Source organism: Tyto alba, unplaced genomic scaffold, assembly GCF_018691265.1.
Source record: "Tyto alba isolate M040663 unplaced genomic scaffold, T.alba_DEE_v4.0 Super-Scaffold_33, whole genome shotgun sequence".
Taxonomy (NCBI): Eukaryota; Metazoa; Chordata; class Aves; order Strigiformes; family Tytonidae; genus Tyto; species Tyto alba.
Genome location: NW_024881308.1, coordinates 15,528,073 through 15,640,896, shown reverse-complemented (window position 1 = coordinate 15,640,896; position 112,824 = coordinate 15,528,073). Strand labels below are relative to the sequence as shown.

Sequence of the window (112,824 nt, the reverse complement as noted above, 5' to 3'; positions counted from 1 at the left end):
CGGGGCTGCTTTTTAAAAGCTCAGCTCATTAAGCAGATAACACCGAGGGCGATGCTGCACCCATAGCGATGGGGGATGAATTGAGGCTTCGCTGGTTTGGGGGAGATCAGTCTCCCTGCGTGGATGAATTACAGTCTCCAGCAAAACATGTGTTTCTCTGCTCTTCATCCCAAAGCCAAATCCACTTCGCCTTAACGGTGCAGCGGGAGCAGTGCTGGTGGGACAGGGCAGCCAGGGGGGATTGCTGGAGCATCCAGTCTGTTTTCCAGGAAGAACCCCATTCTGGGTGCGTTGAGGAGAGGAAGATACATTTCATTTGTATTGATCAAGAATCAGTAGTTTTAAAAGCAAGCAGATGACAAAATTTGGATAGATTTTCTCTTCGATTTTCTGCTAATTAGAGCCTCTGAGTTGACTGCAACTCTCCTTACAGTTTGTATTTGAGGAAGGTTTCTGTGTTTTCCTTTTTTTTTTTTTTTTTTTTTTTTTTTCATTCTGGCTCTCTGGGCTCCACGTTACAGCTGGCAACTGGCTTTTGTTATCTGCGGGTTATGTGTGCCATTGGGAAATAGCCTTTCATGTCACAGTTTGTACTTGGCAGAAACATCTGGAAGGCAGCAGAGGCTGCAGAGCTGAAGGACCTGGTGCCTCCGGGTTCCACCGGCGCTCAGGGGACATCGCAGCTGGGTGTTTGCTAATTCCTGGAGCACCCCATTGCCCAGCCAGTGAGGTTTAATGCTGCTGCCAGATTCTCTCTGGGGATGTGACATCCCCGTGGCTTCAGGAATTTGGCCAGTGGTGGGAAAGTTGCCCAGCAGCCCCTTCCCCACCACCCTGCACCGGAGCACGCAGCAATTTTTCTCCCACGAAAGGCAGCAGCTCTCACCCCCGACACAGCAGCAATGCAGACTTCAGCTCCCTATAGTGCTACCGAGCCTGATCCTGCACCACTGAGGATTTTGCTTAATTCTCCCTCTGTTGAAGACCTCTCGCTGCAGAGGAGGGAGCGGGCACAACCTGTGCTCAGGCTCTGCTCTCCTACTCCTCCTGCGCTGCTGCGTTTTCCCAGCCGTGTTGCTTGGTGCCAGGTTTGGGATTTGGGCAGCATCTGTCCTGCACAGGCAGCTGCTGCCACCTATGGATAAAAAATAGCCAAAATGTTCACCCCAGATACTCCATTAGGGTCATCCCCTCCTCTGCCCAGAGCCTTCGCAGCATTGCTAAGGTCAGAGGAAGAGTGGCTGCAAAACCAAACCCATGGTCGTGTCGTGGCCTGGGCATCTTCCCCTGTCTGCACATGTTTAAATCAGAAAAGGGGATGTCCTGGAAATGCAAGGGGTGTCTTTCCTTAAGCACAACATGAGCAGGGTGTTTTAGCTGTCGGCTGGAAGCCGTGCTCTGCCTTTTTGGGATATATGCAGCAAAGTGACCCACGTGCCACCGTGGCAGGAGAATAAAGTCAGACGAGGGCGTGCACCACTGTCCCCGTGGTGATGAGAGCAGCTCTGCTGTCTTCACCTGCAGTTTGTGCCAAGGGTTGCGGGCAGCTTGGGCTGATTTCCCCAAAGGCTGGGGGAATTGGCATCAAGGCCCCCCAGAACTCTGAGTCTGATCTGAAAATAGGCCCATTGTGGAGAGGATTAGGTAGAAAGTCACAAACTGCCTGATTTGCCTATGCAAAAGAGAAGTCTCCAATTTGGAAAAAGCAGTGAAGAAAGGTGACCACTTCTTGTTGTAATCCAGAGGCTCTAGGTGAACTTGGTCCCACGAGTTCCTGATTTCTGGCCTGTCGGTTCCTCTGGGAAAACTGGAAAATGATCTTGCAGAAAACAGCAGTGGTGCTGAGCAGGATCCATCTCTCTACAGAAAACTCTTAGACCAGCATCTTTTCTGTGGGACTGGGGCAGATTTCACTACCGTTCACTAGCACCACAAGCAAACAAATTCCTCACTGATATAAATCCTTGGGCTTTGATGGGGGGCTGGGTCAACAGCACATTTTCTCATTAAGTTCCCTGATCTTTATTTCTCCCTCTGGATGCATCCAAAGCTCATGCTGTTAGCCAGGTATCTCCACTGACAGCCCTTCAACTAAAGCGATCAAAGATATGGGCAGCCAGGGCTCTTTTTGCTCAGTGGCCATGGCTTAATAAGAAAAGCTGTCCCCAGGATTAATGCAGGCTTTTCCTAACTTGGAGATGTGCGCGACTGCCAAAACAAACACATCAATCTGTTGTAGCTTGATATGGCACCAGACGCCCTTGCTGTAAAACCAGTGTGGTCCAGGAGCAACCCAGAATCCTGCAAGCATCCTTAAACCACAGGGCAGAGATGTCTTATCTCACTTGGGCTTGACCTAGATCAGGATCTGTCCCTTCTTTGGCACATGGGAAGATTTACAGGATCAGCTTCTCGCAGCCCCCACAGATGCTACATCCAGGCATCAGAAATGTCAGGGTGTCCCTAAAGAGATGCATTTGAAGTGGTGTTTTTCCCCTCCCCTGGTGTTAAAAAAGATTTCAGAGGGTGGAAATGTTCATCCGATCTGCTTCCCGGACAGGCAGTGGCTCAGATTGAGCAGTTTTATCCTCTAAAGCCTCTTCTCTGTCAGTGACATCTTGGAGAGCTGGAAGAAATAGAGTAGCAATATTAAGATGGAAGTGGGGAAGGTGAAGAGCAGTGCAGGAGTTAAAATCTGCAGAGGAAATCCGAGTTTAGGTGAGGAGCTGCTGCGTTGGACCTGGGGGTGTGTGCCCAAGGGTGTTTTATATCCCCTGGGGTGCTGCTGAGCTCGGAGAGGTGGCAGCCCTGGGGTGGAGGGATTTCCCAGTCCTGACCCTGTAACTCAGCCCGTTCGATGGAAAAGGGATTTCTGGAGGAGCATCCCCATGGCACACCCGGAGCCACGTGCTACCACCCAGACCCAGGATGGATGGGGACAGTTTTAAAGGCCTTTGAACACTGTCCCTTCAGCATTGCTACCTCGGATGGCCTTGGGCACCCTATGGCTGTGGCTACACCGTAACCCCAGGGGACAGGTCCCAGCGGTGCGAGCACAATGGTGGGTCCGTGGGTGCAGCCTCACCCTGCACAAGATGCACTGCTGTCCCACCAGGGATGACACCAGACACCGTCCCCACCTGGCCTCGTGGCTGGAGGGCTCGGGCATCTTGTTATCACTTCCAAAGTTTATTTTTAAACCTCTGGCTCCAATTTAAAGGGATCAGCAACATGTGCTGAGCGCAGGACCTCAGAATACTCCCCTCCTCCTCCTTCCCCTGCTTTTATGTCCCATTGTTTCTGTCTTCATCTCCCCTCTCCAGGTCTACAGCATGAGCATGAGCTGAAAAACCTGCTTGTGTTAAAAGTTTCTTGAAATCTCCTGCTGTTTGGTGCCTTGGTCCATGAGTAGTGCTGCCAGGGAAACACACAGAGAGAGGCACGACAAGTCAACATGGGGGCCTGGAAAGGTTGACCTCAAAGCCAACCCCATGTAAACATGCTCTAGAAACCTCTGGGAGATGCATCAGGGAGTCCTATCCCATCTTAACCCCAGTTAAACTGGGATTTAACTGAAGTGGGAATGCCTGCCTTATGCACACTGGCACTCAGGATTGCCATGGGATGCATATTGTATAGACGAGGAAAAGATGGCCAATGTCTTGGTGTTTTGAGCTTGTCCACTTCCAACAGATGATAAATGCTGACACATCTGGGTGCAAAGACTCTGCAAAGCCTCCAGAACTGCTGTGGAAGGAGCTGGAAGCCTGACCACGGGAAGGAGGAATACTAACAGCATTCACCCCTTCCGTAAAGCTGCCTTTTAGAGGACAACCACAGCCCTCTGATCTGCTTTTCCAATGGTTGTTGCATGAGATCAGCATGAGGCCCTACATTTCTTCCTTTCAGGGAAAATATCTCCATTGCTTTGAATGGGAAGAAGGAAGAAAATAACAATTTAAATCCATTCCTGGTTCCAGCCCCAACTTTTTCCCAGTGAGAGCAGGGGTTCTGGAGTGATACCTGGGCAGATATCCCTCATGGGTGCTGTGCTCTTCCCAACCCCCCACCTTCAGACAAGACCTGATGCATTTTATAGCGACAAAACCACAAGTGCTCAGCAAGTTGGACACGTTACTCATGGGAAGAAACACCCCCAGCATGAAGGCAAATTCAGGCAGGCAGCCTGGGGTGTTCGCATCCCAGATACATACAAATTACCAGAACTGCAGATTGTTCACTCTCCCAGTCACACCGTGTAGGGCTCCTTTAGGAAAAAAAAAAAAAAAACAAACAACCCTCCTCAATTATTATGTCTGGCAAATGGAAATTTTAGCACAGCTTAAAGCATCAGATCTGAACCTGGGGGTGATGGGGCTGGATGGGGTTGAGGTGATGGTGGGAGGGGTAACTCCGTACCTTCCATGCATGTGGTGCACCCTGCCTGTCCCTTTGGGGGGGGGGTCCGTTTTCTTGAGTGACCCCAAATCATTTGGTGATGGTTTTGGGGGGTGAGGGGAATCAAGCCTAAATAAGACATATGGGAATTGTTTCAGCTGGGACCTGAATCTGAAGCCAGATGGATGGAGACAAGGCGCTAAACTTCAGCCGCCCTCAGATTTTGCCTGCTCAGGTCTCTTTTCTTTTACATAGCTGAATGTTTAAGGACAGATTGCTACTATTTTCCAGGGGGGAAAACAGTTCCACTGGGGTGTGACAATTGAGCTCGATGGTCCGCAGGGACCACACGTGTTTGGTGAAACCCTTTTCTCCGGGCACTGGCCAGACCTGGGCACAGAGCTGTGGCTTTAAGCTTCTCGGAGGCTGGGCAAAAGGTGGTTTAACCGAGCCGGGATTAGCCAGGTCGGACAGCCCTCTCTCCTACTCCTGCCCCGTCCTATTTATAGACCAATGGGCTGTCAGGCTCTGTTTCACTCTAGAATTAAAGAGCAGTACACTGCCCATTCCTCTTTTCGCTGCCTGGGAAAAGGGCTGAAAATTCAAATTCTCTGTGCTGGAAAAGGAATGGAGAGAGGAAAGCTCCGTCACACGCTCGCCTGGCCAGAGCAGCAGAGGGACTTGGGATTTACTCCATCTCTGTGAAGGCTGAAGTCTTCATCAGCAAACACAGCCCCTGCCCTGCTGAGGGCAGTTCCCAGCCTGCCTGCAGTCCTTGTATAAAAAGGGGAGATTATTTCTTGACAAAGCACTAAAATATGGATAGGAAGAATAAGAGACTTATATACTCATCCCTCCTATGTGTGACCGCTCTTGGTGTCCATCCCTGGTGCATCCAGACTCGGAGTAACACTACTCCTATCCCAAAACAAGGCTGGGTCAAGCCCTTTAAATTCTGTCTTAGAGCCTTCCTCTTGGAAGTTTCTTTTTATTTTTTCTGGCACTCAGTGCATTTTATGTTGCGCAAGGAATGCTGCATAAAAGTAAAAGATATCTTTCCTATCATATTTCTAAGAAAATACCAATGAACTATAACATTCATAAAAAAATAAAGTCTCCCTTTAAGCATTAATGAGAGGTTAGTAACATTGTAATCTACATGACGTGTAAGTTTTTAACCCTTAGACTATGAAGGTAAGAGTACCTTCAGAAGAGTACCTAAGAGTACCTGATTTAGCTGTTAAATTCACTGAAAGGATGGTTTGGGCCATAAAATTGACCTGGACTATTACATAGCTTAATTCAAAATTAGCTTTCTTTTGACCTACATTTGGCTTAGGGATGCAGAAAATTTTGCATTAGCCTTGTAATTGCACAGCTGACACAGGTATAAATATTCTGACCACTACATGTTATATTTTTTTTAGGCAAAGAAAGTTTCATGGTATTGCCAAAGGACATTACTTAAGGTTTCCTTGTCGTCCTAGGACTTGAACCCCATCACCCATTAAATGAGATGTTAATAAACCACAGATTCTTGAGCAGCCAACATACATGTTGCAGGTGCAGAAAACGGTTTTGCTCTGTTTGTCCCTGGCTTTGCTGTTTGTTCCCAGGCTAATGCACTTCCAGCGAGGCAGAAATGCGGGTCAGTGCCTGCGGGGCTCTGCCCAGGGCTGCGTTTGCCCCTCATGCCGTGCTGGGACCCCTCTCCTCCCAGCACGTGTGGGAAAACAGCCCTTCTGCACCACTGGTCCCACTGGGGACAGAGCAAGGGCTGTGGCACGGGGTGGTCCTGGGCCCCCCTCCAATTCCAGCCCTGTCCCTTCACCCCCAGGCTGCCACAAGGGGTCCAAGCCCCACTCGGCCCCCGTCTGCACCACTCCCCTGGACCAGCACGTCCATCATTTCCCTTCTCTTCCAGAAAGTCCTTCCTTCCATCTCCCTCTATCACTTCATCTTCCTCCCATCACCCTGTCTCCAATCTCTCCATCTCCCTCTCATGCCTTCATCTTCCATCTCTCCTACCTCCCCTATCTCCCCATCTTTATCCTTCCACCTTCCTCCCATCCCTCTACCTTCCACCCCACTGTCTCCCTCAGACCTCTATCTTCCATCCTTCCACCTTCCCACCCCTCCATCTTCCACCCCTCCATCTCTCCCCCACCTCTCCATTCCTCCCATCCCTCCCTTTCTCCCATCCCTCCATCTTCCTCCCATCCTTTTATCGCTCATCCTTCCATCTTCCACCTCTCCATTTCTCCCAACCCTCCACCTTCCCTCCCTCCTAGCCCTGTCCCCCATCTCTCTCTCCGCCCCCCCCCCCCCGCCTCGCCCTGCTCCCTCCCTCCTCCTCCTCCTCTCCTCCTCCTCCTCCTCCTCCTCCTCCTCCTCTCCTCCTCCTCCTCCTCCTCCTCCTTCTCCTCCTCCTCCTCCTCCTCCTCCTCCCCCCAGCGCGCCTCCTCCTCCCCCGCCCGGTACCGCATTGCCGTAGTGCGGGGGGGGTCGCTGCATTGCGCTGTCGCCGTCAATAGGTGGGCCCCTCCCGGGGAGATAAAGCCGCCGGAGCCCAAGCTGGCAGCCTCTGCCGCCCCGACCGCCGCTCCGGTAAGAGCTCCGGGCCCCCCCCCGGGGCCGGGATCGGGCCGCTTCGCAGCGGGGGACACGGGGCTTTGAGAGGGGGGGAATGGGGGTGTCCTACCCCGGGGGTTGCGGGAGTTGAGCATTCACATCCTCCAGCTGTGCATGGGGTGCTGGTGGTCCCTGGGGTGGGGGGGTACCCCCCGGGTAGGGAAGGAGAGGATGAGGCTGGGCCATTCCTTCATCCCGCAGGTGCTTCTTCCCGCAGGTGGGAAATAACCCGCTCCCCCATCCCACCCCGCAAACCTTTTTTTTGGGGGGGAAAAAAAATAAAAATAATAATAAAAAAACAAAAACAAAAAAAAAAATCCCTCATTCCCAAAGCGACCCCGGATCTCCCACCCTGAGTTCAGGGGGTGTGCGTAGGGGAGAGGGACCCGCACCCAGGGCTGGGTGCTGCCGGCATCGCCGCCGAGCTGCAAAATGGCCAGATCCAGGCTGGAGCTGTTCAAGGGCAGGGGGGGGACGGGGCAGCCAGGGCTCCTGCTGCCCAGGGAGGCTTCTCGCCGGGAATATTATTGCCCGCATGACTGAATCGCTATTAGAGCAGCAAACTCCTCCTGACCTCCTTTACTTTTATGGGCAGATTCGTAAAATTGGATTTTATTAGACGTCAGATTAAAGCTCCTAATTGTGCTGGGTTTGTGTAGCAGCTGCAGAGCCATGGTAACGCTGGGAGATGCCAGAACAGCTCCCCAGATATATCGATTTGCGTTTTCAGCCTCTTCCCTCTTTTCATCCAGTTTCGTGGCAGCTAAATGTAATTAACCCCCCCCCCCCCACTGCAGGCTCAGCCTGTGCCACCGAGCCTTCGGCAGCCCCGCTGTTTGCAGCCCCGCTCCGGGGAGCGGGGCGAGGGCTATTTTTGTCCGTCCCATTTCGCGGACACCATGTTGTCACCCGAACCGTGCCCGGCTTGGGAGTGGCGAGGGCAGCCTGCAGGGACGGGCACCCACGGCTCCTCCCAGGGCACCCACAACATGGAGGAGATGCCCTCGGGTTTGGAAAGACCGAGAAGGCAGCGGTAGCGACCCTGAGCCAGAGGAAGGTTTTTCCGGGGAGGAAGGGCACCTTCGAGGCACCGATGACGTAGCCCTGGGAACTGGGGGTCTCCGGGAGGGCGGCGGAGGGCAAGATGCCCAAAAAAGTGGCATCTTGCTGAGATTTGGAGGCTGGACACGGTGGGCAGAAATAGCCTGGCTGGCCTCCTCCGGGGGTGGGCTGGCTCTGTCCCAGCGCGGGCAGATCTGCCAGACGAGGCCGGGCACCCCCGGCAGGGTTGGGGCGCGTGGACCGGCAGGAAGGTGGGACGAGGGGGAGGAGAACCAACCCCGACGGGCTGGGAGGGTGCTGTCACGGGGGCTCTTTTGACACGCCTGCCTCTTCCCCCTCAGCCTCCCCCAAAAACCCAGCCGCGTTCCCACCGCCCTCCCCGCCACCGCCAGCCCTGCGTAGCCCACCGGCATGGGGAAGGAGAAGACGCATATCAACATCGTCGTCATTGGGCATGTGGACTCTGGGAAATCCACCACCACCGGGCACCTCATCTACAAATGCGGGGGCATTGACAAAAGGACCATTGAGAAATTTGAGAAGGAGGCTGCCGAGGTGAGGAGCCCGTCCCTCAGCGTGCCCCCCACCCCCCACTCCCACCCGCGGGGATGCTCCACACTGATGCCCAGCAAGGGTCCCGCGGGCAATATTCCCCTTCTCCTGGCGCCGCCCTTCTTGTACCTTCTCTTTATCCCTTTGTTCCCATCTATTTTTTTCCCTCTGCACCCCTGGGTCTTCCCGACTTCTCTGGCCTTGGGAAAATAGGCCATTTGGGTGCTCGCCACCCTCTCCTCCGGAGCGGGGGGACTCCCCACCGCGGGCTGTTAATGAGGGCAGGGGCACGGCGAGGTCCGCAAGACGGGTTAGAGAACCAGTGGTAATCGCCAGAATTATGGAAGAGCCACAAACCATGATGCTTCAGGGCACGAAATTCCTTCTAAATATTGTGCGTGAGGAGGAAAACCTGACGATCCCTCACTGCCTAGTGCAGGACACTCTGAATTTCACTCTGAAGCATCTACTTCCAGTGCCTGCTGGGGGCAAGGTGCAGCATCAACTGGACCACTCGTTTGATCCAGTTGGTTAAAAACCCCATTCCCATTATTCTCAGGCAGATGGTCTGATGTGTAGCTCTGTGGGTAGCCTTTAATACAGAAAAGCTGGTGTGAAGCTTGAACATTTAAGTTAAATTCTTTTGTTTAACTCTTATAATGGTGGCATTTAAAGCAATTTAATAGTGCGTGCATTTAGCAGGCTGTCACACAGTAAAGCACCACCCAAGACCTATAAAGGGGCAAACACAGAGGTTAAAGAAGAGAAATAGTCTTGGGGAGAAAAACATGAACTGGAAGCTCTCAGAAATTAATGATGGTAAATTCTAGAGAGGTGGTGAGCCAGGAAAAGCCTGGCTGTGTTATTGATAGGGCAGGTCTGGTCTCTCAGAAGATGGCTTGTCGTCATCGTTCCAGGAATCTTTAATGCAGATATCCCTCGATTCTTTTTTTTTTTTTTTTTTTTTGGACAAGATCCTACATTTCAATGAGAGAAAAAAAAAAAAAAGGTTTACAGAGCCACCACTATTGATTAGACGTTTTGCTGTCTGTCTGTCTTAACCCTTTGAATTTGCTGATAGCATCTGAGCTAAACCACCCATTTTCCTGCCTCACCGTCAGACCTTTTTTCCAGCCCTTCAGCAAAGAGCTTTTTCCTTTGTATAAAATGATCTCTCTCCCCCCTGTTTTAAAATAATCACTGATATCCCTGATATATATATTTCCCCCCTTTATCTACAGATTGGATACGGCGTGATTAGGTTATCGTAGATGTGATTGCGGCTATTTTAATTGAACAGACACTTTCACTGTCTTGCCAGAATACGCGGGGACTGGAAGCTGCTATTAATAGCCTATTGACTGAGCTTACAGACTCCATTTTCTGATGCAGGGCTGGGGAAGGGTTTTCTTCCATTAGGTGGCATTCGCAGGAAATGGAGGCCTGCGTGCACCCAAAAAGCCAACAAAAAAACCCAGGGGCTGATATTTTTTTAAAAAGAAAAGAGCAAGGATTTTTTTATTTTTTTTATTTTTTTTTCCCCTTTTGACTCCAGAGCAGAAGTAACAGTATCTCCAAAAGAAGAGTTGTTCTATTTGGAGAAAAAAAAAAAAAAAAAAAAAAAATCAGTATCTGTGGTCTCCAAATAGAAAGTTGTCCTTTTGCTGGGGTTTGATCAAGGAAAATCAGGCTGTTTCTGGAACTGAACAGGGAAGGTATTGTGCAAAGCTAGATAATACCCTGTGGTTTTTTGTTTTTTGTTTTTTGTTTTTTTTTTTTCAACAACATCTCTGGGTAACTGAATATACCCTGTGAAAGGAGCGAAACTGTTTGCTAAATAAAGGATCTCATTTGTCTTCAAGTTACATATGATGCCAAGTTCGGGGGGGGTTTCACACCAGATGACCAGCTGTTTGTGTGCTTGGACATGGTTGCCCGCGATAAGGTGCTGATTCCTCCTCAGCTCCCATGGGAGAGCCAGGGGGTCTGCTCTGTGCCTCAGTTTCCCCCGTCCAGAAGTGAAGGAATAGGTTGCCAGTGGGAGAAAGGCTGTGGGATGTGCTGATTGCGCGCCGGCCCGAGAACTACCCGTTATTAATGCATTGCACAAAACACCTCGGCGTGTCTCTGCCGTTTCCAGCAATAAATGAGCACACCCTAACGACGCCCCCCTCGCTTTTCCCCCGACAAGAGAAGGGTTTGATGTACATACTGGGAAGGGTTAAGCTCCGAGCTCCTGCTCTGCCCCCTCACTAAGCCCGGTGCCAGGAGGATGCTTAGGAGCAGAGGTTTGATTCTGGATTTTTCCACCCCACCCCACCCCCCCCCTCCAGCAGGGATGGGGCATCACCCTTTCGACCCGGTGTCCCTTCCGAGGAGGGGGAGGCTTGCCCCTGGCTTTAGGATTTTGCCCGTAATCCTCCAGAGCAAGCTGCAAAGTCATCGCAGCTCTCAGCAGTTACATAAATGGGCCGGCGCCGTTAATTCCTCGTGATGCCCGGGCATGGGGCTGGAGCGGGGGAGCCGGGGGGGGCAGACCAGCCCCCCGCCGGGGCACGGTGCGGGCAGGACGGCTTCAGATGTGATGCTGCGTTAGTCTTCTTGGTGAGGCTGGTCGCTGAAGCGTTCGCTGCCCACCGTCGGGAAGCGCTTCCCTTTAGACCAGTGATTTGTAATTGGCCAGAGTGAATTTTACGCGTTGATACTCCAGAAGAAACCGCGGCTGCGGAAAACGCCGGGGTGGGTGGGTGGGAGCGGGGTATCACAGCTCTGTCCTTGCACAGCAGTAAGAGCCCACTAAATCAACCTGCAAATGACCTAAATTCTATTTTTCATCTTAAAAACGCCCCTTTCGTCTGAGGGCAAGAGCTGATGATCAATCAATCAATGCCCATTAACCCTTGGCTCCCCAGACTGCCCTGGCACAGCGGGGGCTGGTTTTGTTCTGCCCCATCTCCACGTTGGCAGGATCCCAGCTCAGACTGGGAGCACCACCTCCGTGCTGGGGTGGGGGGAAGTCCGTCTCTCCCTGATGGCATGACGTCAAAGGACACTGACCCAAAGGAGAAAGAAATTTTTATCAAGGAATGTGCTTTATCACAGGACAGAGAGATTTACTGTAGCTACTCTCACCCATCATGATTTTATGCATTACAATGTTGGCTGAGATTTTGGCCATTTGGCAAGAACAGTTGGTCTGGCTGCAGCTCACAGTAGCTTCTAGTGTGAATTTGCACACTCTGTAGCAAAAATCAATCACGTTTCTATTCCGCTCATAGCAACCATCTCGCATTTCATTTTCTTTTAACCCATTCCCCTCCTACAGCCCTGTCAGTTATGGGCTCACTCATTCAGCAATACCCTTTCTCACTAACCAGCTGTCTCACAGGTTTTGTTAATAGATTAAAATGCAACAACGAGAAGCTTCTCACCATTGCTGTATAGCTCTTTAGCAGCATGATTTCCCAGCAGCAGTGCAGGACCACGGCGTCTCATGGAGGAAACCTCATGGGTCACTGGCTCCTCCTCCTGCCCATCCAGCCCCACTCACAAATTCACTTTGCAACTCTTCTTCCAGCCTCTCCTCCATCCTGCTGAGGAATGCATTGAGAACAATATGTCTTCTCACCTGTAATTATTAGTAAATAGATCATGGCTGCCCCTGAATTTAGGGAATTTGGCCTTCAACGATTGCAACGTGACCCTCTGCCTATGTGTGCTTGGGATGTGCCCAGGAGGGTGGGTTGCTGGCACCAGTGCTATGGGCTTGTGTTTCTCACCAGTTCTTGCCTTTATGTTGGCCAGATGGGGAAGGGGTCCTTCAAATATGCCTGGGTGCTGGACAAGCTGAAGGCCGAGCGTGAGCGTGGCATCACTATTGACATCTCGCTGTGGAAGTTTGAGACCACCAAGTACTACATCACCATCATTGATGCACCCGGCCACAGGGACTTCATCAAGAACATGATCACCGGAACCTCCCAGGTGAGAAATGGTGGCCAGGAGGTGTGGGGCTGCCGGAGGTGGGGGGCTGAGACTTGATGACAGGCCCAGGGTCACATAGGTGCTGTTGGAATCCTTCTGGAGGTGGGTAGTGGAGACAGCAGACATCAAGAAGCGTTGAGCAAGGTTGATGCAAGAGGCTGAGTAGCACCAGGGGACCCAACATGCCATGGTCCTGCACCTCCCTGGGAGAAAAGGCCTCCTTGGTCACAAAGAGGTGGTTTCTCCACCCCATTTCCCCTACTTGGAGGAGGTGGGGATGAGTATGGCCTCTCTGGGAGGTGGGATGCTGTGAGCTATGATCTTTTGCATGAGGATATCTCCACATTATTTTAGCCTCAGACAGCTGAGCTATACAAGAGACTTCCAACAATCCCTTAGGTTTTATTGGGTAAAGGAGACTCCATGGATTTTTTCTCCTTCCTTTTTCTTAAAAAACAGCTGTCTTCATCCCATAAATGACATCATATTGCCAAACTCAATGGTCTACCCTTCCAAGGGAGGGTCGTTTCCCCTCATCGTACTGCCAGACATTCCTGCATCTCCCTCTGGTTGATGGGTGCTGGGTGAACATCACTGCACGCCCAGTGAGATTTCCACTGTGATGCCAGTTGGGCTGGGCATGGCTTTCTGTCAAACCTAAGGCAGCTTCTGCTGTGGGTTCTGTGTGCAGAAGTAATCTGAGGAACGCAGTTTCCATGGCTGGAGTGTCAGCCTGGGAGCTTATTTGAGAGACTTCAGTAGGGTTTTAGAGAAGGCCTTGTCTGTGCATCCCTGGATGATCAAGATGAGCTCCTGGTTAGACCTGGAGGGACACACCCTGATTTCCAACCCCCCATTGCAAAACCACGCACAGTTGGCAAGTCTGAAATAACACAGTTGGGGCAGTTTCGAGGTAAATCAGCAGGGTTCTGGGTCTCAGCTGGCAGGGAGTCTGTCCAATCCATGAGTAGTGTTCATCTGGGACTTAGTCAAAGCTCTCAGGGGTGTCACCAAGAGCAGTGCTCTCTGGGGGGCACAAGGAATTCATTAGCTCTCTCCTCCCAGGCTGACTGCGCTGTCCTGATCGTTGCTGCCGGCGTCGGTGAATTTGAAGCCGGCATCTCCAAGAACGGGCAGACTCGTGAGCACGCCCTGTTGGCTTACACCCTGGGGGTGAAGCAGCTCATCGTGGGCATCAACAAGATGGATTCCACAGAGCCCCCGTACAGCGAGAAACGCTACGATGAGATCGTCAAGGAGGTCAGCGCCTACATCAAGAAGATCGGCTACAACCCAGCCACAGTTCCCTTCGTGCCCATCTCGGGCTGGCATGGAGACAACATGCTGGAGCCCTCTCCCAATGTAAGTGTGCATTGTGTTAGATTTTTTTTCCCCCCACCCTGACTATCCTGATCCAAGCTGAAGCTGACCTCTGTGCTCTGAAAACCCCGGGCACATTTCATGCACCCGTTGTGCGTAACGGCCCGTGTTGCTGGCCATAGATGTGTTTGTCACGTAGCTCTGATTGTGCTGAGCCAGGATGAATGGGTCCACTGTTCACGGGCACGCTGGCTGCTGTACCATGGCCAGACACCCCAGCAGCTAAGCATGAGCATCTTCAGGAGACGATCTCTATGGCTTTGCTTCTGGGATGTGATTTGAAGGTTTCGCATCGTCAGACCCACGGTGACGCTAGAGCCATCCGCAGCAATTGTCACTCTCAGCAGGAACATCATGTGTGTTTTTAGGGCATTGTTTTCTAAGGCAAATAACATGATCTGGTTGCAAGCTTGGAACAGCTCCTGCCGTGCAGCCGGGCTCCCTCGCGTTGGGTATCGGGTGCCACTTCCCATCGGTGCCATAATGCCACCGTGGCAGCTGCACCTCTGGTTCCGGCACTGGGATCTCACTTCTTAAGGTGACTTTTTCTTGAGGAGGTACCAGGTTCCTCGTGCCAAAACCGTGATTTCCTAGAGCAGCCATTTGGGGCTGGCTGTTCCTTGTCCAGTCGATTTTTATAATCCCTCTGTGAATCAGTGATGGGGCTGGTGGGGATGCAAAGGCAGGGTGCTCTGCGTGGGGCCTTCTCATTATTTCATAAGGGAATAACGGGAGCTTCTTGGCAGACAAGCTGCCAATAATGGTTGTTACTTTGACACTGTTTTTTTTTGGAGGAAAAGCTACCCCAGTTTTAGTGTTCTAAAGAAATGACGGGCTGGACAGTTCTGGCCAGAGGAAGGTCCTCGCTCTCCTGCTGGCTTCTGTGTGACCTTGAGCAAGTTGCTCAGACCAGAAACCCCCAGCAGCCTCTTGTGAGATTTGATGCTTAAGAGGGCTTTAGGACTTCACCTGTGGATTACAGGTCAGGGCTCTGTGGTGAGGGAGGCAATGTCTGAGTCTAGCAGCAATTGAGGGAGGTCAGGGATCAGGAGCCGGAGCTAGAGGAGTGCTGCCACGCAAGCTCATGCCATCATGAAACGCAGCTTACAGCCTTGAACAGGAAAGGCAGCTCACGTGGGGCTGGCTTGGAAGGAAGGAATTTTTGGGGTGCTTGGGAGATTCCTGTCCCCTGTGGATTAGAGCTGGGATAAAGGTCAGCTGCGGCCATGCCAAACCCAGGCGCATAGTTCCTGGGTGCCTCAAACCAGACAGGCTGCAAATGTCAGCAGCTGCTGGGCTGGGAAGATGATCCTGAACATTTCTCCTATTAATAGGCTGCAGAGGGGAGGCACGGAGCAGGATGGGCCTTGCTGGCCCTCTTCCTCTGGACAGGTCTCAGAGCATGTTCTCAATGTGATGCGCTGCCCAAGAGGAGGCAAGGGCCAAAATAACTCGCCCCTCTGCCGTAAGGAGGCACCTGGCTCCTGGGGAGGGTCCCGGGAGCTGCTTGAGCTGGGGAGTAGGGGAATAAAGCCTGGCCAGATGTCTGGATCAGCATGAGCATTGCTGGAGAAGGTGCAGGGTTGTCCCCATGCTGTGGTCTCCAGGAGGTCCCCATCCTGCCTTTTCCAGGACACTGGCTTGGGACAGAATCCTCCACCCCATATTGCACCCCACCTAGGAAAGCTTGAGCAGGAAGCTGGTGTAGATATGTCTCCTCTCGTTCCTCACCCCAAAAAGCTCTGATTTTTTCCACTCACAGTTTCTGGCAGGGTTTCCCTAAAGCACAAGGCAGTCAAGTGACCTGTCTGTCTGTCAGGGGACTTACTAGAAAGTGGGGATTAGAGCTGTGACGTCCCTGCAACGCCCATCACCTCTGGGCAAGGGGAGGTGTGGTGGTACATCAGGCTGGAGCCAGCTCTGCGTGGGAGACTCCAGCCCACGTCCCTGTTCCACAGCAGCCCAAGACCAACTGCAAAAAAAAAAAAATGACGGCTGGGCTGTGCTTGCATCGAAATGTGACATTGGAGAGCTTCTTGGCAAATGAGGGTTTTATGCGAAGCCAGCTTTCTGTTGCTGCAGCCAACAAGACTGGGCCGTTCGATGTGGTTTGGGACACTTTCACCCCATGGGATGTTGCAACAAATGCACCCACTCTGCGGTGCAAGGGAGCGTGGTGGCCCAGGGCTGAGCTGCAATGTTGGGGTGCGCGGGGTGGGTGTGTTGGGATGCTCACGGGCTGGGTAAAATGAAGGAGGGCAACTGCTCTATAAAATGCACTTGGGGTGCAAAAGAGTTGGAGCTCAGCTGTTATTTATGGGGTCGTGAGTTTAGTCTGTCTTGCTGTGGGGTTTGGTCAGATCCTGCTTCTGCCATAGGAGTGGTGGGTAGGAATTGCTCTTTGGGAAGCTGATTTAGGAAATACATAGGAGAGGTTTTACTTGGGTGGCCCTAGGAGGCAGCACAAACGAGATTTTGTAGATGCTCCTCACCCTGGGGCCATGCCGAAGTTTCGCAGAGCGGATTTGCTCCCCGCAGGTGTCAGAGTTCATCTTTTTCTGATTCGTGGGATGTCAGATGTTTTCCGGATAAGACATCGAAAGGAAAAGGGACAGCTCCAACAGCGAGGCGTCACAGGGCAGAGGTTGCCATTTCTCCACGTCCCCATGCCACGCAGGGGCAGAGGGACGGGAGCTGCGGGGACATGGGTGGCCGTCACCCTCGAGAGCAGCGCCCGTGGGCAGGCGGGCGCCGGGGCAGATGCTCACATGGGTGCTTGCCCAGCGTCTGGGGCTGTGTGACAGCAGGAGGGAAGGTCTGAGTCATCCTGCGCATCACATGCGGCTCTGTCACTGCCTGGATGGATTTATCGTTTCGCCGAGCTGTTAGCCCGGCGCTGGGACCAGCCATGCAGCGATAGCTGCAGTGGCCTGGGAAGGATCCCTCTGCAAAAGCGTCCCCAGGGTCCTCCTGCCACTGTCACCAAGGAAGACAATTGGTGTCAGACGTGGCCCTCCAAAGGAGGCTGACCTGAACACGTTTGGTGCAGGCTGAATTCCCCAGCTGGACCCAGCTCTTTCGCTCCTTCCCAAGACACGATGCAGATTGCAAGATGGGAAACCAGCCTTGTTATAGCCATGTCCTCCAGGGATGGCCGTGAAACTGGGGGTGCTTTGGGGGTCCCATTTTGCCACTAACTCCAGCCCCAAACCCACTGCACTTTGCCAGTGGTGTTGGGCCCTAAGGGAAAAGCCACATCCATAACGTGTGCGATGGAGCTGGGGCACACGGGCAGTGTCTAAACTGCTCTGTGCAGAGGAAGGAGGAATGACCTCGTAGACTCTGATCTCTCTTTGTTGTATCAGGATGGTTTCAGACCCAAGACTGAATTTTTCTTGCTGTCAAGCCCCAGGCTTTTCCACAGCTTCCAAACGCGCAGCATCACCCCAAGAAAGCACCGTGGTTCCTTGCATCAAACCATGGCCTCTGCTGAGCACATTTCTCTACCTCTCTGCCTCTTTTCTGGCCAATTTTAGCTTCAAGGTCCAATTCAGTGCAGGAACAGAGAGAATCTGTGAAAAACAATCCTGCCCCTCGGCAGCCCTAGTGCAAGTGCCAGGTTTCCAGCATCCTCCCAAGCCAGGGTTTAAAAAACAAGCCCCGGAGGGATGATGGCAGGAGCAAGTGGGGAGGAACATCCGTCTGGGGCTTACCTTGGAGAAACTTGGTTCACAGGACTGAAGGTTGGGTGCTTTGTAACTGGGACTTGGCCAGAGACCCTGTGGTCCTCGTGTTGGAGGCATCATTGCTGGAGGGCAGGATCCAGGCAGCTGGTGCAGCACCCAGGTGTTGCTGCTGGGGATGGAGGCTGTGATTTTGCTGGTTTTAACCACTTCCAACCTTTTTCTGCTGTTAATGGATGTTTTACATGTTTCCAGTGAGAGGGGAGATTGAGCAAGGGGGCGCAGATAAGCCTGCAGGCATGGTGAAGTGGAAAGAGCTGCCCAGCTCCCAGGTGAAGCCAGGACATGACTGGACTGACTCCGTGGAGGTTGTCCTGGTGGGACATCTCTCTGGGATCACCTCCGGATGCCGAGGACAGGCACACTCAGTACGTGTTGTTGCTGCTCTGTTTCCAGATGCCTTGGTTCAAAGGCTGGAAGGTGGAGCGCAAGGAAGGCAACGCCAGTGGGGTGTCCCTCTTGGAGGCCCTGGACACCATCCTGCCCCCGACCCGCCCCACAGATAAACCCCTGCGCCTGCCTCTCCAGGACGTCTACAAGATTGGAGGTGAGCAAAAGCCTTACCACTGTCCCTCTTCCCTCTGCTTTCACTGGAGTCGTCATTCCATGGGAGTTTGAGAATAACATTTCCAGGTATCAGGAAACTGGAGGGACTGGACTCTTCAAACTCGAGATAATGTTGGGGGAGAAGGGTGGTAGCTCCAGGGCGAAGACCCCGTTTGAGACTGGGCTGTCTGGGATAGAGGTAGACATGCCCAAAGGTGCCTAGAGACCGGAGAGGAGCAGCAGGTTTGTGAGCTCTCTGCAGGGAACACCCACTGCCAAAAAGGCTGCAAATTTGGGTGTCCCAGAGGTCACGGCTGGCAGGGCAAGTCGGAGGCAGCAAAAACATGCTGGGGCCCAGATGAGGGACAAGACCAGCGGGGAGGGTCACTGGTGAGGCTGGTGCATGGTGGCTTGGCCACGGTCTGCCCGTGCTTCCCAAATGCTGGTGTCCATCACCAGCACCTCCATCTGCTGAGCTGGCCCGCGGTGCCAGCCATTTAGGGAGCGCGTCGGCCAGCGCGTCTCCCTTTCCCTCGGGAGCAGTGATGGGGACACTTTTCTGAGCTATAAATACCCTGTGAGCTCTCTGACCTGCTGGCAGCAGCGGGCAGCCCTGATGAAGCCCCGGCTGCTGGGTCAGGCAGGCACAGCCATTTCCAGCCCTTTTCCACATTTTACCGAGGACGCGTGTGCTGCAGAAACCAGGCAGGGATTGAACGTGGGTTTTAGCAGGCTTTTTAATGCAGTCTTTCATTTTCCAGGTCTGTGTCCTCCCCTAGCTCAACTAGGGGAAAGACGTTTTATATTAGACAGGTTTTATATTAGACAGGTTCTTAGAGAGCAGTGGCACCGTGGGAAGGGGTGAGGTGGAGACAGCAGGGGGGACGTGAAGGAGTGGATGCGTCCAGCCAACCTCCCCCCACCTCTTTTCAAGGTTGTTTCTCTTACTGATTCTTTACCTAACTCCAAAGGTGAGTTTCCCTGAAGTATCCTGATGACACAGGGTGTAAAAGGTCACCTTCATTTAATTAACCAACCTCATTCCCTGGCACAGCTGGGCCTCGTCCCATGCTGATGGTGTGGCCATCAGGGATGTGGAGCCGTGATGTGCCAAGCCCTCCATGCAGGACGTGCCACAGCTGCTATGAAGGAAAAGCTTTCAGGGCACGTAGATTGCTCAGGGCCTTCTGATTATGGTGTTACTCCTTTTTTACAAAACATTGGGTAGAAAGGATGGACTCGTGGTATTTTTGAAGATCCTGATGTTGATCTAAAAACTGGGTATTTTGGGCAAGAAGCAAACGTGGTCTTCGGTGAAAACCACTGGAGATATCTTGCTTTTGCTGCAGCCAGGTTCTGGCCCAGGGATACGCCAAGCAGGTTACATTTTGCCCTGCTCTGTCTTTGTCTCCACAGGGATTGGCACAGTCCCCGTGGGCCGGGTGGAGACTGGCATCCTGCGGCCCGGCATGGTGGTCACCTTTGCGCCCGTGAACATCACCACTGAGGTGAAGTCCGTGGAGATGCACCACGAGGCCCTGAGCGAGGCCCTGCCTGGGGACAACGTCGGCTTCAATGTGAAGAACGTCTCCGTCAAGGACATTCGCCGTGGGAACGTCTGCGGGGACAGCAAGTCGGACCCGCCGCAGGAGGCAGCGCAGTTCACGTCTCAGGTCAGCAGAGCTGGTGGTGCCACCCCGCACGGTTTGCCACCGTCCGCCAGCTCCCAGCCTTGCCCTGACACCGCTCTGTCCCCCAGGTGATCATCCTGAACCACCCCGGCCAGATCAGCGCCGGCTACTCGCCCGTCATCGACTGCCACACTGCACACATCGCCTGCAAGTTCGCCGAGCTGAAGGAGAAGATCGACCGGCGCTCCGGCAAGAAGCTGGAGGACAACCCCAAGTCCCTGAAATCGGGCGACGCGGCCATCGTGGAGATGATCCCTGGCAAGCCGATGTGTGTGGAGAGCTTCTCCCAGTACCCACCCCTTGGTAAGGGAACAGCTCTTTGGAGGTCTTCTGTGGAGGAGCATGAAGGCTCTACGGGCGTAGAGCTCACACCGGTTGTGCTGATCCTCTCCCAATATCCCCCACTGGTTAGACTGGGGAGGGAGCTGAGGACGTTTTATTGTTCCCTCATGTGCTGGGGCTGCAAAACTGATGCATAACAACTGATGCAAAACTGTTGCATAAACTGTGTCAGCACTGGTGGGGTGGGACGGGCTTTCTGCTCAGCTGGGTTTCCAAAGGCAGGGCTGGGTTTTCCCTCTGGGAACAACAGGACCTTTCCTTTAGGGTTGCTAAACCCTGGTAGTTTCTGAATGCAGAAACATTTTTTAGCTTCCCCATCCCTGCCCTAAAACGCAACCGGTCAGGAGAAGGAAGAGGGAACTTGCTGTGCTTTCCTTGGGTGATGTACATCTGGAAGTTTTAGCAATGCTGGGAGCTTGCAGAAAGCGGGTATGATTTGAGTTTAATAAATAGTCTTTTAAACGGAGAGGAGCATCAGGGCTAGCTTGGTGGTCAGAGCAAGGGTTGATGGCTCAGGGCTTGTTCCTGCAGGAGCCTGCTCCAAGGACAGGGGTAACACAGGGCACCACGAGTGGTGGGTGTAGATCCCACCGTCACCCACCCAGAAGGGCTCAGCCTTAGGGGAGGCGAGGCGGCCGCGTTTCGTTCACGTCCTCCCGCTCTCCATCCCACAGGCCGCTTCGCTGTCCGTGACATGCGGCAGACCGTGGCCGTGGGCGTCATCAAGAACGTGGAGAAGAAAAGCGGTGGGGCCGGTAAAGTCACCAAGTCTGCCCAGAAGGCCCAGAAGGCTGGAAAATGAATTGTGGGCTCCCAGTGCATCACGCAGAAACCATCCCTGACACCAGGACGCTGCCACCGTCTCCCCCGGGCGCATGTGTGCACATCAGCTTGTAAGAGTTTATATGTCAACGACTGGATGCTCACCATTAAGGTCCAGTGGAAATTCTTTAAAAGGAAAAGCATGTTCCAGCGTTTGTGAGGCTTCATGTTAATTTTACCAATAAAACTGGTACAACATCCACAGTGGAAAAAAAAAAAAAACAAACAAACAAACCAAACAAAACCAAAACAAAAACCACACACAAAAAAAAAAAAAAACCAACCAAACACAAAAAAAACCCAAAACAAACCAACCAACCCAAAAAGTGTGGAGCTCTGTGTGTGTGTCTGTCATTGAGAGGGGCTGGTTTTGGTGGGTTTTGTGTAGTTCCCACTTGGAGCTGAGGGTGGGGATGGGCACAGGTGGGGCTGGGGTGGAAATTTGGAGGAAGGAGGAGAGCTTGGCACCCACGTTCAGGGTGTCACCCACCACCCAGCCCTTCCCCAGCTCTTGCCCCTTGACCGACGCAGGTCTCTGGTTTGATTCCCCTGGCCTAATGCAGGGGCTGCTTTTGCAGCAGACTGAGATTTTATATTCTCCTTAACCTGCTCGTCCCTCTAATATCAACTATCAAGACCTTTATTGCCATTTTTTTCTATGCAAAATGAGCTTCAGTTAACCTCCTAAAGCTATGCCACTTAAAGAAAGAAAATAGCATATCCCACGCCTCCTGAAAGAGTTAGCAGCATTGCTTTTATTCTTTATAATACCCCATCATTTCAGAAGTGGCCAAGGCTGCCTTTTCTCTACACACTTCGCCTCACACATGGCAGATCCCCTGGCCTGTTACAAACAACACGACGGGAATGTTTCTCTCCAGTTGAAGCCATGTGCTGGAGTCCAGACATGACCCAGGACTCCCAAGAAGCCCCAAAAGTTACGGTCTTCACCCAGGACGGTGTCTTGGCTCCCATTGCAAACTGGCAGGCTGGGGCGAGGTGTGCACCTCTCCCCAGTCCAGCCAGTGGCAGCTGTCCCAGTCCAGCTGCCGAGTGGTTAGGACTGAGCAAAATGCAACAGGCAGGAGCTTTGAGGGGGAAAGGATGGGAGCACCAAGCACGGGGAGGAGAGGGAGGTGGTATGGCGGGGCGAGGAGATGGAGGGAGGAGCTGCGAGGGTGCTGCTCCCACCTTGCCACAGCACTCTGGGGACATTTCCAAGGGATGTTTCCTCCCTGAAGAAGGGGTTAGCAGCGCGCTGGGACATTCTGAGGTTGTCTGTGCTCATGACTCAGCTTTTAGGAGAAGCCACAGCACCGGGAGCGGATGCTGTGCACGGGCTCTGAAGGACAGCATCATGTGAGGTCCTTCCCCGAGAGAGCTCCAGAAGCACAAGTATCATTACTGTTTGTGTTGAAAGAGCCTCTAATGATCCTAATTAACATTTAACACTCCGCAATGCTAAGTGTCCCCAGGCAGAACCTCAAGGAGCTGTCGTCAAGCCAAATAACCCATCCCACGGCCCAGGGCCTGACAGCAGATGGACACGTACCCGCTCATCGAGCCATGGTCCCCAAAACTGTGTACCCAGGCCACCGAGGCTCCTCGCCCCTCTTCACACCCCCAGCAGCCACCAGCTTCATCCATAGAAATCGATTTGGCACCCAAGGTCTTTGCAGCATTTGGGCTCCATGAAGTGCTGTGTCCTTGGCATGCCACAAATTGGAAAGGGACCTGGGGATCCCTTCAGGCTCAGCACAACTGCGGGAGAAGGCTGTTTTCCCACTGATAGTACAGTCTCATCTTCCAGCTCCTCCTGCATTTCCCAGCTCCTGAGACATGTTGTCCTTGAGCCAGCACAGGAGACTTGTGCCCCTTCCTGGGTATTTCCAAGCAGGGCAGGAGAACATCATCATGTGCGTGTTTTTCCTCCATCCTTAAAAACAGCAGGAACAGGAACTCCTGTGGGAACATCCCTTCCATGCTCTTTGGGAACCTCCAGCTCTCCAGTCCCCAGTGGAAGCCAGTCCCTGGCATAGTGGGAGAGGGGACAACCCTGGGGTCAGGGGAGGGACAGGGAAGAGCAGGCACAAAGTCTGCACCTGGTCCTCTATAGCTATTTTAAAAGCAAAAACAAGTTTGACAAAACCACAGCTACGTTTCCATAGAAATATGCCAGGGGAGCTGTGAAAGATGCTCTGGGAGCAATGCACAAGTGGTGCGGTAATTAACAGTGTAGCTACAGAAAGGGAAAAATATAAAACCTGGAGGATTTAACTCAGATTTGCTCATGGCTCAGAGCAGGTCCGAATTTTCAATCTGATTTCAGTGCTGTTGGTACCTCAGGTAATCTGCAGAATCAGAAAAAAAGAGACAGGGCCTGAAGTGAGATATCTACAGCTGCAGCATCACTTTTCGGGAGGTTTGGGTCAGGCTCTGTAGAGAGCCAGAATAAACAAAAATGGTCTAATTTAGACCCACTTCAAAGCATGAGGTTCAAAAAAGAAAGTCAAGTATGCTGAATTTCTGGGGAACTCAAATCAAAACCAAATGAAGCCATGACTTGCCTCTGCCCAAACCTCGGGTTTGAAGATTCATTGTGGATCTGGGTTTTGGGACCAGATCAGTGACCTGCCACGTGCAAATTGTTGTCTGGCCCTGCAGGGCTCAGAGCCACTCTGGGAACGATGCTTTGTTTGGGGTGGATGACTCATTTTGGGGTGCTGCCAAAATTATAAACAACCCAAGACCACCCTGAACTGGGCCACAGATGGCTTTTGGCAAACCTTATAGAGGATTCCAGTTGTTTTGAGAGCCATCAGCACCGTGTGGAAGCAGGTGGGTGTTGCGTGGCCCATGGCAGGAGTTATATACGGCAGTGGTGGTGAGATGCATTTTAAAACACTGACTTCTCCTTTGATTCCTCCCTGACATGGCCAGGTGTGCTGTGACCTCACAGCTGAGAACTCAGAAGCATGTTTTCTTAGCAACTTTTGTGGGTTTGGGTTTTTTTTCTTTTTTTTTTTTTTTTTGGAGACATTTTTCATCACGGTCCTCCCTGCAGGCATCACGGTGGATGCGTCCCCTCCATAGCAGTCTCAGCGATGCCATCTCGTGGAAACCGGGACAAAGTCCTTCTGGAGCAGCTGCCAAGGAGAAGAAATCCAGCCCCACATCCCACCTCTGCTAAACCTGGCCCTGGCAGCCAGCGTGTCCATGGCAAAGCAAAGGGTACACCCTCAGGAGCTGCAAAGTGCTTATTGTCATTTCTTTGGGGACCAGAGTTAGCAAATGTGATTGTATTACCTGAAATTTAAAGCTCAAGGGGGGAAAATTACTGGAGGTTGTAGGAAAGTCAAAAAGCATCAGGGCTGGCTCTCCTGTACTGCTGCGGATCGACTCTTCCACAGGTTGAGAAACCAATGGACCCGGAAGAAGAGGGAAGGAGAGGGAGGTGTGAGGGGGCTGGATGTGGAGCAGCATCCATTTTCCAAAAGGGACATCATCTTCATGATGCAAGCACAACTCACTGGTGTCTCTTTGTGGTTTCTTGATGGGGAAGGGAAGACCCCACGAATGGGACCATCCTCCAAGGCGTGTGTGGACACCTCTGCCCATCCGCAGCCTGGTGCTGTCTGCTCTCGTGGCATCCACTGGAGACAGAGGAATGAGTAACTTCTCCTTTCCCACCTCTATCCCACGGGGCTTGTGTCTGGCTGTGTGTTGTTAATAATTTAAGGCGAGTTTCCTTAATCCACTGGAGCTGATTGGCCAACTCAGCAGGCACTTTGGGCTGCTCTAAAAAATTTATAAGGCTTTTGCAAGACTGCAAGTGGAATCCATGCTGCAGATGCTGAGCTGGGTGAATTCGAGCTGCCTGCTGCCCTTCCGCGCTTGGAGGCGAGTTAAAACATCAGCCACAAACCCCTCGTTGGCCCGGGGATGTCCCTTCAGAAACACCAGCACAGGCAGCACGTCACCAGGCTGGCCGCTGGCCTCTGGCACGCCGGTGCGGCACATTGCGTGGCAGCTTGGACACACAAGAAAGCGTCTCCAGTTAAGGCAGCTCCTTTCCCATTGCTCTTTTCATCCCCCGCCGGTCTCCCAGTACGTTTTGGTGAACCTCAACCCCGCGTGGGCAGTGAGGTCCTGCCTGTCTCATGGTGACTCAAAAGTCTTGATGACATCTGGAGCGTTTCAATAGCATTTGAAAACGTACCCCGCTACGGGGGAAGACCAAGCGGGGATCTCCTGATCTTCCATCCCCTTCATGCTGCCTAGGGAGTCGATGCCACTGACTGCTGGGGAGGCCAAGGTACACCCCAACTGCCCGAACACCGGCATCACCAGAAGCATCACCCAAGTGGGACCTGCCAGTGCCTGCTGGTGATGGAGATGCTGAATCATCCGTGGTAGAGCTGGGAGTGATGCAGATGCAGCACCAAGTCCATGGCTGCGTGACCTCAGAAAGTGAGTTTGTCACTGACCAACACCTTTACCTGGGGGCTGTGTCCCAACAGCAGCCACTCGCCTTCTCCTTGGGGAGTTTCACGGCACGTTTCACCTTGCAAAGCTGCGCTGCCGGTGGGTAGCTCTCCATCCAGTGTGGACATAAATCACCGCGGCTCTGCTCCTCAGCCCACGTTGCTGAGCTCAGGCTCTTTCCTGGAGCAGATCTGCATGGTGCTGAGCACCCTGATCTGAGCAGATGGGGCTGGGGCTCCCGCGCCAACCTGGAGCAAGACTAAGGAGAGCTGCAGGCAGGAGCTTCATTCTCCCTGGGATTCTCATACTTGAGACTGGTTTTCTGTACAACAAGCTGGTAACACAAAACCCCCAGAGTAAACCGCCTTGGGAAACAGATGATGGGCTGGATCAGAAGTGAGGAAAAAATGTTGATCAGGGCAAGGGAGACCCTCCCACGCTTGGGTGGGTCTCACCTCTCCATCCTGTTTCCAGAGTGCCCCCTTCACAAAGTGCATCAGCCACCCTTGGACAAATCCTGTCCCAGAGAGGTACAAATTCAGGGTATCAAGCCGGGTCCTCCCGCAGCATTTTGTAACATGTCAAGGACCAAACCCAGGAGGTTTTTGCTCATTCCCTTTAACCACCTTCCTTTGCATCCCCCCATCTGAGATCCACATTTTCAGTGTGCAAAAGCACATTTTCGGTGTGCTGCACAAAGCAGTGGCTCTGGCAAGGGCAATGCACTGTGCTCCATCCTCCTCTTGGCCTGTGCCTTCACCCCCGTGCAAAGATATTGCTGATCTGAAGGAGAAACCCGAGCTGTAACACAGCCCAGGGCCAAGATCCCAGCCAGACACCCCCTCCTGCCCTGGTATCATTTAGCCAGAGCTACGTAGAGATACTGCAGCATCTTCAAATAATTCATTTCAGCTCCCTTCACAAACACTTCCATGTGTCAGGCTGCCTGCAAATTTAGGATGGCCTGGTTTTGCCTAGTCTAAATGATATCTAATCACCCCTTGCCTGGCACTAGTTTCATGATTTATATCTGCTCAATGCTTTTTGCAACCCCAGCCAGCCGCAGCGAGCGCCTGCCCGCCGAGCACTTAGGAGTGATGAGTCGGGAAGCGGCCAGCCTTTGGGATGGGGCTGCAAGAAAGGGAAAGAGGGGAGGATGATCCCCAGATATCATCTCTGCGGGGAGGTGATGGGTGTGAAAGTAGTTACTTAGCAAAGACTGCAGGTTTCTGAGCCCGTTTTGGCGTGGAGTGGGAGTACAGAGGGGTTTGTTGCCTGTGCCAGCCCCTGCCACCACTCACACATCAGCGTGATGGGAAGATCCTCCCCGACGCGTGCCAGCTCCAAGGACACGGTGTGGACTTGTCCCCCAGCACCGACCTGAAGGACCGTGGTGACGAGCGAGCGTAGCCCGTGCCAGGCGGGAGGTGGCTGTGATTAATGGAGCTGCACCAGCCTCCTGGATGCTCTGAGAGGTTCCCATTAGAGCGATTGCTGGGGGGGGGAAGCGTGCCGCTGCAGGTCAAGATGCTTTGGTGCTTCAAGACATCTCCAGCCACAGATCTCCATGGGGAGGGGGGGGGGACAGGGAGGGGCGGCTGTGGTTGACCCCATCTCCAGGTGAAGTCTCTCTTGCAGGGTGGCCTGGGCAGCTGAGCCGTTGCCAGCGGACAGCTCGCTGTCAGGCTACAAAGGCAGCTCATTTTTAAAACCGCCCTCCCCGCACACGCAGGCGAGTACACAGAGATGCTGAATGAGATGTTTTGCGGGCACAGCCAGAGCAGCCGGGTGCCCAGAGGACAGGAACCGGTGTGAGAAAGACAAAGTTGCAAGAACAAAACAGGGGCTTCAGGAAAATAAGGCTGGAAGTGAGGAAATGTCATCCTGCTGACACAGCATCGGCTTCGCCCGGGGAAGCTGCCCCTCGGGCTCGCTCCTGCCTGCCTTGTCCGACACCCAGGCACCAAGATGTTTAGCAGAGAATCGCTGCCTCTCTGGGGCTCCCCCGCAGATGATGCAAAAGGAGCCCACAAAGAAGCAGTTTCATGAACAGCAGAACCGAGGGGGGTGTCCAGTTTCCCATGGATTTGTGTACCGAAAAGTCACGGGTGGGTTCTCTGACGCCCAATACAGTTGTGTGCGTGCATCCCCATCTCCCTCAGTGGGGAGATTTCAGGGTTTCTGTCCTCTCTCTGATCAAAAATTTTCACTTGTAGCAATGTGAAACGTCCCCCCTGCCTTTAATGAACCAAGATAAAAACAGCCCATAAGCTCTACAGGTACTAGAGGAGGGACAGATGCACATATAACAACTTTCATTAGGACCTCAGGTTAAAGATAAATAAATCCTAAAACCTTGTCCCTTCACGCTCTCCTGATTTCCCAGATGCCCAAGCTGAAAAACTGAATCAAGCCTGCAGCAAAAGCTCATGGTGCAAAGAAACTATGGATTTAGTTACTTCAGAAGTTTTTCTTTGCATATGACTTGTTGTATGCTGTGACAGAGGCCGGAGCATGTAGACAGCCAGGTCTACCTAGCAGTTTCCCAACAGAATACTTGCATTTTTTAACCTGAAACATGGATCAAAACCAACCCTCCTAAAACCAAAAACTAATCTTCCCTCTTTGATGTTTTTGAAAGGAAAAATTTACATGAAAAAATTAGAAAGCAGGGGGTTTTTTATGTTTGGAAGGTCTTTTTAAATCTCTCTTTCAATAATGAAGAGATAAATTAGCCTTAAAGGTTTTCAGTATTTTAGTGATGGATTTGGTTTTCTTGTGTGCCAAACCTGGAGATTTTGACATTTCAATAAGAATTAAAAAAAAAAAAAAATTAAAAAAAAAAAAAAAGACAACAACAAACCACCAAGCAGGAAAATGGAGTTTGCAACAAAAAAGAAAATAAATTTTCTTTCCATTAAGATTTAAAGCTATTGCTCCCCCTCTGCCCCCAGCCAGCTCATCATGCCCCATTTCTCTGCTCTTCCCCGAGGGCTGGCTCACCCCTGGGGCAGGATGGGCTTATCTCCTCCAAACCCCCCCCTGTGACCCAGCACAGCTCCCCAAGTGACCCCAGCAAAGCAGGAACCCCCTCCACACCCTGCACCTGCACCTCCTGCCGTGTTCCCCAAACCCCCTTTTACCCCAACAGCAGCCTGCCCAGGTGGGGTGGGGAACCAGCTCTGGAAGGTCCTTCCCCCTCCTAACCCAGGACACCTGAGACCATTTGAAGCTGATTTATTTTAGTTGGTCCCGTCCCCCCCCCCCCCCCAGCAGAATAAAGCAACCCAATATGCTTTTTTACTGTTCATCTCTCAGATAAGATGTGTCAGAGATGTTAGCTATTTCAGTATGGGCTTTTTTTTTTTTTTTTCTTTCTGATGCCAATCTCCAGGCCCTAAATATTCATGCAGGTTTCAATTCAGCTTTGAAGTTGGTGGGAGGCAGGTGTTTGAATGAGAACAAAGCACTTAATGGGCTTTGTGGGACTGAGTTCCAGCCAGGATGCAGTTGTGGTCCTGGGAGGTGCTTTACTGGGAGCTGAGTCAGTCCTGAGCTTGAGCTGGACCTCACGCTCCCGGGACCTGGCAAGGCTGGAAGAGCTCCCATGCAAAAAAACAGGTTAGTTTTATTGCTATAAAGCTGTAATTTGTAAAGCGTAAAGCCAAGGTTTGGAGGAAATTGGAAGGAGGCTGTTGATGGAAGGGTTCTAAGTCAGTGCACATCTCTGAGGGGGTCAGTCCCGAAGAGCTTGTGGTGGCCCTTGGTTGGGGGGCAGGAGGTCCTGGAGCAGCCTTGTCTTGGGGATTGAGGTCTAAGGGCCCAGAGGTGACAACAATTTGAGTCGTGAGGCTTTGGTCCTTGGGGGTGCAGGAGGAGGCAGAAAACCAAGGAGGTCAGGAGCAGGAAAGTGTGTGCTGGGAGATGTGAGGAGTGACTGAGAGCTAAATTTACAGAATCTGGGAAAAGGAAGGCTCAGGGGCAACATGGTCACAGGCTAAAAATACCTTCAAGGTAACAATATAAATGAATAGAGGGAATTGCACGTGGTCTCAAAGGAGGCTAGGGTAAGAGCCAAAGCTGGAGGGTGATGAAGGAAGTGTGTAGAGATGGGGAAGGAGACCTAGTGGACAGGGATTTTTCCAGGGGAAGGGTCTTGGGGGGGGGGGATGAGTGGGGTAGAAGCAGAGTGGTCACGACCCTCAGGGAAATGGGGTGGGCGCTGGTCCCTGTGCGACCAAGGGCTTTATTTTCAGCTTTATGGATGCTCCGAGTGTAACCCAGTTTAACACAACAGAATTTGCCCTAACTTTGTTTTTCCCCCTTGCTTCTTCCAGGTGCCCAGTCAAGTAGCTGTTTCGTCCAGTAATTGGTTTGCTTTACAGTCAGGCCTCTACAACACAAATGAATGCTTAGATCTCAACAATTTTAATCACCCTAAAAAAGGAAAAAACATAAAATTTTCTAGTTGAGAAGGGAGTGCATGCGTCTCCCATCCAGGCTAATTCAGTGTAACTCGGGGTGATTTCTGTTCATTCAGTCGGACACTTGCAGTTGCAGCTCGAGCTGTTCTCCTGTGGCATGACTTGTCCTGGGTTTTGCTGGAGCAGTCTCCAGTGAGGTAGGTGCTATCTAAGAACAGGACAGAAAGATGGATGGTGGCACAGAAGGTTTGCATCCAGTAAATAAGTCATGTAAAATAAATAGCTCTGTCAGCACCAGGATGAAGGAAGCCTGGCTTCTTATCAGTGTGTTGGCTGAAAATTCTGATTGGAGTATTTTAGTGTCTGGGAGGGGTGGTCCCCTCATGGGCATCATCTCTGGTGTCTAATAAAGATGAGATTACACTTCAGGATCCCCTTTGGAGGGGGAAGGAGGAGTCATTAGGGAGCCTCTGTTTCTCTCTAAGCTTCTAGTTTTCACTAAAATTGACACAAACTTAATTAGCGGTGAGGCTGTTGAATGTCAGATCTCACTGAAACTGGACAACCATCTGGTGCATCTTCATTTTAGGCTGGCAAGAAAGAAAAAAAAAAAAAACAACTTTTAAAAAAATCAGCGGTGATACTGTGGTTGAAACTGAGTGCCAAGAAAGGCCTCTGCTCTTTGCCCACTGCCCGGATTGAAACCCTCTTGCTCTTGAGGCGGCCCTTTTGCACCAGTGTCCTCACGGCTGGGCTTGGTGGTGTGACTGTCCCCTCTGGTAGCATCAGGAGGCTGCAGACCCCATGTTGCCCATAGCAGAAGGCTCAGGCCAAGTCATGAGAAGCTCCAGGAAGGAGATTTTCAGATCAGTGGGATGACACCGCCCCACCTGCTGTTAACCCTGTGGTAGCCACTCCAGATTTATAATGTGCTTTTAGTGCCTTCCTCAATCCCCTAAACAAGGCATGAGTCTTCAGCCTAATTTAAGCTTATTCAGCTGATTTCTCTCTCACCAAAGCCCCATTTGCTTATGGCTCAAATGGCAGCAGTGGTAAGTAGGTTCCCTTCAGTTTGCCATGCCCAAATCTAACCAATTCCTTCTCTACCACCCCTACAAGTTCTCTGCAGCTGTACCCCATCTCCCCATCCCAAATGATGGAGCCTTTGCTGAGCATGGCTTTATGTTCTAGCCAGTATGTACGCCCTCGTCACACTCGTCTTTCTCCTTTGGAAATCTGCAGATTTCTCCATTTATGCACAAGAATTTATTTCTTATGGCATTTTCCTCTGTGAGCTCAAACCATAATGCTGGAGAAGTATCACCTTCCAGGCTGAGTTTCTCGTGTGAACCAACCTCTCTCTTGGGTCAGGGCTCCTGGTTTCAAAACCAAAAATGGTTTGGCACATGTTGGAAAGAGTCCCTGCTAGCCAAGCAGCGAAGGCAAGTGTCTAATCAATAAACATGGGTTCCTGGGGGCTGTTTGCTGCTCAGAGAAGAGGGTGGGGTGGTAAGAGATGAGGGGCAGCTGAAGAAGAGGAGGGAAATGGGTGGACGCTGGGTGCAGAAAGACCAAGCTCTTTCACGCCTTTTCTCTTGTCACGTTAGTTTTGCTGGGGTGGTGTAGCGTCTTGTACAAGGGGAGATAAATCCATCTGTTTCAGGTTTGGAAAATAGCTCTGGAGGAAAGCTGTGAGTGACAAACCCCAGGTTATGGGTAGCACAGTTCATGCACACCACCAGCTGAGTGGGCATGGAGAAAGGGCTCTGGTTCAGTGTTTCAAGCAGAAATATATCCCTGGAGTCATTCTACACATTTCACACCAGTCATTTCTTACTACGTCTGAAAAAATTGCCAAGGGACAGAGCATAGACTTTCTGTGTCTTAACATAGCTTGATAGATTTCATCTTACCTTCAGGGTCTAAGCTATCTGCCGTGGCATTCATGTTTTAAATCCATCAGTAGTGTTGAAAGCAAAGAACTGACTCAGTAATTCTGTTTGTTTGTGGAGACATAATGTCCTTGGATCAGATAAAAGCACCTTCCCAGTACTGCTTTTATATACCTCATTAATTCAAACAGTGTCAGTGGCTGTGTCTTTTTTTTTTTTTTCTGCCCCCCAGCAGAAGTAGCAACAAAACTGACTTCATCTTTGAAATTTCCTGCTGCAGACTCCGTGGCAGGACATCGCAGCGGCTTGATTAGTGTTTACATTCCAGTTGTTCCCCAGAGGCTGCTGCTCCTCTCGGGGCTGCGACTGGCCGGGTGCTGTGCAAATCCCATCAAGGGAGAGATGCTGGGGACTGGTGGTCTGGCACGCAGGGAGGGAAAGGGGGAAGCCCTGTGCTCGGGGTCTCACTGTGATTTGGTGGAGGGACCTCGGACCTGCCCTCCTGCCACCCCAGGCAAAGCCTTCTCCAAGCAGCCACGCTGCTTCTGAACACTGAGCTACAACTTGCAGTGCCAACCCATGAAATATTATCTGTAGAGGAGAGTTAGAGATGCCCTAAGAGCCCAAGGTGAAGAGAATTAAAGGGCGAGGCTAGAGTGGGTCTCTATCCACAATTTCAGGCCTTTTCCACCTCCCAAGGACTGCTCTGATCGTATGAGGAGACCATCCTTGGTGCCACTTGCTCACAAGGCTTGTCTTTGAGGTTTTACCTCGCTCCCAAGTGAAGCAACAAGTTCTGACAGCCACTACAACCACACTGTGTCTCCCTTTGGCCCATCCATGGCTTGGGAAGGAAGAAATCCCATCCCCTCCCTCGGCCCACTCCTGTTTTCTGATGGTCTCGGAGATACACGATACCCAAAGCTCTGCTGCTGTGTGACACCACAAATGACCAACTAATTAGGCAAAGAGGAATGATGAATTTAGATTCTTCTTTAAGGCTCACAGACTATTAGTAATCTTGAATTTGTTAATTGAAAATTGCTTCCTCTGTTTGTTGTTGGCCTTTTTGTGGAGGGGGATATTTCCTGCTTTTGGACTGCGTTGCTGGATCTATAATAATGCACTTTGTACATTAGTGCCAGGCACATTTGTAATTGGCTACCCTATTAAAGAACACTAATGATCTTACAAGTGTTCACAAATAATGAATAGAATGGCCCCTTGTTGAATTGAGTAATTTATTCACTGACATACTTGCAGATCTCTTTTTCCAGTATTTAACCCAGCTTTAGTTTTCTGCCTGTCTTGCAGAGATGACTTCTCTTCTAGCCATGCTTTGGAGAGAATATGGGTCACAGGAAACATACTGTTCATAAAAATATAGGACTGCTCCATGCTGGCTCTTCTTTTAACATACACGGTAGGATTTGGAGACCAAGCAGCAGCAGTTTTAGTCTCAATGCTCCTCTTGTCCATTAGGTGCTGTTGGGATTCTCCTGAGGCATAAGGAGAGGAACAAAAGATCAAGATGTGGGAAATGCTCTCTGGGAGGTTATGTTGAATTTTTAAATACGAATTTCAGGAAGAACATGTCAACAATATAGAGTGGCAGGATTGGTTTTCCAACTGCTGCCCCTTGCTAGATGGGAAACTGAAACACAGCCCTGTCTGGTTCCTGCACTCCATGAAACTTTGGGCAACCATTTTGCTGCTTTCCTACTAACAACATTACAAAAAGGTACTTTGTGTCGAAAGAAGCAGCTCAGCTGAGCTTTCAATTTTAATTACGTACAAAAAAAAGCTTTGTCCTAAAGCCTTGTTTGCTTACAAAGAACACACAGAAACGTGCAGTTCACAGACCATCCGCGACTTGTTGGGTTGTAAGGAACAGAAAATTCATTGCAGTAGGAGTTGATGGTCCTGGGCTTGATTTTGTTTTGTTGCAGGTCTTCCCATTGCACTACTGTGACACTTTTCCATGAAGGTTAGTTGTGGGGGGTGGGTACCTCTGCCTTATCTCGGGCTTCTGCAGCCTACAGGTCTTCTGAGTCTTGTCAAGGTGTGCTAGAGGAAAAATTCCTTGGGGCAGAAGCCAGCCATGGTGTATGGGGGGAATATGGTAATGCTGGACAGTAACCAACAGGGTGTGTTAAAGAGCTGGTTTGGGTCAGCACATCTGGAGAGAGTTTTCCAAATCCTGGTCTTTTGTTCCTCTCCTTCTGCCTCAGCAGAATCCCAACAGCACCTGATGGACATCTGGAGGTGGACCTCCTATGTGGGGAGCTTGGTGTCTGTGCCCTCGGTGACCACATCACAGCGGGGTTTCCACACATTAAGTAAGCTGAATTTGGGCTTCCAAGACTTAAGAGGGCAGGTTGGACCTTGAGGAAGCATGGAGAAAGGGAATGGCTTTGGGCAAAGGGATTATTTGTGTCGAGGTCAAGCAGGTCTGGTGGCCAAGTGGGCTTGTGGAGGTGGGGCATGGGATTGGGTCCTTCCTGTGAACCTGCAGCAACACTGCTGCCAGTGGGACCAGGTGGAAGCCACAGGGATGGGCATCCATCCCATCGCGGGCAGTTGCCCAGCCCTTCTCGCGGTGATTTTGTGGGGGGATGTTGGAACCTGATTTGAGGGGGGGAACACTGGACGCCGGCTTTGGGGCAGGGGAAAGATGTCAGACCTTGATTTTAGAAGGGAGATGCCAGAACCTGCACTGGGGGGATGCTGAATCCTACATTTGTGGGGGGGGAGGGCTGATGCCAGACCCTGATTTCTTTTTTTTGGTTTTTTTTTTTTTTTTGGAGGGGGGGGGGGCTGATGCCAGATCCTGATTTTTTTTTTTTTTTTTTTTGGGGGGGTGGGGAGGCAGAGCGTGTTTTTTTTGTGTTTTTTTTTTTTTTTTTTTTTTTTTTTCTTTTGGGTGGGAGGTATCAGACCCGGATTTTTCGGGGGGGGGATGGGGGGAGGGGGGGGCTTGTCCGAGAGCCTGATGTTGGAGGGGGGGGGGGGAACCCCGAGGGAGGCCAAGGGTTAAGGGGGCGGGCGGCGGCGGGCGGGGCCGCGCTGGCGGAGCGGATTGCAGCCGGCGGCTGCTGCGGCGGCTTCGGCTGCGCCAGGCGCGGAGCAGCGGCGGGGAGCGCGGGCGGAGCCCCCCCCCCCCCCCCCCCCCGCCGCCCCCGGCCCCGCCGGTTCCCCCCCCCCCCCCCCTCCCCGCCCCCCTTTCCCCTCACCCCCCTTCCCCTCGTCCCCGACAGCCACCATGGTGCAGAAATCCCGCAACGGAGGCGTTTACCCGGGCCCCGCCGCGGAGAAGAAGCTCAAGGTGGGCTTCGTGGGGCTGGACCCGGGCGCCCCGGATTCCAGCCGGGACGGAGCGCTCCTCATCGCCGGTTCCGAGAGCACCAAACGCGGCAGCATCCTCAGCAAACCCCGCTCCGGGGTGTCGGGCAGCGGGAAGCCCCCCAAAAGGAATGCTTTTTACCGCAAGCTGCAGAATTTCCTCTACAATGTGTTGGAGAGACCGCGGGGCTGGGCTTTCATTTACCACGCATATGTGTGAGTAAAAGGGGGGGGGGGAGGGAGGCAAACCCGACGCGGGGAGAGCCCCCCCGACCCCCCCCCCCCCCCGACCCCCTTTAGCCCCCTAAATGCATGCCAAAGAGAAAGGATGCTCCAGCTGCAGAGCGGGTGCAGGGAGGGGATTCCGGTTGTCTGGGGAGCGCCGGGCGGGATGCGGTGGGGTGGCGGAGGCAGAGATGACACCCCCCGTCCCCCCCAAAGGGAACAGCCGGGTCGCCGCTGCATCCCTGGCCCAGCCGGTACCCGGGGGGGGTGGGGGGGGGCAGCGATGCCGGGAGATGCTGAAGGGAATCGGGGGGGGAGGGTGGGTGGGGAGAAGCTGCCCCTGCAGAACTGGGGGGTGGCTCCCCCGGGGAGGTGCAATGCACCGCTCCCCCGTCCCTCTGTGTGTGTGCCCCCCCCCCCCCTCCCTCCCTGTGCTCCTGCTTGCGGGGGAAGGGGGCTGCTCATGCGGTCGGTGCAGGGGGGGCTGGAGCAGCGGGAGTGATGGGTAGGAACTGCTCCTCCGTCTTGCTTGAAATCACCATAGCAATGCTGTGAGCACAGGAACAAAAAAGCTCAGCTTAGGCACTGTCTCTCCTTCCCTCCCAACCCCCCCCCCCCCCCTCCCCCCCCAAGCGCACCTTCTCCCCCCGCCCCACCTTTGGCTGCGAAGGGTTTGGGGCCGGGGGGGGGGGGGGTCAGTTTTGTGGCTCTGCACTGGGTTTTGGAGGTGTTTCTTGTCCCCCTGTGGGAAGTGGCTGAATTGGAGATGTGTCTAGAAAGAAATGCTAATCAGTGTCTGGGGCTTCCTGACTGCACAGCGATGGAGCGGTAAACAAAGGAGCGGTCCCAGGGTGCCCGTTTCTCCTCTGTCACCCCCCTGTTGTTTTTTTCTTTTTGTTTTTTTACCCAGAAATGGCCACATCTGACCCGCCGTTTGGCAGAAGATGCCCATATCTGAAGGCATTGCTGCATCGGGAGAGCAGATGACTTCCCGTTGTTCACAGGATTGCAAAGGGAGGGTCAAGATAAATTGCTGTGTTACTGCAACTCCCTTCCCTCTGGGACTTTCCACAGTCCCACGAGGCTCATCTGCAGGCCTGGGGTGCTCATTCCCTTGGTGCCGATGTTTTTTTTTTTTGTTTGTTTGTGTGTTTTTCATCATGGTTAGGGCCTCTGTCAGCCTCAGCAAGAGGATTTTTTGGACGTTTTGTGTTTTGTTTTTTTTTTTTTTTTTTTTTTTTTTTTTCTTGTTTTTCACCATCCTTTTGCTGTTGCGCTATTCTCAGAGAAGGTGTTGGGATTTGCTTTCTGGTCCTCAGCCATTTTGTACATTGAGGCCTTCCAGGGAGGTGTTGGGGAGTCCAGTCGGAGAGGTGAAATGCTGGCTGGGTAGAACAGGGAGCTTTGCTGTGCACCGCAGCGACTTGGGGTCCTTGAGGGGAGCTTGGCCCCCGTGGGAAATGAGTGAGGAGAAGAGGGAGCATCTGTGGAGCTCGGCTGCAGCTACGATAAAGAGTGTGAAGTCCAGCGCTGGGAGTCTTGAGCACCCTCCATGCTCAGTCAGGGCCGGCCATCCTCTGGAATTGTAGGTGGTTTGTGTCATGAAATCCCCCAGAATTGTGCAGAGGGGCCGAGTGCTCACGTTGTGATCTGGGTGCTTGCCTGTGTGTGCGCCGAGGGTGGGGGGATGTTGTGGGCAACACACGCTGTATCCTATTAAATACAGGTGAGACCCCAGCCTGGGGGCACTGCGGGGACAATGGCAGAGATGGAAGGGGATGAAAGCCAAATGGCAAGTGGCAGAGGTAGCCCTGACTGTGGGGGTTTTGCAAGCATCTTCTTCGGATACTCGGTCTTAATTTAGAACCTGTTTGGTGCTCTTCAGTGGCATTTACTTGGGCAGCCAGTAACCCTCAGGAGCAGGAGTGGGGACATCCCAAACTGCCCTCCTGGCAGGGCTCACTTTCCTGTGAACTCCCTGTCCCCAGTGCCGGGCTGGGGTGCCCTTTGCCTCTCACCACGTAGCTGCATCATCCCCCCCCCGCTCCCTCCATTTCTCCTGGGCTCATGACTCCACTTGTACCTGCTGTGACACCCCGTGGAGCCATGTCCTCCGATTAGAAACTGCTGGCCTGGGATGTGCTGAGAGCTGGGCGGCCTCCCTAGATCACCTTGGGGAGATGTAACCACTGCAAAACCATCCTTTGACTCCCACCCATGCGCCCGTCAGGAAATGGAGGCTGAATTCATGGCTGGGGTGGTGATGGCACCAATGTCTGTGAAGCAGCAGTGATAGAATTAATTTTTTTTTATAGTGTATTGGGAAGTTATATGGACTCCAGTCTTCTGAACTATACATATGATAGATTTAGCCCTGGCAGTTTGCTAATATATTATTTAAAGACCTGAAGGGTATGGTAAACATCATAAGAAGTCACCAGGATAAGCTCATGCACCAGTTACCTCCCTTTGCTGCCTGGGTGACCGCGGCGTGGCCTGTGGCAGATCTGTATGTGTTTGAATGGGGTGAGGAGGGGCTTTCGTGAGTTTCTGTAACTCCAAGTCTGTAATCCAGACAGACAGGACCGATAAAAAGCTTAGTGGCTGCTTATTCAAAGATATGGGAGGATGAAGAGACTGGTTCAAGGTCATAAAGTTTGTTTGGGAGAGCTGGAGTCACCCTTGATGTCCTGATGGCTGGTGCAGTGCCCTACCCACGGTACTGGGGTCACACTGTCTCCTCCTGCCCCAAACCCTATTTTGTGCCAAAGCCTCGAGCACAAAAGCACCTTTAGCCTTCATCCTGCAGGAGTAGGAGTCCTGAAGAAGACTGGGTGAGGGAGCCCAGTCCTGCTGCTGTCTTGGGCTGTGCACCGCTCGGCCCCTCCAGCCCTGACCCTTTCTCTGCTCCTGTTACTCACAGGGACTTTCTTGCATGAAAATTCGGGACATATTTCCAGTGTGAATGAGCTTGTGACCCTGCAAGGTTGGTTTTTAGCTTGTAGAGATGCTTATAGACACAGCTGCATTTCTAGGTGTGAAGCTGCTCCTGGGCTGCTGTGCTGCTCAGGCAGCCTCCCTGCACCCAAATGCCAAGACACAAACTATAGAGACCCTTCCAGCATGGAGATTTTTAAATAAATATGAGAGGTGCCTCTGCGTAAGTACCTCTGACAAGCAGAGGCCCATCTCCCAGGTTGGTGTTGCACTGAACAATTGATAGACTGCCTTGAGATGCCCATGCAAGTTGCGTTTAGTGCTGCATCCTAGATCCAATCTTTGATTTCTTTCCCCACCTCTTCTTCCTGTTGTCGCTCATTCCCCTTTGCACCATTTTATGCATAAGAAACCAGAGAAATTCAGAGCAACTCCCACCCATCCCAGCCCCAAACTCATTAACATGGTCTTATCTCAGATGTTGCCTCTGTAAAAGTGCTATTACCTCTGTGAGCAAAAGCACTATTTTATTTCTGTGTTGTGATTCATTTTTATACTTAATAGCTCTTCCTACACTGACACAACTGGGTGACCTTCTTGCAGGAGATTATATATAAATATATGTATTTTGCACAGCCCCATGGACAGCTGAGACTGTTGGGTCCCATTTATGAGTGTGGCTGGAGGTGGACTCTGGCTCCCAGAGGTCTGAGCATCCCCGATCTCCCATCTTCTCCCAGTATTTCTCTCAGCATCTTTCTTTCCTATTCTTCCTCCCCGTCCTTTTTTTTTTTTTCTTCTCATTTGACAGAGCCTTAGCAATGCAGCACGTGTCCTCATTCTGTTCAAGGTTGAGCTGAAACTTGAAAAGTTGAGCAGTGCCTAAATAGCACCTAGATCTTGAGGTGGTTCTCTGCATAGGGAGGCATTTTGCTTCCAAAATTCTTCCATTTTATTTCTCTCAAGAATTCAAACTTTTTTTTTTTTTAAACTTCTAGTCCTTTTACCTTGGTTATTGTGAACTGTCCTGGGCTCGTTGTTCATAGAATCACAGGATGGTTTGGGTTGGAAGGGACATCAAAGCCCCCCCAGTGGCCCCCCCTGCCCCGGGCAGGGCCCCCTTCCCCCAGCCCAGGGGGCTCCCAGCCCCGTCCAACCTGGCCTTGAACCCTTCCAGGGAGGGGGCACCCACAGCTGCTCTGGGCACCCTGGGCCAGCGCCTCACCCCCCGCACAGGGGAGAATTTCTGCCTTAGATCTTACCTAAATCTGCCCTCTTTTCAGTTTAAACCATCACCCCTCATCCTACCCCCACCCCCTGACCCAGAGTCCCCCCCCACCTCTCCTGTCCCCCCTTTAAGCCCTGGGAGGCCACTCTCAGGGTCCCCCCGGAGCCTTCTCTTCTCCAGGCTGAACCCCCCCAACTCTCTCAGCCCGGCCCCCCAGGGGAGCTGCTCCAGCCCCCCCAGCATCTCCGTGGCCTCCTCTGGCCCCGCTCGAGCAGCTCCGGGTCCTTCTGCTGTTGGGGGCCCCCGAGCTGGCCCCAGCACTGCAGGGGGGTCTCCCCAGAGCGGAGCAGAGGGGGAGAATCCCCTCCCTGGCCCTGCTGCCCCCCCTGCTCTGGCTGCAGCCCAGGGCACGGGTGGGTTCTGGGCTGTGAGCACACGGTGCTGGCTCACAGTAGATTTTCCCCCCACCAACCCCCCCAGTCCCTCTCCCTGGGGCTGCTCTCCAGCCACCCCTCGCCCAGCCTGGGTTTGTGCTGGGGATTGCCCTGACCCATGGGCAGGACCTTGCCCTTGGCTTTGTTGAACTCCATGAGATTTGTACAGCCCCACCTCTCCAGCCTGTCCAGGTCCCTCTGGATGGCATCCCTGCCCTCCAGCCTGTCCCCCACCACACAGCTCGGTGTCATCGGTGAACTCACTGAGGATGCACTCAATGCCACTCTCCACGTCACCAACAAATATGTTAAACAGCGCCGGGCCCAACACCGACCACTGAGGAACGACACTCATCACTGCTCTCCACTTGGACAGCTCTTGGAGTGCAACCATCCAGCCAATTCCTTATCCACTGAGTGTCCCACCCCTCAAATCCATCTCTCTATAATTTAAAGACAAGGATGTCATGCGGGACAGTGTCAAAACTCAGTGGTGCTGAGTTTGAAGGGCTGTGATACTTGAAAGTGATTTTTGTCCCTACCTGCAATCTTATTTCTGGAGGGCTCGCTGTGTTCTGTGCCAGCCTACGCAAGGTACTTGCGCTGGGCACCCCCATAGCCCGATGCGTCTGGAGACACGTTTGCTGATCCCCTGGGTGAGCTGCTCATGTTTGGTCCCTTAGCTGAAAAGTGGAGGGCTGGATTTGGGGCAGTAGCAAGAAAGCAGTCTGTTTTCAGACATTTTTAAAGCTGTGTGTGCTCAGGGCCAATGTAATTCTTGCATTTCCTACTTTGAATTTACAACCTTAAAGTGTCTTTTTACCTACGTTAAAAATAGTTTGGGTGCATTTTTATCTGCATACTGTGCACCATACATTCAGTTAATTAAGCAAGTGCACTGACTTAAATTATAATAAGGAAGAACATTTTCTTGCTGCCTAATTCTATTAAAATTTTCTTGTGCCATCCCCATCCCATTTGTTCTTCCCTTTTAATGCAGCCAGAAGCTACTTCTCTGTCCAGAACGTCTCCTCTCTGCACTGCCCGCATCCTGGCATGGCCACGGTGGGTGCGGTGGGAGGATGGAGAATTCATGCAGTTGCTTCCCTGAAGGTCCAGGGTTTCTCAGTGCTGAGGTGGCCTCTCTTGTGACTCCTTCCACTCCTCAGGGACTGATGACACATGGTTATTTCATATCGATCCATTCCCAGATAATCTTTTGCATCAAGTTGAACAACTCTGGGAACTCGCAGCCATTTTTCTCCTGCCTGGGTTGGATTTTTAGGCAGCTCTTGTGTATTGTTTTGTTTTCCACATATATTTTTATTTTTTTGTACTTGTACGGCATTAGTAAGCACTGAGGGGTGGTAGCCCATGGCAAGCCCTCGCCCACAGGCAGGGAAATTGCTGGCAGGTATGATGCCATCAAACTCGGCCCATCCACCAGGGACATACAGGGACATCCTGGGTTTTCCTCCCCACCTCCTAGTTGGGTATGTGGGATGAAGGGGCCGATCCAGATCTCCCGTATGTGCTGAGTTTAATGGACCTGCTGGGCTTTGACCTCCAACGCCGCTGTCCTCAGCCACGCGGTTGCGTTCACTATGGGGACCAGGGAGACTTTCGTGGTGGGATGCCTCACGAGTTCCATTCCAGCTGCTTAGTCAGAGCTTGGTGGGAGCAACCTGATTTCAGTCGCTTTAATGTGTCACGTTCCAGTCGTCACACTCGCCCTACACTGACATTATGGAAATGAAAACCAAACTGATCCTTCGGTGACCTCCTTTTTGTGCTGCAACACACCTCAACCAGATGAGTCTTGCTACGGCTCAGTTTATTCTAAAAAGGAAATAACCCAAAAAGCAAGCCCCAAATCCTATATTAAAGGGAAGATGGGCATTGCTTAAACTCATGCAGTTAGCAAAAATCAGATTTTTTTTTTTTTTTTTTTTTTGCATTGCAGCAGAGGGAGGGGATGTTAACAGGTTGGGACAGCGTCCGATTTGTTTGGTGGGGCAGGGTGAGCTGGGCGGAGGGTTAGCCTGTCAGGCATCAGTGGGGTTTACCAGGATAAAAAGCATGTAAGTTTGGTATTTGGCTTCTGGGATTTAAGCAGAAAACTCTTAGCCCTGCATAATCCCTTTTAAGGTAGCCCAAACACTTAGCTGATTTCTTAGTCAGCTCTTGAGGGACAGATTCCTCTTTAAATTGTGGTGGCAGGGAGATGTGCCAGTCCATATTTATGCTATATAACCTCTGGTAAAGTAGATACAGGAAAGCTGAGAAAGATGGAGAGTGGTTCCTACAAAGGATTCAACTTTATCTATGGCGTGCTTCTCATGCAAACATGAGCCTGTCTCTGTTGATGTGAAATGTCCCCAGTTCCCAAAGCGTCAGAGAGATGAGGTCTCCAGCACTGAGATACGCGTTGCTGCAGAATAATGCAATGGTGATCAAAAAAAGGAACCACATTGCAAAACCAGATTGTTGTGGTGACCTAAACAGAGTTTCATGAGTGTATTTCGATGGGAGCTGTGTTGCAAGGTCATTTGACTAGTGAGCATGCAATGGCAAAACCAGGTAGTTCAGGAGGACACTGGGTACAGTGGTTTGGCTGGTGCATCTGGGTCCTTCACCACCGTGTGTTTAAATGGCTCCTAACTGGGTTGCAAGCCAAAACCACTCGGGCTACTCTGACACTCACCTGTGGCAAAAGATGACCTCACCAGGACTGCAGGAGTAGGTATTTAAATGTGGTCGCTTGGTGGATGTGCCCGCCCACCCAGATGAAAAGAAAAACATCATTTTTCTCCAGTAAGAACAAGCCATGTGATACCATCAGCTCACCGAAGCTGTGGGGGACCTCAGCTCCCCACGCAGCTCTCCTGGCCTTATCCTGGAGAAATTGCAAACGCGGCCTCCTATGACATATTGAGCGTGTTTTGGGGGGGGGGGGGTCCTGTGGATTTATTCTAAAGCACTGAATTAATTCCATCTTGTGTCGTTTGATGGGGAGTATCTCACACAAGTCGCTGCCTGGGACAGTGAGAGCTGCTTTATTACCGCCTCGGGGCTTCTTGACTGTCTAACTGCCAATAAATGAGGGAAACTGGAGCGTTCCTCCAGAAGTCTCTCTGGTCTGTCTTTAGTATCGCTCCAGCCTCTTGATGTGATTTTTAGATGTGTGGAAAGCTTTGGTGTCGGTAAGCATCCATCCGGTGACTTTTTTTGAGTGGACTGGATGTCAGAGGGCAGCCTTTCCCAAGGCACGGGGAGCAGAAGACCTGCGAAATCTTCTCACCTCTCCCTGTTGCTGCTGTAGGGAAGTGATTTAAAGCTACCTCAGTCACTGGGACTGCTGGGTGCGGCAGCAGCTTCGCCCTTTCCAAGCCCTATGACTGAACAGTCACTTGATTGGTTTCGGGATGCACAATATCCAGACATTGCAGTTGGAGTGGGCTTTCAGCTCAAATCTGGTGATGCTCAGGTACCTGCTGGCTTCCTTACAGAAATCCCCTGGGATCCTTGGTGCAGGCTTAGGTTGGCAGGTCTGCGTTCTGGAGGTGCCCATTTCTCTCTCTTGATGACAGAGGGAGCCTAAATTCCCTTGCACACCTTGGGTGAAATCTGGGTGGGATGAGTCCAGACAAGGAGGAGAGAACACAGAGCCTGGCACTATTTCAAACTGAAAACTGGAGTGAGTTGAGGCATCTCCCACCTCCTGCCACAGCCTGTAGGAACTGGGGCGTTCAGAGCCAGAACTGCTACACTGTGGACACCCTGCCAGGCAAAGTCAAGGTGAGAAATGGGGCTGATCCACGTTGAAATGAGATGAGCAGAATCCGATATCCACACTTACTCAGCCATGTTTGAGGAGTGGTTTTGAGAAAGGAACCTTTATAGCAAACCCTTATCAACTCTTGCAGACCTGCAACTCAAGACCCAGGGGAAATCAGACGGTAATCAAGCTTTATTAATACTGATTATAGTTTCTAAGCAACTACAATTGTGGTTATAGGCTCTAAGGGTGTGGGAGGGAGGGCACAGTGGTCAGTCTTCATTCAGAAATCCTCCTTTTTTAATGCCTCCTCCAGGAGGGTGGGACAGGGCAAAGCGACAAGAGGACAGGCAAGGTCAGAGGGAGCGGCTGCCCCTGGTCGGGTCAGGAGGCAACTGCGCTCCATCGGAGGATCCTGACAGTCCGTCGTGGCTGGCACTTGATCTCTTTAGGAGAAGATTGGAAGAGGCAGAGATTTTTGCCTTCTGGAGGGTCTTTCCCTCGGCTTCACAAATGCCTCATTTGTAAACAGATCCTGATCTGCCTGGAAGTCCTGATTTTTCGTTTAGAGCTCTGCCAGCCTGGGGAGACGGCAGCGTCGAAGCCAAATACAGCTGGGGCGATAGCTGAGCTGCTGCCGCACACTGCGGTGGGTGAGCACAGCAGGGCAGGCAATCCTAATGCAGCTTCCACAGAGATGCTGTCACTCTCTATAAAGTTATTATGATGCCCAGGGAAAAAAAAAAAAAAAAAAGCTGTCAGAAATCCTGACTCAAAGGTGACTCATGTACACCTCTTCTCCGTCTCTTGCGTGAGCGCAGTAGCTTGTGTCTGGGTACCTGCTGCGTGTGTGTGTTGCAACTTTGGTTTGGTATGGTTGGAAAAACGTAGTAAGTGGTGCAAAAGAAAAAGAAAAACTTCAGTCAAATAATAATTCAAATGAATACTATAACAATACTCCTTTACAGGGGAAAACAATACTCCTTTAATATTACAGCAGTGTCCAAGCACCCCAAATGGAAGTAGAAGTCTACAAGCTTCTGTTCTGTACATCAAGCCAAAAAGAGCCAGTCCCTGCTGTAAGGACTTATTGTGTTGAACAGACAAGGCAGATGAAAGGCATAAAGGAGTTGTCAGGGGACTGCTGGTAAATGTTGACTTTGCTCCACTTTGCTTTTTAACAGTATTTACCCAGCTTCTTATTTGCTTTTGAGTTGGTGGGTTGGTTTCTATTCCTGCTCCTGGGGTTTGTAAAAGAAAGTGGGGTTGGTTTTGGCTAGAACAGACTGTCAAGAGACATGGGCCAGCCTATCCTGGTGGGAAATACCATAGTCTGAGGACCTCAGCAGGGTTAACTTTGGACGGGGAGGTTGAAGGCACATCTACCCTGGGACATGGATCACCCATACTGGGGCAGTTTGCTGTGATCTTGCTGTTCATTACAGATGCATTGGGCTCATTGGCTTTCTTACTGTCTGGGTGTTATACGTGGCAGCAAAATGGCAGCACTGGGAGACTTTTTCTTCTGCAGGTTTATGGGTTTTTAAAAGTGGCCATTAATTGAGTTTATGCTTGCTCAGACGTTCGTTAGCTGATGAGAACAACGTAATAAGGGATGTAAGAGCACTCCATCTTTCACTCAACAGGAGAGCAGAGGAGTTAGATATAAATATCTGTATATTATAGCTGGACAAACAGGGAGTGAGGCTGTGTTGCCTCCTGCCACTTCAAGCCATGTGGTGGTTAACCCTGAGTGCTTCCAAGAGGGGCAGTGAAAACCAAAAGCGCACCCCAGTAACAAGGATTACTCGTTGCCCTTGAAGCAGGTAGACTGCCCAAAGGGATTAGGCAGGTGTGGCCATTGCTTCAATGTTGGACATTGATTTAATTTTGTGGTTATTCATCCTTCTTCATCCTCTATGTCTGGCAAGGCTGGAAATGCCATGTCTTGTCCAGTTAACCTCTTGCTGGGCCTTCCTCCAAGTTTCCTGGGGTTTATTAGCAATGATTTGTGCTTTAAAGACTAGTGAGATTCCTGAGTCATCGCCTTAGGCTGGGAGCTATTTATTTCAGTGTGTGTGTTACACTCCCTGGGAGTGGGTGTCTCTTTTCCGCTTTTGGATCCTGCCCTGACTCTATATAAAGACACCAGGCTTGAATGAGCAACAAAACCAGCCCTCAAACTGGCTCCATCGTTTGGAAGATTCGTGCTGCTGATCCCATCTCTCCTGGCTGAAGGAACATGGCTGTTTGGAGCACGGGTAGGAGTTTGCACGGGATGTTTGTCTGTCTTGGGGTTGCATAGCTGCTGGGGCAGCTTGTAGGGATATGGTGTACTGTGTGTCCATGTTTAGGAGCAAGTCTTGCTCTACAGTGGCTCATGACCAAGGGGAAGCATGATTTGTAACTCCTTTTCTCCCCTGAGGTTGATTTGATGATGCTGTTGGGTTTTTGGTTGGTGGCATTTTTCTTATTTAGGAGAGATATTTCTGACTGGCTGTAATTCTCCATTGGTATCAGAGCAGGGACTGGAGGTGAGGTTGGCAAATGCAGACAGTCTCCTCTGAGACATTGCCAGGGCAGGAGCTGCCAGGTTTGGAGGAATTTCATTGCGTCATTTCTCCTGGGATGGCCCTTTTCAGACACATCCCATGCTTGCTTGATGGCCTTGCGGAAAGCTGCCTCACTGTATATGAGTTTGGGGGTTCAAGGAGAGCCCCTCACCTAACAGCTCTCCCGGGGAGCTGCCAAGAAGCCATCCTGCTGATGGCAATGTTCATACAAAAGCTGACTTCACACCCAATTAAGCATCACCCTGAGCCAGAGGGACAAGTCCTCATGTCATTATGTCTTGAACTAAATTGCTGGCACTTCATGAGGGCTCTGTCTCCCTAGCCTGAGGGACTGATGCATTTAATCTGGCTCAGCACTAAAGAAGCTTTGTTAACGTGACCTCCTGGTTTGGTCCTTGTGGCTACTGGATGCACATCACTGTGGTTGTCTTTGTCTTACTCATGGCCATTCCTGTAAGGAAGGAAAAAGACCTAGAGAAAAGGAGAATTTCCTGAGCTTTTTGTCTGTAATTTGTCAGGCATGACATGCAGTCACAGAATTTTGCACTGAATATTTCTTCTTTTCCACATTTTTCCTGTTAACGTCTAGATGTTTTTAATGCTATTCTTAATTAGCAGCTTCGTTCTTACCATACCAGCTAATGAGGGGTGGGAAGAATTTCTGTATTGACCTTTTGTTGATGATGGTGTTTTTCTTTTCTGCAACAGAAATCAGATATGATTTGAAACCTTCTCTGAGCTGCCCCTCCAGGCCCTGAGCCTGCACTCCCCCTGATCGTGTTTGTGGGTGCTGGGGACATCTCAAGGCACACTAAATGGTTTTGAGCAAGCTGCTGAGGCTTAGTCTGTGAATCAATAGATCTCCCATCTAAGCCTGGGTTAAATAACACCATGTAGGTCTGAAACTTGGTGTTAAGTTGGGGATGGATTAACCTGCCATAGGATAGGGGGAATGGTTTGAGGTTGTGGGTATAGGGAAAGGTAATGAAAGTGCCTGAATAAGACAAGTGAATGGGATTCTAAGGATGTGTCTGTCCCCCGGGTTCTACTGGGGGATGGGGATATAGACATCTCCAAGCAGGTGAGACATATCCCAACCTCAGGTCTCCACCCTATGCTTTGGAATAGCCAAATCTGGGAGACCTGCTGGTAGAACAGGGCTTGATGTTGCCTGGGCTTGACCCATTCGTATGCAAGAACTTGGGCACCAGAGGAGCCCGTCCATCAAATTTGCCATTTTTGCTGCCCTTCTTTGCAAATTATCTGCAGAGCAAATAAGCCTGTCATGTCTGTGTGCTTGACATAGAGTGCTCGCCCAAGCCCCAGCTCCCTGCAGAGAAATGGGCTGAGCCTCCAAAGTGGGTTCCAGTCCTACCTAGCCTTGCTCTTTTGGCCCTTCTCCGCATGCGAACAGATACTTATTAAAAACCCCAGAACAATTCATTAAGCTAATGGATTGCCAGCCCCTACCTGTGGCCAGGGAGGCTCATCTACCCAGCAGCCACATCCCCGGGGGACGTGAGTTGGGAAGAGTGGCCGGAGCCAAGCCCGACCCTGTGACGGCATTGCCTGCCAGCTTCAGCAGGCCGGTGGGATGTGCACCCCTGTGTGAAACACAGGGGCTGGTAGGGCAGCCCAGGGAGGTAGCACAGACCAGAGGGGGCAGCTTACTTATTTTCCATTTGCTAAAAGCGCAGCAGAAATTAAAGGAAGATTAATTCAACCTTTACCACCGCTCCCCCCCCCCGACCCCTTCCTGCTTTTTTCAGCTCTTTGCTGTTTCTAGGGAAGACTGAAAATATGTGCTAGAGAGGGAGCTACACTCTGAGCATTCTTACATGAATGCAGAATACGGCCCCCATGGGACTGCAGGGAAAGGCCCTGTAATTACAGGGAATGTCCTGTGAGTCTGGGTTACACAACCAGGATGGAGAGCTGCTCCTGCTCTGGTTTAGCAGCAGGCTGATGATGCTGTAACTCAAAATACTACCTGGCTATTATCCATTCATTGCTTTTTATCACTGTCAGTGTCCTCAATGCACAGCACAGACCACTCACGAGGCTCCGAGCCAAGAAGGAGGTAGGAAGGAGCACGCGGGCTCATAAAAGGACCGTTTGATATTTACAGTGCCTGGTGACATAATTCCCAGACAGCCCGAGCATATCTGGGAGCCAGCTGATGAGTCGCCGGGGAGATCTTGCTATGATGCCACCAAGTGAAGGTGACTCCGTCCCAGCTCTGGCAGGAGCAGGATGCCCTGATGGGGAATTCGTGCTGTGGCGTCTGCTCGCGGGCTCCACACCGGCTACTGCCACCTGGGTTAAGAGCCAAGTTAGCGGCCAGGAAAGGGGTGTAGGACTGTAGCAACTGCCTCGAGATGTCATAGAGGGGAGGACTAACACCTTGACTGCGGTGTTGGGCATGCCCTGGTGTCATATGCTGGAGGATGTTGCTCCTGGGTGTTCCTGGGTGGTTTTGTGCTGTCATTTAAGATGCTGTTGTTGGCTCAGGTCCATGTGAGCCTTGGTCGCTGGTGTGCTCTGCAGTGTTATTGTGCCAGGCTTTATTCTACTCTAGAAGGATTTATTCGTTGCTGAGGGCCGTGGGCATGTCTTGAGCTATGCATGGGCTTAACCTCAGCTGTGCCCTGTGTGCTGGGGGGTGGATTATTACCCCCATTTTCCAGTTTGGGAGCTGAGGTACGGAGGAGTTCAGCGACACAGGATGCCTGCAGCATCATCCGGCATCCCTGCTCCCCGTGCTGTAACCCTAGCCTCTCCCTCTTCCAGCAGTTATAACCGTTTCCCATACAGACAAGGAGACTTCAGCATGTATCCTTGTCCCGTCAGGCCTTCGTAGGCTCTGAATTATTAAATATTGTCTCTGATCTCCATTATAAAGATTGTTAGAGCACAGCTACTTATCAGAATAGAAAATACTCCATTTCTGTACGTCATTTGCTTTTGGGATTTACAATGAAGGAGAAAAGTTAAAAAAAAGGCCAAAAAAAATAATGAGAGGCTGAGATTGGAAGTTAGCACAGAGAAATAACATCTTTGCAAAAGGATGCCCAGCTTTCTGTCCCAGTACCCACGTGGGTGCTGGTCTGTATTATCTGTCTAAAACAAAATCACATGCAAATTCATTAGCGTTAACAGGCTGGAAAACGTTTGCTGCTGTGACTTCATGATGCTGGATTACAGACTGTGCTCTGGGGGTGCCTCTTCCCCCCACCCCCATTGCCGCCTCCTCCACCAGCTGGCAGAGACCCCGGCAAGCCGACCCGGCCGTGTTTCTGAGCAGTGGTTGTACGTTTGGCTTAGAGGGAGCACCGAGAAGGTGCAGATGCAGAGAAGGAGACCTGGGGCCAACCGCTGACTCCAGCCAGCTGCTGAGCTCAGGAATGGATTTATTGTTATTTCTGCGAGCCTGAAACCCTGGCTGCAGATTGCCATCATTTCCAAGGTCAGATTTTTGCTTGCTACTTGTAAGAAAGCGGGTGGTACCTGCTGCTCTGCAAGAGACTGGATTTGAGCAGCAGTAACCCAGGCCATGGTCCTGCTTTTAGTTATTCCCTTGCTGTAGAAGTGTCTCGCCCCACAGCTGGACACATCTGTGCCTGGCCAGGCACCATCACTACCATGCACCTTGCAGCATCCCTGAGTGGAGTTGCTTGATGTGACTCAGGCGGGTGATCCCCTGTATTTCCCATGGAATAAACCATGGAAACTGGCTTGAGAGTGAGCTGGAAATTGGAAGCAGGGTCTCACTGCTGTCAGGCTGGGTCTGATTTCCTCTGGACCCCACGGGAGAGGCACCTTCTCCTGCTCTGGAGTTAAGCTTTGCCAGCTCTCCCAGGCAGCAGTACAGCACGGTGCCGCAGGGGTGGGGGAGCTGCTGGCGGACTTGGATCACGCCTGAAAAAAGGGGGTTAAAAGCAGGTTTTTGCAAGCCTTTGCCTGCCATTTTAAAAGGGAAGGATGTTTCCCTGGCAACGAGATGGATGCTTCCCAGCAGAGCATATGGCTTCCATCGACTTTGATTTACCGATGTGTTGAAATGGCAGCTAGATAATCTCTCTTCAGCTTTAACGTGCCCATGCCCTGTGTCCCTGTTCCTTAGGAGATTTAAAAGAACTTGGGTCTGGCCCCTGCAGCGCTGGCCTTGCTCCCAGCCCGTCCTGAGGCTGGTGGGGTCCCATGTCAGGGCTGGGTCCAGGGACCTTCACAAAGAGGGACCCTCTCAGAGCACCTGAGCATCTCCTGGAGCAAGGAGCTGCAGGGTGGGCAGGAAAACATTTGCCACCTCTGCTGCCTTTCACCAGCCGAGCAGCATCTCCTCCTCGGAGAACATAATCCACATCCCTCTTTTCCTATTCTCCTCCCTTCTTTAAATCATTTTTAGATGTTTTCCACCTTTCACCACACAATCATCTGCCTCCTGCAGCTTGCTATTTATTGTTGTGTTTACTGGCACGGGGAAATAAGGAGAGGGAACAAACGTGTCATTTGCTGTGTGGGGGAACTTGGGGGAGCTGGTTTCTGTGAGCTCGTGGCTCTCCCAGGCTCGCTGGCATGTGCCCGCTGAGCTTGCACGGCAGCCTCCTCCAAAGGGCAAAACCAGGGCATCCTGATCGCTGCCCATCACTGCCTTCTCCATTCTTTAGCAAATTTGATGAAAATTGGCTGAACCGGTTCAAATATGAGGTACAGACAGTGAGGCAGGCAGATAGATCCGGAACCCGGGACCAGGATAAACTGGTGAGGTTCATTCAGGCAGCCCCCAGGGCTCGGGGACCGGCCGGGTAGGTTGGCCTTAAATGAAACGAAAGAGTCGTGCTGACCTGGGAATTGCTGCACTGCAGGGACTGGGGGCACCACCACCCCCCCCCCCCACCCCCCCCCCCATTCCTCCTCTCTTCCACTGATGGAGGGTTTGGGGGAGCTGTGGATGATGCTACCTTCTTTGCCAGGGGAGCCAAAAAGCCCTGATCTGCACACGCTGGCTCTCACCCCTCAGCCCTGAGTGCAACAACCCCCCCAAAGCTTCCCAGCCTGAAAGGCTTTAAAAATGAGGCTCCCTTGTAATTGAGGTTGCCTTTCTTTTCTTCCAGCAGGATCACGGCTTTCCCCTCCTCTCTGGGGTGTTTAGCTCTCCAGGCAGCCTCTCCCTCTGCAAAGGGCTCTGGCTGTTGGGGGAGCTGCCCCCCGTTCCCTCCCGTGCTCGGGGCTGAGCCGTGCTCACCCACTCTCCCATCCACTCGTTGCATTCAAGTTATGCTGGAGAAGAAGCAAGAGATAATAGAAAGCATTAATCACCTGCTAGTTCTGGGGATTAATTTATGAGGTGCAAGGAGAGGCTGTGCCCTGGCTGCCCCAGCGCTGTCTGTGCAGGTGGGGCTGTCCTGCTCCCATCGGGGTGTCATGAGCTGGCCGTTCTCTGCCATGAGCAAAGGAGACACCGGTGTGGGTGCTGGCAGGAGGATCTCCCCATCGCTCCTGGGGAGCAGCATGGCTGGGACCAATCTGGCTACAGCTCAGGGAAATTCTACTGCTGTAGAGGAGAGATTGCTGGGAAAGGACTCTGAATTCAGAGTTGCAGCTCCTGGAAGACCCAAAATAGGTATATTAGTGGCCAAGTTAAATGGAGCTTGATTGGCAGCTGTTATGATGCTTTCCCCTTCCTGTGGCATTACTGGCTGTTTCAGCAATTTTTTTAAGGCTAAAGAGCACTGCCTTTTTAAGCCTGAGCTCTCTGGAGATCTGGATTTGTTTTGCATCCCCTCACCCTGAGCAGCTCCTCCTGTCTGCACGGCTGAGGTGCTGCTCCCAGCAGAAATGTTCCCATCCCCACAGGAGCAGCCTCAGGGACATGAAAAGCATCAGGGCCACGTTCTGCACGCCGTCCTGCTGATGCGGGGAAGGGATGCAGAGCTCCAATACTGGCCACTGGAGTTTTATTTCTTGTTGTTGGACCTAATCCTGCATTCTTTTACGTGTCAAACTCAGGTGCCCCTCAGGCATTGCAGAGTTCAGACCCAGCTAAGCTGGACCCTCTCTCATGGCAGTGCAGCCCCCTTGGATTTTGGGGGTTATTTTTGATTTGCACCAGTGTGAGTAGAGAAGGGTAATTGCAGCACTCCTGTTATTCCTCAGGGTACATTTTTTTTACTCAGCTTGGGGGGGCATAGTCTTCTGGGGTTAAAATCAAAAGGCTGTGAACCAGCTCTCCTGCTTCTTGGCTCTGAGCTCCTTGCTAATCACTAGCTGGGACAAAAGAAGTAAAATTAAACAGATGGTGAAATTACAAACTCTAAGACATATTATATGGGCAGTTTGCAAATATTTCTTTCTTCTCCCCAAGACTCAGTTAATTAAACTGATGAGCAAATGGAATTAGCAGTGCTTTGGTAATGCTTGTATTTTATGCTTTGGTGTTATCCGTTAGCCTCCGGCTATGAGAAGCCACGTTCTTGTCTTCTAATTATTGAGGCACAAAGCTGGGAATGGACCCCGGGAAGTGGCCGGGGCATCCACGTGCCTTTGACTCTTGCTGAAATCTCAGCGGTCCTTCATTGTTAGGGAGCCTGAGAGCACAGCTCTTGGGTCCTGCCTTTACAGAAGCATAAACTGAAAGCTGAGGCATGGGGAAAGTGAGTTCTTGAAAGTCAACACAAGGAATTGGAGGCATTTTAGTTGCCTTCCATGGGTCTGAGATGGTTCACGCGGCTGCTGAGAGCTGCCGAGCCTCTGTGTCAGCAGCTCCCTGCGGATGCTCTCAGCGAGGATGCTCGTTTTTGAGGTGCTGTAATTCTTGGTGCCATAAAACTAGTGCAAAGTCAGAGACAGGGCAGCAAATCTAAAGGAGCTCGGAGAGACAGAGCTTGTCCTTTGTGAGCGGGAAACCTCGGGCTCCGGCTATATGGCTGCTCCTGGGACAGACCTTTGAAAAACCAGCTACTATTCCTGTCTGCAGCAGGGACCAGCCCTGAACATTTTGAGACAATCTTCCTATCTGCAATTAGACCAGAGCCTATTTTTGTATATGCCATTCCCTTGAGGAATGTTTAGATGAGATGCAGCATTACATTTTACAGGGACATCTTGCTTTTAACCCAGTTTTAGAGCTCAGTTAAGTCAGGTCAAGTGACCTGCCCAGGTCACTCAAATGAGCTTGACCTCAGCAAGAGGATTTTTTTATTCCTTCGTTCTCCAACCATGCAGCACAGCCCTTGGCTGCTTATATTCATTTATTTTTGTCAAGGTGTTGCAGAAAAGCAGGGATTTGCCCTTAAGAAACAGAAATAACTTGATCTTCATATGCAGATAAAGGTTAGATTAGGAAGGCTGGTATTCCTGTACTCACTAGTAATGATTTGGCAGAGGAGGGAGGAAGCAGAGGCTCTTTTGGAGGAATACCCTGTGGGATGAAACAGGCAGTGCTCAGATTTCAATCTGAATAATATGGGTATTGCATGAGACAGCAACTTTCCCTCACATGAAAATCAATGAACGTGCTCTGAGTTAATGCCTGCGCAGGCGTTTTAAGAATTACTTAAATGTCCAATATTTTATACTCTTAATTTACCTCCCAATGCACCATAATTGCACCGTGGTCTTTAGGATTCTCGCCCGTGAACCGTTTCTGCAGCTGCATGAATGTATTTCTCCCCTCTGAGTTTTTTAAAAGAAAACCTCAGCCCAGCAGTGCTGAATCTCAGCAGAGACAGACTTTTCTGGCAGGTGCATGGTCTTGATTAATACTTTGGGTTTTCCTCCAGACATCTGGCTCCTCTGAGGCTGTGTGTGCAGGGCAAGGAGAATACACAGACAAGCATTTCCCAGTGATTCATGTTAGATGAGGACAAAGATGAACATTTGAGCTAGAACTTTGTATGCGGTGATTATTATTAATAAGGCTTTTATTCTGAGTTGGGTAAGTTAAATGATTAGAGCCAGCCTGTAAAAAACCCAACTGATTCCTTAAATTTAACCCCTTTTCCTGCTGTAAATGTTCAGATCTTCATCTCCATTCCCTGTTATTTCCAGGCAGATTTTGTTCTTTGAGGCTTCAATCCAGAAAAGCTCTTAAGCTCACTCTTGCTTGTAAGTATGGAGATACACAACCCTTTGCTGGACTAGGGACAAGATATGTCATGCAGATCCTATTTCTGCTCTGAATTCCTGCAGATCATGGGTTCAGGGCAGGACTCTGGCTCTCGGGGCAGATGATGCTGTTTCTGCTCCCTGACTCTGTTGCAAGCAAGAGGGAAAGGCTGAGGAGCTCTTGGAGTGGGAACTGGTTTTAGAACTGGTGGATGTCGAAGGAGAAAATATGTGTGAACCAGTATTCTGCTCTTTTCTTCTAACTGCGACATGCGCTGCCTGAATAGAAGGAAGGCAGGGGAAGAGGAGTTTTTTTGTGACTTAATTGTGCCACTTTACCATTCTCATACAGTAAAGTTGTGACCAGCTATTCCTTTTTCTTTAGTTTCCTGTGATGGATTTGTGAATGCTCCTTATCTGCCCATAAAGCAGAAAGTGCCCTTCCCCCCCACAAACCTGATGCAAAGGAGATCTCATCCCCCTCTACTTCCTGGGCTGTAAATGTGCAGGCGTGTTTCAATAGCTGCAAGAGGAGCTGAAGCACAGAAGCAGGGTGCTGGGCTCCTACGTGTCTGGGGAAGACCCCAGAAAACCTGATCTGCTGGAAAAGCACCTCCTGTTTTTTGCCACCTCGCTGTCACGCAGCAAGGGGAGCAGGTTCCCTGCATCCATGCGCAGGGCTGGGGGGTTTGCGGGTGGTGGTGGTGCAATAGGGCTGATCTAGAAAGTAAATCCTCTCATTTTCCTTCCCATCCCGGTGCTGCTACCAAAACAGGTTTGGGATTGCTCTGTAACCCGATTAATTCCCATCTCCCAGAGCACCATTTAATGCACCTTGCTGTCCGCACCGCAGCCTCCTCCGGGACACTGCTTTGGTCCTCTGGAGATGCTCCACTGCTCCATTTGCACCACCATCCTTAGTACACTTTCTGGCTTTGTACAAACAGGGTGCTTCTTATCGGGGCTGTTCAGCCATCATCTCAGCACACCGAGAAGGCACAGAAGCTATTAACATTGTCCCAAAGAGGCCTTTGCTAAAGGTTTATTAAAAAGTTTATAAACCATAAGAATCCCTGCCTTGAAGCCAGCCTGAGTGTTGCCCATAAACCCTATTTTCTACCCCCATGGGTGCCCAGGGAGCCTCCAGGCTCCTCCAAAGAGCAAGATCTCAGCTGGGCTCAGGAGAGGGCGTGGGGTTGGGCATGGGCAGGGCTGAATCTGCGGGTAATGAGACCCCGTCGGGAGCTGTTTTTAGAAAGGAGTGTATTTATTAAGGCACAGGACTGAAAGGCAGGACTCCCCGCTTCTATTTTCAGCTCTGCTAGTGACAGAAGTTGCCTTGGGTGATGGTTTTGACTGGGACTGAGGGATGTGGAAAACCGGAGTGAGGCATTTAGGCTTGTGTGTTTAGCCTTGTAAAGGAATAGTAAGGTTGAAAATCACAGCAGGGTTGCTTGCATGACTAAAGATCCTGGATGCTTCTGGCTAAGGGTGGGTGCAATACGACATCTTTATCCCTGGAAAAGTCATGGCATTATCAGAGTTTTACTTCTGATTCACTGGAGACTTAAACTGAGCTGTAAATACTCCCGTTCTGATTATGAGGCACTCTGAGTGGTAAAAGGCATTTGACAATCTCTGTTTCTCTTCGGTATAGATGTCCTTTCACCTCTGTTTATGGTCATTGCTGCATTTTCATGGCCTTTGATTTACACTGAAGTTTTATGTACTTGAATGCCAGCGTTTTACAGACACCACAGCAAATGGATTGCTGGGATTACAGATGAATTGCCCATAAGTATTTTGGTTTTATTTTAGCACAATTATCAATGCCTTGTTTACATCCCCAAAGTAATTTTAAAGTGTTTTAAATGTTTTGTTTTCCATTGTGCAGCTCTCAAACACCTGTAATAAAATACTTCTTCCTTTCCAGCTTTGCTCTTCCTAATTAAACAAATCATTAATTCCCTTTCCCAATTCCAGAGGAAGCCAGCGAAGCATACAACAAGCACAGTGACTTGTAACAAGCTTGTGCCACCTCCTTATATTGTATCTCTCTATCGCATCCAGGAGTGCGGTTGTTAATTATTAGTGCTCCATCAGAGGAAGCCCAATGTTTTTGCATGTCAGCGAATGTTAATTGAATACAGGTATTTCAGGAATAAATTTAGAGGTCTTTTAAAATTCCTATGTGAATGGGTGTATAGATTCCAAGGGGGTTTCTTTGGGAAGGCAAATTAGATGATTAACCTGAAAAGCTTTATGATGATTCCATCATATGCTTTTACTGGGGGAAAAAAAAAAAAAAAAAAAGAGAGAGAGAAGGAAAATCTTTTCTGTTTCAAGTAATTTTAAGTTGTTTTTGTTTTGTTTTGTTTTTTTTTTTGAAGGGGGACTTCAGTCATTTCTCTTTCCACTGCTAACCTGCAGCATAGTGGATATAAAATTTGGATATGCAGATCCTGTGCTGGGATTTACAAATTGTAATAAGAAGCTTGCCACGGGTGTCTTAAGCCAACATAACCTTCGGATGTAAAGCCAAACTTTGGAGGACTTCGGATTTATTAGTATTAGCAGCAGTCAGATTTGTACAGCTGAGTCTTGGCTGAGCTTAAAGGTCTAAGGAAGGGATGTGGGGGATGCTGGAGCAGCAGGAGGTGCTGGCTGCTCATAGGAATGGGTGGTGGGTGAGAAGGTGCAGTGACATGTCCTTCTCCAGTGGCTCTGGGAGGCTGGAGCCAGCTTTTTCTGCGCCATCACTCTATGGAGGAGGCTGATCCAAACCCACACGCTTCCCTTTGCATCCTGGCCTGGGTTTGGGAGGGGCTGATACCGGCTCCAGCCATGCATCGTGTAGGATCCAGCCCCTGTCTGCTCGGGAGGAGGATATTGTCTTCTCCAAAGCTCTAAGCAGAATTGGCATCTTTAATGTAAAAATCATTAGATGGGACATAATTAATGTTCCTTATTGCACATTAACATTACCCAGAGTCAGGCTGCAGACATCATTTGCCGTTATTAGATATGTAGCATTAAAAATTAGATTCATCCCAACCTCTACACTATTTATTGGCCTGTTTTACTTTCCCTAGCTATCCATTATTATCTGGAGCCCTTTCCTGTGCTGTCTGGGTAGATTAGGTGAAATTAAAGCAGAGTCAGCCTTCCTGTTTCCCACTGCTCTCCCTCTGTGAGAGCTCAGAGGATACACATCATCTCCAGTATGGACGCACTTCTCAGCTTTTTTATTCCACTCCCCGCCCCCAACCGTAGCAGGTCCTCCCAGGAGCCATACAGACCCCAACCCCCTGAATTCAGTTTCCTTGCAGAAAGGTTTCATTCTCTTAGTCTCCTTTTACAGCCTCCCAGAGGTTTGTGGATCACCACAGGGTCAAGCAGAGGAGCTGTGCATCACTGTGGAGCTATCTCGGGATGCTTGGGCAGCTTACCCCGTGACAAACCAGTGCCTGCATCCCTTGCTGGCAGGGACCATTCCTTACCTGGTGGTTGAACATCCCCATTGGGACTGAGATGGGGAGATTTTGGTCCACGTGGGATTTGGTCGTGGAGCTCCCATGCCTCACTGAAGCAGCTGCCACCTTCCCCGTTGCCTCCCATGCTCGGCACTGCTGTAATTAATTCTGGCCCTGCAAGCGTGATCTGCGTCAGGTCTCCCTGGCAGTGAGGGACCTGGGGAGTGCAGAACCAAAATTACAGCAGCACTGAGCTGGCCCTGGGGAGATGAGGAGAACGGAGAGGCCAGGGATGAGGCTGCAGTGATGCGCTGGGGAAGGGAAGAAGCAGCACCGAGACGTCCCGCTGCCCCAGCAGCACCCGGAGCTGCCCCAGCTCTCCTCACATAACCACTGCTTGCGCAATCCACCCTTGGGATTCGAAGTGATAAAGAGATTTCTTTTCCTTTCTTTTTTTCTTGCTCCATCAATATATGTCTAGTGATAAACTTAACATACAGGAATCCACTTTCTTGTGGTGTTTGTCCCTGCCAGGACCCATCATTTGAGCGTGGTGTCATTCTGCATCTGAGTGGCCACCGTAGCAAACACAGCGTGCAAGTCTGTGTTGATATTGGGACTTTGCTTTCAGCACATCCTCAGGCATTTTACTATGATGTTTGGTGGCAAACATACAACCCACATTCTACATCTTTAATTAGAAAAATCTAGGATTTTCTTTCCCCCCTGATCCTTTTCCATTACCTTTTTTTTTGGTTTCCTCCTCTCTTTGTTCTTTCATTGATTATTCATTTGTTCTCACTCCAACAGAGAAGTTTGCAGCAGAATCTGGGCCATCCCGGGAGCAGGGCTGCCTGACCCAGCTTCTTCCCTCCAGTGATGCAGGGCTCTGCTCGTTTATGGCAAAGGTTTTAAAAGACCAGCTTGGAGAGAAAAAAACATTTTAAGTGAGACCCAGAGAAGACACCAAGGGACACCGTGGGTGGGATTGCACAGGACATTTTCTTGCTCTCTTGAGGTTGTTTCAAGTCTCTGGGTACCAGACCCGGTGTGAGAAGAGATTTGCAGTGAGAAATCAGGAGCTTGTCCTTACCTGGTCTGTGCCGAATTCATCTTGTTGCTGACAAAGCTCAGTCTTCGCTGAGATGGCTCCAAAAGGTCCCTTACCTCCAGCAGGCAGGGACGTTTCAGCCTGTGGTTCAAATAAATACTGCAAATCCCCCTATTTTTACTTGTTACTGTGACATTAATGGTCATTGCAAAGCCACAAGCACGACCTGGTGGTGCGAAGCTCCTTTTCTTTATGCAACAAAAAGGAACAGCACCCACCAGCTGAACCGTACCTTATAAATATTCAAAATGCAGTTTGTAGGAATGTGAGACAAAGCCAGACCGATGAATTATTTAATGCTTTTAAAGTATGCAGCTTTTAGTTTCTCCTTGCGCTGGCCTACTTTATTGTATCAGTAAATCGATCTTTAGTAAATTAATTTTCCTCCTTCTGTTTGAGCAAGCAGTGGGCATCGTGGGCTGGTGGAAACCTTCTCCGTCTGTGAGCAGATGCCAGGGCACCTCTGTAGCTGCAGACTCAGGCGTCGAGTGTCAGAAGAGAGTCGAGCTCCTGTCATTCATTTTGTGCCTTTTGATTTGCATTAGTACATCCAGCATTCGTGGAAAGCACAGAGCGTGGGCGGTTTTGATGGGGACAGCCTGGGAATGACGGGGTGGTGTGACATTGCCGAGGCTGTTTTTGGGACAGTAGACGTCAATGAGACCTGGGCGCGTACTGTAAGGGGTTTCTGAGATTCTCCCCTATTTCATGGTAAATAAAAGAGTGTTCAGCCTGTGCTCCTGCTCATCAGCAGTCTGGTCGCTCGTTCTCACAATAACAAATTTCCCTGCTTGTTTGCATGCTTGTTAAAAGAGTGTTGCAGTGAGAACTGACAGTTCCTTGGGGATATAATGTCAGAGGTGATCAGAGCCACCAGCTGGGAAGCCAATGGGATTGGTGCTGGCCAAACTGGGAACAGTCCAGTGGGTCCATCCACACATAACTCTTCCAGTTACGAAAACTAGGAACTTTACTTTCCCTTTTTACTTGGTATTGTAGGAGCAGCACAGTAAACATTCCTAGAGAAATATGTCCAAAAATGCTCTCTGGACTAGTCTGAAGGAGTGTGAAAAATTCCTGCTCTGAAGACTGACGTTCTCTCTCTTTTTCTATTTTTTTCTTTTTGTGCTCTATAGTTTTCTACTAGTTTTCTCCTGCCTGGTGCTGTCTGTCTTTTCGACCATTGATGAGTACCAGAACAGCTCAGAAGGGGCCCTTTACATCCTGGTAAGTGTGGAGTTGCAAACGAAGCCATCAGTGAGGCATTAAAACAAAGTCAAAACCACACAGAAACATAGGGGTGGAGGTGTTTAACTGAGGCAAGAATTTAAACTGTTGCTTGTGAGACGGGAACCACTGGGATCTGCAGGTAAGAAATAGGAAAAATGTGAGGAGAAAGCTGTATCAGGAATAAACTAAAAATATTTTTAAGTATCCTTTAAAACCCTTCTTCCTAAACTTTTTATTTTTTCTGAATTTATCTTTAGTTGCAAAACACAGTAGCAGGACTGATCCCAACTGAAAAGCAGCTTGATACCCAACAGCCCCCCGTATCTAAAGCTGCGGATGCTCTGCATAGGGACCAGCCTGCGTAGCTGCCTCCTCTCCCACACTATAGCATCCCTGCGACTATTTGATCTGTCATCAAAATTCAGAGTTTTGTTCCTTAAATAGCCCGGCATCCCTCGCAGTGGCCATGTGGCTTCTGCCATTGGGAGCCAGCAGAGATCCTGCACGCACTGCCAGGTCGTGGGGCTGCCGGGTTCACGTGTCTCCTTTCCTTTTATCTTTCTTCCTCTTCCCCAGTCCCTGCCCTACATCGACACCAAAAGGCTCTGCAGACTAATTAGGGCTTCATCAGGTTTGCCACATGAGAGAGCTGAGGCAAGCGCCGCTAGTAAAGAATTCAGAGGGAAGGGAGCGTGTGCAGGTTATTCGGGTGGCAATGGGAAGAGCTGTGATGCACAGCGTCATCGTGCTCGCTTGGCATCAAGAGGCAGAGGATCTCCGCCACCCCTGCCTCAGATAGCCCAGCACACAGAGACAGCCAATCCAGTTTTCTAGGGAAAAAGCTCAAATCCTCCGTGAAAAGTCCTAGGGTGGAGTAGCTGGTGACTCCCATCTCTGATCTTCCCTGAGCTGCGTGGCATTAACCTAGTCAAATCCTGGAGACTAATGGTGGGGAAATAAGCAGGTACTCGTCAGTGCTGTGACGGGGGGCACGAACACAATACGAGAAGGTGTAAAACTCTAGTTCATGGTTACAATATGCAGTACCTCTCACCACCCCGAGGGAGGGTGATGGAAAACACAACAGCAAAGACCTGACAATATTTTCAAGCCCGAGCTCTCCATTTAATGATGCAGACAGCTCTGTGAGAGATTTTCTGAGGTGTGTGGAGTCGAGGTTGAAGGGTTTGTACGTAGTTCTGGAGCATGCTCTCCATCACGTCCACCTCCAGTTCTTTCTCAGCTAACGGCGTTGTCTCCCTTGCAGGAAATCGTCACCATCGTGGTGTTCGGGGTCGAATACTTTGTGAGGATCTGGGCAGCCGGTTGCTGCTGCCGATACCGGGGCTGGAGGGGAAGGTTAAAATTTGCCCGCAAGCCTTTCTGTGTCATCGGTAAGACCTGCCTCCCTGCATGGGATTTCCCAAACCAAAATGGCTATTGCAAGTGCCTGCTTGCGTGGTGCTCTGGTTTCTTGTATGAATTCGGGGGGTTGATCCTCATTTACTTCAAAGGCAAAAGTCCATGGATTCATGGACGTGGGTTTTGTTATTCTACACGAGGCTCACCCTGTTTTCTGCAGACCTAGGAGCCATCCTGTTGCCCTGCATACCCCAGGCATTGCCGACAACTGCCCACAGCCAGAGAAGGGGGGTTTAGCCAGGAGAAGCTGAGCGTAGGAGCTGGGATCCTGCCATCCTGTGTCCAACCTCGACACCAAATCGCTCACAAGTCACTGAAACTCTCTGTCTCACTTTGCCTTCCCTGGTGCTGGTGAGCTGCCTCACAAGGGAGTTATGAGACTTAATTAATTCTTGTTTGCAAAGTACTCGGCAAGCCTCTTGTGAAAGGGGCCATCTGTGCACAGCACTTATTTTTAATGGGGTAAGGAGTGGGCAGAGGCCGTGCCATTTGCTATGGATCCTGCTTTCAGATGTCTGGGAGCTGGCAATGGTCATATGCGACATTTTAGCTTATTCCACAGAAATGCATTTCTATAAAATTTGCATAGAAAACCAGGGAAGAGGAAGGTTTTCAGGATCCTGAAATTTAGGATATGAAGAGCATAACTTTTTTTCTTGGCTGTTCTTGGTCCATGAGCACCCTAGGATTGCTATGGTTGACCTCTAGGATTTCATTCCTAAATTAGGTGGGGGAATTCACACTCTGAACAGCGGTGTGTAAGAGACAGCTGTGGCTGATTAGAAGAGGGCATGCATTTTGCAAGGATTTAATCCCGTTTAGCAGCATTGACACTGCATCATATTGGAATTCAGGCTTTGCAGTACTTGACGCATTTTCTATGGGAATGATGAGTGCGGAGAAGGAAACTAGGATGTTTCCATAAAGTGTGCAGTGGTGCCTTTCATCCAGGTTAAGATTTATGCTGTGTCCTTCCAGCACTAGATACAACTGAAACAAGATCCCTTTCACGCACAGCCTTCTGCTCTCAGTGGCAGTAGGAGTGCCGTCCCCTTTGGTAGTGGTTCGGCAGCGTTTCCTCAGCTCTCCACGCCCTCTGTTCCTGCAGACATCATGGTGCTGATCGCGTCCATCGCCGTGCTGGCGGCGGGGTCCCAAGGGAACGTCTTTGCCACCTCGGCGCTCAGGAGTTTGAGGTTCCTGCAGATCCTGCGAATGATCCGCATGGACCGGCGGGGCGGCACCTGGAAGCTCTTGGGCTCTGTGGTCTACGCGCACAGTAAGGTGAGCAAGTCCCAAGCAAGGCCACGACGTTGCTCTTCACGTTTCCCTCGCCAGAGATGCTCCTTTGGTTCAGTTCTCCACCCCAAACATCTCCCAGGCCTGGGGAGATTGGAAAGACGCCGTAGGTAACACGGGTAGCAGTGCAAAATCAGAGACATAAGCAGAGAAGGGAGCGATGTTTAGACGTTTGCAGAGAATACCTTGGAACATAGAGACCACCTGCACGCTGATACAGCTCATTTCAAAGGGTTAGCAATTAGCCAGCAGCCTCATTAAGCACTGGTGGTGTTGCGTGCTCTTTGTCTAGGATGCACGCTTCAGAGCGGATGCATTTCTGAAAGCGCATCCTGCGAGCAGCAGCCTCTCACAGACGTGATTATCATGCCAGGTTCCTCTTCCCAACATGAGATCATCATAGAACTGATCCCTGGTGTAAGGCACCTTGGCCTTTCTTTGGTTTGGGAAGAATTTGTTGATTTTTTTTTTTTTTTTTTCCTTTCCTGCTGCCAAATTATGAATTTGAATTTTCTCCTGTTTCCTGTACTTCTTACATTAAAAAGCTTAGCCAGCTTGTCGACAACTATGTAAAAATCATAGGGAATTTGTGGGTCTCTTGTCCACCCTTCATCCAAAACCAATCAGTTCTGTGAATTCTGAATTAAAACCTCCCTGAAATCGGAGGATATTGTGTCTAGACCCTAGCTTTGTAGGTCCTCCCCAGTTAGCGGAAGGGACTTGCCCTAAGCAGAGTCCCCAGGGGTGTGAGGGTTCCATTTCAGTTTTAACCCCACTTCCCTGTGTGAACTGGGGAAATATAGTGTTTTTTTTTAGTCTTAATTCCACATCTTGAAATAATAGAGCTATTAACATTCCCTTTCTGTCTCCGTTTGCTGTATGTGTTTAGGTGATGGGGTCTTCAGGATGGGGATTTCCCCATGTGCGTGGCAGGACCACATGGTCCCATCTCAAAAAGTGGCACTACTGGTCTCCAACCAAAGCCCCAAAGTCTAAACAAATGCAGGGAAAGTTTAGATCCAACCGCAAACAACGCAGCTTTTGGAGATGCGCACCAGGATTGCAATTATTCTCTTCTATCCCTTAATGATCTTGCAGGAGCTGATTACTGCCTGGTATATTGGCTTCCTGTGCCTCATTCTGGCCTCTTTCCTGGTATACTTGGCCGAGAAAGGAGAAAATGAGCACTTTGATACATACGCAGATGCACTCTGGTGGGGTCTGGTAAGTAATTTTCATAGAACAGCTGCTGGTTATTAAAATGTCCATTAACCCTCCATCTTCTATCACTTATGTGAGGAACTGACACAGTGCTTAGTTAACATTTTTATTAAATGGCTTCAGGCTACTCTTTTTCTTAAATAAACCTCCCAGAAAATGTTAGGGGGTCGCATTTCTTGGATTAGCTGGAGCTGCAAGGAAACTGGGAATTTGTGTGCTCTCCATTGTGGGATTTAGCTCTGTCACGACAGTAGAGGCAGATCAGATAAAGGCATCACGCTACAGGGCTCTTTGATCATCATTTTGACAAGGATTGCTGCCTTTAAATTATTTATAGTCATACTTGGGCAACATGCTGTTAACATGCTGGAATAAATTTTATAAAATTGATAGGGTCTAAGTACTAGAAAGACTTCAGCACTGAAAGCACTCCTCTTTCACATCTTTGCTGACAGAGGAGGAAAGGGCAATACTTTTAGTTTGCTCTGTGTGTGCATGTGCATGTGAATTATTGGATTACCCGATTAACAAAGAGAGAATTAATGACGTTCTAATCTTCTTGTGTTATTGTTCTTCTGCTCTAACACTGTGGCGCTAGTTTGGCCTTGATTACAAAGCATGTAATGAAAATCCCAGATCTGATCAAATCCCAGTAACAGGCTTGGGGAGGAATCAGCTGATCAAGCAGCTCCTCAGTTCCAACAACGGGAAAGAAGCAGTAAATTGCTTTTCAAGCTCCTTGGTTATGACAGAAAAATAAAAACAAAGCCCAATTTGACATAACTAGAAAATAAACAATGAGGAAAAAGTGACAACCCAGATTAGAGCTCAGTCTAGGGAGAACCATGTGCAGATTTATTTGTCCCTCCTGCTTCCCAGGCTGTGCGAGCCTTTGGCAGAGGCTCGTTTCAGGACATGGAGGTACATTGGACTGTTTTGCCACTGAAGATCTCAGAGTAAAATTTGAGCTTCATTAAAATAAACAGGTTTTGTTATTGTCCAACTCACGGATCGAGAATACATAGATGTTAAGAGATGGGCAAAATAAATCAAATTTCAGGTTCAGAAACTCATCCCTTGGTCTGATCTTAGTGGATCCAATCCTTGTTGTCTATAAAAATTATAAAAAATTTGTAAATCAACTTTGCAGTGATTATGGAGAGAGCATTCCTTTGACTTTGTGTTTCAGTAAGGAATAGCCATGTAGATGCATTTTCTAACCGCTTTGTTGAAATGGCATCTAATTGATAGGGCTTTTAGTGGGTCCAATTAAACAGTGCTTTGGGATCGTACTTCCATTTGTGTAAAAGTGATTTTATTTTAAGTTGAATGCATGAGGTTTCCAAAGCCACATCAGCACGGTGTCAACTCCCATCCCTGGGGCCAGCTCTGTCCCTGGAGAGTCTGGGATGGGGACAACTTTCAACTTGTCACAGTGACCATTGGGATCCCTTGAGCAGAAGTCTCAAAGCAGATGCTCCTAGTCCAACCATCTCTCCCTGCCTTGCCCTGCCAATCCCAGGCTCTCCAAATCCTCTCGTAAGCCTTAGGGGATATCCAACATTTCCCACTAGTGATATCCATGGACTGAAGTAGGAAAACGTGTCTTTTCCTGCACTTTGGAGCTCAGGGGATTCTTGGTCTCCAGCAAATCTCTCAACTCCTTCCCCAAAACTCACAGCAGCTTGCCAGCACTCTCTTGGTGCATTGCAATAAAACTGAGGAAAGGAAAAAACATCCCTGAATTAGGTTACGTGAAGCATCTATAATTCATCCTGTTGGACTAATATGCTGTTTTTAAATAGGAAGGGAAGCCGGCAGTGCTGGGAAGATTAGGAATAAACAGCATCAGATCTTTATGGACACAATTAAGCCCTGCCTTCTTTTGTGAGGTGCAGAAAGGGAGTTTGGGGCGAACTGTGCTGGTTCCCATTCCCTGCCGAAGGCGCAACCCCGTCTCCCGGGGGAGGCTCCGAGCTGCCGCAAGCCTCCGCACCAGATGGCAGCTCTCTCTGTGTCAGCTAAAGGCACGAAAACGCTCCCGACTGGCGCGCAAACTCAGCGCCTCGAGCAGGGAGGGTGGCATGGCTGTCCTGGGTGTCAGGGCATCGCTGCTCCCCCACGGAGGTGCCCGTCCCAAAACAGCCGGGGTCCTCCCGGGTGCCCGAGCCGCACCTCGACTCGGTCACCTCAAGGCATGCGGTGACCTTGGTTCTTCCACTCTGGTGTTGCGGGAGTTTTGGCTCTGTTATTTCGGTTTGAAGGCCGTCTGACCAAGGGCTGTGCGGTGATCTCCTCCCTGCAGATTACTCTCACCACCATCGGCTACGGGGACAAGTACCCGCAGACCTGGAACGGGCGGCTGCTGGCAGCGACGTTCACGCTCATCGGCGTCTCCTTCTTCGCCCTTCCTGCCGTAAGCGGAGGCTGCAGCGTCTCGTTGAGCGGGGCTGAGCTCGGCCGAGCCTTGGCCCCGGCCCCTGGAGCTGGTGGCAACACAACAGCCACGTCCCGCGGTGGGATGCACCCAGGGACATCCCAGCTGCGACTGCTCCGCGGCTGTTGAGTCAACAAAAAAAAAAAAAAAAAAAAAAAAGGGGGAGGGAAAAGAGGAATATCCCTTGCCTGAATATCCCCAGCTTAGACACAATACTTAGAAGTGAATGGGACGGAAAGCCTAGATTTGGCACTGCACAAATGTTGATGGAATTGAAACTACTTTCTTTCCCTGTAAAGGGCTGTTCCTAGGGGTGATTATGCCATTTCAGCAAATTATCCCTGTCCTGTTTGCAGCGCATCTCAGTGTGTTGCATGGATCCGATTTTCCCCCGTGGGGATAATTTGCTGAATGCCAGCGCAGTGTGGTTATTTTGTATTTTATCAGCCGTCTGGAGGTAGTTTGGGAAAAGCAGCAATTCCAGTGAGCTCCAGCACAATCTGCTGCCCCTTCACAGGGAATGTGTCTGCCAGGGCTGCCTCAGTTGAAGCCTTGTCCTTCCTTCCCCTGTACATTTGAAGCAAAAAATGAGCCAGAACAAACCTTTGGAGGGAAAGTTGGCTTCAATTTTTAAGTGAAATCTTAGCTAACGCCTTGCTAACTGCAGATTTCTCTTCCCCAGGGCATCTTGGGTTCGGGGTTTGCTCTGAAGGTTCAAGAGCAACATCGACAAAAACACTTTGAGAAGAGGCGAAACCCAGCAGCTGGCCTGATTCAGGTGAGGATCACATCCAAGGAGCCTTGGGGTTACATCGTCCTGATTTTGGGGAGTCTAATAGGCTTTTAGAAGCTGGGGAGGAGACGGGCAGGTGAAAAATGGGGCTGTGTGTGTAAGGTGTGAGACAGCAGCTGGTGACTGGTCGTGTCTGGAAATAAATGCCAGGGAATCAGCCATGGAAAAATAACATATGTGGTAGGCAATCTGGGGGAGAAGAGGAATGAAATCCAGCCCAGCACAGCAAGACAAATGCATTAGGACAGTCTGTTTTCACCAATTTTTTTTTTTTTCCCCCAAAGAGAATATTTATACTGATATAAAGTCACAATTTGAGAGCATTTTCTTCATGATGACAGATGTCTGCGCAGAAGGCTGGCCTTGGTGTATATCTTGGAGATTTGAAATTAGTCATTTTACATTCCCCTGCTCCTCTTCAATTTTTTTAACTCCCTAATGGGCCACAACACTGGCTTGATACCTCACCTCAACCTGACAGCAAGTGCCTTGTACCCACAGCATTTTTAGCTGGGCTCACAGAGTCAGGAGTATCGTGGTACCACCCCAAATTTGTCACGTAGCGAATCAAGGAAGAGGCAAAACGTCAGATCCATCCCACAGAAAACAGAGGGAGGGCTTGGTGTTGGCTGAGGTTTATAAAACCGAGGGTAGTGCTGGCTGTGCCTGGGTCCACAGTCCCACCGTGTCTCTTCTGCAGGCGGCTTGGAGATTTTATGCCACCAACCTGTCCCGGACGGACCTGCACTCCACCTGGCAGTACTACGAACGCACCGTCACCGTCCCCATGTACAGGTACCTCCTCCTCCACCTCCCTCTTCCACTGCCTTCCTCATGATGCCACTGTCTCCATATTTATTTTTGTTACCTTTTTGTTTATTCATTTACTTCTTTTAGATTGAAAAAGTGGATTTCAAGAGCTCTTAAGGGCTAGCATATGCTTTATCTTTTGGAGTTGTTTTCTTTTTTTTTTTTTTTTTTTTGTGTATTTCTTTTTGACTTGATTTTAATTTCCCTGTTTTGTTTTTGTTTTATTTCCATGTCTGTGTGTGTACATGCTCTTCTTTTCACCTTTATTTCTCCACATCCGCTGGTAGTTGAATTGTGTTGTGACAGTTGCTGTGCCCAGGTGTGAAGACCTCCCTCCCGAGCTGCCCTGGATTGTAGGTAAATGCCACCCTCCTCGTGCCCTTGCTTGGGCTCTCCTTGCTGCCCCAGCTGGTCTCTAATGGTCCTTCTGCCTTTCAGCAAACTTCTGTCCCTCCTTTGACTGGCCCAGCTTCCTCCCCAAGTGCATTTGCCCTGGGTCCTCCTTTCCTTTTTTTTCCCTCTTAAGAGGAGAAAAACCAAATCAGGATTCAGTGAGCATTTTCACATTTCCTGCATTTCATTTATCCATCACGATCTGTTGACACGAGTAGGGAAAGACAGTGGAGCCCTGACGGGTGACATTGATAAAGCACTGCTGTGTTTTAGCAGCATCCATCTGGCTTGCTTTTAGGAGAGGTAACTCGTCATCACACCCAGGCAGATTTTTGAGCTGAAATGACACAGGTTAGAGCCGTGCTGCGGGGATTCACAGCCTCTGGGGATTTGGAATTTCATAGAGATGGAGACAGAGTCCCTCGCTGCCCTCCGGGATGTGGGGAAGCACTGCATCCCCCTTGTCACTCCTGGGGTTGGTGGCATTGAGGGGGAGGCTTCCGCAGAAGCTAAAATGCAAACCACTTTGCACTTCATTTTGCACTTCATGTTGTACTGCACCCCGGGCAGGGCCGTGCAGCCCTTTGTGGCGCGTTTTTAGGGGCTAGCCAGATCTCTCTGGGTTTGTAGAGGAGTTGGACGTGTTTGTTAGATATTCCTGTAGCTTTGTGGGGTTTTATTTGGCATGATGGGGCTCCCTGTGCCCCATCTCCCTGCTCCCAAGCAGAGCTGTGGTGCAGCACCAGGTTGTGCCACTGCAGGTGTGAATGCCTTTCTGTTTTCCTCTTACTGCTGCCTTTTAGCCCTCGGGCAGGCAGTCTGCATATATTTTCTAGGGTAAACATTAGCCTGTATTTGAAACACAGTGGCCAGCCTGGTAAACCATCTTAAAAAACCTGTTGGAAGTCACGTTGTTGTGGTCAGTAATTTTTCATTGAATTCATTCCCAGTGTGTGTCCGATCGGTTGCTTTTGCCCTAAAGATCTACGAACTGACTTCAAGCTTTTACATAAAAAAAAAACCTCCGGAGAACCAACAACCCAACAAAACAGAACAAAACTGTTTTCCAATAGCATTAAACTCACCCATCAAAACTCTTTCTCCCAGTATTTGACCTTCTCACTGCACATTTGCAGCACTGGCTGAGATCAGCTACTGGAGAGGATGAGAACTGGAGCCTGGTCCAAAGTCCGCTGCAAAATGCAGAAAGCCAGGGGCTGATTTCAGTGGACTTTGCCAGGTTTTACTGCTCTTTGAAAGACTGAATTTACCACGCAGCCAGACATACAGTGATAACCTTTTGCATGAGGACATACCGAGATAATTACCTGCTACCTAATCCACTTGCTAAGACCTGTATTTCCTATGGAGCTAGTATACAGGAAGAAAACTAAGCTAAAGAGCTCCAGAAGAGACTAAATGAAAACTCTGGGGAAGAGAAAGGACAAAAAATGTAGTTTGGTGAATAGCCCAGCTACCTTGAATAAAAAGCCAGGACGAAGTTGTAGCAGTATTACTGGCTGATGCTGTGGGTGCTGCTCCCAACGCTGGCCCCAAGCAGCAGTGTCACCCTGGGCATCCCTGGGCACGGGTTTCTGCTCTCCCAGCTTCATCCTTAAATCCCACCTCGTGTCTCTGCACAGGTGAAGTGAACATCACCTGGGAGAGCGAGACGTGGGTGCGCTGATGGATTCAGCGGTTAGTCAAATTGGATTTTTTTACCGAGAAAGCAGTGAGCCTCTTTCGAATGTATTTTCAGTGTGGTCAGATAAACTAATGGGGGAAAAAAAAAAAAAAAAAAATAAAGGGAATAACTGTATGTTCTGGCTGCAGCTTCCATCACTCACACTGTCCATCTATCCTTGTCTACCCACTTCACTAAACCAGCTGGCAGGCGCTGGCAGCCCGGTGCTGGTGCAGCCTTAGCAGCACGTCAAGCCCAGCGCTGCATTAAGGTGATGGCAACACACAGCATGGTTAGGAAGTGGGTTGGAGGAACACAATATCCCCATCTCCCTCCTGGGTGCCTGGGGGTGATCTGCAGTCACACCTCGGCATCCTTTCTGCTCAACATCGGGCTGCTTACTCCTCATAGCAAGAGCCCTGTGACTTGAGCTTACCTGTCTTTCCAAGGCATCTCCAAGAGGCCTGGCTGCTCGGTGTGAGAAAACTGTTACACGTGCCTTAGAGGAGTTGATGTGTCTCCAGAACATCACTCAAATCACTGTGGTAGAGCTAGTCTTGCTCGTTTGGGGAAAATATGGTGGCCTCCGGGAGAATCTCAGATTTCATTTTGAAATTCAAAATACGGTAGAACCAAATCTGAAATTGCACAAGGCTCCTGTATGCACAGGTATGGTTTGGGCTTGGTGCGCCCAGACATCGTAACTATTATGCATCAGCCACTGGATTTGCTGGAAAAAAATCTGCTCTTTACTGTCCCTTCTGACAACAGGGCCTTGATTTCCACTACATTAATATATTGGTCTTCACTAAAAGAAACCCCCCCGGCACATCACGCCCAAGTCAGCAGTGCAGCCCAAGGAGTCCCTGACGGATGGGACCGAGGGCTGTCGATGTCTCTTGAAGGGTCTCTCGGAGCTCCCCCACATTTTCCCCGCTCTGTGGTGCCCATTTGCTTTTGGAGCAAGGTGGGAGCTGCCTGTCCCCGGGGGTGACATGGGCACACAGTGGTTTCTGAGCCGGCTGCAGCCGAGCGAGCTCAGCCCAAGCTCCTGTGCTCACCCGTAGGCCTGGTCACAGGGCATCTGCTCCCGGGGATACACTTCGTTCATATGCTAATTTTATTTATTCTGTTTCTTTTCCCCTTTCCTTCACCCCACCTTTCCCCCTTGTTTTTCTTTCTCTTATCCCATTGGTTTTCTTTGGTGAAAACACTTGAAAAGCACGCAAACGCAAACGTACGGTGCCTCCAGGTATGAAGTGCATGTGACTCTGAAACTGTGTGTCATGTCACTCCTTGTTCTTCGTTTGGGACTGTAACATGCAAAGCCTTTAATTAAAAAAAAAAAAAAAAAAAAGTGGAAAAAAAAAAAACCCTCTGAAGATCATTTTTTTTACAAATGAATGAGTGAAAGCCCAAACCAGACTCCCCCTCCTGCTGCCTACAGACTAACTCCATGCACCTCCATGTACATTTTAGCTATTGGTACTCCACAAGTGTTGGGAAACTGTCTGCCAAAATGATCATTTAAGGAAGGAGAATGGGAGAGCGCTTGATAAGCTTGCTTTTTTAAGGGTGATTTCTTGATGGTCTTACCAACCTCCTCCAATTCATACAATGCTTAACCAGAAAACTTCCCCGTTCATACTTGCATCTTCCCTTTGCCATCACTCCTGTGTATGCCCCTTTCTCCAGCCCTCTTTTCCCATCCTTCATTGTGTTATTTATCTCACTTCATGCTATAGGAGCTGTACCCACCAGGTAACACTAGGTTTGCTGAATTGGCTGGTGTGGTGGCACCGTGGGATGCATCAGTGGTAGCAGAGAATAAAATCACGGTGGCAGCTTTTGAGGACAACATCTGGAGGAGAGAGAGATCTGGAATGCTAAACTGAAATGATCATTCATTTCTTCTAGTAATTCAGTTTGATTTTTGGGAAAGGAATGTCTCATCTCAGCAGGACTTTTCCATTTCAGTTTTTTCTTCCAAGACTTACCTAGAGCCAAACAGTTATTAGCCCCTGTTATTCAATCTGGGGCTTAAAACTTCTGGGATCAATCCAAATGCAAAGACCTGTATATGGCTGTGTAAGATTCATGATAAATAATATTATCTCAGGTTCTGCAGAAAAGAGTAGATTTTCAAATCACAGGGATATTTTATGTGAGGTGAGTATCTGAAGGTGTAGTCAAGTCAGTATTTTAAGATGGGGAATAAATAGATTGCATTTCAAGACTGGGCCAAGCTCTGTTCCTAGAGCAGTTTAAATCCTCATGAGATGCATTAATGCTATTAGAGCTGATGTGATTTAGTGCCTGATTTCCAAACCTGCTTCCAGTTTTCACAGATGCAAGTTTTACAGCCATAGTAAATCACACTTAACACTTTGTGTGTTTAATTTACAGCAAATTGCATCAATGAATTGCAAGTATAATGTTCTGAATGCATTTTCCTGTTGTGCTGAACAACAGCCTGTTTTGAGAATCAGACATTTTCCTACTGCTGGGAGTGAAATAAGAATGTGCCTCTTCCATCCCGTTTCTTATAATAAAATGTTTTATCAGTTTCATGAATGTTCTCAGTTACGAAAAATAGCTTAGGCTGGAGACATAAAGTCAGGGTTAGGGTAAATACTGGCTCCTTATAGGAACTCCAACGCAGCATGGAGACTCATTTAAGTCCCCCTCCCATTCCAGCATCCATCTCCTTGTCACCCTCTTCCTAACTGGTCATACTGGGGCTGTTCAAAAAAACCCATCACCGTCTCCGTGCGCGCGCGGGTCGTGGTGTGTGTGCGTTTTTGTGTGTGCTCCCACCCACTGTTGTGCGCTGCTGCCCTCCTCGTGTTGTGGGGTTTGGATGGTGTCCTGGCCGGAGGCATGATATCCCTACTGTCCCCAGATGCTTGAACGTTGATCTGTGCTACCAGGAATAACAAATTTGCCTTCCCTTTGGATGCGGGGAGCCGGCACCTGGAGTTAGTGTGGCGTTTCTCTGTGCTGTACTGGGAAGGGTGATGGGAAGCAGCTGTTGGTACCGCTGGGTCCCCTGCAGCAGCCGGCGACTCAGAAGTGTTGCTGTGGTGGGTAGCATGAGCTCTGTGTGTTCCCGTGGCGTGCAGATCTTCTCACCTAGCTCCCCTTTAACCGAAACATGCTTCCCTTGCTAACAAGTGACACACAGACCAGGAGGAGAGAGAGAAAACGTGAGATGCCCCAGCCGGAGATCCTTTCACCACGTCTCTGGAGGACACAGTGGCATCTGTGGCACCCGTCCCTGGGCACACACACCAGTGCAGGGTGTCCTCCATCCAGCATTTTATAGCAAAGTTCAGTGAAAGTGCTGTGCAGAGCCCTGCCTGTTCTCTCAGGTGCTGGTGAAATGTAGTAGCTCTTCCCCAAGCCGCTCTTGCAATGACAGGTCAGGCCGAGCGTTCAATTCGGATTAAATTTCAGGTCACGCACGTGAATGCGTTTGCACCCATTTTTAATAATTATTGTTTCAGTAATACATTGGGGTTTTTTCCACCACATGTGTACCGGGCCCACCACCCTACCACAGAAACAGTAAATTTCTGTGTTTTTACCTTTGCTTGGAAGCGTCTGTGATTGCCCAAGAGATTGCCACCTTCAGTGCAGTGTAGACCTTGTGTTATGGGCCAATGCAAAGGCAGGAGCTCCTTTTGGGATCCTGAATCCTTCAATCTAGTGAGCTAATGAACTTTCCAGCTTTGAGACTTGCATCGATGGGAGCCCTGGGTTTGTGATTCCAGCTGGAGAAAGTGGGGCTGTTGTCCTACGTTCTGCTGGGTATGGACCTCTCTGAGAAACTGCCTCCCCAAAGAACAGTTGCGCACCCTTCGTTAACTTCTAAGGACACTTTGTACTTGATTTTATGCACCACCTTCTCCCATTTTGGGATGAATCTGCAAACCCTACAGTGGGTTTGCAGGGAGGTGACAGCCCAGCGCTCATGCACGGTTCCACTGCAGGTCAGCCTCTTCCTGACGTCTTGAGTGAAGAGGATCATTTAATTCATCAGATCAGGATGTGCTCTTCTCTGGATGGAAGCGAGCAGAGCTGTACTGGAGAGCTGAGCCAAAATATTCAGGCCTATTTTTATTCTTTTCTCCATATTTAGGATTGGAAAGTTTTCTGATTGCCTCAATCTTGTGCACACCAAATCTGCTCTGCTGAACAACTGTGTTTTTGAGGATGAGTTTTGTGTCTGCAGCAAAGAGGCTTTTCCAGTTGTTTTTGGTTGCTTTTTTTGGTGTTTTTTTTTGTTTTGTTTTGTTTTGTTTTTTTTCAGTTAGTGGAAAACTGTGAAACTATTGGTCTCATAAGGGCTGAAAAAATGTGTGCTCGCTTTTAGCACAAAAGCAGGGTAGGCAACAGGGTGTTTGTTTATTTTTTTTTTCTTTAAATTATTGGCCAGGATTCCCATTCTCATGTTCTTTTTCTTCCTGAGAAAAGAAGGAAACCGATGGTTCCTAGAAGGCAATGATACATGATTTTGCCTTATTTTGGGGCAAAACTTGACATGGACAGTAGAGAATTTGTTAAACTTGGCGCTGGGACATGCTGCTGTTTTTCCTGGGATGTTCCCAACGTCGGATCCCTGTTTTCTCTGCCCTATAAGCTGCTTCTTCCCATGCCTCCCCACCTTTCCAAGAGCATCAGGGTTGAGTTTTCCCGCTTGCCTCCAAGACTGGAGCTTCTCTCCACTTAAGACACAGCTGAAGCATTGACCTCCAACCAAAGCGATGGCAACTGCTAATCTACAGGTGGTGGAACAGCCCTCTTGCCAAAACACCACTGCGCTGCTCAGAAACTCTGGCAGCCACTTGTTTTTGGGGAGGTTCAAAATCCGGTGGTGCAGACGAGTTTCTCTCTCTCTCTTGCTGTCACACTCTCTCTCTGCCCCCACCGCTCTGCCTTAGGACACTGTTGGAAGTAGCAGCCAAACCCCTCTCCATCCTTCCCGCGCTGTCCCCCAGTTGCAGTTGGTGGCACAAAGGTGGTTCTAGTTGAAAGGATGGGGCAGCGGGTGAAGTTTCCAAGACAGGAGGCTCTGAAATCAGCTTTGCCTGAATATTAATGGTTTTTGTTTTCTCCCTCTAGACTCATTCCTCCTCTGAACCAGCTGGAGCTCCTGAGGAACCTGAAGAGCAAATCGGGACTGACATTCAGGTTAGCAGCAGAGTTAAGAGAGCTTGGGAAGCACACACTTTGCTACCTACCTTTTTTTTTTTTTTTTTTTTTTTTTTTCCTTCCTGCCTTCTGCATATGGACACCCTTGAGGACATGAGAGTTTTTGGCAGCTGGTCCCCCATGGGTCATTCAGAGACCTCCTTCCATCCCTCTCCCATGCTGTACATTAATTTCTTCAGCCTAACTTGGCTCTGAAGTAATGTTACAGTGCTTGACTGAAAACACAAAACCATATTTTCAAAGGGTCTGATCGAGGTAGCATTCTCAGTTTGCCTCTGACCTTTCTGGTCTTCACCACCCTCAGAGGAGACTCAGGCCCATGATGTGTTCATTAATTCCCCGTTCCCTCTAGCCTTCTCTCACCTCCCCTGAGAGCAGACAAAGGTTCTAGTGGTGAGAAATTTTTTGTTCAGTTTGCTGTGGCAGGGTGTACATCATTGCCCCAGAAAACCAGAAGCTTAAACATGTGCTCAGGAGGGGTAATTCTTGTTTTTTTTTTTTTGTTTTTTTTTTTCTTTTGAAGCAGGTGAGGTTACCCCATTTGGTGAATGGGGAGTGTGCAGACCCTGGGAGGGATGGAGAGATGCTGGCTGTGCCGGTGGGCATCAGGGCCAGCTGGGATGAGCCCTGCCCTGGGCTGTGTGACTCTGCAGAGAGTAGAGATCTGTTGACCCATGGGTCAGACTGGAAACTTTATAATGTGAATATCTGAGCTAGTGCCTGAGGCTGGGCTTCCAAGCTTGTCTGAGCAAGAAGAGTGTGGAGGGGTATTTTTTTTTTTTTTTCCCAGTCTCTCCAGTCTGCTGCCTTCAGGGTAAGGGAGAGGTGTCGGGGTCTGTGCAGATCTCAGCGGTCACTGCTGGGTGGAGGCAGGGCCACGGCTGGTACAACATCACGCTCAGAAGGGATTGAGCTCCTCCTGCCCAGGTCTTCTTGCAGTCCAGTTTGTCCCTTAGACCATCTGGTGTTAGGGGAGGCAGACCCTTATCTGCTGAGAAACACAGTCTGCTCCCTCTCATGAGGCTGCAGGGGCAAGGCTGTTTTGGGGCCCTAGATTAAATGCAATTTCCCAGTGTGAAGAAGCTGTGAATCAGAGTAGTTGAAGTCAGAGCAGGTTTTCTTCATTCCTGGAGGGAATTGCTGCCAAGGTACCTGGTCAGTGAAGGTGAGAGATTTTTTTCAGTGTGGCCTTAGCTTAGCTTGCAGTGTTATGGCTACCCTTTTGCAGGCGTTCATCTCACTTTGTCCTCAACGTCAATGATTTTTCAGGGCAATCGAATGGTTTGGGATCTCAGTAGGAAACCGCATACAAAAATTGTGGCATCCCACTCCCTCCATGTAGCCTTTGCCAACTACTTCGGCAAAGTAGCTGCCAAAGGCTTTGGAGGCAGAAAGCCCACCTGGGGTGTCACGATGTCAGGACAAGGGTCCGTACTCCTCTGCACCGACATTCCCCTCCCAGCACCACGCATCAGCACTGGTGCCCTGAAGCCGTGCATCAAGAGATCTGACATTAGCTCCGTCCCAATGGCCAGAAAGGAAAAGCAGATGCACCAGAGGTCATTGGGATCCATTCAAATCCTTCCCTGTGTGCAGAAACACCTCAGGGTGGTGCATTTCCATACGAAGGGGGCCGCTCTCTGAGCCCACAGAAGTCCTCCTGTGCTCACACAAATCACACGACCGTCAGGTGTCTGAGTCATGCGTAGGCACAAGGATGGGTTGGGATAACCTCTTCAGCCCTGTGCGTTGTATGTGTCTTCTCTGAGGTTGTGTGAGTCTCCAGTGATCTTCTGTCCAGGCCAGAAACTTGAGGAATTAAGTGCTCCTTTCCCTTTCTTCTGTCCACAACTTCCACTTAGTTGTATTGTTTGGTATTGTCCTTTCGTTATGTTTTAACAGTGAAGCAGCAACATCTTTTGCCACCTGACACCATGCTAATGTACTATTGCTTCTGTTTAAAGGAAAGAGCAGCAGCCCGAACCATCGCCAAGGTCTGTATCACTGCCAACATGCCATTCCCATGCATTACCTGTAGATTTCTATGTACGTGTGTGCGTGTGTGTACCATGTCGTGGCGCCATCGAGGGAAGCATTCTAGGTATTAACGTGCTTTTTCTGTGCTGTGGCAGTCCAACGTATCTACGTGTGTGCTGGACCTTAAATCATATCTTCCTTCCAGTCTGCCTCGGGCTGTAGCTGCAAGGGTAGTGAGGCTGTGGGGGCTAGAAGGAGCGGCGGGCAGCACGGGCAGAGCTGGCAGACACTTATCCAGGGTGACGGCAGGGCTTTGGTTTATGCTGCTATTTCTTTTTTTTTTTTTTTTTTTTTTTTTTTGTTTCCTTTTGTTGCTGGAGTCATAGCTGAAACGGTATAACGCAGGCTCAATGAGTGCCGATGGGTAGGTGATGCTTTGCCGATGTCTCCATCACCCAACGCCGTGCCAGGCGGAGGTGACGTGGGCCCACGAAGCCGTCACCACGTCACCGAGTTAGCAACCGCCCCCCCGAGCTCCCCTCGCTGCAGGGCACTGCACGGGCTGCGTGGACCTGCTGCTCCGTGGGACACTGGAGGGCTCTCTGACACGGCACGACGTGCATGGCAGAGACACCTTTACTTTCTCCACCCCGTTCCGTTTGGCCTCGCAGCCTCTGGATGAAGCACAGTCCCTGCTCTGTCTTCCCTCCATGCCTCGAGTCCACTGGGCAGAGGGTGCTCAGCCGGGTGCCCTCTGCGATGTGGTGAGCACTTTCCAAGGCCAGCCATAAATCTCACCTACGGGAAAGCTTTTCTCTATTCACGTGTCCCAGGGAAAGCAACAGGGCTGGTATTTGGGATAATTTTAGGATACTTTTCATCCTCTTAGAAGTATTTAATTCTGGGATTTTTTTTTTTTTTTTTTTTTTGTCTTGTATTTTCCCAGTTCGTTTAAGAAGTATTTCTGGGACTGAATCTCATTTTTTTTCTTGGGAGGTGAGGTGCAGAACTGATGATCTGTGGAGATCATATGCTTGGCTTTCAGATCTTCCATCCCGTATCTCAAAACATAGCTTACAGCCTAAATATTGTAAACACTGAATATGTTTTTCAGAAATATACCTAGAGCCTGACAGTTTGCAGATATAACTTTCTGCTGTGCCTTTCAGCTTCTAAGAGGCCAGAAACTAATTTTTCCCTGGCACAAAATCCAACCAAAGATATCTGGGTAGATATGTTGCTGACTAAAGGGAGGAAAATTTCATCCTTCCTTCCTTTTTTTCCCCCCCACTCTTTTTTCTGTCTTTCATTTGAGCTTTTCTTTGCAAGCAAAAACTCTGTAGCACTCCGTCCTCTTTCCTGCCAAATAATCCAAATCACCAAGATCATGTTTCAACTATTCAGATTTTTTTTTTTTCTTATGTGGGATCTCAGCCTGTGCGGCGAGAGCTCCATCCATCTTTATTAAAGCAGGGAGCATTACGTGGGAAGTGCTCTCTGGAAGCAGACCAAGACTAAAATCTTGGCCACCCACCTGTGGCATCACAAGGGTCAACATTTCATCCCAAGGGTCTGGCTGCTCCCCACCCTGTCTCAGCCAGTGACAAACTTCAGATGCATCATAGGGTAAATCCTCGTTTCTCACAGGCATATGTCCATGCCGTGAGATTAAATCTCTCTTCAACCTGATCAGCTCCATAGCCAAGGAGATCTTAGGACCAACGGTCCCTCATAAAATCACCCTAGCCAGCATCCCTGCAATTGCAAGCACTAGTCTTATTTCTGTGTCAGTAGTCTTACTGCTTATTTTTGAGTCTCAAACCTTTCTTGCAGCGCTCATTTTCACCAGTTAAAACACGAGGTTGGATGTATTTCTTCATAGAGGTTGCAGGTTTTTCCCTGTTCATTTTCTACATCTTAATCTCAAGTCACAGAAAGAAGCAAAAATAGCCTTTCACCACCCTTTCTCAGGATATTTTTTACTCTATGTAGATCTTTCATCAGGGTTATTTCCAAATGCTCCTTTCCCATTCCTGTACAGTATCTGTCTCCTGTGACACTGAGGGTTTTGTTGCCCTCCATTGTAAGATGCTAAACCAGATCCTTAAGCCAAGGGTCTGTGGCTGCCGTACACATGGCATTAGAGTCCTTTCCATATTGTTCACTTCAGCTGCCATAGCAGAACCAAAGCTCTTTCCTTCCATGTTTTGTTGGGGCAATATCAATTCTACCTGCTCCCACTGCCCTTTTCCATCTGATAACATCTCGGACCTCAGGAAGGAAATTCTCACAGTAGGCCCTATATTCAGGGGGCCCAGATCAACTATTTTCCTGAATAAAAGTGTCTGGATCTTTTACATTCATATCCCAAATCTCCCACCTACTTTGATTTCCAACAGCCTCACAATGATGCTCGGTGTGTTCATCCTGCCCTCAGAAGAGAAAACTTGTCCTGTTTCTCAGCCTACCCATTGGTTAATCATCCAGCCATAGTCTATCGCTGATGGAAAGGAGTTTCACTTAGGAAACCCCTTGGGATGAATTGTCTCTCAAAGCAGATCCCAGCACCACACTTTTATTGTTTCAGCTGGTAAAGGATTTACCACTTTCCGTTTCCATCGATGTAAGAAAACAGAGTCTCTCATCTGGAGATAGCTGGATCTTCCTCCCATTATAGTTATGTGTAGGGAGTGGCTGATTTCCTATATCCCTCTTTCCATAACTGATACACCAACCAAGTCCTTACAGCAAACAGAACAAAACCGGCTTTTTCACTATTTTGCATCTTACTATATTTTAAGTTAGAGAAGGGATGCTGGCGCGGCTCGTGGGAGCGTGCTGTGCAAGACAAGCATTGCCTTGCAAGGTCAGGGAGCATCCCAAACGTCCCGCCAGTGCCTGGGACCGTTGTCGGGGTCTTGCCCATGCACCAGTGTTGATGCTGCCCTCTGACTCCGGTGCCGCTCCAGCTGTGCTGATTTTTGCCCTGAGAGCACTCGGAGAGCTGCCGCCCCGGGGTGGGAGGACGTGGGGAGGCGATGGGGTTAGCGTGGCGGAGGCTCGGGGTCACCTGGAATGGTGGTCACTTTTGATTTGGTCTAGGTGTAAGATGGGACAGCTGCTCTGAGACAGGTTACATCCTTTCTCGATCATTTCTGTTTTGTTTTCCACCGTGGGCCGGGAAGCTGGGTGCTGACCTGCTTGGGGGGACAGGAGCTCACCTCCCCGTGACAAGGAGCCCAGGCTGTGATGAGCAGAAAAGATGCTGGCCTTTTTCTACATGCTACGTACCTCTTCCCCCCCGCTTTTTATTTTCCTCCCTTTTTAAAAAACTCCTTACAGAGCCTCCCCTGTGTCCACCCTACCATCTGCCTCGGCCAGGGGAGGTGGCCTCTGCCCTTGCTCGGTCTGGCTACCGCTGCAGGAGTGGTTAACACTGACCATGCCTCCGAGACCACGCTGCTCTCATGCAGGGTCCAAATATGAGTCCTCTCTGCCTCATAACCCCAGGGAAGGAGGGCTGCTCTGTGGTGGAGCTTTTCTCACCACAGAAAGCCAGCAAATCCGGGTGGTTAATGGGGTTTGATTGCTCCTATGTTAATCAGGCTGGAAATTCACTGTGGCATCTCGTCTCTGTTTATTTTGTTTTCTGATTGTAATGTCAAAAAGACAAACATATGGTTAGCCAGGACTACGGAGGCTCCTATATGAAATGTGGGCTTCAGATGCTCTTTAACAGATGGTTTGATAAACATCTGAAGGCATCCATGACCACGTTTCTTCCTCTTGTATTTTCCAAAATGCGATTGGGTGAAAAGCTAAAAACTAATGAACCAAATGATCATAATAATACATTAATATCAGAGAAAAAGAAACAGGATTCCAGGGAACTGGGAAGCTAAACCTCAGATTACTTTGTCCAGCATGAGTTCAGTCCTGTAGGTAATAAGAGGAACCTCTGTGGAAGGTTGTCCTCAGCTGTGGTTTGTCCTTGACCCTAAAGAACTCAGCAAGACCTTGGTCATTATGTTGAGTGAATGCTGGACTGGGCCACCTTGTAATGTGTATGTATATCTGTGCGTGTATATATATATTTCAATGTATGTATATGTCTGTCTGACATACACACAACATTAATATCTCTGTTCAGGGGTGTGATTAAGGCTTTTGTACGCACTGGAGGATGCCTTTGGTTGACTCAGCGGGCCCCTGCTCATCCAGCCTAGGGCGTCCAAGGTGTCACTAACTGCTACTGCCCGTGGAAACTGGTGTCAATCACAGGAGCCCAAGGGGTTGGCATTTGACCTTCTAACCAACTAACCTGGTGTCAGAGACTCATGCTGGGACTGACAGTAATCTGGAAATAATCAGTTGCCTTTAGAGGAGCGGATTATTTGCACAGAAGAGACTGCATCTTCCTGTAGGAACTGCAGAGGAGACTAAGAGGAGAGTAACCCCCGTGTCTCCCTGAGGCTCTGCATGCTGACTATCCCACTCCCACGCAGCGATGCTCGGACCCCAGCTCCAGAACAGCCCCGGTAGCACCACCGGTCCCCGGGGCTACCTGGGGATGTGGGGTCGGTCCCGTTGTGTGCACCTGAGCAGTCCCCAGGGTGCAGAGGGTGGTGTCGGCTGAGCTTGCACGAGATGCCGCGAAGCAGAAGGAATTCCTGCAAATTCCTTCTGCGTGTGCCCGCGAGCTCCTCTGATTGCCGAGTTCAAGCGTAAAACGAGATTGGGGTTTTATGACCTTCGGCTTTTTCAAGCCTGCCCACGAACTCAGCAAGTGGTGCCCGTTGGTGGCCAGGTGGGGTGATTGGGGGCCACATCATTACCCTTCCACAGGTAGAGGGCTGCTCCATGGCGTGGAGAACCCTGGTCGTGGTGGCGATCTCCTGGCAGGGCAGTGCCTGAGCAGCAATTTGGGATTTGGGAGCTGTGGTGGTGCCTCAGCAAAGCCAGGAACTCCCCAGAAGTGGTAGGGCCCGTCTAAAAAGCGTTACGAAAAACAGATGCATGAACACGGATGTTCAAATCCCTTCCCGTAAGGGACTGCACCACACCCTGTTTATATCTATTTTTATTTTTTCAAATGCTAGGCTTAATAATACTATTTCCTGTATGAGAAGTGCAAATCATTCACAGATCAACTACCTCTCTTTGTGAGGGTTTTTTTTTGATTTGGGAAAAAAAAAAAAAAAAAAGGGAAGAAAAGTGAACTTTTTGGATGTTGTTGAACAAAACAAATTGAAGTTTTGGCTCTCCGTGACTTAAACAATTAAAAAAATTGGGGGTTTTATCTGTTTAAAGGAAGAAGAGAGTACTTTTTATTTCCAATGCAAATGAAAAAAATCTTCCTGCAGGACATAGTCAGTTATAGATGAACTGATGCCACCAATTCAATGCAGAATGCATCATTTCTAATAATGACATTTATTGACAACAGTGAGATGAATTTCAGAAACCCTCTTGATTTTTAATTTTTTTTTTTTTTTTTCTCTTAACGCTCAAACAGAAAAATCCTGTCATGAACCCGGCCCTCAAAACACCTGTCTTTTAAACCTAGAGTCAGTAATCAAAAGTTTCCTGTCTGGCATTTGCTTCCAGGTCTAATTTTTACTCTCCCCTCATTTCCAGTAAAAGCAAACCGTGCAGAGAGTCACTATGCGGATGCTGCTCAGGAAACTCTAGGTACCACGGGAAATGCGTCGCACGAAACTAATCAAAAGCTGCACGGCTCATTCTCCCTCTACCCTGCTACCACCCGTTCTGATCACTTCTCTGCTTAATAGAGGTACTAGATGAGTAAAAAAAGGTGAAAGAGCCTCCCCATTGCCCACTCAGAAATTAGAGGCTTCCTTGTCTGCTAATCATGCGGAACATGTGAATCAGAGACAAGGATGGGGAATTTGGTCTGGGCTAGCAAGCCAGTGTCTGCTCAGCAAGGAAGGAGGCCAGGAACAGAAGTTTAACAAATGACGGAAAATTTTTTTAAAAATTAATTTTTTTTTTTTTTTTTTTTTTTTTTTTTTAAAAAAGACCCCTTCCTCCCTATCGCTCCATCCCTCCTCAAGGTCCAGGGAATCCTTGCAAATTGAATTGCACTGTACAGCAGTATCAAGTTAGTAGCATGAGAAATACCAGCTTCCTACCTCTGCTCAGTCACCATTCCTCTGGCTCTCTGAACGCTCCAAATTGACCTTTCCTAGTCTTGTGGCCTTTGGAAGCCACGGCTTGCCTATCTAGCACCTCTACTACGCAGCTAGAGAAGGACTAATCTCAGCCTGTCCCGCCAGACGTAGGGGATACGGGCTCCCCTTAGCCTTGACGTTGGCATTGTGAATGGTTCTGTTTCTAGATCCCGTGGGGAACAGATAGCTAGAGCAGAGGGTTCCGTACGAGCAGTGTTTTCATCTTTTTCATCAAGCTGACAATTGTTAGGCGGCTTCAGAGAATTCCCAGTGAGCATTCCTTAGTGCACCCATCTGATGGCCGTAAGGGTACACAGATACGTATATCTTATTTTATTTGTGAATAATATATGTCTACTTCCACGCCTGCACTGGAAGAGTCTCTTCCCCCGGCCCAGATACTGCTTCTCAGCAGCAAACATGCACCTTCTTGACTTAGCAACGCCCAGAGTTTGCATGCTGTGAATGCTGGCAGGTGAACCCCATCAGCTCTTCCCCCGCAGCCAGGCAGGTGGAAAGCCCAGGAGTGGCAGGGCACCGAGTGATGCCGCATGTTTGTGAAATCGGATTTTTGCATGCTCTTTTTTGGAGTCCGTTTTAATTCTCAAAATCACCAGTCTCTGTCTCCCTCAGAAAGCCAACAAACTACAGTTTTAAAAATATAAAACTACAGTTTTAAAAGTACGTGTATCTCTGATTTTCTCCATTAATTGTTCCAACGTGTATCTTTTCTTTTCTTGCTATTTTTTTCCCTGTTGGCTATTTTTATTATCTGTCAGTCTGGAATCTAGGACTCATGCTTCAGACTTGCGGGTACCAGAAGCTCAGAGGTAGTGTGGTAAATCCCATCTCTGAATGGGTAACAAAGAGGAAGGAGACATGATCTAGGTTTCATAATAAGCAATTGTCCATGGTAGGAAATTCCCTGTGCCTGGATAAATAGCCTGAATCTTTGAGTTAGCCTCCTGCTACGTGTTTTGATGGTACTGTGGCCTTCCTTGAAGTTTATCCTTGAAAGGACTGGTTTAAATATTGGTTGATCATCAGTTGCACAGACAGAATTTCAATACCTTTCCAAATGGCAAAGATTTGGTCAATAGTCTGGCTGAAAAAAAATGATCATGAGTTCTGTAGTGTTTCCATTTGCCAGGTGAGGTTGTTTTATCCTTGGAGGTGGAGGCACAGTGCAAGCAGGGACTCTTCCCCAGAGGAAGGCTCCTTCTAATTGCTTAACATCGAGGTTGTTTTTGGCAGAGATTAAAACAAGCAGCGATATTCGTAGTGCTGTCCTCTCACCTGTCCATGTCCAGTTCTGTTTTCTGGAAAATCAGCCACTCTGATCTTAGTGTCTTCCCTGCATGTCTTCCTAGGCATGAATTTTTAATTGGTAAAGCCAGTATAATTTTTTTTATTTTCACCTGAATTCCTTCCCATGGTGGTCCTCATTTCATCTCCCTCATCTTGAGTTCTGCAAGGGAAAGGGAGGATGAAACAAATTGTTATCTCAAGATCTTCTTAATCTGTTGGAGACCCTGAGAAGGAGGATTACAGACTGTGGTTCTTCCAGTCAAAAAGGAGTCTTGAACTTTGGAGTAGCTACAAGGGCATCTTTGTTACCTGCATCCATCCTCAATGTAGTGTTATACACACTGTGCTTTAGTAAAAATATAGGTTAACTGTGAAGGGACATAAAAATAATTCAAATATCTTGTTTTCCCGGACCCTTGGGCTGCCTGCCTGCAATCAACCACTGCACAAACTCCTAGGGGCAGATGCCAGCACTTTGATGCATCGAAGGCTGAGTGGTAAAAGCTTTCATCAAGGATGCATATAACAAAACAACAGTAAATGATGAGGCAATCATGGAAAACACAATGTAGGTAAATTAATAGAAAACTCCTTAGAAGCCATGGTTTCTTAATGTACTAAACCAATGATCTCTAGTCAATAAATGCAATAATGCATGCGTTTTTAGACAATAATGTAACTATACCAAGCCAGATTATCAGGTCTATCATATTCTGCTTTGTAAGAGACTTTCCTGGCGTCTGCTCAGAGAGATGAAGGCACCACAAAGACCTGACAGTGGGGAAAAAACAGCACACAGACCAGTGAAGGAAAGGAGTTTGCAGAGCCCTTGACTGGCCTGCGGGTCTGGGTGTAGAATATTTCTCAAAGTCTTGTTTAGGAATCATCAGCCAGCTTGAAGATGCAATTTAGCTGCTTTGCTTTGCTCCTGAAATGCAAAACAGCTGAGCTGGCAAATAGCAAAAGGTTGCTGGAAGATGCAGAATATGTGTGATGCGGTGTTTGACAGTGCTCAACATCAGTTCGGGGAAGAAGAAGGCTGTGTGTTAGGAAGAGAGGGGTGATGGTATAACAGCAATGCTGCAAAACACCAAAGGCCAAGGTTAAAGACGTGTGTCTGGCTCCAGTGACCCCTCGCTCGCCCGAGGCCCCACGCTTGGCCAGGTTTATGTGGTGGCTGCAGGGATGGTGCAACTCTGGTCTTTCCAGTTATGATTTCAGTGAATCCCTTCAACCCAGGTCTAACACCGTGGTTGTGGGCAAGGAAGAGGAGAGGGATTACTCACCATGACATTGATCATTGGCTGACCTTTGGTTTTCCTTATGCCCAGGTTGCTCTGATTCCTGAATCTCCATTCTCTGGGCTGAATTCACCTTTGCAATGGCTTTTCTGAAGTCACTGGAGGCAAACCAGGCTTGAGCCTGGTCCTCTCTTGATTTCTGCTCTAGTCATGGCAAATTTTGCACACACAGATGTATTTTCCTTTCCTTCATGTCTCCAGTAATTGGTTTCTGCCTCTTATTCACACCTGTGACCAGACTGGAGCCCAGTGATAGCCACAAAGGCTGTCATTCACTCCTGGCACTCCTGCCTGGTTTTAACAAGCTGTTTTCATGTGCCATGAGCTCAGCACAAATTCTGAATTAAAAAACAGCCTCATTTCTCTACAGGAGATAACCTCTTTCTCCTGGATGTAGCTTCTCAGAAGAATGAATGCTGTTGCTGGTTGAGTTCATATGCAGAGATGGATCTGAGTCCATACTAGTCCAACTCAGTTTGGCTAACACTTGCTGCCTACAAAACGAAAGGAGAAAATGAAAAATTGCTCAAGCATAGTTTAAAATCAATGCCAAGACATTGTAAGTGATAATTTTTACTGTACCAAAATTACTGCTAATGTAATGAGTGCACATTTTTTAGAAGTGCTGATATAATACTATAGAGGACTGTGGAATGAACCCCAAACCAGAGGGTTTCAAACAGGGGCTCAATCCGGAGGAGGCTGATGGCACCTCATTCGAAGGTTAGTTCTCATGCGTTTTGCTGCTGAGTGCTGGGCTGTTGGACCTAAAGGAACTTAAATGCAAAGCCCACTAGAGCAGTGAGCGTCTTTCTGTCAGCTGTGGGACCATGCATTGGTCCTCAGGCGTTGTTCCAGCATGGGCTCTCATTATCTGACTGGCAGCAGAGAAAAATCAACTCAGTTTCTACCCTTTGTTAAATTCAAGTCAAAAGCTGAAAGTTTTGTAAACCTTCCCCAAAGTCAGCCTGGAAACATATTTTTTTTTAATTATTATCAAATACGCTGTGAAAAGATGCAACTGAAAGTGGTTATGAAGACCTAGGAACTAAAGTACGGCCTATCACGCTGTTGTGGCTTCCCATAAGCTTTGTCTCTGGTTTCCAAGCCACAGTTTTCTCTCCCTTCCCTTCCCCCTGGCACGAGCAGGGCGCCTGTGCTGGCGCCGCTCTTGGCTGTCACGGTGGCAAGCTTCAGTTCACGTTGTCGTGTGCGGCTGGATTACTGCTTTCCTCATGTTCACGTCACCACCACATACACCCGTCACTGAACCGAGGCTCATTCACCATCTACTTGAGTGACATCTAAATGCCACTTCTCCGAGACGCCCCGCGTCACTCTGCATGACTTTCTGGTTGAATGAGAACATGATCTTGGATTAGCTGATAACTTATATCTCTATATATGTCTGTATTTCTTTTGGACTCTTTCCTGCCAGCTCCTGCAGACCCCAACAACATCCTCCTCTGCAGGGATTGTACTTGCATGTGATTCCAGGTGTCATTTCCAATGAGAGAATTGCATGGCAGAAGGAAAAAATAATTAATTGTTCATGTTGTCTCATGTCATTTATGTTAAAACAAAGAAGTTACATCAGGTGTTGGCTTTTCTTCTGAGTAGTGAGTACTCAGGAACAAAACCCACCCAGATCTTAATTGTTCATCAGATTTCTATGAGATTTTTTTAATGTGTGAAAGTGTTTCACCCCATGCTTGAAACTGTTCACTCATAATCCTCACTGAGTTCAACGCTTTCTTTTTTGCCTTTTGTGATTCTTGCAAACATTTGCAGTGCATTCATTGTGGGAGTGGAAGAGGTGCCCCAAATAAAAGACCCTGCTTTACTCAGTGATAGGCAATTGGGTTTATGCTGAGATCAGTGATGGGAGCAACTCAGCAGAAGATGAGGCACAAAGAGATTGCTTTGAATTCTGAATATTGATGTGTTGCTGATTCATTTTTTCTAAATCTTATTTTTAAATAAAAGACCACGTAGTTCAAAGTATTAGTACTACTGACATGCAGTACATTCCAGGAATATTCTTCTATAAAATCAACTAAAGTAAAGGAAAAAAAAATGATCCAATTGGCCTATTTAGGATCAAATGTCAAATAAAATTTCAATCTGGTTTCTAATCCAAGAAGCACAGAATGAGAATTGCTTTTGAACATTTGGCTCATTATGTATGATGATTTTGGTAGCATTAGTGACTAAGGCTTACATCCAGAAAGGTATTTAGGCACATGCTTGTTCCTAGATTCCTGTATGGATTTGTACCTCTGATCTGATTTTCAGCTCTGCTGAACATCTGTTGGTCCCGTGGCTTTCAGACAAGACCCTGCAGGTGGGCAGCACACTGGCAATGAAATCTCCAGTGCTTATCTGAATTAAAACCGCATCATTAATTGGAATAATTCTGCCTTTCCTAACTTGGTCATAACCGAATTTTATTTTCTCTCAAATATATCTTTCAAAGTGAAATTGTTACCCAGCCGATGGCCACAGATGACCCTGCCCTGCGGCCCAGGAGATGCTCTCCCTGTTCCCTGGGCCTTGCTTCAGGGCAGTGGTGCCTCCCCAGGATCTGCAACTCTGGAAAATGCTGCCTAAGCACCTTTCTCTCCCAGTAAACGTTGGACATCTCGCAATGTAAAGTGCCTTTGCAAAAATAGCACCTTCTTACTCGACAAATCTGATCCCTGTGTGTCTTTGAGTCACGTCTTCTTTACTGACGAAAACGAATGTCTGTTCCTGTCAGCACAGTACAGCTGATACGACTGGGGAAAAGGGAGCTGCATTTTGCTTTCCTTCAAATATCAGCAGCTAAGTTCTGATTGAAGAACCTCCTGCCAGTTTTGAAGGCAAAGGAGGACTGTTTGGCTCTGAGTTTTAAGACGGTGTTGTTGAGAGACAGAAAAAAAAACAGGTCTTTGGTTGGTGACCTGGAAATCTGCTGTGGAGATCAAAATTCCTGCAATGTTCTTCCTGCAAATTGAGTCAGAGCATTCGCAGCAAAATGATAAGTGGCTACTGCAATGGTACAGAGTATTGGGAATTAAATCCATGGTTTTACTCAGTTTTGACTTACCTGTATATAAAATATTTGCTATATGTGCAGATGCCTTGCAGTGGTTGACTAACCTCTATTAGTGTATTTTAATAATCATCTGCTATTCAGAAAATACCAAATTATCCAAAACTGTTTGCAGTTTGGTTTCCCCAATGCTATCTCTATAAAGTTTGCCCTTTCATAAAGATTCTCAAAATCTTTTTGTTTTACAATTTAATGTGAAAATTCATCATCTTCATCTGGGTGAAAGTTTTTAATTACAAATTTCAGAGTTTTTAAAATAATTAGAGCTGGGTGGTCAGTAGACTATTTCTCAGTGAGGTCGTCTCTGTTTCTGGAGAGCTCTTCTTTTCAAACCGTAATTACAAGGTTTTAAGACAATGGGATTCTAATAGAAAAGCAGAAATAAAATGCCATATTCTGAAGATGTAAAATTTTTCTTTGGATGTTTATGACACCCACAGCAGACCTTCAGATAGATGTTAGCTTGCTTTAGACTGACTCTTTACAGGATACAAAGGAGTTGGACATTTAGGTGTTCATATTTAAGTATTTAAATATATGACTGGAAAAAGAGGAACTCTTCAGAATTTATAAAAAGGGCAGATGGTGTTTACAGAGGGAGGAAATAAAGGAGCTGAAGAAAGGGAAAGGACAGGTCTGAGCACCAAAAGTGAAGTGTTTCTAAGAAAGTTAAAAGTTTAAGACAAAGGCATTTTTAATTAGTATTTTTCTCATTAGATATAGGGTTTTGGAAGGCAGTTGTGAAAGAAAAGCTTCCTTGCTCGTGATCGGAGCCGATCAGTGATTTAAGGAATCATAACCTCATTGTTTAATGTCATTCTGTCCCGCCAGCCCTGGCATCCCACAAGGGGCTTCTGTTTAAGTCCTCATTATTTTCTCTCTCTTAATAATCATTCCCATTTCACTCATTATGGCGGAAACATTTCTACAACGCTTTCTTAAAAAAAAAAAAATAAAAAAAATAAAAATATATTAAAAAAAAAAAAAAAGCCAACAGCAAAACTACATCTCACTGCTGCTTGGAAGTGCTCTTGGTTTCTAATGGCTGGTGGGGAAGGACTGCGTGGTTTCCAGAATGACTCCTCCTGCTGTCTCCTTTTTGTCTTTGTTTCAACGTGTTTCTCTGAACAGTCAGAAGGTCAGTTTGAAAGATCGTGTCTTCTCCAGTCCCCGCGGTGCTGGCACCAAAGGGAAAGGCTCTCCACAGGCTCAGGGCATCAGGAGGTCCCCCAGCGCTGACCAGAGCATCGAGGACAGCCCAAGCAAAGTGCCCAAGAGCTGGAGCTTTGGAGACCGGAGCCGAGCCCGGCAAGCTTTCCGCATCAAGGGAGCAGCATCACGGCAGAACTCAGAAGGTGAGGGCTTGGGGTGCCATGCCAGCCCCCAAATCCCCAGCTGGCCCCGACATCCTCTCCTTCCCCACCTAAGAAGGGCAGAGCTGCCAGCCAGGGTGCTCACGTAGGTCTCCTTCTCCTTCCAGTCCTTTAGCTTGGAGTATAATAAGAGATAAGAAACCCCCTGCTGACACCCACGATAATGTATGCATTTATGTATATTGGGATGGGGAAAGGAGGAAGAGTCGGGCAGATGGAGATGGTTGAGAGCTGCAGTTGGCATTGCTGGATGTCATCTTAACACGTCTTGGGAAATGCTCTCATTTGGATGCTCAGCAAAGATATCTCTGGTGCTTCCCCCGGGGTTGCTGTTTGCAATCTGATTCGTCTTTACTTGCACAGCACCAGCACGGGAAATAGTAACGCGTTGGCTTTATTCCTCCCTCCTCCCAAACCCAGAGGCGAGCCTCCCCGGAGAAGATATTCCCGATGAGAACAAAAGCTGCAACTGCGAGTTTGTGACGGAAGATTTGACGCCGGGACTGAAAGTCAGCATCAGGGCAGTGTGGTAAGAGAGGGAGACGGGGAAAGCAGTCCGGAAAAACAAATAATAGGGAAAAATTAAAAAATAAATTTAAAGTCCAACTAGGGGTGGCAAATGGTGAAATGTCTGTGCTGCAGGCTGTTTTTCCCCTGGGTGGCTTGCTGTCCTTTACAGAAAATTCTGCCAGAAAGGGCACTTTTTGCTGAGGGAAGGAATAAATGGAGAAACAGGAAAATCCCCTGCAGGGATGCCGCCAACTGATCGCTCTCACCAGCTTTGAGATGTAATGCTGACATTTATAAAACCAGCGCAGAGAGGACACTCGCACAACTGATAGTCCAAGGGGCAGCGGGGACCCCCCACAGCAGACAAGGTGTCAGCCACGAGCCCCCGCAATCCCTTTCCCCTCTCCTATTGCTGCATCCTCTCCCAAACCCACAGGGTTGGGATTTATTCCATTTTCCTCGCAAAGCAGCTCCCTGCAGTGTTTTTTAGCTGCCACTAAGGAGATCAGGCCGCAGCCCAGGGACTATTTTTTGCCTTTCCTCTCCATGTCCTGCAGCATTATGAGATTTCTCGTCTCCAAGCGCAAGTTTAAGGAGAGCCTTCGGCCCTATGACGTGATGGATGTCATCGAGCAGTATTCAGCCGGTCACCTGGACATGCTCTCCCGAATTAAAAACCTTCAGGCCAGGCAAGAGACCCCTCTCTTTGCTTCATTTTTCATTGCTTGTTTTTTGTTTTTTTTTTTTTTTTTCTTTGTTTGTTTGTTTGTTTGTTTGTTTTGGGGTTTTGTTTGTTTGTTTGGGGTTTTTCTGCTTTTTTTTTTTTTCATTGTGAAGGCGTTGCCAGGAGAGAGACACTTTCCTTTGCAGCTACAACTTACTCTTTTTCTTCCTAAGAGAAAGCCTCAAGGAAAACATCAATGCTTGTGGCTGGAACCCACAGGGGTAAGCAGGACAGGGACTGCAAACAGTGGTGTTATGCCACTAAAACTGCCTTAGCGCCCACCCTGGGACAGACACACAAAAATCACGGCTCATTCTCCTACTTCACTCGGGGAGTTTCTGTCTTTAGAGTATATCTCATAGGTAGGGCAGGTGGGTATCTCTGTGGTCCTCCTGGCAGGATAGCAAAGGTTTGGTGCCCCAGTCTTAAGGCTGATGTGGCTAATTCGGTACCTTTCTGGGAGTGCTACAAAATAAAATCTGGTGTGCTGGTTTTGACCCTGCTGGTACGGGCAGACAGGACAGCAAGGAAGCAGCAGCTTCCTCCCACCGTTTGGATGCTGAGCCGTCTTAGGAGGAATCCCTCCTCAGATGCCACAGTCTGCTGAAAATACATGCAGATGGGGATTTCTCATCCAAGCCCACCAACGTAGGTGTGGTTTAGCCAAGCTGCATTTCGGCTTTTGTGCTCAGATTTTAGGGGGAGATGAGTTAGTTTTAACAGGGGAAGAAATGTGAAAAAGGGACAAATGGAACCAAGAAGGGCATTTCAAATTTAATTTCCTCCTGCAAAAAAAATGACAGATGAAATTGGTCCCCTGAATAGAGGATCTGGGCTAAACCTTTTTGTCTGACTACTCCCTCAGCCCTGATATCCCACATTGAAAATGAGACACCCCAAACCCCCAACACCCCCCCAGCTGTGTCAGCTCAGCAGAAGTAGCTTCAATTCTGCTGAGCTCAAAGGATATCCTGAACAGAGGCAGGGCTTGGCCATAGGCTATCTTCAGTCAAAATAATACACCATTTACTTTTACACTTGGAGAATGAAAGTGTTTCCCTTGATGACCGTAACAGCCCAGTTTCCTCTGGAAGCCATTGGGGAAGTTTTCCTTTAATTTTAAACCCATCTAGGTCCCTGGTAGTGTCAGCAAATTTGCAAAAAAAATGTGTTTGGGTATGCAAATAGCTAATACGAACCCCAGGAATGGAATAGGAAAATTGTCTTAGGAAAAAGAGGAATCTCTTCTCTGCCATTAATGTCTCAGAGATCATTTTAACTCTGCTATTTTTGATATCATAGTTTTGATAGCAGAGGTAACTTTCTCAGCGTTGCTGCACGCTGTGTGTTTTCCATTTCCAGCTATGCAGCCAGAAGGTAAATTCTCCCTTGTGACGGAGACTAAAATATCCTGGAGAATTTCCTTTCTTTAGGCCCCTCGCTCCTGTTTAGTAAAAATTCAATTATTATAGATCCAAGATGTGTAGCTGAATCTGGAGAGGGAAGAGGAGGAGGAGGGGATTGATACTTCCTAACTTGAATAACCTGAAACAAGAGGCCTCCAGGCTGCCTGTGCGGTGGGTAGTGAGCCTTTGGGGTTGTCATCTCCACTGGCTGCAGGTGGGACACCTGAGTTTTCAGTACCCCAAGCCGGTGTGGCAGATTGCCTCACCATCCACCCAAGTCTCCCGTGGCCAATCCTTCAAGGCGATGTGCTGCAAAGGCAGTGTGGTTTGATCGGCTGCTTTTTGGGGTGGTTGGGGTAAGATATTGCAGCTTTTAGAGACCAGACTGAATATTCCTCTTAGCTGTACCTGTGGAACTGCGAGGCTGAGGTGTTGCTGGGGCTGGACTAGGCTAGGGCTGCCATCCACCCCGTCGCAGGGAAGTCAGGAGGACCAGGAGCTGCTTCAAAAGTGTGAAGTACCTGGATTTGGGATCCAGGGCTACCAGGGAGCTTCACTGTCCCCACTGAGCAGGAGATCGGTGATGGGAGCAGACTCCTTTGGGGTCATCCTTCGAAGCACTCATCATCAATATCCAGGTGAGCACCAGGAGGTCCCATGGTCACCTGCCCAGTACAACTGGAAGGGGCACCTGTAGACAAGGTGTGTGCCTGGGGTGGCCGTGGCCAGTGTTGGGGCATGACTAACCAGCACTCGAAATATAGTGCGCCCATATGGTGGAGCCCAGGGAGGTCGTCGCGGGGCACCTCGGAGAACAGATATTTTTATTCCCCTTTCCTTCAGCAGTCAAAGCACCGTGTTCTCCCTGCCAGCTCAGCTCAGCAGGGCTGGCTGTGAGCTCCCGTAGCCAGGGCTTTGGTGGATTAAAGCTGCATTCAAGCAAATTTCTGGGGTGTTTACATGCACTTTCCTCTTTAATCATTAATGCCTCTGTCACTGTGTCTGTAATGTGCTCTTTGCAGTGTTGTGTTCACACTGTCTCGTGTCTCATGCTGACACCTTGCCAACCATGGATGTCTCCCATTCATTGAGTTATACAGTCCCGCAGTGTATCTCACCGACTCCCAATGGCTCATGCTTTTCTGAGCTAGCTGAGGATGTGTTACGTAGCACTGGAACTGAGAGGAGAATGAATATCTGTTGTTTCATACCCAGCTGCCTCAATGGGATATTGCTACACATATGCAAATATATTCCAGAGGGTGAAGCATGTTGCCTATTATATCTGGGGCGGGGGGATCTCCTAATGATGTTTCAGTGGTGCTTAAACCTCCAAATCTCTCCCGGGGGTGGGTGAGACTCTGGCTCTCACCGGCAGCCGGTGGTAGGAGAGAGCCTCCTGTTTCCAGGGAAGTATATTTTCAAAATCTCTCTCTTTCTCTCTCTGTCATTCTGTTTTTTGGTTGTTTCTTTCTGCAACTTTTCTGACCAACTTTTCTCTACGTGTTGCTTCATTATGCATTTTGCTGGTGTCTTTTTTCTTATTTACTTTGCCAGGATAGATATGATTGTGGGTCCCCCACCCCCTTCAACTCCCCGGCATAAGAAGTATCCAACCAAAGGACCCATGTATTCTTCCAAAGAGTCTCCCCAATACTCGCCTAGGTTAGGATTCACCAAAACGCCGCTTTCTCTGGATTTTTCATTTGCTTAATGTCAAACCCCTTTCATGCCAGTTATATGACGGCATTTATCACTTAGCAGTGCAGCTTGCTAAATCATGACTGAGAAGGGCTTGTTGCTACTCTGGATATGCTCTGATTTACTTTCAGTAATGAGCTTTCACACTGGGCAAACCAAAGGAAAAAAAAAAGGGACATTCATATAGTCATCAATAAGCATCATTTCTTCAGCTAGTGTATTTTCTATTTTCAGTCTTCTTCTAGGTGTTAGAAAGTAAAATTGTATCTTTTTAAAATCTCGTATTTTATCAAGCTATCTTCAAGTGTAAAAGGTGGAATATTTACCCACAAAGCCAATATAAACTGGATGATCTGCTTTCAAAAAGATGAAACACTCCACATACAAGCAAACGACTGCCGCTCTTTGTGCCTTTGTACTATGAAATGAGTTTCCTTCAGTGGGCAAAGTAAGAATGAAGTGTTTCATATCGATGAACACAGTGGTCTCTTTTTCTTGCTTATTCAACTCTAGCGACCACAGAGGAAAAAATTGTGTTAAAATATCACAGCCACAGGACTCATATTAAAAAAAAAAAAAAAAAATCCTGATTTTTCAAGCAAAAAGAAGAGCAGGAGCCAAACCCAGCCCTCCGTCACACAGCGAGATTTTTCTTATTGCCCCTCTTAAGTTCTCTCTTTAAGTAAAACCATACCTGAAGCTGATGCAACAAGGAACATATTCTCACTGAAATTCCCATTTTAGGACATTCTGAGGTCTAGTCAGCAGGGCCATGAGCCGTATTCTCTCTCACCTTGTATTGAGACCACTGGAGCCCTAGACAGGTATAAGTATTTTCCAGAAAGTCATTTTCCATGCACAAATATTAGATGATTTTTAAAATACGCAAGCTTAGCCTCAAATATTTTTTTCCCTGAATATACTTGCCTTCCATAAGGGCTAATACATGACAGATCTCTTGATTTTTACTTAGGCTACTCTGAGTAATCTTCACTAGAGGAATGTGAGTAAAAGGAATATTGAAAGCTTACCTTTTCCCACTCAGCTAGGTCAAATATCAAAAAAAAAAAAAAAAAAAAAAAAAAAAAAAAGTAATTTTCCAGAAGTCCCAAGCTTTATGCTTGGACAAAAGATGTTCTAAGAAAAGCATTTTTCCCTTTTCTCTTCCCTGCCAAATGATGAGACCCAAAACTAATCTTTAAAAATGAAATAGCTTTCTTATCTGCAGAAAGATTTTGATTTTAAAATAAAAATACATCTTCAAATGGATTTTGTTGTATTAACGTATAAGATTAGGCGTGCAACAAGCCTTCACTAGCTTTTCCTCTGAAAGCTTGTGCCTCACACACAGAAAAGGTGATGGATACTAGGGGAGGAGGCCTCAAACTGGGACATTTACTTTATTCAATCCAAGTATGTTGCTGTATCACCTTAATGTTAATGACTTTTCCCGCCTTGTTTTTACAGTTTCTAATACTGCTGGCCAGATTAAAAATCTGTTTGCACATGCCCCCAGGGCTCCTTGGACATTAAGACTTTTTTTCTTAATTGCTCCCTTTTTAAATGAATTTTCTCATTTCTTCTTTATTGAGCTGTGGCTAAGAGGCTCCAGAAAGCAGCAGAGTACATAAGGCTGCTGAAGTCTCTGCTCCCACCATTAAAAGGCTTGTGCTGTCCTTAATTTTTGGCAGCTGTATCCTCCCACAGACCCCTGTTTTAGCTAAATTCTGCCCAGAGAAACAAAACTGAGTGATGTCCCATGAGCTGCCTCAACCCCATGGATTGCCTCGTGGTGTTCTAGTGACAAGGGCTCAGTTCAGCCAAAAAGTTTCTGCAAGTAGCTCCCAGCAGAGGTAGATGAATCCTCATGGATGTCCATGGCTGTGGTGTGGCTGAAGGTGTTTGCTCCATGCTGAACACACAGACAATTTGGATTAAATTCCCTTGATCAGCTGATGTAACATAAAATAGGTGCAACCTCAGCTGTAATTTTTAGATAACAGATATTGGTCAAAATGTGTCTAGAGCAAACTTTATTGACAAATGAGGAGGTAAGTAGCCAGTCCTGTGACATGGATGAAGGGGGTTTGGCTTCAATGCCTGGATTGTGTACAAAAAATTATAAGAGATAAAGAAAAAAGAAAATATTTGAATATATATTCCCAAACACTTCATTTTTATCTCATTTAAGCCGTTTGACCTTTTGATGTCTGCTTCTGGCCCGAGGGTGACATATTACACCTCTTTGCATGCACTGTTAGCATGAAGCATAATGAAGCATGAGAAAACCTGCACTGTGGCTTATGCAAGACTTTACATTTTTTTTGTATCATTAGAAAGAAGGAAAGATATCAAAGTTCACTTTAAAGAGCAACCCCTTTTCTCTCTCCCTCCTACGCGAAGACCCAGCAGATCCTATCAAGGACAGTAGATGGCACAGTTTGTCACGCATCACTAGAAATCTCTGAATCCTCTTCTGCCACGAAGGGAAAAACATGACGCTGACTCTTCCAGAGTTTCAGCTGAATTATTCCCTCTGCATATGTGCATTTGACACAGCCAAAATAAGCATGGGGAAGACACAAGGCTCCCCATGGGATGCAGTGTAGAAGTGGGGTTTGGCATCTCAGAAGGTTTGTGGTCCTTTGCCATGCAGTAGGAACATACACTGTCCCCCTCTGCTTCTTCATCTTTTCTCTCTTTTTCATCTTTTGAGCTTTGCTGCCCAATCTGGACAAAACCTCAAATTCTTTTATAATGACCAAAAGGACCTCCTGCTCTTTGCGGTTCTCAGCTAGGTACAGTGGGTTGGGAGCTCACAAGGAAATCCCTTTCTTCTCTTGTATTAGATAAGGCACAAATGAAATCTCTGTGTTTTGCTGTGGGTAGGAACACTCTCCTGGGGTCTAACTTCTGCCATGGGAAGCAACAGGGTGGGAGAGCTTTATCCCAACAAGAGAGGACTTGGTTCACCTTCTTCTCCCCTCTCTGCTTGGAAGTCAGTGGCCCACAGGTGCCCACTGAAGCATCCTCAGTGCAGACCCTGCATCCAAGGGGAGGTCTGGCTCTCTGATTTCTCAGAGCTGTGGAAAATGACCACCTCAGGGGTCAGAACTATGTTAAGTATAAACATGAAGGGAATGAATCAAGCAGAAATTCTCCTGGGCTCTGGTATCAATGATATATGGTTGAGGGCTTCTGAATGCTTTATGGGTGAGCTCTGGGAAGGGCTTCAGTCCTGCTTTGAAACCACAGCAGGTCTACAGTCAAGTTGTGTCCAGCCTGAAGGTAATGGAAGAAGTCAGATCTCTTCTACATGATACTAGTGATCACTCCATCTGTGAAGTGCCAGTTGGCCTCCTGTGCTTCACATGGGTCATGTGAGGTTCACTTTATGGATAGCTCTTCTCTTAAGGACATGAAAGAGAGCAGAAATCCTTCCTCAATTTCTGCAAGATGAGACATAGGGTTGCACAAGACTATCTCTGCTTTTAGAATACACCGTAGCATGGCAATGTTCAGTTTTCCTCTCTGTGTTACAGTCTGTCCTGCCTCCCTGCTCTACTCAGCAACTGTTGAAGGACATCTCACTTCCATTAGTGGGCACATTTCAGTGTTAGTGCTGTGCTAGATGGGACACAAGGACAGAGCACCCTGATTGTTCCTGGCCTTCCGCAGCTTTCAGTACCATTTAGACTTTGACCCTCTTTAATCGCATGTTCATTGTTTTACTAGTCTACTTGCTTGTGCATACAGGAGAGGAGTTCGTACAGTGGCTGTACTACGCCTTGACTTGTGAATCCAAACCAAGGTAGCCCGAGGTATCCAATTTAATACCTCTTTGCTTACATGGTAACAGCATTGTCATAGGATTTCTTGTGCTGTATGTCATGTCAATAATTGCATCCCTTGTGGGGAGTTCCTGTAAATGTCAATAATTTCCTCCTCCCATTACAAGAGAGAAATAAGGCATGCATGTTCCTCACACTTGTAATTATAGCACTTGGTGCTCCTTGTACTCCTGTGCTTATATTGCTAAGCAGAGGATCAAACATGATTTTTTAACCAGAACAGTATCCTGTCACATCCCTGCCCAAATGAAGTATCTTCTGGGATCAAAGATAAACTCTAAAATAACTGTTAGCTTATATTTCCTGTCTTTGGTGTGATGTACTCATCCACTTCATCTCTTCAAGCCAGATCTTCTGGTGCTGTAAACTGCTGTTGCTCTAATATAAGCCAAGGGAGCCACACTGGTCCATACCCACTGATATCTGTCCCTCAGTGTCAACAGCCAACATACATATTAAGTCCCTGTCAAATGTAAAGAAAACAGATGGCTCTTGTGTTGGAAATAGCCTTGCGTCTCATTCCTTCCCTTGGTTTTTGTTTGTTCATTTTCCCCTACCTGTCTGTGTTCAGCTCCCTCCTTTTCCTCCTCCTGGTGCATGGACCCATGGCCCACACGGCAGAACTGCGTAAGAAGCATTTTGAGTTTTCCGCTCAAGATACCTCAACTTGGTTTCAATCAGATTAATTAACCCTTCTTTTCCCCCGCCACCCTTATGTTTGGTGCATTATGCAAGAGTAAAGTTTGCCTGGAGTAGAATTAGGTTATAAACAGGGCTGCCATTAAGAATCTATTCCGAAACTGAGTTGCTCCCCTGACTTTTGAGGGATCAAGCTCCAGTGTTTACTCTCTCTTTGATGCCTCAAATAAAATTGACTTCCAGATTCCAAACTGGCTCTGCCCTCCTTCCTCTGCATGCAGAGCTGTGTATCAACCCAGGTGTTTTTATACTGGGAATGAGGAATTGCAAATGTAACGTGTAAAGAAGTTTAGTACCAAACAACATGCCCAGTAGCTTTAGCTGCTGATTTGGCAGGAGTGTCCTCTGCTGTTACCGGCATGGAGCCCTGCAAACAGAAAATATCTAATGATACTGGTGTGAATTGCAGTAGCATTGAGATAAAGACACTTTTGTAATGTTTGGTGAGTTATGACCAAAGTCAGCCTTGATTTAATTCCACTGAAACAGTTAGCACTACACCTGTTTGTCTGGATCTTAGGACAAGTGGCTCATTTTCATGGACATGAAAATTACACACTTACATTTGCATCAACGAGAGGAAACTGCTGCAAAGACTGAAAAAAATCCCATTGACATATGCTAGACAGAAAACTTGATCTTCCCCCAAAATAATAATTTCTTAGTACAAATAAGAAGTTAATTGATTTGGAAGAAAGCCAGTTAAAGTAATTCTTTGCAGTGGGTAAATTTACTATGCATAATGTGCCAGGTTTTATCTGTATAAACAGAAATGGATAATTTCAAACTCCGCTAATACTGCTCTGAATTTTGCATCTGAATTAACACTTGAGTGCCACTGCGTGTCTGTGAGTAATTTGGAGTGTTAGTTGGGAGAGAGGCTGTTGCTTTGTCCCACAGAGGCGCGACAAGCAGAGCCCTCCTCGCCTGCTGCCTCCAACTGACTCCAGGTCCTTTTCCGGGGGTGGGGGGGGATTTTCTGATCCCGGTAGAGTTGACCAGATCGTTGGGAGAGGATCCTCCATGACCGACAAGGATCGGACCAAAGGGCCAGCAGAGGGGGAGCTGCCTGAAGACCCCAGCATGATGGGCAGGCTTGGAAAAGTTGAAAAACAGGTATATTGGATCAGGCGGGGGTTCTTATCAGAGGGTGTTACATGCATTGTGTTGTTATTTTCTTGCCTTATTTTTCCCCAGGGGGACATTACCATTTTGAAAAAAAAACCTAGGAGCTAAGAATATCTTGAAAAAGAAGCAAGGTGGATGTTATGAAAGGGCACTGAATGTCTTAGAAACCTAAGTACTGCTTTGAAAACAGACACTTTGGAGTCTGTGATGTGTAGTCTTTCCTTTTTGGTGAGTTTATGGGAAGTCTATATTATTTTTGAAAATGGCACATTGGATTTTTGCCACCATACGAGGCGTGTTTCAAAGCAGCCCATGAGCCTGGCTGCTGTAGCTGCTGGCGTTGGTGAAGGTTAAAATCTTCCTAGAGGATAAGACTCAGAAATCCCCATGGCCATCTGAGCCCAGGCAAGGGCCAAATGCAGTAAGGAGCTGAAAGGATGTGAGTGTGCTCCAGTTTCCTGGAATTTGGTACCTGTCAAAAAGATTGTAGGAGCTTAAGGAAAACCCTGTAACAAGGTGGAAAATTAAGTGCTTCAGAACAGAACAATTAAATATTTATTACAAGTTTCAGTTTGTTGTAAGTCAGTGTAGGCAGAGGTTATCTATGAAGCCCAGCCCTACACTTGTGCCTGGATGGGTTGGAAGTTGCTTGTACTCAGGATATTAATGTGCTTCAACCTGCGTGAAGCGTGTAGCACTGGAACTGTGGTGTTTTGCAGGTTCAGTCAATGGAGAAGAAGCTGGACTTCCTGGTGAACATTTACATGCAGCGGATGGGCATCCCACCAACGGAGACGGAGGCTTATTTTGGGTCCAAAGAGCCAGACCCAGCACCTCCCTACCACAGCCCCGAAGACAGCAGGGAGCACATTGACAAGAACGGCTGCATCATCAAGATCATCAGGTCCACCAGCTCCATGGGCCAGAAGAACTTCTCTGCCCCGCCAGCCCCGACCAACACGTGCCCGCCCTCAACGTCATGCCAGCAGCAGGTCTACCAGCGGCAAAGCCACGGCTCCTCGCCCGTTGGAGACCCCGGCTCGCTGGTCCGCATCCCACCTCCGCCCTCCCACGAGCGCTCTTTGTCGGCGTACAGCGGTGGGCACAGGGCGAGCGCGGAGTACCTGAGGAACGAAGACATTACAACCAAACACCACGAGAGTGCCATGAGAGACAGCGACACGTCCATCTCCATCCCCTCGGTAGACCACGAGGAACTGGAGCGTTCTTTCAGCGGCTTTAGCATCTCCCAGTCCAAAGAGAATTTGGACATCCTTAACAACGGTTGCTATGCAGCCGTGGCCAAAATCAGACCCTACATTGCAGAAGGGGAATCAGACACCGATTCTGACCTCTGCACGCCTTGTGGTCCACCTCCTAGGTCGGCCACGGGCGAGGGACCCTTCAGTGACATGGGCTGGTCAGCCCCCAGGCAGTGAAGCCTTCTTGCAGCCGCCGAGCCACGTCCGAGCGCTGGCAGCTGCCCACTCCAGCTGTCCACGCGTCGAACTTCTCAAGGAGATTGACAGCTAAGGTTTTCCTCCTTCTAGGACATCCTTAGCTGGCAGATATTTTCTTGCAGCTTACTCTGGGGGGAGGGGGGGAACGAGCAGGTCCAAGCCTGCATTTGTGGAAGAGGTCATGGTGGTGAGCGAACTGGAGCTATGAAGTCCAGATTTATTTCATATTCTCTTTCTAAGATCACTAGGTGAAATTATTTCATGGTGCAGGGTAGGCAATTTGCATTTCTTGGGAATCTTCAGGAGTGTGGGGCAGGAATAAAGCACCCAGCCAGGGCATTTGGAGGTCACAGTAACTGGTGGCTGACAGGAGTTAGGTGGGAATTGCCACGTCATGGCACCGGTGATTACACCTTTAGGTATTTTGGAGTTGCGGAACGAACGCGTGTCTGTGTCTGTCTTAGATTTCAGGTCACGTGTAATTACGGGGGTGGGAGTTGTTACTCTGTGGTTCCTCATGAACCGTCAGGAAGGTGGCATAATTCCAATATAATACATGGAAATGTTGCGTAGGCCCCTGGAGGAGAGGGATGATGGCTGGAATATTTGCATGAACAGAAGACATCAGGTCAAAGTGGGGCAGATTAGGATACCACTCTGAACCAGAATGGTTTGGAAATTATCCCATCCTAGGATATTTAAAAACTCAGAAATACGAGCTTGAGTGCAAGGAGAGAGAAAACCCAGAGGGCAGAGAAATGAGACAGAGGAGGACAAGAGACTATGGGGCTGGAATTTCATGTTTTAAACCATGTATTATATTTAATTAGCTCTCCTTTCGTTGACAATGGACCTGCAGGTGCTTTGGAAGCAAAAGCAACCCAAAGGCAACCCCTCTGGAGGGCTGCCATGGTGTGAAGCCATTCTCGTGGCCACCAGTGGTGTTGTGGAGGCAGAGCCACCAGGCCAAAGGGAGAGGGTGGATATGTGAGGTGCTGTGGTCCCCGCACTGCTGCGAGTTAAGTGCTGAGCTCCATCCTTGTGAAGCCCTGTTGGCCAGAGTGGGCACTTTTCTTACAGTTTGCATTGTGCCTGAACACTTTTGCACACACTATGCCCCGTGAAAATCTTCCCTTTCTTCTTCTGCCCTGCCAAGAATCTCACACCCCATGTTCTCAGGACATCCTTCAGTTTTGTTTGGATCCCTCAAGCTGAGTTAAGAGGTGATTCTTCATTTCTTCATGGTCTTTCAGAAGCCTCTTACCTGTGCTTGCCCACAAGTTGTGCCAATCCAAGTCTGCCCCGTTTCGTTGTTGTTAAAGTACTTTCTCTTGGAAAGATCATTGTGTCATTACCAGGAACCTCAGCAGCGCATTCAACTGGGGGGGAAAAGTGAAGCTTAAAGTTTCTTTTGGGACCAAAACGAAGTCACAAAGTGGTCTTTACATGGATAGGTGGGTGGGGGTTTTTTGCAAGGGAGTGGATCAGGAAAAGTTGTGCTTTGGATCCATCTCCAGGGCTGGGACACCATGGCCAGCTTTGTGCCTCTGAACCCTGCCAGGTATCCACAGCTCAAATCCCGTGTGTGTTTTCTGCTGGGGCTGTGTCTGTGACTTCAAATCTCATCTCCCCACATTTTCCCTGTGTCATATCAAGAGCCTGTTAAGGATATTTAGGTGGCAACTTAATTTCTGTGTGGCTTTTGAGAAGTTGAACGTTGACTTGCTTGGGGTGAAGGGAGAATCACAACCTTTTTCTCTCCTCCTGTTTGCTTGACCAGGGGCAGCAACCAGGGGAGTATTTTGGCCTTAGGGAAGATGTGGGTGCAGTCTGACAGCTTGCAGACAGGAAATAAAACCATCCTCTTGCTAGTGCTCAGGACCAACATGCAAGTCTTCACCTGGCATTGAGGAGTGGGGAAAGGCTCTGCACAATTTTTCCTGCCATTTTTCAGCATTCAGGAGGAGAAACTATATTTTCTTACAGGAAACCTAGGCTTCCAGCCATACTAGTTCCTTCCTTTCATTTGTGTGTTACCTCCTACAATTTTTCCCTCTCTGCTTATGCTCCCAAACTCCTTTTGGCTCCAGATTTCTTTGTGCAAAATGAACCCAGTGATGATCTTGACTTCTGTACAGAGATACCTTTGAATGAAAAATGGCTGCGAATCGTGCAGATTTGCCCCTGGCGTGTTGCAAAATGAGATGCCTTCTAGCAGAGCAAGAAATGTCAGCACGTCTCAAACCAGACTTGGTGGCATGTATTTTCCAGTGACCAGAAGAATGGAAATTAGATTGGGTGAGGCAAAAGTGAACATTGCTCCAGCTAGTTGCTTGCTGCAAATTTTATCCAAGTCAGAGATAATGAAGATTTATTATCTTATTTGTTTGCAATTACTTTTTGAGGCTTGCTGGAAATTTGGCACAGAAGAGTATGATAAAAAGGCAGGAACTCCAGATGAGGATGAGGATGATGTCATGTGGTCCTGTTGCAGGACAAGTATGTGACCGGTCTTTAATATAGGAGGCAAAGTCAACAGGACTTCAAGGCACAATTTTTGTAGGATGTAGTTTTCATCACATCCTAATTTTGACGCCCCATTGGCTGGATTTTGAATGTCCATTTCCTAGTTCTTATTGCAAAATCCCTTTCTCCTGCCCAGATGATGTTACACCCCTGAAAGCAAATACTGCCAGTGTGTCCCAAGGAGATGCAGTTCCACTGTGTCCTTGGAGTTTTCCACAGGCTGAAATCTGGCAGTGTTTTGCCTCCCCTAGGTATTGCACAAGAATTTTTTCCCTCTACAAGCTACCACACAAGAGTTTATAAAGATCTGGCTCATAACTTTAAACAGTGTTGGATTTGTCCCACAATCAGTTATTATAGAAAACTGATTTTATGTACATGCAGTACAGTTTGTATCTTGCTGCTACAATTTCACATAGAATTTTTTTTTTCAAGGTGTGAAAAATACTCCACTTTTATTTGTGGCATTATTTCAAAGAAATTCTGACACATGCCCCCATCCACAACCATGCCATAAATCATCACTTTATTCATCCAAGCAAAAAGACCTGGATTTTGGAGTTAACTTGCACCAAAATTAACTCCAAATAACACTCCTTATTTCCACAAAATGATTTATGACTGCATAAATGATAACAGAGCCTGCTCATTGCTTATTGACATAAAGTTTCCTCCCTGTCCTAAATCATAGTCCAGTACTCCCTGCAGAATCTTCACTTTCAATCTCTCAGTTCCCCCATGCCTGTATCATACACTCCTAGTGGTAATCTCCCACAAGAAGTCTTAACCACTAGATTAAAAGAAAATAAATTGGGTTTGTTTTGCTAATGAGGCAGTTCCAATGATAAAGACCTTTAAAAGGATGGACAGGCAAACTTTGTCCCTCTGCTGAGCCTCTCTTGGGCTCGTCTTTGCTCCCCTGTTCCTCGCCAGTCTGGTTCTGTATTTTTTGGAGGACAGAAACAAGTTTTAAACAATGCCAAGCATGGACAAAGGAGATGAAGGAGAGGTAAAGAAGATGTGAAAGCCAAATTTCCAGCAGGCCATCTTGAACTGCTTCGGGGGGGCCCATGCTCATGCCCGGTTTGTGCGCAGAGCCTGGTTTCGAGGTGCTTCTGTGCTGAATGTGAAGCCCTGGCCTTGGACCAGAGCCTGGGATCTGGCCTCCTAAAAACTTTTGGACTTTTTTTTTTTTTTTTTTTTTTTTTCCTCAGAATCTGGGTCTAAATCTGCAGAGAAATACTGCAAATGGCCACACCTGTGGGATGGAGCAACCCCTGAGACGGGAACCTGAAGCCACAGTCAGTTTTTGGGTGCTTCAGGTCCAAGTATGAGTTCAAGTTGTCTGAGGATTCGTGTGTCCAAACAGGAGCCGTGGCTGGAGATGTTGCAGTCTCTGTGCAGGTGACCTTCCAGAATGTGACCCTGAGACATAGGAACAGAGCACTAGCCATAAGTCAAATTTCCCAATATTTGGGAAGGGACTTTAATGTTACTCAAGTGCAGATTTTGTATGTGAATTTCCTTGTTGACTCATTTTCTTGTTAATAATTTTTGAAACAAAAATGTTTAGGAACTCACTGAAAAAACAAATGTCTTGTCCAGCTCTGAAAGCCATTATATTTCTTTAGACAAACTCTGTGGTAGATCAGATTTTCTAAAAATGTATTTTGTTTTGAATGCTGCTTAATAAATCCAACTGAATTCTGCAGGATCATTGCTATTTACAGATAAATAGGTATATTTTTACATTTTGAATTGATTTTTAAGATTTTAAATTACGTGAATTTTTAGAAAAAGTTTGTATAATCTACCTGAAAAGCCAGAGCATCACCTCAGATACAAATGCTCCCCTTCTTAACAGTTACCCAAGAGAAAAGAAAAACAAGTTTACTCGTATTTTTCTCAAGAGGGAGCTACTGCAAACCTCATTTCCCTTATATCCTCAGACCACTATGGTCACAGCAACATTATTGCTAAAGCCAAAAAGTAACTATTAAAAGAGAAATTGAAATTCCTAAGGAATTTGTCCAAGAGTTTTCCCATATAAAGACCCTTAGCAGTGAGTATTTTATTGGGAATGTTAAAAAGCCCAGGAGCAGGCTAAGGATTTCTGTTTCTCCATCCACGCTCGTGTGAACCCTGAGGTTGAGCGAGTCCTGAGCCTCCATCCCTTTCCTCTGACCCACACCTGCACGCCCGCATCCCCCCTCACCCGCTCTCCATCATGGGTCAGCATCTTCTGTTTTCATCAGCTTCCTTTTTGTGAGCCTAAAACAAGGAAATCAGATACAAAAGCTCCTTCACCTGCAAGTAACATCGAGGCTGCGATGCGGAGGGCCGTGGCACAGGGGTGAGCCCCGCGTGGGTCACTGCTGCTCAGCGGTGTAAAAGCAAACTCTTGCTTTTGGAACACAAACACCCTGACTTTTCTGCGTCACAGAGTAAAATCTGCTTAGAGCACGGGTGTGGGATAGTTGTTTTTTTTAATAATAACAGTAGGGTTTGGGGGTTTTTTAATAAGGATAATAGTAATGCATAGGAATCTTCTTTAGTATATCTTAGTGTTTGATGCCCCAGTGACACAGTACTGCTTGCCTTATATTAGTGTCTAGAGGGAGAGGGATTACACACATTTTGATACAGTATTAATCACGCTTATACTTTAGGTAGCAGCAAGGAGCGGCTGCTGCAGAAGGAGCAGCCGGGTCCTTTTTAACGTATGAATGTGCTTTCCGGACTATCTCACTGACTGTACTCTCAATTTTGCCTACTACTGCATGCAGCCTGAGATGAGTAGACAGCAGTATGCTCCAGCTGTATCTGCACTCCCAGATTGCTGTAGTACCTGATGAGGTAACATTGCCAAAAGCATCATTTTCGGGAGAGGCCGTCCTCCCAGTGACCCATCACGTAGGGTGCTGCGGTGCTTCTGTAGGTAACACTGATATACCAAGTGTCTCTCATGCCGCGACTGATCATTGCCCCATCCCTCTGATACAGCATGCAGAAACTTCTTTTAATGAAGGGATAAAAATACCACAGTTGTACCTGTGGTTCCCCAAAACGTGCACACGGGGAGGAAAAAATATGAATTGTGTATAACAACCTCCTTTTCATCCAGGTGCCTCTAAGAAGAGCATCCCAGATACACTGTCCTGAGGGTTTGGAGGAGCAGGCAGAACAAGGCGGGCAGCGCCAGGGATGGAGGCCTGGCTTTCATTTAGGAGATGACAACTGAACCCCCATGTGTGGGAGTTGCCATATGTCTGGTTTCATTCCCCTAGGGTTCCCTCGCCTCATCCAGCTCTGATGTGCATGTGCGTTTGTGCCTGCAGCCCAGCCCAAGGGGCAGGGAGAAATGTGATTCCCAAACTTTGGAAACCCCTCTTTGGAAATTTCATCCACCCTTGTCTACAGCCCTTGGGGGTCTCAGGGACCCTGCAGCTGTGCCATATCCATTCCTTGTGGAAGCATCTTTTACTCTCCTTACGGAGAGGTGCTGAGCTACCTTCCTATCTCCATAAATGTTTTGCCACAGTTCTCCCTGCTGTAATACCAGGCTGTCAAGAGACCTTCAGGGTTTTCCCACCTCGCTGGCTTTTGCAGTCTCTTGTATCTCTTCGTGCTGCTGCCATAATCTAGTTTGACACTGGTCCCATATCCTCACCTTCCTTGTCCAGACAATATACAAGTGAAGACGTAACGCCAGAACTCTGCTCTGAAACTTACTTTTGGCCTGGCATCACTAGATGCACCAGAGAGCCTTCATGTTTTGTTAGCATGACAGTTTTTATTTTTATTGGCAATTTATTTGCTTTCTCACTGAGCCACCGTGGCCTCAACACATCCCTGGTTTGTCTTGCTGGAGCCTTTCAGTGCAGGGATGGAGTCTGTACAGCGCCCTGTAAGGATTTGTCCCCTTGGTGAAACAGGGATGAGGGTTCAGTTCAGGTTTTCTTGTCAAGCTGAACACCTCAGAGTAGAGCTTACAGACTCTAACAGTGTTGATTCTTTTGCTCCCTGAAGCAAAAGCTGCTTTCAGGACCCCAGTCCCCTCCAGCACTCCACACCTGTGGTTTTGCATTCCAGGCTCCAGCTCCATAACAGGGAGAAACGGAAAGCAGCTGGTCCAGGTTGTGCTATTTCCAAAGCTGCCAGTGAACCTGGAAACATCTTGCCCTCTCCTAATTCCTGTAAATACAGGCGCAGATGAATTGTTTGAGCAGCATCTGTCTGCCTAGTCCTGAGAAACTTGAGTTAACTGCAAAGCTTTTCAAAACTCAGTTCCAGGCTTAGGCTAGGTTTCACCTGCAGCTACACCTATAATTTTAGGGCAGGTTTAATGGTTTCAGGTATAAGCCATGCCAAAATATCCAGTTTGGATGATTTTGGCCCAAAACCAAGGCTGAATGTCACGCTGCTGGTGAAGCTTCCCCTGGAATTTCAGCTTCATTTGACACTGATGCCTGTGGACCTGGGGAGATGCTCAAGCCTTGCAAGCCGAGATGAGAAAATGCCTCCTTAATTTAGCATGCCATGGACACCTCCCATTAAAAGTAGAAGCAGCATTTCACAATAATCCCTTAAACCTGACCAACACAGTGGCCATGACCCAGGGTTTCACATATACACTGATGCTCATGAGAGGGATTTATTACAGATGTGCACATAAAGGGCTCAGTCCTTTAGCATCTCTGTACACACCATGTTCAGCCTTGCTGGTCATCAAAGCTGATGACGGGTCTTTCTGTCCTGCTTGGTTATTCACACTGGGCCAGCATCTTCCCTGGAGCTGAAGGTATCCCCTGCTCCTGTCAGCAGGCAGGATGGGGACCCTACTGTGTCGGTTACTCTTCCCCCTTGCCCGAACCCAAACCCTAAAATTTGAAGTTTCTTCATTTTTTCTCAAAAAATTCACGCACAGGGTAGAGAACCTGAGATTTTCAGGAACACCCAGGCAAAACAAGATATAGCTGATAAACGACAGAGATTTTGTTATTTTAAATCAAGAGCAGATTTTAAACATAGTTGCAGTTGCTGCGTGATGTATCAAATGCTTTAGGAGATTCAATAAATTATTCTTATAAATGTTTTATTCTTTTATCAGTAATTCATATAGGTGGGTGCCACTGTTCTTATACAGCAACTAAAACTATATTCCTGTTTCTCCAGTATAGGCATTGTATTTATGAAATTTATCTTGCTTAGTGTCACTTTGGCACACTATCCACGTATACTGCACACAGATTGCACATTACATGCCAAATGCTGATAGGTATCACTACATGTAATAAGCATATGTGCGTTGAGCAGACACCAAACAAAGTGTTACCTGCCTAGTTTGTGAAGTGACTCACTAATAACTGGGAAAAGAGAAAAATTAAGATCCTATTTTGTTAAGAAATACACTGCATTCAAATGCTTCTTTAAGCAGATTTAACCAGGAAGCTAAAATAAGTGAGATTGCCTCTGCAATGTTACTTAAAAAATACCTGAACAAAAGACACACAGCCCGAAAATACCTAAGAACTACTGTATTTCTATATATTCTTCATTGCTAGTCATCTGAACTGTAAATTCTGTACAGATTGAATGAAGTTCACAGTTTATCTTTGTCATAACCTGTAAGATAAAAGGACAACACAACTTTGGCTGCAGAAGTGTGTTCATGTTCTTTGTGTACATGCATATCTGTATTGCTGTATACAAACACATGCACACACACACTTCAAAACAGATAAAGCTGCATCTGAGATGCAGAGGGGGAAGAAAAGTTTTGGGGTTTTTTTTGGAGGTGGGAGAGTGAGTAAATCCAAAACAAAAGACTATTTCAATAATGTATTTCTATCGCAAAGGAAGATTGCAAAGATGTGTAACCGCCATCCCAAGGAGAAATCCCACTTCTGGAGGCGGCGCGGGCCGTGCAGTTGCTTTAAACGATATTTTTTTTTGTCCTCCTTTCAAACAAATAAACAAAAGAATATAGCGGCCAGTGCCAATTCCGAGTCCAAACCAAAAAGCCCGTTCCTTGGGCGGGTGGCCAAACAGTTTGTCCTACGCCACCGGAGAGCCGAGGGCAGAGGCTTTACGTGCTGTGAGGGGGTGACCCCGACGGCAGTGGTGCTGGCCGAGGGGCAGTGCCACGGTCTCCCCCAATCCTGGCATCGCCTCGGTATGGGCTCCTGCCCGGGCAGAGGATCCTGCTGCCGTCTGGGTCCTGCTCTTACCTTTGCCTACGTATTTAAAAAAGCCCCTAGTTAAGAGACATTTAAGAAAAAGAGTCATCAAAAGCCAATTTTAGATCTTGGAGTTATGAGAGAAATGACAAAGTTATAATCAATAAATCTGATTTTCCGGTTAGGCCAGTCTGCAGACTCCGATTGCCCCTATACAGAGGTTTCACCAACCTCATCAAATGAATCATCCTCTAGGATTTAATTTTGCCCATATTTTCACAGGTATAAGATCTATATTGTGTAGAACTTATCCTTCAGTGTTTAAATAAACAAACACACGAATACCTAACTTTTCCAGTTGAATACTGCTGGATACCATTGACAAAAGAGTATTCAGATTTTTGCATTGGCCTGAAATTCATCTCTAGATCCAAAATTATCTGCTGTAAGAACCACTTCAGTCCCAAATATGTTTCTAAGCAAAGGGTACCTCCGTTGCTGGAGTATGTTGCTGTTTCCCTGAGATACCTTGAAGCTATTGTGGCTTATAACAGCATCTGGCTCATTTCTAGGCTAAAAATGATTCATGCATTTGTCCTGACGGTGAGCTGAGAGGTGACTGTCACACCGGGACAGGCCGTTCTCGCTTGGCGCGAGTGCAGGAGCTGCACGCCCTCGCCTCCCGCTCGTAAAAATCTGGGGCTCAGTTGAGCATAAAAGTTTGGTTGTCCTTTAGAAAGCAAAGACAGCTGCTGCTTTGCTTCCTTTAGTTTGCTCCGTTGCCTTGGCTTTTTTGCACTTTCGTTTCATCTCCAAAGAATCTCTCATAATGCCTTTGGTACTTATGTACAATTTTAAAACATTTTGTATGTATTGAATGGTACACACTTTCTCTTGTAAAATAGCAATCGGACTTTTTTTTTTTTTTTTTTTTTTTTTTGGTGAATGTGTAATTTCTTCTGTACATTTCAATCATGACTTTGTGCAATGTACATTTTATAGGGACAGATGCCAAGGGAATGACCTGTAGTTTTCTAATAGCTAGAAGCCGAATGGCACAGTCACAGATGGTTTTACATTAGCACTGCAGAAGAGCAATGTAGCCCAGACTTTTACACCGAAGCGTTGAGCGTGATACAGCGTGTACCTTCACGTGAACGACTGTGGCAGCTGCAAAACTGTATATGTGTGATATTAAAAACAACAGTGACGGTTGCAATTGGAAGGGAAATGGAGGAAAATTAAATAATCACAATCATTAATTTAAGCCTCAAAGCATCAGAATGGAAAATTTGCATTCAGTAAAAATACCAGAGATTTAACCTTCATGAGATGAAATACACATTTATTTTTCTTTGCACTTCTGTTCACTTCGTTTATTTCTGGTGATTTCTTGGTGCTTTGGGGACATATTTAATGGCTAGTGAAGAGGAGGGAGATGGCGACTGATGGCCTGACCCTTCTTGGCATTAAAGCTTCTCACCTCCCTTTCTTATTTCTGACATTAGAAAACATTTTTTTTTTCTGATGTATAAAATCAAGCTCATAAATTTCAAATGCCCTCAGTTACAAGAACACTGTCCCTTCAGAGTTCTTTAATAATATTGATTTTCTTAAGGTTAGTCATTAGCCACATCCTGACAGATAAAGGATAGTTACCAAAGCTCTTTGCCCCCTGTGACAGCTCCTTATCACCGTGCTAAAAATTGAGGCTGGTGTCATCGAAGTGGTCTC

At 48.5% G+C, this 112,824-nt stretch overlaps 2 protein-coding genes across 10 annotated transcripts; both read left to right on the top strand.

Moving 5' to 3' along the window:
• The first annotated feature begins 6,748 nt into the window (after nucleotides 1–6,748).
• EEF1A2 (eukaryotic translation elongation factor 1 alpha 2) lies at nucleotides 6,749–21,351 on the top strand. Its single transcript, XM_042800895.1, has 8 exons — nucleotides 6,749–7,005; nucleotides 8,433–8,646; nucleotides 12,448–12,627; nucleotides 13,693–13,989; nucleotides 18,147–18,297; nucleotides 19,713–19,969; nucleotides 20,056–20,290; nucleotides 21,004–21,351. The coding sequence occupies exons 2-8, from the start codon at nucleotides 8,503–8,505 to the stop codon at nucleotides 21,129–21,131; spliced, it is 1,392 nt and encodes a 463-aa protein (XP_042656829.1). The 5' UTR covers nucleotides 6,749–7,005; nucleotides 8,433–8,502; the 3' UTR covers nucleotides 21,132–21,351.
• A 13,834-nt stretch (nucleotides 21,352–35,185) lies between these two features.
• Nucleotides 35,186–112,460, top strand: KCNQ2 (potassium voltage-gated channel subfamily Q member 2). Of its 9 annotated transcripts, none has more exons than XM_042800947.1 (17): nucleotides 35,186–35,510; nucleotides 60,296–60,386; nucleotides 61,657–61,783; nucleotides 62,920–63,095; nucleotides 64,209–64,334; nucleotides 66,637–66,747; nucleotides 67,451–67,546; nucleotides 68,262–68,356; nucleotides 71,671–71,700; nucleotides 75,573–75,641; nucleotides 77,627–77,656; nucleotides 90,665–90,888; nucleotides 91,327–91,435; nucleotides 91,974–92,105; nucleotides 95,104–95,211; nucleotides 100,790–100,913; nucleotides 101,645–112,460. In XM_042800947.1, the coding sequence occupies exons 1-17, from the start codon at nucleotides 35,215–35,217 to the stop codon at nucleotides 102,362–102,364; spliced, it is 2,664 nt and encodes an 887-aa protein (XP_042656881.1). In that variant the 5' UTR covers nucleotides 35,186–35,214; the 3' UTR covers nucleotides 102,365–112,460. The 9 variants fall into 9 exon arrangements, 6 of the variants coding, with proteins under 6 accessions (XP_042656881.1, XP_042656877.1, XP_042656882.1 ...); XM_042800943.1 differs by lacking the exon at nucleotides 95,104–95,211 and adding an exon at nucleotides 83,277–83,330; XM_042800948.1 differs by lacking the exon at nucleotides 71,671–71,700.
• Nucleotides 112,461–112,824: the final 364 nt, after the last annotated feature.

Coding starts and splice junctions, on each gene's coding strand:
- EEF1A2 (XM_042800895.1), top strand. CDS start 8,503: ATGGGGAAGGAGAAGACGCATATCAACATCGTCGTCATTGGGCATGTG. Junction 13,990..18,146: donor TGCTGGAGCCCTCTCCCAAT/GTAAGTGTGCAT, acceptor CTCTGTTTCCAG/ATGCCTTGGTTCAAAGGCTG. Junction 19,970..20,055: donor CAGCGCAGTTCACGTCTCAG/GTCAGCAGAGCT, acceptor TCTGTCCCCCAG/GTGATCATCCTGAACCACCC.
- KCNQ2 (XM_042800947.1), top strand. CDS start 35,215: ATGGTGCAGAAATCCCGCAACGGAGGCGTTTACCCGGGCCCCGCCGCG. Junction 67,547..68,261: donor CAGCAGCTGGCCTGATTCAG/GTGAGGATCACA, acceptor TCTCTTCTGCAG/GCGGCTTGGAGATTTTATGC. Junction 92,106..95,103: donor ATTAAAAACCTTCAGGCCAG/GCAAGAGACCCC, acceptor TTACTTTGCCAG/GATAGATATGATTGTGGGTC.